This window comes from Coregonus lavaretus (assembly GCF_964263955.1).
Source record: "Coregonus lavaretus genome assembly, chromosome: 34".
Taxonomy (NCBI): domain Eukaryota; kingdom Metazoa; phylum Chordata; class Actinopteri; order Salmoniformes; family Salmonidae; genus Coregonus; species Coregonus lavaretus.
Window position 1 is genome coordinate 21,402,955 of NC_140021.1, and position 141,869 is coordinate 21,544,823.

At 42.8% G+C, this 141,869-nt stretch overlaps 3 protein-coding genes and 1 pseudogene across 4 annotated transcripts in view; all 4 read left to right on the forward strand.

The window, feature by feature from the left end:
- LOC311108871 (neuropilin-1a-like) overlaps positions 1-24,756 on the forward strand; it is a 70,338-nt gene extending 45,582 nt beyond the window's left edge. The window contains 12 exon segments of the mRNA XM_084151649.1: positions 3,064-3,219; positions 5,287-5,431; positions 12,200-12,375; positions 12,665-12,820; positions 14,119-14,263; positions 17,909-18,019; positions 19,146-19,193; positions 20,746-20,889; positions 21,162-21,439; positions 22,789-22,885; positions 23,190-23,243; positions 23,528-24,756. Of these exon segments, the coding sequence (XP_084007775.1) occupies positions 3,064-3,219; positions 5,287-5,431; positions 12,200-12,375; positions 12,665-12,820; positions 14,119-14,263; positions 17,909-18,019; positions 19,146-19,193; positions 20,746-20,889; positions 21,162-21,439; positions 22,789-22,885; positions 23,190-23,243; positions 23,528-23,829 (1,812 nt within the window). The 3' untranslated portion in view covers positions 23,830-24,756.
- A 16,234-nt stretch (positions 24,757-40,990) lies between these two features.
- LOC311108901 (integrin beta-1-like) lies at positions 40,991-80,688 on the forward strand (annotated as a pseudogene). The gene is made up of 12 exons: positions 40,991-41,040; positions 43,009-43,075; positions 45,747-45,826; positions 46,206-46,413; positions 46,867-47,068; positions 49,670-49,902; positions 50,529-50,755; positions 55,436-55,661; positions 55,977-56,068; positions 56,374-56,448; positions 57,768-57,837; positions 80,654-80,688. The product of its transcript is annotated as an integrin beta-1-like (transcript).
- Positions 72,470-112,190, forward strand: LOC311109077 (integrin beta-1-like). The gene is made up of 16 exons (XM_084151881.1): positions 72,470-72,538; positions 95,279-95,345; positions 98,352-98,437; positions 98,742-98,961; positions 99,416-99,586; positions 99,841-100,079; positions 100,590-100,745; positions 101,014-101,109; positions 101,981-102,070; positions 102,308-102,448; positions 102,651-102,853; positions 103,124-103,362; positions 103,682-103,904; positions 107,714-107,943; positions 108,303-108,469; positions 111,750-112,190. Exons 2-16 carry the CDS (start codon positions 95,279-95,281, stop codon positions 111,813-111,815), a joined length of 2,394 nt encoding a protein of 797 aa, XP_084008007.1. The 5' UTR covers positions 72,470-72,538; the 3' UTR covers positions 111,816-112,190.
- A 2,741-nt stretch (positions 112,191-114,931) lies between these two features.
- On the forward strand, positions 114,932-131,755 carry rab18a (RAB18A, member RAS oncogene family). The gene is made up of 7 exons (XM_084152019.1): positions 114,932-115,166; positions 119,733-119,788; positions 123,210-123,271; positions 123,958-124,030; positions 124,593-124,711; positions 128,549-128,615; positions 129,724-131,755. Exons 1-7 carry the CDS (start codon positions 115,099-115,101, stop codon positions 129,894-129,896), a joined length of 618 nt encoding a protein of 205 aa, XP_084008145.1. The 5' UTR covers positions 114,932-115,098; the 3' UTR covers positions 129,897-131,755.
- Positions 131,756-141,869: the final 10,114 nt, after the last annotated feature.

Below are 141,869 nucleotides of genomic sequence, written 5' to 3' on the forward strand. Positions count from 1 at the left end.
TTTTGTTGCATTACAACCTGTAATTTTAATAGATTTTTATTTGTATTTCATGTAATGGACATACACAAAATAGTCAAAATTGGTGAAGTGAAATGGAAAAAATTATTTGTTTCAAAACATTCTAAAAAATAAATAACGGAAAAGTGGTGCGTGCATATGTATTCACCCCCTTTGCTATGAAGCCCCTAATTAAGATCTGGTGCAACTAATTACCTTCAGAAGTCACATAATTAGTTAAATAAAGTCCACCTGTGTGCAATCTAAGTGGCACATGATCTGTCACATGATCTCAGTATATATACACCTGTTCTGAAAGGCCCCAGAGTCTGCAACAAGCAAAGGGCATCACCAAGCAAGCGGCACCATGAAGACCAAGGAGCTCTCCAAACAGGTCAGGGACAAAGTTGTGGAGAAGTAAATGACTAAGTACAGATCAGGGTTGGGTTATAAAAAAAATATCCGAAACTTTGAACATCCCACGGAGCACCATTAAAGTGAAGCATGGTGGTAGCAGCATCATGCTGTGGGGATGTTTCTCATCGGCAGGGACTGAGAAACTGGTCAGAATTGAAGGAATGTTGGATGGCGCTAAACACAGGGAAATTCTTGAGGGAAACCTGTTTCAGTCTTCCAGAGATTTACATTTACATTTTAGTCATTTAGTAGACGCTCTTATCCAGAGCGACTTACAGTTAGAGAATACATTTTTATTTTTTTATACTGGCCCCCCGTGGGAATCGAACCCACAACCCTGTCGTTGCAAACACCATGCTCTATCAACTGAGCTACATCCCTGATTTGAGACTGGGACGGAGGTTCACCTTCCAGCAGGACAATGACCCTAAGCATACTGCTAAAGCAACACTTGAGTGGTTTAAGGGGAAACATTTAAATGTCTTGGAATGGCCTAGTCAAAGCCCAGACCTCAATCCAATTGAGAATCTGTGGTATGACTTAAAGATTGCTGTACACCAGCGGAACCCATCCAACTTGAAGGAGCTGGAGCAGTTTTGCCTTGAAGAATGGGCAAAAATCCCAGTGGCTAGATGTACCAAGCTTATAGAGACATACCCCAAGATACTTGCATCTGTAATTGCTGCAAAAGGTGGCTCTACAAAGTATTGACTTTGGGGGGGTGAATAGTTATGCACGCTCAATTATTCTGTTTGTTTGTCTTATTTCTTGTTTGTTTCATCCCAAAAATTATTTTGCATCTTCAAAGTGGTAGGCATGTTGTGTAAATCAAATGATACAAACCCCCCAAAAATCAATTTTAATTCCAGGTTGTAAGGCAACAAAATAGGAAAAATGCCAAGGGGGGTGAATACTTACACAAGGGAATACGGTGCCATTTGGGATGAATCCTTTGCTGTCACACACATCACATTCTGTAGTTGGTGTGGATTCAGTAATCTCCACGAGGCCCCGGCCACCATCCATCAGAGTCTTAAGCCTCCTCTCAATTCAACATCAAAGCTTCTCTCTCTCTCGCTCTCTCTCGCTCTCTCTCGCTCTCCACACAGCACCGTAACGAAGCAAGCCTTCGTTTGATTGAAACCCCTGCGTTTTTTATGCCATCGCATCACTCCTTATTAGCGTCAGCTTGGCCTGTCGGAGAGAGAGAGGCTATGGCCCGTTAAATACTAACAGTGCAGCGTAACCTCGCCCTCCGCTACTGGAGGCCTCTCCTACGTGCCCTCCTCTCCTCCGCCAGTTGCCCACCAGTCTTTCCTCTCCTCCTCCTCTGTTCTGGCTGGGGGGATGAGAGGCATGGTTTAAGTGGCCTCCATAGGGGCAGTCCAGCAGATGGAAGGCAAGTCAAGAGGACGACTGTTGTTTTTGTCTCTGCATGAGGGACCGGTGAGCCGAAACAGATATTTTCTGTCTTCTCTCTCAGAGTGGGGGCTACCGCAACTAAGAGGCCACGTCTGAACTGCTGAATCAATCCAGACCCAGACCAATAGAGCTCCAGCCCTGTTAGACAAGCTTGATGGGACATGGACCAGTCTATTTAAGGGGATCCATGGGGAGATGGGTGGTTCAGGTCAGGATGTCCTGGTTGTTCAAAGGAGTAGGTGTCCCACACGGACAGGCAGCGCCAGGAGAATGGGTCTGCTTCTTTCAGACAGACATACATACACGGTCATGGTAGAGAGAAAGCGTGATGCTAGACAAACAGACAGACAGACAGACAGACAGACAGACAGACAGACAGACAGACAGACAGACAGACAGACAGACAGACAGACAGACAGACAGACAGACAGACAGACAGACAGACAGACAGACAGACAGACAGACAGACAGACAGACAGACAGACAGACAGACAGACAGACAGACAGACAGACAGACAGACACACACACACACACACACACACACACACACACACACACACACACACACACACACACACACACACACTGTCCACAGTTCTGATAGAAAACAGTGTAACCGTTCTCTAACCTTGATGCTTGGAAAGCTCCTTCTCTTTAGTCTGTTCAGCATCACAGTCCTTTCAGCCGTATAGACTCTGTTCTGACTCCCTTCTTCCAATTGCCTCTTGGCCCTGTTCCCCCTGTCTGGCAGCCGGCTCGGGAAAATATAATAACCATCAGTAATGTTACAGCAGTTCATGATTACTTTATGATTACATAATTTTTTTATGCTACTATTTGAAATTCAATATATATCTTCTGTTTTGAATATTATGAGGAGGCCTATTCCATTCAATATTCACCTTTATCCAATAAGCTCTTGTCTCCCCATCACAGGAAATTAAGTTGTCCTGTTTTATTAATAGAATATAATTCCGTACTTCTGCTGTTTATTACATTTCAGTCATAGTTAAATGAGGTGCAGGCTAAAGGTGTTTTCCAATAGCAGGCTTGTATTTTTAACTATTTTATGTCATCAGTAATTGGACTTGCAGAACAGTACTCTTTGCACTACCCAAAGTCTTACTGTATGTACGGTATGTACGGTATGTACTGTATGTACGGTATGTACTGTATGTACTGTATGTGCCATTAAACTTTACTGACCATTCCCTGGACTCATTCAGGTGGACTTGGGTTTCCTCCGGTTCGTGTCAGCCATCGGAACACAGGGGGCCGTTTCCCAGGAGACCAAGAAGACCTACTGGGTCAAGTCCTACAAGGTGGATGTCAGCTCTAACGGAGAAGACTGGATCACACTGAAGGAGGGGTCAAAACAGAAGGTAAGAGAGATTACTCCTCACCCACTCTCTACCCCACTGCCTACCTCTTACGTTGCATGGTATCATAAGCACATCAACTTTTCCTATACTTCAGCACTGTATGTATTACTGCAGTAATACTATAATAATGTATTAAGGCATCAACTCTAGTTAAGACCCATTTCTCAGGAGACCAACAGAGCTGTGTCACAATGGCCAACCAGACCCAGAAAGCCAGACATGTAAACTAACATTTACATTTTGGTCATTTAGCAGACACTCTTATCCAGAGAGACTTACAGTAGTGTCTATACATTTCCGTACTTTCAGCCAGAGTTGAATTGTGCTCTCCTCCTTAGTATTGGCTTGGAACTCTGCCTCAACCACACCATATCTCAACAAAAGGGGAATGCCCCTGGTCTGGTCTGGTCTGTGTTAAGTTCTGTCTCTGTGGAACAACGTTTTCCCCACCATACTATTAGGTTCTTAGCTTGATATGCTAATGCAGAGAGCGTTGTGTGAGAGACTGTTTACAGTGCATTACTACTGCCTCTCTCATGAAGACACTACAGTAGTCATTTAGTTGGATGAAGTCATTGTTTAGTGTGTGTCAGGCTCTGGTTAACAAAGCCTTTAATAAACCAGGAGTGACAAGGATGAATGGAATGGGGAGGAGGGAGAGAGAGAGAGAGAGATAGAGATGAATGGATGGAAAAGAGGAAAGGTTCCATGTTTGAGCAGCTGGTAGAGGTGGGTCATAGTGAAAGAGAGAGAGGGAGTGGGAGAGAGACTTGACCAACGATCGGACTGGATCTAACGATCGATCAGTGATCAGCCTGTGAAACAGACCAGAAGGCTCTCCGTCTGTAAACAAACCTCTCTTTGTGGGTGCTCACACTCCACAGGGCCATCAAGAGGTTCGTTTGACCGGTCTAAGGATCTGTGTAAACTGTAAATAGTCACCATTGTGTGTGTGTGTGTTTGTGTCAAAGTGTGAGTGTGTGCTAGTCACAAGGACAGCCACATTTTCCCCAGAGTGGTCAAAGTGGCTCTCTTTGTGCTTGTGCGTGTGTCTGTACTATATCCCCCTCCCCATGCCCCTCAGGCCCAATTATTTTACGACCTCTCCAAAGTACACAGTTTTCTTTTTAAAGCAAGGTGATGTGAAAAGCCCTGTCTCTCTGTTCCGGCCTCTAAAGTGCTTTTGTGAGTAGTGGGTCCCATTTACTAGGTGCTGAGCCTGCAGTTTGGAGCTTTAGCGTGATGGTGATGGTGCTAGCTAGCTGGAAAAAGCCATTTAATAGTTATTGGTGCGACAGAGACGCCAGAGAGAGAGAGGAGCGCCGACCGGCGTGACATATAGGAGAGTGGATGACTCAGTTGACAACTATTATCCAGGAAACGGAGAGTGGGATGTAGGGACAGTGATAGAGAGGCTCTTGGGCGGACTAATGGTTCCATTGGCCCTGCTTGCTGGAGTTTTAGCGCTGCCACCATCACGTTCACTTCAGCCCAGATTAGCTTCACTACAAGCTACTGCTTGGCTAGCACTCTCCTGCCACGGGATTCACACCACCGTACCACTGGATGCCTACAGAGTGCAGAGTCAGAAAGGTCACACCGTCACTGTGAGACTTAGCCAGGGTGAGATGTGATGGACTGTAGGGTGTTGTCAGTGTGTGTGTGTGTATGTGTGCATGCATGTGTGAACGTGCGTGTCTCAGTTTGATGATACAACTGTAGGGAGAAGATGGTTGAAATTGTCACAATATTTGGTGCATTATGAACTGTGGTAAATATGGTTAATATAATACATGTATGATATCTAAGTATGAAACACTAATTTCCATATACTATACGTGCTCAGGAAATGATACAGTATATAGTATATAGCCTAAAGACCATAGCCTAATACCAACATTGGAGGGAGGCTGACCTGAATATTGCCTGTGCCCTGTCATTGCTCTCTGTTTCTGGGGCACTATGTGAGGCGAGGGCCAAGGCCTCAGTTGGCCCAGTAGTCTCCTGGTGGCTCTACTACTACACTAAACAAACTCTGTGAATAATTAACATCTCCTCTCCTCCCAGGTTTTCCAAGGGAACACCAACCCCACTGACGTCGCCAGGACGATGCTTCCCAAACCCACGCTCACCCGCTTCATCCGGATCCGGCCTGTCGCCTGGGAAACAGGCATCGCTCTGCGCTTCGAGGTGTACGGCTGTAAAATATCAGGTCAGTACCATTATGTTAAATGTTTTATTCACGTCGGCCATGGAGAAGGAGAGTCCACAGTCCTTGGTAGCGGGCCGCGACGGTGGCACTGTGTTATCCTCAAAGCGGGCGAAGAAGGTGTTTAGCTTGTCCGGAAGCAAGATGTCAGTGTGGCTGAAATCCGAATCCACTCATTTGAAGGGGTGTCCACATACTTTTGTATATATAATGTAATACCATATAAGCCTACTGTAGCATAGTAGGCCTATAATACAGTATGTAACACCAAAAACACCTCCTCAGTCATTTCTTATCTGAAGCTGAAAAGTCAAATATTTTCCTCATGCGGCCAAACCTCAACAGTGCACGCACTACAGCACGATTCCCCAACTGGCGGTCCGCAGGGCCGCGGGTGGTTTTAATGTTCCAAATGTTTTGGGGGGGGACATAAAATACTGTAAAAACACCTTGAGATCAGCTCCAAGTGATTTTAATTTGAGAGAGGCATGTGATCGTATACAAATGTAAGCAAGGTTTGAAATGATTATGTTTAAGCCAAATATGATATCTGTTTGGGATTTTTGCTGTCAATTTGCAGCCCCCCGACAATCCGTTCAAGAAAAAATCGTCCCGAGGCTGCACTACAGGCTTTCATTGAAACAAAATAGGCCTACAAGAAATGCTGATATACAGTGCCTTTTGTATGGCAACAAAATAGGAAAAATGCCAAGGGGGGTGAATACTTTCACAAGCCACTGTAGTAGTTTGTTAACACCATCTGCTTTAATTAGCTTGCCAAACAGTTATTCAAGAAGGTCTAAATGCATATTCCCATGAAACTGATTGAGATCAAATGATTGGCATGCAGTTTGGACATATCAAAGGGAAAATTATCATTCACGATTGACGATTGACAGTGATAATGGCCTACCTCGAAATTAGGTATGCCTAACTTGGTGTTTGAGGTTATTAAAAATATAACATTTTGTTGAGACAAATGTGTGCAAATAGGCAGACGTACAATTGGAGGATGCATTTTATGCACCTACTCTATAATGATATTTAATCTGTTATTATGTCATTTCATAATTTCTTTGCGCTCCCTAACCTAAAAAAAATAGCACTACACCACTGCTCCTCGGCTTTCTGAAGGCCATAGAGATAAACCAAGTATATCCCATATGCATTGGAGTCACGTCTTTCCTGACATTTTATAGATTGTTTCTAGCATAAAGCATTGCAGACTAAAGCTAATTATAAATCGCTTTATATAGTCAGGTCCCTTTAATTCTCTATTACAATCAATTATATCAGTAGCAAGCTTTGGACCCCAGGAAAAGTAGCTGCTACCTTGGCAACCGCTAATGCGGATCCGGAATAAAATACCAACAAAAATAACTTCAGTCCTCCTTGTCATCTTCACGCTCTCCCTCTCAAACTGAACAGGACATCAATAGGCCTAGTCCGTGCGCACAAATATTGAATTTTTTGGACAAATTGACTCGCCTCCTGAAGTGCCACCATACACAGTACAGTACACCATACACAGTACAGTACACCATACACAGTACAGTACACCATACACAGTACAGTACGCCATACACAGTACAGTACACCATACACAGTACAGTACACAGTACAGTACACCATACACAGTACAGTACACCATACACAGTACAGTACGCCATACACAGTACAGTACACCATACACAGTACAGTACGCCATACACAGTACAGTACACCATACACAGTACAGTACACAGTACAGTACACCATACACAGTACAGTACACCATACACAGTACAGTACACAGTACAGTACACCATACACAGTACAGTACACCATACACAGTACAGTACACAGTACAGTACACCATACACAGTACAGTACACCATACACAGTACAGTACGCCATACACAGTACAGTACACCATACACAGTACAGTACACCATACACAGTACAGTCAATAGTTAGGCAGCACAATAGGGTCAATAAGAGCAGGGCTCATGATTGGGAACGCGTATCTCAAAAATCTAATAAAATCAAATTGTATTGGTCACATGCGCCGAATACAACAGGTGCAGACATCACAGTGAAATGCTTACTTACAGCCCTTAACCAACAGTGCATTTATTTTTAACAAATAAAGTAAAAAATAAAACAACAACAAAGAAAGTGTTGAGAAAAAAAGAGCAGAAGTAAAATAAAATAACAGTAGGGAGGCTATATATACACTGCATTACACACTACATCTACTGCAGTGTGTAATGCAGTGTAGCCTAGTTTTATATACAGTGCATTCGGAAAGTTTTCAGACCCCTTGACTTTTTCCACATGTTCTTACGTTACAGCCTTATTCTAAAATTGATTAAAAAAAAATTTTTACTAATCAATCTACACACAATAGCTCATAATGACAAAGCAAAAACAGGTTTTATGAAATTTTAGCAAATATATTAAAATGAAACAACAGAAATACCTTATTTACGTAAGTATTCAGTCCCTTTGCTATGAGACTCGAAATTGAACTCAGGTGCATCCTGTTTCCATTGATCATCCTTGAGATGTTTCTACAACTTGATTGGAGTCCACCTGTGGTATGTGCAATTGATTGGACATTATTTGGAAAGGCACACACCTGTCTATATAAGGTCCCACAGTTGACAGTGCAAACCATCTCAATTTGGTTGAGGTCGGGGGATTGTGGAGGCCAGCACTCTCCTTCTTGGTAAAATAGCCCTTACACAGCCTGGAGGTGTGTTGGGTCATTGTCCTGTTGAAAAACAAATGATAGTCCCACTAAGCCCAAACCAGATGGGATGGCGTATCGTAGCTTTGCTGGTTAAGTGTGCCTTGAATTCTAAATAAATCACAGACAGTGTCACCAGCAAAGCACCCCCACACCATAACACCTCCTCTTCCATGCTTTACGGTGGGAAATACACGTGCGGAGATCATCCATTCACCCACACCGCGTCTCACAAAGACAAATTTGGACTACAGACCAAAGGACAAATTTCCACCGGTCTAATGTCCATTGCTCGTGTTTCTTGGCCCAAGCAAGTCTCTTCTTATTATTGGTGTCCTTTTGTAGTGGTTTCTTTGCAGCAATTCGACCATGAAGGCCTGATTCACACAGTCTCCTCTGAACAGTTGATGTTGAGATGTGCCTGTTACTTGAACTCTGTGAAGCATTTATTTGGGCTGCAATTTCTGAGGCTGGTAACTCTAATGAACTTATCCTCTGCAGCAGAGGTAACTCTGGGTCTTCCATTCCTTTGGCGGTCCTCATGAGAGCCAGTTTCATCATAGCTCTTGATGGTTTTTGCGACTGCACTTGAAGAAACTTTCAAATTTCTTGACATTTTCCGTGTTGACTGACCTTTATGTCTTAAAGTAATGATGGACCATCGTTTTTCTTTGCTTATTTGAGGTGTTCTTGCCATAATATGGACTTGGTCTTTTACCAAATAGGGCTATCTTCTGTATACCCCCCCCCCCCCCCCCCACCTTGTCACAACACAACTGATTGGCTCAAATGCATTAAGAAGGTAATACATTCCACAAATTAACTTTTAAGAAGGCACACCTGTTAATTGAAATGCATTCCAGGTGACTACCTCATGAAGCTGGTTGAGAGAATGCCAAGAGTGTGCAAAGCTGTCATCAAGGCAAAGGGTGGCTGTTTGAAGAATCTCAAATATGAAATATATTTTGATTTGTTTAACACTTTTTAGGTTACTACATGATTCCATATGTGTCATTTCATAGTTTTGATGTCTTCATTATTATTCTACAATATAGAAAATAGTACAATTAAAGAAAAACCCTTGAATGAGTAGGTGTTCTAAAACTTTTGACTGGTAGTGTATTTTTGCGGGTTCTTTTTCATGTGTGTGCATTTGTTTGTCTGCAAGTCTGTCTCTGTGCGCTTGCTTTTGTGTGTATTAGTATTTGTGTGCGTGCGTGCGTGCGTGCGTGCGTGCGTGCGTGCGTGTGTATATGCAGAGGGCAGTGCGGTGCTGGCACACAGCTGGAGTGCGTCAATGTTTGGGCGTGAGACCAGACCGCACTGCGCACACACACACACACACGCGCAGACATACACACGCAGACATACACACGCAGACATACACACGCAGACATACACACACAGACATAGACAGACAGACACACACACACACACACACACAGACATACACAGACAGACAGACACACACACATACACACATACATACACAGACAGACACACACAGACATACATACACACACAGACAGACACACACAGACAGACACACACACAGACAGACACACACAGACAGACACACACAGACAGACACACCTACACAGACAGACGCACACAGACATACACACACAGACAGACACACACAGACATACACACACAGACATACACAGACCGCGCTGCTGACACATCACAGGAGCAGGGAGCGCCACTGGGCCTCTCTGTGACCTCATCAGCCAGCGGCGGGCAGGGCACCACTCTGATCACACTGCCAGCTAGGATGGAGAGGAGAGGAGAGGAGAGGAGAGGAGAGGAGAGGAGAGGAGAGGAGAGGAGAGGAGAGGAGAGGAGAGGAGAGGAGAGGAGAGGAGAGGAGAGGAGAGGAGAGGAGAGGAGAGGAGATATCTTGTAATTCTCAAGTCAGGTTTGAGAGGTTCTGCTTTAAGCTGACAGTATACAAATGCTTTTCAGGAGATACCAAAGTGGTCCATTCTAAGCCCACGGAGAAACAGCCCACTGGGCTCAACATTGTTTCAATGAAATGAAATGACGTGACGTGGAACCAACGTGGAATAGACATTGAATTGACATCTGTGCCCAGTGGGAGGGCCTTCAGGTTGTGTCTAATCTTATCTGGTCTTTGCACATAAGATGTGCCCTGCAGTTGGAGATACACACCTACTTATTAACAACTTAACCTCATCCCTTCTGACTGCTGACTCTCTGCTGTTCTATTGGTAAATAAGCCCATGTGTGTGTTCAGCCACAGAGTTCGCCAGCCAAACCCTGTGTTACCCTGCTCAGCCTTGCCCCTAGCAGTGGTGTGCCACCACACACACACTCGCTGTCGGTTCTGGGTGTGTCCGGTGTGCGTGCCACCCAAAACAGTCCCAGCTGAGGTGCATTAAAAGCTCATGACCACAGCAGATGACCTGTGGAACACTGATCACCCAAACTTCCCCTCTCTAACTCTCTCTTATCCGTCTGCTTCAAAGAGCGAGAGCTTGAGCCACCGCAGTGGAGCGCCTTAGCCTCCCTCTGACACGGCTCTATCAGAGATCACACTCACAGGGCTCTTGGCAGACGACGAAAGAGAAATCCTCAGCCTCAAACGGATGAGCGTTTGGTCCTGTCCTGAGGAACCATGGAGTTCTCTCTGATTCGATTTGGACTCTTTTGGGTCTCCTGGGAGTCACGTAGAACTAGTTTATTCCTCTCTGATTTGAACAGGAACTGTGATAACTATAAAGAGGATTGAATGAAGCCTTGTTCTGTTGGTTTGGCAGAGTTACACTGAGTTTCATACAGTCGTTCCAAGCATATATCTGCTTTTATCCCTCTCCCTGGGAGCAGATTGTAAAGATTATATTGGTTACTGCAGGTCACTGCAGACTCTTTTGATTAAGTGGAAGGAAACGAGATGGCCAGTCAGGAGACAGACAAGACAGTCAGCCTGTGTGTGTGGGTTCATTGCCGGAAGATTTTTCTGAGCCGCAAGGTGCAAACGGCACAAAGTGAAACCAGCACCAGCAGCAAGCAGTTAGGGCGTATGAAAGGTAGAATGAAAGGTAGAATGAAAGGTAGAATGCACAAGGCACTCAAGGGGATGAAAACGAACGAACACAGATTCAGGATGAAAGCTCAGAGAACACAGGTATAGAAAGACAAAAGGGAGGGGGGGGGGGGGGGGGAGGGGGGGGGGTTCAAGATGAAAGAAAGCTCTCACAGGTAGAAATGACCGCTGAAGGAAGGGACTTTTAATTGGATGCCGGGAGACAAACACTCCAGGCGGAGACATTAGTATGCAAGCGGTCGTGAGAGAGAGAGATCAAGAGAGAGGTCGAGAGAGAGAGAGAGAGAGAGGTCGAGAGAGAGAGAGAGAGAGAGATCAAGAGAGAGGTCGAGAGAGAGAGAGAGAGAGAGGTCGAGAGAGAGAGAGAGAGAGAGAGAGAGAGAGAGAGAGGTCGAGAGAGAGGTCGAGAGAGAGAGAGAGAGAGAGAGAGAGAGAGAGAGGTCGAGAGAGAGAGAGAGGTCGAGAGAGAGAGAGAGGTCGAGAGAGAGAGAGAGGTCGAGAGAGAGAGAGAGGTCGAGAGAGAGGTCGAGAGAGAGAGAGAGGTCGAGAGAGAGAGAGAGGTCGAGAGAGAGAGAGAGGTCGAGAGAGAGGTCGAGAGAGAGGTCGAGAGAGAGGGAGAGAGGGAGAGAGAGAGAGAGAGAGAGAGAGAGAGAGAGAGAGAGAGAGAGAGAGAGAGAGAGAGAGAGAGAGAGAGAGAGAGAGAGAGAGAGAGAGAGAGAGAGAGAGAGAGAGAGAGGCATCACAAAGAGAGTGTTTCTCTCTCACACCATCACTAACACTCACTGTCTCAGTCATTCAACCCATCCCTCTCTTTTCCCCTATAAACACATAAACCATGAAGAACAACCTTCTATGGCTGCTGATACAAATCATTTATTGAGATATTTATATCCCCCTCAGGTTCTCTCTCAAATCCCTCTTGCTCATTGAAAGACTTATGCTAACCTCTCTCTCTCTCTACCCACCCTCTCAGAGTACCCATGTTCAGGCATGCTTGGCATGGTATCAGGCCTGATCACTGACGCCCAGATCACAGCTTCGTCCCACACGGACCGGAGCTGGGTACCCGAGAACGCCCGCCTGCTGACCAGCCGCTCCGGGTGGACCCTGCTGCCCCAGCCCCAGCCTTTCACCTCAGAGTGGCTACAGGTTAAATCAACTATATTAATATACTATTCTTATGGTTTTGCTTTGCAATTGGAGAAAGGTTTGATGGTTATGAAATATTATTGGTTCATATAACATATCACAAGAAATGTTGGTTTTCTGAGAATATATCCTACCTTTACGTACAAAGAATTTGGCCAAAATGATGATGAGATTACAAATAAACAGTTGGGAAACACTTTACTTACGGCATACAGGTATAATGCATTATGATGCTGTCATGAGTATGTATGAACTGCTTACAATGCGTTTCCTCTCCATTCATCTGCAGGTGGACCTGGGGGAGGAGAAGCTGGTACGAGGGCTCATCATCCAGGGAGGGAAACACAGAGAGAACAAGGTGTTCATGAAGAAGTTCAGACTGGGATACAGTAACAACGGATCTGATTGGAAGATGGTCCAGGATGCCAACGGCAACAAGCCAAAGGTAAGGAATAACTGTTTTCATTGGTTCATTTGTTGACTATCTAATGGGAAATGATCTCCCTATTTCCAACTGAAAACCATTCTCAGTGACATTAAGTAAGAATACATTGAGTCAGTTTTCACACATTCTCTGTGCTGTGGCTGTTGAAACATTTATGGAGTCCATTTGGATACTACTTTATAGCACATTAGGATAACCATCTGTAATGTTTCTCCAAGTCCTACTGCTGCCTAGTGTCTATCCTCTTAGTATTCTGCTGCTGTTGCTCAAGCTTTTCAGTGGAAGGAGCGTGTGACACACAGAAACGATCCTAGATGTATCTGTCGGTGTCGGTATGCTTTGAGTGTGTCACACACGCACAGTGCGTTACACACACACCTCGCACACACACAGATGCACACCTCCAGGAAGTACCTCTGCAGTCCCCAATTACAACCTTCTCCAACAGGATGTACTCTAAATGTGTTCCAGATCACCTGATGGTTGATTTATGAAGGAGTGAGAGGCTCGATATCTTCCTGTCCTACTTATCCCTCCATCTCTCCCTCTTTCCCTAAGAACCTCCGAGCATCAAAGACAGACGAGACGTGTTCCAGTGTTAACGGTCATTAATCCACTACACTCCATCACTGTTCTCTCCTTTACCACTCGTCTACCTCTCCTTTCTTCTCTTTTCCTCTCCTGTCCTCTCCTCTACCTCTCATATCCTCTACTGTCCTGTCATTTCATTTCCTCTCCTCTACGTGTACCTCTGTTATTCCCAAAGAGAATCCTCCTTTCTTTTTCAGATGACAAGATCAGAAGCTGAGCAGAGAGAGAGCATCAGTCCTCTCCTCTATCATACCTCTTCTCTACATTATTCCCAAAGAAAAGGCCCCTAGCCTCTCTCTTTCCTCGAAGTAGAGTTCAGAGGATGAGCAGGGACAGAGTGAGCTGAGGCTGTCCTTGACCTCTGTGTCCTGCTGGGGCGGCTGGTGCTAGTTGTAGCCAACAGGCTCTCGTTTGCAGTCCTACTGACAGTGCTTTTTAGATGTCAGCTGGAGAAATCTGGTCAATCTTCCCTTATTTTCTCCCCTCTCTCAGCCCTGCTCCTTTTCAAAAGGAAGGAATAAGTGTTCCTTAGGGTCTCTGTGATAGGAGAGAGACATCAGACATTATCAGACAGTAATATTGCTCTCTTTCTTTCTCTCTCTATCTGTATCTGTCTCTCTCAGCCTCTCTCTCTGTTGCAGTGTGTATGGTAGAGGACTTCTCCTCTGCTGTTGTCTATGAACTAACACAGATGGTCCTCTCCACAGATTTTCGAGGGGAATCAGAACTATGATACACCAGAGCTGAGGACCGTGGAGCCCTTGCTGACCCGATACATCAGGGTTTACCCAGAGAGGTCCACCCCTGCTGGGATGGGCCTGCGACTCGAGCTTCTGGGCTGTGAGATCGAAGGTAGGCCTCAAATGGAATCCTACACACACGCACATCAATTGTAGACACATGTAGACTACAAACACACACGCACACCAGTGGATGCTGCTGAGGAGAGGACAGCTCATAAAATGGCGGGAATGGAGTCAATGGAATGGTATCAAACACGTAGTTCCCATGTGGTTGATACCATTCCATTGACTCCATTCCAGCCATTATTATGAGCCATCCTCCCCTCAGCAGCCTCCACTGACGCACACATACACACACACATCTTCTATCATCCGTGTGATGACAGTTCTATGACTGAATGCATGGTGTTTGTTGAGGTGGGGGTATTCTAAGGATTCCCCCTGTGGAGTCAACAGCTGTCCCAGGCCCACTAGGCCCCACTATCTCTCCCTGAGAGGGACAGTTGTCTAGTCTCCATGCATGCTGCATCAAAGCCATTCCTGAAGCAAGACCGCTCATACATATTACATGGGATCAAATGAAACCCCATCTGCCCTGAGGATTACTGCCAACCCCTTCTAGTCCCTGTTCCATCCTTTCTCTGGGGCCAATCTCCAACTTCCTCCCTCCCTGCCTCCCTCCCTCCCTCTTTCTCTCTCTCCTCTCCCCTCTGTCTGCCTCTCTCGCTCTCTGTCTCGCTCTCTTCACCTCTCCCCTCTCTCTCTCTCTCTCTCCCTGTCTGTCTCTCTCTCTCTCTCTCTCCACCTGTCTCTTTCTCTCTCTCCCCTCTCTGCTATGAGAACATGCTCTGGCGGGCCAGGCCTAAGTGGGTTTACATATTGGATTTCAGGGAGGCTGTAGCAAGCACAGCCCTGTGTAAGCCATGGAGTCCCACTGGGGCTTTAGAAGGATGATAATGCTTGTTTTCACTGTTAATGCCACCACACACTCAAACACACACACAAAAACACACATACAAAAACACACACATAAACACACACACAGGTATGTGAGTGGTGGTGTGTAAACTAAGACCCAGGAGTACAGCTAAATCCATCTTTCTCCAACTAGAGCACTGACCCTGTCACTGACCCCTCCACCCTGAATCTGACAGAGGTTGATCACTCATATTTCATATAGCAGAGGGCGAGGGGAATTCTAGATTACACATGCACTCTTTCCTTTCCCTTTCTCTCTCAATCTCCCTATCTCTCAATCTCCCTCTCTCTTAATTTCCTACTCTCAATCTCCCTCTCTCTCAACAGCTCCCTCTCTCTCAATCTCCCTCTCTCTCAATCTCCCTCTCTCTCAATCTCCCTCCTTCCCTCCCTTCTTCCCTCCCTCCGTCCTGGGGAAGCCTGCTCATTACTCTGTCAGGGTAAACACATCCAGGCTGTGTGTTAGCGGAGCGTGGATCAGAGCTGGGGCTGTGCCCACATCCAACGAGGCCAGTGGTCCCTAATGATAGGCCAGGGTGGGGCCCAGCCTCCAGCCCAATTCTAGACCCATGCATCTGATCTCCAGCCTAAACCAAAAGCTAGACTGTGTTCCAAATGGCACCCTATTCCCTAAGTAGTGGCCTGGTCAAAAGTAGTTCACTATATACAATGCCTTCGGAAAGTATTCAGACCCCTTGACTTTTTCCACATTTTGTTATGTTACAGCCTTATTCTAAAATGGATACACACAATACCCCATCATGACAAAGCAAAACCTGAAGAAAAAAAAAGGGAAATATCACATTTACATAAGTATTCAGACCCTTTACTCAGTACTTGCCTCCCGAGTGGCGCAGTGGTCTAAGGCACTTCATCGCAGTGCTAGCTGTGCCACTAGAGATCCTGGTTCGAATCCAGGCTCTGTCATAGCCGGCCGCGACCGGGATACCCATGGGGCAGCGCACAATTGGCCCAGCGTCGTCCAGGGTAGGGGAGGGAATGGCCGGCAGGGATGTAGCTCAGTTGGTAGAGCATGGTGTTTGCAACGCCAGGGTTGTGGATTCGATTCCCACAGGGGGCCAGTATGAAAAATAAAAAAAGTATGTATGCACTCTGGATAAGAGCGTCTGCTAAATGACGTAAATGTAAATGTACTTTGTTGAAGCACCTTTGGTAGCAATTACAGCCTCAAGTCTTCTTGGGTATGACGCTACAAGCTTGGCACACCTGTATTTGGGGAGTTTCTCCCATTCTTCTCTGCAGAACCTCTATTTGCCTCGATCCTGACTAGTCTCCCAGTCCCTGCCGCTGAAAAACATCCCCACACCATGATGCTGCCACCACCATGCTTCACCGTAGGGATGGTGCCAGGTTTCCTCCAGACGTGACGCTTGGCATTCAGGCCAAAGAGTTCAATCTTGGTTTCATCAGACCAGAGAATCTTGTTTCTCATGGTCTGAGAGTCTTTAGGTTACTTTTGGCAAACTCCAAGCGGGCTTTCATGTGCCTTTTACTGAGGAGTGGCTTCCCTCTGGTCACTCTACCATAAAGTCCTGATTGGTGGAGTGCTGCAGAGATGGTTGTCCTTCTGGAAGTTTCTCCCATCTCCACAGAGGAGCTCTAGAGCTCTGTCAGAGTGTCCATCGGGTTCTTGGTCAACTCCCTGACCAAGAACCTTCTCCCCCGATTGCTCAGTTTAGCTGGGCGGCCATCTTTAGGAAGAGTCTTGGTGGTTCCAAACTTCTTCCATTTAAGAATGATGGAGGCCACTGTGTTCTTGGGGACCTTCAATGCTGCAGAATTTGTTTATACCCTTCCCCACATCTGTGCCTCGACACAATCCTGTCTCGGAGCTCTACGGACAATTCCTTCGACCTCATGGCTTGGTTTTTGCTCTGACATGCACTGTCAACTGTGGGACCATATATAGACAGGTGTGTGCCTTTCCAAATCATGTCCAATCAATTGAATTTACCACAGGTGGACGCCAATCAAGTTGTAGAAACATCTCAAGGATGATCAATGGAAACAGGATGCACCTGAGCACAATTTCGAGTCTCATAGCAAAAGGTCTGAATACTTATGTAAATAAGGTATTTCTGTTTTTTGTCATTATATGGTATTGTGTGTAGATTGCTAAGGATTTAATTTGTGGAAAAGTCAAGGGGTCTGAATACTTAACGAAGGCGCTGTAGGGAATAGGGTGCAATTTGGGACACAAACCTAAAGCCTCAGCATCCACCATCCACCATGCACCATGCACCATGCACCATCCACCATCCACCATCCACCATGCACCATGCACCATCCACCATGCACCATGCACCATGCACCATCCACCATCCACCATCCACCATGCACCATGCACCATCCACCATCCACCATCCACCATCCACCATGCACCATCCACCATCCACCATCCACCATGCACCATGCACCATCCACCATCCACCATGCACCATGCACCATCCACCATGCACCATCCACAATTCACCATCCACCATGCACCATGCACCATCCACCATGCACCATCCACAATTCACCATCCACCATGCACCATGCACCATCCACCATGCACCATCCACCATCCATTGTATGTGTTTGTATATGTTTGTGTGTGGTGTATGTTTGTGTGTGTGGTGTATGTGTGGGGTGTATGTGTGGGGTATATTTGTTTGGTGTGTGTGATACCGCAAACCCTAAAAAGGAGCAGCTGAATGCAAGTTTAACATGTCCTTTCTTTTTCTAACTCTTTCTCTCCCTCTCTCCTCCGCAGCTCCCACCCTCCCCCCCACCACGCCCGCCCCCACCACCACCCCATCAGACGACTGTGATGATGACCAGGCCAGCTGCCACAGTGGAACAGGTGATGACTACGATGTGACAGGTGCTAACATCACTCTCATGAGACTGCTACCTCCCCTACCCCTCTACCTCTACTCTCGCTTTATACTAAGCCCAACATACACCCATAAACACACACACCGGCAGAGACACAGACAGACACACACCTAATCACCTGCACCTGCAACCCCATCTTCCTCCAAAAACTATTTCCCCACTCCAACTCCCCTTTTACAACCTAATGAGAAACCTTATCTCATGCACCTGAGACCCTGTCTACCACCCTCACCCCAATGTCCTCCCTCTAACACACACACACCTGAACAGCCCTCTCACCTGCACACGTCTGCCTCTCCCCCTCCTCCCATCCCCCACCCAGCTGTGTTTCCCTCTCAGCCTTTTATCTCTCAGCAGCCTTGTTCTCTTTCTAGCCTGGCCTCTTTCCCCACTAACCTGATTATAACCTGACTTACTGCCCCTGAGTTCCACCTTTCTATACCTCGCTGTTCCCTATGGATAATCCTGTCCCAACCGGCACCCTATTCCTTTTATAGTGTACTACTTTTTCCCAGGGCCAATAGTAGTGCACTACATATGGAATAGGGTGCCATTTGGGACACAGCCATGGAGTTCTCTCTTTGGCTATTCCTCTCCCCTAACCCCATTTCAAAGCAGCAATGAGTGATGTGCATGGCACTCTCAGTCACTCTGGTTCTCTCCCTCCTGGCCCTACATATAGTGAAAGAGGGAGTGTGGAAGTGTTTGGCAGGAGTTAAGAGACATAGAAGGAGAGGGGGCATCCGTTTGGCACCAGAATAATGTGTTACGGCTAGGCTAACTATGCTATGTTTTATGTGTTACGGCTAGGCTAACTATGCTATGTTTTATGTGTTAAGGCTAGGCTAACTATGCTACACTGTTATGTGTTACATTTTAACATTTTAGTCATTTAGCAGACGCTCTTATCCAGAGCAACTTACAGTTAGTGCATACATTTTCATACTAGGCTAGGCTAGTCTCTAGACAGACGGGTTGCCTCCCACAATGTAACCAATGTTCCTAGCGCTGTTGCCCTATGTCTGGGATTTCCCAGACTACGGCTAGGATAACTGTGCAATGCTGTTATGCGTTTCAGCTAGGCTAACTGTGCTAACACTGTGTTCTTACAGGTGGAACCACAATGCCAGAGGCTATGACAGAGGTGGACACCATCCCAGGTTAGGACCCATTGTATTATGAATGTACTGTATATGAGACTTGTGTCTGTGTGACTGTATGTGTGTGTGAGGGGCTTTGAATGCATGTGTGTGGGGTTAATTCGTGTGTGGGTGGACATCGTTTTTTCCAGTAGTAGACTACTGAAGAAAAATCTGTCCTCTAGTATTCATCAGATGTGAACTGTGGGGCTGCTCATTGAATGAAAAAACCAAAACTATCTTAAGTGTCTGTGTGCCTGAAATGTAATTCCACATGGGAATTCCATCCTTTGTGTTTAATGGGTAAATATATTCTGCTGCCTGCAGAAATTAGTTAAAACCCAGAGATTATTAAAGGGAATATTGGCTCAGATGTTTTATCCTTTGGAGAGCTGGGGCCTTAGTGCTTGCACAGACACATACACAGGCCTTCTGAGGCATAGCTGACATCCTAAACATATCTCCCTTGTGCTGCTTCTTTGGAAATCTCTTTTTTTATCCAATTTGATAACAGAACGAAGCTCCCCATTGCCCCACTCTTTACACACATACTGTACTCTCAGAAGGCCTTTCAGCTCTGTGTGTGTGTGTGTGTGTGTGTGTGTGTGTGTGTGTGTGTGTGTGTGTGTGTGTGTGTGTGTGTGTGGGCTCATTATAAAGCCATCTCTATCAGTATGCTGTACACATAAATACTCTCTTTCTCACTCTTTCTCTTTCTCTCTCTCCATCTCTCTCCTCTCCTGCTCTCTATTCCTTTACTGTTATTGTACACCTTTTTTTATGAGCCCATATCCCGTTCATGCGCTCTGTTTATTAAAAGAGAACATTAACTGGATTTATTCCACATCTCCCTCTGTGCAATGTCTGCATTGAGCCCCCTCCCCTCATCCATCCTATTCTGGCAGGATTTACCCTCCCTCGTTGTGTCTCTCTCTCTCTCTCTCACTGTCTCTCTCTCTCTCCCTGTCTCTCTCTCTCTCCCTGTCTCTCTCTCTCTCCCTGTCTCTCGCTCTCTCTCACTGTCTCTCTCTCTCTCACTGTCTCTCTCTCTCTCTCCCTGTCTCTCTCTCTCCTGTCTCTCTCTCTCTCTCTCTCTCTCTCTCTCTCTCTCTCTCTCTCTCTCTCTCTCTCTCTCTCTCTCTCTCTCTCTCTCTCTCTCTCTCTCTCTGTCTCTCTCTCTCTCCCTGTCTCTCTCTCTCTCCCTGTCTCTCTCTCTCTCCCTGTCTCTCTCTCTCTCCCTTTCTCTCACTCTCTCCCTGTCTCTCTCTCTCTCTCCCTGTCTCTCGTAGGTGTTTTATTACGCTCAAGCGCCCTTTCCTCTAATATTTGAGTTTCACAGTTCTCTGCTTCCCTCTAGTGATTTATCTAAATAAACCATCTCCACAACACTCACTGTATCTAGTCTAGTGGGCCCTCAGGTCATCACAACTCCTCACTGAGTCATGTTTATACAATGGTCTATTTCAACCAGTTTGTGGTCTGACCCTGACCCCTGACACACTGCAGAATCTAGAATATTTATATGTATCTCTATGTAACACTGTGACCTGTGATCTGTCCCCCTGCTCTGCAGCGTTCCTGTGGTTTGCGTGTGACTTTGGCTGGGCCAACGACCCCTCGTTCTGCAGTTGGACCTCAGAGGACAGCAGCTTCAGATGGCAGATACAGTCCAGCGGGACGCCCACGCTCAACACTGGACCCAACATGGACCACACAGGTACAGACACACAGACACATCAACAACATAAGCTAATGATAACTGTATAAGTCATTTATATCCAGTGTACGTACTCTTCTGACACCTTGTATCACACACTATTTATTTTTCTAAGTCCTTCATGACAAAGCTGGTCATACGTATTCTAACTGTCAAAACCAAGGTTTGGCACTAGGTGATTTGTTTTCCCACCACTACCTTTTAGCTGAAGAGTGATTACATCACATATTCCTTTTCTCATTGGCCCTTGCCCCTTGTCATGTCCCATCCAGGTGGATCTGGTAATTTCATCTACACCCTAGCGACGGGGGCCCAGGAAACGGAGGTTGCTAGGCTGGTCAGTCCGGTGGTGACAGTCGGTCAGTCTGACCTGTGCGTGTCGTTCTGGTATCACATGTTTGGCTCGCACATCGGCACGCTACACATCAAACAGAGAAAGGAGACAGTGGACGGCATGGCCGACATACTTCTGTGGACCGTCAGCGGTCACCAGGGCAACCGCTGGAGAGAGGGACGCGTGCTGGTGCCGCACTCCAGTAAACCCTATCAGGTATGGAGAGAGTTCTCTGATCTATAGGATTGGACAGATCAATGTAGTATGTCTCATATACATTACAACTACATTATATATACAAAAGTATGTGAACACCCCTTCATATTAGTGGATTCGGCTATTTCAGCCACACCCGTTGCTGACAGGTGTATAAAATCGAGCACACAGCCATGCAATCTCCATAGACAAACATTGGCAGTAGAATGGCCTTACTGAAGAACTCAGTGACAAATCTCTGCCCTGCTAGAGCTGCCCCGGTCAACTGTAAGTGCTGTTATTGTCAAGTGGAAACGTCTAGGAGCAACAACGGCTCAGCCGCGAGGTGGTAGGCCACACAAGCTCACAGAACGGGACCGCCGAGTGCTGAAGCGCGTAGCGCGTAAAAATCATCTACCGAGTACCAAACTGCCTCTGGAAGCAAGGTCAGCACAAGAACTGTTAGTCGGGAGCTTGGTGAAATGGGATTCCATGGCCGAGCAGCCGCACACAAGCCTAAGATCACCATACACAATGCCAAGTGTTGGCTGGAGTGGTGTAAAGCTTGCTGCCATTGGCTGGAGTGATGAATCACGCTTCACCATCTGGCAGTACAACGGACAAATCTGGGTTTGGTGGATGCCAGGAGAACGCTACCTGCCCCAATGCATAGTACCAACTGTAAAGTTTTGTAGAGGAGGAATAATGGTCTGGGGCTGTTTTTCATGGTTCTGGCTAAGCCCCTTAGTTCCAGTGAAGGGAAATGTTAACGCTACAGCATTCAATCACATTCTAGACGATTCTGTGCTTCCAACTTTGTTTCAACATGACAATGCCCCCGTGCACAAAGTGAGGTCTATACAGACATGGTTTGTCGAGATCGGTGTGGAAGAACTTGACTGGCCTGCACAGAGCCCTGATGTCCACAGAGCCCTGACCTCAACCCCATCGAACACCTTTGGGATGAATTAGAACGCCGACTACAAACCAGGCCTAATCGCCCAACATCAGTGCCCGACCTCACTAATACTCTTGTGGCTGAATGGAAGCAAGTCCCGGCAGCAATGTTCCAACATCTAGTGGAAAGCCTTCCCAGAAGAGTGGAGGCTGTTATAGCAGCAAAGGGGGGACCAACTCCATATTAATGCCCATGATTTTGGAATGAGATGTTCGACAAGCAGGTGTCCACATACTTTTGGTCATGCAACGTATGTTTGATATGTATAAATGCAACACTTTTTTAATTGCAGGGCCCGTTTCGTTTGATTAGTGCTACTTAGTAATTAGAGAGATGATCAAATTTAAATGGGAAATGAGTTGTTGAGAGGTTGTTCTAAGGTTATTAAAAGGTTGTTCTCTCTTTCTTCCAGGTGGTGATTGAAGGGTTGGTGGAGAGGAAGAGTTGGGGTGATATCGCTGTGGACGATATCAAGATCCTGGACAATCTGAACATGGCTGACTGCAAGGGTGAGTGTTACGTCGCTACATTGATCCTTCAAGCCGGATTTGAACCAGTGACATAAGAACACCAGTCTGCACAGGCCTAACATTTAGGGAATGTTTCCCAGACACAGATTAAGCATAGTCCTGGACTAAAACGCAAACTCAATACAGACTCGCCATTGAAAGTGCTTTTTTGTCCAGGACTAGGTTTAATCTGTGTCCCGGAAACCGGCCCTCTATGTCATGTTCAGTGTAAAGAGTGAGATGATTTTTCTACTATTGTGCTGGAGGGAAGGACTTCTAACTATCTCTCTGTCTTCCTCAACAGATCCTGATGTTCCTACAGAGTCCATGCTGCCTGAAGACAGATTCAATGAAATCAGTAAGTCACATTACATATTGATAGAAAATGTTTGAGATGACTGTAGATTTCACTAATACGTCCATCTGCTCAACGTCTTCCTCACTCTCTCTTCTCTGTAACACACAGCTTAGGAATTTAGTGTTGAAAAATAAGCAAAAAAAGCATTGTCCAAACATATGCAACAGCTATCTACAAAGCTGTAGATTTCTCTGAATAGTGGGATGGTTGAATATGAAATAAATGTTGTCCTTCTAGGTCCCATTACGCCTGTCTACTCACCCTCTTCTTCTTCTCTCCTGTAGTGGTGGACATCACAGATTTCCCTGAGATCGTGGAGAGCAATGAGATCCTCAACGGTGTCAGTGGTGGGGCAGGTAACATGCTGAAGACACTGGACCCTATCCTCATCACCATCATCGCTATGAGCGCCCTAGGGGTCTTCCTGGGGGCCATCTGTGGGGTCGTCCTCTACTGTGCCTGCTCACACGGCCACATGTCCGACAGGAACTTATCCGCTCTGGAGAACTATAACTTTGAGCTGGTGGATGGAGTCAAGCTAAAGAAGGACAAACTCAACTCACAGAACTCATACACAGAGGCGTGAATGGGAAGGGGGAGTGAGATGTGTGTTTGGGGAGTGCAGCGTGCCGTGAGCGTGCACAAGACTGTAGGCATAGCCAAGACTCAATAAGTCGCCGGACCTAAAGGGACTGCCGGAGGCCTCTCATTGGAGGAGGCCCAGGTTCAGGAACCAATGGGAGGTTGTGTCTGATCCATTGCTTTTCTCAGGAGCTGCAGTAACGGGAACCTACCAGTAGGGGACACTGTACAAAATTAAACACAGGAGAAAAAATCTGTACAGATGATTAGATGATTATTTTAATTTTTATAGTTGATTTTCATTCATTTTTACAATCAGATGCTGGTTTTGAGACCAATTTAATGATTATAATGTTTAAAGTATTTATCATTTTCTGGGAGGAAGAAACCATTTTGTTATTATTATTTTAAGTCAAAGTTGTTATTTTTGTGTTGAAAGAGAAGTATCAAAACCCAAAATGAACCATAACTGACAGTGTTGTTGGTCATACTGCCCCATGGGTGGATAGAAGCAGGGTGTGCCCCCTGCCCCCCTGACCCCTGCCCTCTGCCTCTGTCTACAGGTGTGGATCAGAGGTTAAGGGTAAAGGTCACGCCCCTTGGCAGTAGATGGTTCTGACAGTGCCTTTAATACATCTTATTTTGTGTTTTTACCTCCCTTACGTTCTGACAAAGTTCTGACAACATTATGACAATGATCTGACAACTAAAGCAGGGGCTTTAAATTAGCTAATAATCAAGTCTGCAAAACATGATCCAATAGAATCCATCCATGGCGCTTTTCTCTCTCTGTCCCAGACATACATAATATTGTATATAAGTTTTAATATATTTTAATGCCCTTTTTTAAGAAAGTAAAAGGTAAAAAAAAAAGCTGCAGTATCCCTTTTTCCAATGGGTTGTGTGTTGTAAATACAATCGTTTGACTGTTGTTGTGAAGAGTGAAGTGTTGTGGCTTTATTGTTTAATTTCGTTGCTCTCCAGAAGAGAGAGCAGACTCTGTGTGCTGTGTGAAGATAGACCGCTGTTATGACAATTCAGTGCACATTCAAAGAAGACTTGCTTGTTGAAACTGACTGAGCAGTCAATGTCATCAACGTTTTCTAGATGCAATCCATTTCATGACACCATGGAGGGGACAACGAAGAAGTGATCATAAACACAAATGAAAAAAGACAAACAGTTGTATTCATGTTATTAACTTCTATACACTAACTAACATATGGCAGCCACACACCCCTATCCTCCTGTCCTCACACAGGGTCTGTCATCTTTTCTCATATCAACAGCAGCAGGAGAGAAAGATATGTGGAATGTCTGTCTGCCAGCATACCAAAAACAACCATTGCTTTTGCTTTGCTTTAGCTATATGGAGTTGACCAATGGGTATGGGGTGGCAGGTAGCCTAGCGGGTTAGAGCGTTGGGACAGTAACCGAAAGGTTGCTTGTTCGAATCCCTGAGCTGGCAAGGTGGAAAAATCTGCTGTTCTGCCCTTGAGCAAGGCAGTTCACCCCCACAACAACTGTGGATGTCGATTAAGGCAGTCCCCTTCAGAGGGGTTTAATGCGCAAGACACATTTTGGTTGAATGCATTCAGTTGTGCAACTGACTAGGTATCCCCTTTACATTTTAGTCATTTAGCAGACGCTCTTATCCAGAGCGACATACAGTTAGTGAGTGCATACATTATATGTTTTTATTTTTTCATACTGGCCCCCCATGGGAATCGAACCCACAACCCTTTCCCAGGCATTTGTGGATTGTCCTACAAAAAAAGTGCTACCTTTTATGACTTGCAGCTTAGAATGCACTTTGTCATTCAACATCTAAATCCTCACTAGGGGCTTACTGAAGAATGGTGCTTTCACATTCACACAGCAGGCTAGATTATCATAATCATGATCACAGATTTGTATTGTGTTGTCACATATTTGACTCATGATCACAGATGATCGGCCTAGGTTTACGCCTATAAAACGTGTAGCAGCCAAACTTTGTGATGTCAGGGCTGATGTCATGAGGAAAGGACTCTGGTACAGAGCTAAGCGGTCGAGTGATGTCATCATGCATGGCAAATCAAGTCACTCGCCCTGTTGTCTTTACCAAAGGATGATTGGATACCTTTTCTACTTGGGGAGGTGTTTATTATCAACACACTACTACTGGACGGTCCGCAGCATTTCAACCACAACCACACCTTTTTCAATAAACGTTCACACTAAATGGACCTCTTGCGTTGCACTGACTGGAATGGACTCCTGGCAATTTCAAAAAGGGGAAGGTGGGTTGACTAGAAACTACAATGTTTGATGGTTCATTTTATACATGTTTTTCAGCTGAAGTTGCATATCTGGTGTCAATGTGAACTCTATGAAATCTCTTGAGACTCTTGGTTTTCAGATCTACCGATGGCAATGCTCCAAAAGAGTTTTGGATGGGGAAGTAAGGGGTGCGGTAGAAAGGACTTAGTAAGAGGCTCACAGTATCAGGTCTGAGGAGGACTTGGAAAGGCCCATTGGATTTTCTACACCACAACAATCAGAGACATAATGATGTTGAACAGGAGGACATCTGCTATATCCGTGTGCTATGTCGTGTGCTGTGGTGAACACATTCTCAGCTTGGCTTTAGTTGATTTCAGGTTTGATGTCCCACTTAGCAATGCTTACTGTTTTGTGCATTCAGCTTTGAGGACAGTATCCTCAGTCTGGTAACTAGAGAAAAGGATACTGTAGGGTGGAAACAAAAAATAAACAATGTTGCACTGATAAATATATTGAAGAAGTTTGTGTTTATAGCATTCATTTGTAAAGAAAATCTAAAACTGAAAAAAAAGTTAATTTTCTTCTTTTTTATAGTTTCAGATTGTGATATAATTCAGAAATGTACAAATTGAGATGTTTTCATTATTGAAAAAGGTATAAAAATGTCCTATAGTAATGTCCCCATTTACCTGGATTATTATTGCTTCGTTTTGTACTGTCATTCAAATTTTGTGCACATTTTTTTTACAACAAAAAAAAACTTTTATTTTCAATACTGCTTCTGTAATTTGCTGTTGTAGGAAAATATTAATAAACAGCAAGGCCTTAAAAAACTGGACCGAACATTTGTATTGTTAGGGTTGTGGTTGATAGGACTGTATTTTGAGGTGAACATGCTGGTGGTGTGGGCTACTGTGGAGAGGTGTTGATAACACAGGAGGATATGGAGGCAAAGTTAAAGGGCCAATGTCCAGTTTATATGGTAGGAATGAAAGGGTGACATATGTTACAAGGTTCTGGATGGTTGATCTACAGTTGAAGTCGGAAGTTTACATACAGCTTAGCCAAATACTTTTAAACTCAGTTTTTAACTATTCCTGACAATTAATCCTAGTAAACATTCCCTGTCTTAGGTCAGATAGGATAACCACTTTATTTTAAGAATGTGAAATGTCAGAATAATAGTAGAGAGAATGATTGATTTCAGATTTTACTTCTTTCATCACATTCCCAGTGGGTCAGAAGTTTAAATACACTCAATTAGTATTTGGTAGCATTGCCTTTACAATTCTTTAACTTGCGTCAAACGTTTCGGGTAGCCTTCCACAAGCTTCCCACAATAAGTTGGGTGAATTTTGGCCCATTCCTACTGAGAGCTGGAGTCAGGTTTGTAGGCCTCCTTGCTCACACACGCTTTTTCAGTTCTGCCCACAAATGTTCTATACGATTGAGGTCAGGGCTTTGTGATGGCCACTCCAATACCTTGACTTTGTTGTCCTTAAGCCATTTTGACACAACTTTGGAAGTATACTTGGGGTCGTTGTCCATTTGGAAGAACCATTTGCGACCAAGTTTTAACTTCCTGACTGATGTCTTGAGATGTTGCTTCAATATATCCACGTAATTTTCCTTCCTCAAGATGCCATCTATTTTGTGAAGTGCACCAGTCCCTCCTGCAGCAAAGCACCCCCACAGCATGATGCTGCCACCCCCATGCTTCACGGTTCTTCAGCTTGCAAGGCACCGTTTTCCTCCAAACATAACGATGGTCATTATGGCCAAACAGTTCTATTTTTGTTTCATCAGACCAGAGGACATTTCTCCAAAAAGTACGATCTTTGTCCCCATGTGCAGTTGCAAACCGTAGTCTGGCTTTTTTATGGCGGTTTTGGAGCAGTGGCTTCTTTCTTGCTGAGCGGCCTTTCAGGTTATGTCGAAATAGGACTTGTTTTTACTGTGGTATAGATCCTTTTGTACCTGTTTCCTCCAGCATCTTCACAAGGTCCTTTGCTGTTGTTCTGGGATTGATTTGCACTTTTCGCACCAAAATACGTTCATCTATAGGAGATAGAAAGGGTCTCCTTCCTGAGCGGTATGATGGCTGAATGGTCCCATGGTGTTTATACTTGCATACTATTGTTTGTATAGATGAACGTGGTACCTTCAGGCATTTGGAAATTGCTCCCAAGGATGAACCAGACTTGTGGAGGTCTACAATTTTTTCCTGAGGTCTTGGCTGATTTCTTTTGATTTTCCCATGATGTCAAGTAAAGAGGCACTGAGTTTGAAGGTAGGCCTTGAAATACATCCACAGGTACAGCTCCAATTCACTCAAATGATGGCAATTAGCCTATCAGAAGCTTCTAAAGCCATGACATCATTTTCTGGAATTTTCCAAGCTGTTTAAAGGCACAGTCAACTTAGTGTATGTAAACTTCTGACCCACTGGAATTGTGATACAGTGAATTATAAGTGAAATAATTTGTCTGTAAACAATTGTTGGAAAAATTACTTGTGTCATGCACAAAACCATAGTTTGTTAACAAGAAATTTGTGGAGTGGTTGAGAAACAAGTTTTAATGACTCCAACCTAAGTGTATGTAAACTTCCGACTTCAACTGTATAAACAAGGTAAAGAACATACATGGTAGTCAAACTATAAGAATACAAATAAACCCAAATGTATACTCTCAATATAGCAGAATAATGACTACAATATATACTGTATGAAACAGCATGTAAGTAAGTGAATGAATATATACAAAATACAGTGGGGGAAAAAAGTATTTAGTCAGCCACCAATTGTGCAAGTTCTCCCACTTAAAAATATGAGAGAGGCCTGTAATTTTCATCATAGGTACACGTCAACTATGACAGACAAATTGAGATTTTTTTTCTCCAGAAAATCACATTGTAGGATTTTTAATGAATTTATTTGCAAATTATGGTGGAAAATAAGTATTTGGTCACCTACAAACAAGCAAGATTTCTGGCTCTCACAGACCTGTAACTTCTTCTTTAAGAGGCTCCTCTGTCCTCCACTCTTTACCTGTATTAATGGCACCTGTTTGAACTTGTTATCAGTATAAAAGACACCTGTCCACAACCTCAAACAGTCACACTCCAAACTCCACTATGGCCAAGACCAAAGAGCTGTCAAAGGACACCAGAAACAAAATTGTAGACCTGCACCAGGCTGGGAAGACTGAATCTGCAATAGGTAAGCAGCTTGGTTTGAAGAAATCAACTGTGGGAGCAATTATTAGGAAATGGAAGACATACAAGACCACTGATAATCTCCCTCGATCTGGGGCTCCACGCAAGATCTCACCCTGTGGGGTCAAAATGATCGCAAAAATCCCAGAACCACACGGGGGAACCTAGTGAATGACCTGCAGAGAGCTGAGACCAAAGTAACAAAGCCTACCATCAGTAACACACTACGCCGCCAGGGACTCAAATCCTGCAGTGCCAGACGTGTCCCCCTGCTTAAGCCAGTACATGTCCAGGCTCGTCTGAAGTTTGCTAGAGTGCATTTGGATGATCCAGAAGAGGATTGGGAGAATGTCATATGGTCAGATGAAACCAAAATATAACTTTTTGGTCAAAACTCAACTCGTCGTGGTTGGAGGACAAAGAATGCTGAGTTGCATCCAAAGAACACCATACCTACTGTGAAGCATGGGGGTGGAAACATCATGCTTTGGGGCTTTTTTTCTGCAAAGGGACCAGGACGACTGATCCGTGTAAAGGAAAGAATGAATGGGGCCATGTATCGTGAGATTTTGAGTGAAAACCTCCTTCCATCAGCAAGGGCATTGAAGATGAAACGTGGCTGGGTCTTTCAGCATGACAATGATCCCAAACAGTGGCGGCTCCTGAAAAAATTCTCAGGGGGGGCAATTTTTCTGATGATTTAGGTGACCTACACACATTTTAAAAAAGATATGTCCAGCAACAACATGAAGACAGGGGCAGCATATAAGTCAATGCCAGAAGCATTTATTGACTGATCTCAAAAGTGTTGGCTTACAAAAGCAAAATAAGTTATCACAGTAAAAATAATCAAGGGTGTTCTTTCACATTCCTCAACACTGCATAAACAATATGCATTTCCATAAACAAATGAAATATCAGCTGAAAATACAGCATCTTGGTATTTGTTCAGATTGCAGGATTAACAAGAGCTTTTACCACATTTTTTGCCTCATGGTTGAATTGGAAATATGTGCACCTGAGCATAATTCACAACAAGCAAGCAGGAGCTTTTGATAGAGGCTACTGAAAACATTGATGCAAGTTATTGGTAATAAGAAATTTTTATAGACTTCCATATTCTGCCCTCTTGTATAGATTTGTGAAAATGAACAGTGATAGACATTTTGCCTGAAAACAGAATTTGAAAATAATTTATAGAAAAGGTAAACACAGCTATCTGTATGGCTTTGTAAAAATGAACAACCATATTCTGGCCAATTGTATAGATTTGTAAATATGAACAACCATATTCTGGCCAATTGTATAGATTTGTAAAAATGAACATGAACAGATTTTTTTTTTTTTTTTAACTTTTTTTAAAATGAAAAATAACTATTTTAAACAACATCAACTGTGAACTGATTTGGGCGTGTGTGTGTTAAAGAGACAGACAGGGAGGGACAAAGAGAGAGAGAGGCTACATTACTTGTACTGAAACTGTTCTCTTCTCTCTTTCAATGCAGCAAAGCGGTCAATGACTTTCTCATTGAAATCAGGCATGCTGAGGACTAGTTCCCTCTCCATGGAAAGCATGGCCAGTGCATTCAGACGTTCCTGGCCCATTGAATTTCGCAGGAATGTCTTAACTCGTGTCAAAGTTGAGAAACATCTCTCAGATTCAGCTGTTGTCATGGGAGTAGTTATGAGGATGTTCAACAGAGTCACAGTCTCAGAGAACGTCTCCTGGAGGTTGTAGCTCATGAGAACCTGGTACAGTGCCAGTGCACCACAGTTTGACTTTCTCGTCGTCGGCAAAAAGACCGTTCAGTCTCTCCAAAAGCACACTGGCGATTGAGACTGAGGTTGATTCCGAGATGGGAAGGAACTCAAAAAAGCGCTCCTGCACTTTGTGGTTGTTATCTATGTACCTCAGCACAAGCACCAGCTGTATCTGTGTAGAAACGTCCGTGGTCTCGTCAGCTTGGATAGCTACGAAGTTCGCCGACTTCACCTCCTCCACAATATGTTCCCTCATGACCGCTAGCATACACTCCAGTAGCTCGTTTTGAATGGTCTTTGATGTGAACTTCTTTCAAAGAGACAATCGAGTTGCACTGAACGCTAGCCATCTTGATAGTAGTACGTGAATTGATTGACGCTGCTACCCGCTCTTTTCTTAGTTACGTTCATGGTTATGTTACGTATGACGAAAGCGCGTAAGTGCAAGCCCTCAGAAACCCATAGAGATTGAATTGAAAGCTCTGATATTTGAAAAAAAAAGATTTTACATGACAGGCTATGAGAGACTTCTGGGGCGATTTTCAACCTGACTGAAATCGCCCCAAAAGGGTCGGGGCCATTTGAAGCACGACTTTAGCCTGATTGGACATTTAGTGGCAGATCAGACGTCTAGATTAGAACACTGATAACTACTGTTGCCGTGATATAATTGATTAGAAAAAAAATCCCTTCCTTTTCCCGTTTGGCAGTGCGTCGCCCATATCGCCCTAATGAACACACCGTCCCTGATCCCAAACACACCGCCCGGGCAACGAAGGAGTGGCTTCGTAAGAAGCATTTCAAGGTCCTGGAGTGGCCTAGCCAGTCTCCAGATCTCAACCCCATAGAAAATCTTTGGAGGGAGTTGAAAGTCCGTGTTGCCAAGCGACAGCCCCAAAACATCACTGCTCTAGAGGAGATCTGCATGGAGGAATGGGCCAAAATACCAGCAACAGTGTGTGAAAACCTTGTGAAGACTTACAGAAAACGTTTGACATGTGTCATTGCCAACAAAGGGTATATAACAAAGTATTGAGAAACTTTTGTTATTGACCAAATACTTATTTTCCACCATAATTTGCAAATAAATTCATTAAAAATCCTACAATGTGATTTTCTGGATTTTCTTTTCTCATTTTGTCTGTCATAGTTGACGTGTACCTATGATGAAAATTACAGGCCTCTCTCATCTTTTTAAGTGGGAGAACTTGCACAATTGGTGGCTGACTAAATACTTTTTTCCCCACTGTACATACTAAGGTAAAGGAGTTACTGAGGTATAAAGAGCACATGGCAACAATCAATTAGGCTAACAATCATAATAAATGTGATCAAATCAAAGATACAAGATTAAGCCATACAATATTGCTTTGAATATAACTCATCCAAAAGGTAAATGAGAAGTTGAAAAGGAATAAAGCTAACAACACAACTGAACTGAACAGTTTGCCAGACCGCCACACTGATTAGCCATAGGTGAGTCTATTTAAAGGGTGCGGAGGAAGTCCCGCCTCTGCTGCAGGAACTGGATGGGGATTGGGTAATGGGGAAAGTCAGTCAAGTATAGTGGTGGGAATTTCCTACAGCCATTCCCAAATACGGAACATATATCAAAAAGGAAAATTCTGTTCATTAGCAGTTCTGAGAGGTTGGGGGGTGTAGGTCGAGGCAGAGGGGCTTAGCGCTGCCCCATCAGGGGACTGCAGGCAGTGGCATGGCATTGGACCCCTGGCTGCCTGTGGAATACTAAGCTGGTGGTTCTGGAGGTGGGGGGGCTTAGCTCAGTAACCAAAGGGCATGGCTTGCCGTCTGCTTGTCGATTAGGAGGGGTTAGTGGTCTACCAGACACAGGTGAATGGATATGTTTGTCAGCCAGAAACTGGGACATGTCGATCAACCACAGGAGCAGGAACTGGGACAGGTCGATCAACCACAGGAGCAGGAACTGGGACAGGTCGATCAACCACAGGAGCAGGAACTGGCCCACCAGTTGGTGGTACTCCAAACCTTGCTTCCAATGGGAGTACATCCTCACCTAGCTAATGGTGGGCAGTTTTAGCTAGATCTGGAACACAGGAGGTGGTAGAGTCTACTGGAGGAGCTTCTGGGGTTTCCAGCACACAAGCATTGGTCAGGTGGCCCACTCCTTTCTCATAGTCTCCCAAGGGTTGGAACACCAAATAGATTAGTTGAAAGGCAAACTGTCAGGCCTGGAGCAAATTACACCCTAAACTAAAAACGACAAACCTGCTGCATAAGGACCAACCACCCAGACAACTGGCAGAGTCATTTTATTCAACTTTCTTGCTTTGCAGAGACTGTTATTTTCTGGGACCTATTAGTCAGCGATGCTGTTGTTATGGCAATGGACCAGTGTGGCTAGTAGCGACAACTGGCATGTAGAACCACTATAATTCTATAGAAATGCAGAATCCAGCAGAGGGTAAACCCATTTTCACAAAATGCCTTTATGATGAGACCACTTAACCTTTACAGAAAGCCAGCAAAAGTCTCAATAAATATGTCCAGCTATAAGCCCCATTGCATAATTACCCAGCCCTACACAGGGCAGCAGTTTTCCAATATGGCCGTCACTCAGCTCCATGTGACCAAATTAGGCCTAGGTTTACTAAGAGGGGTTTTACATGCGAAAATTACTGAACGTCTTAAATAGCTTGAGATGGTGTGGAGGGACAGATAAAATGAAACAGAAATCTGAACAATGGATTACAGTCAAATACCGAATTCATTCTTTAGACAACTGAAGCAAGCACACACATTTTCTTCAAAGGATTTACTTGGATGTTACCATTCTAAATCACTTGACTTAAGGCTTGTTTGCAAAATTACAGATTGAAAACCTTTGCAACAAACCTATTAGCCTATGCAACAACAACCCCATATGCCTACCGAAATTGGATTATCAGATTTATGTTTAATTAGCAGACATTTGATTTCAATTAGCTCCGGAATAATTTGCCCAAATAACATAATGACACGTTGTTTTTCCAGTTAATATTTCTACCTGACTGTGTCTGCGCTCATGCATGAGAGGACGCCGCTTTACAAAACGAATGAAGTCACTGGTCATGTTCCCCTGCTCAGACGTTGCTGACACATGCCAGATCTTACAATGCCTGGATAGGTATTTTACCTATCGGACAACCACATCGTGGTCGCGTTCCACTGCTCAGACGTTGCATGCATCAACCAATGGTTGTGTGCCACGTCATCGACTGACAGGTTAGTATAACATATGATATGGTTAGCTGAGATGTAAAATATCTATCCAGGCATTGTAAGATCTGACAGGTGTCAGCAACGCTTGGGCAGAGGAACACGCCCCACATGTTATAGCGATCTGGTGCCTGATGGCACAGTCAATGACATGGCACCCGACCATTGGTTGATGCATGCAATGTCTGAGCAGGGGAACAGGACCAAAGTTAACCCGGTGCCTCGGTTGAACCAGGACACAGACAAATAAGGTCATCCAATTACAGAGCTGCAGCAGCCAATCGGAACAGCGGACAAATTTCATTCAAAATCAAGCGGGAAGCCAAAGACACGTCTAGACAATTCAAACTCTCAAATCCAATGTAGGTTGGCTAGGGTACAGCACCTACCTTTGGTCGTGTTCCTTTGCTCAGACATTGCTGACGCATGTCAAATCGTACAACGCCTGGATAGGTAATTTACATATCAGCTAACAACATCATTATGTTATAGCAATCTGGTGCCAGACTGCACAGTCGATGACCTGGCACACAACCATTGGTTGTGCAACCTTTATCTGTTGAAAGGTTCTTAAGTGTGTGTCCATCGGCGATCAGCCTTTTTGCCTTGTCTTGCAGTCAGCAAAAAGCAGGTGTAATAAAAAAAGAGTCCCGAATATTCGAGAAGGGTGCAATTGCAGCCTAAATTTTCTGAATGTGGGCATTCCTGCATCTGCAGGAACCCCTCTTTATACTTCTATTGGTCTAGGACTCCGGTACACAGGTGGGAGGCGGGGGCGCTCCAGTACAGTAGGTGGTGGTAATGGACCATACCGTTGGATGCCAACCTCCGAGAAACCCCACAGAAGAAGAGGCGGGGTCGACGCGGTAGCAAGCTAGCTAGGACAACGGTATACAAAGGGAGAATCTCAACTGCATACTCTTCGCATCCTCTCTCCTCTGTCCCCGCCTCCTTCTCAAAATCCAGGAGAAGCTCAGAGGGGAGGGACCTCTGGCTTTCTCATCCAATGGGCGAGGAGTATGCAATTGAGAGTCTCCCAGTGACCTTCGTCTCCACCAGTCAGGCACTGTTTTCCTGAAGTTAACGACGGTGAGGGCAGATGTTCGGCAGGCGTAATTGTGAAGGAAACTGGCCTACAGATAGTAAGTCACGTGGTCGTGGCTTGCTATATAAAGCAGGCATCGAGGTATTTAGTTACTGTTCATTTGAACTTTAGAGTCAGTAAAACAAGTGACCTAAGGGACTTTGAGCGTGGTATGGTCGTCGGTGCCAGGCACGCCGGATCCAGTATCGCAGAAACGGCCGCCCTCCTGACCTTTTCATGCATGACAATGTCTAGGGTTTACTGAGAATGGTGCGACAAACAAAAAACATCCAGTCAGCGGCAGTCCTGTGGGCGAAAACAGCTTTTTGATTATAGAGGTCGAACGAGAATGGCAAGAATCGTGCAAGCTAACAGGTGGGCCACAAACTGCACAGTACAACAGTGGTGTGCAGAACGACATCTCGGAACGCACAACTTGTCGGTCCTTGTCACAGATAGATCCCCGAGCCGACTAGGTGAAAAATCTGTCAATGTGCCCTTGAGCAAGGCACTTAACCCTAATTGCTCCTGTAAGTCACTCTGGATAAGAGCGTCTGCTAAATGACTAAAACAAAACAAAACAAAACAAGATAGGCTATTGCAGCAGACGACCACACCGGGTTCCACTCCTATCAGCTAAAAAACAAGAAGAAGCGCTCCAGTGGGCACACGATCACCAACACTGGACAATTGAGGAGTGGATAAACATCACCTGGAACATGACAGCGAGTTCAGTTTACTTGAGTGGTCTGCACAGCTGTTCGTAGCATGAATGTACCACCGTCCAATCTGCAGCAACTGCGTGATGCCATCGCGTCGGCATGGACCAACATCCTTGTGGAACATTTCCAACACCTTGTACAATCCTCCGAAGAATTCAGGCTGTTCTGGAGGCAAAGGAGGGTCCGATCTGGTACTATGCTGAACAAAAATATAAACACAACATGTAACAATTTCAAAGATTTTGCTGAGTTACAGTTCATATAAGGAAATAAAATAAATTAATAATCCCTTAATCTATGGATTTCCCATGACTGGGCAGGGGCGCAGCCATGGGTGGGCCACCCACTTGAGAGCCAGGCCAACCCACTGGGGAGCCAGACCCAGCCAATCAGAATGATTTCTTCCCCACAAAACGGTTTTATTACAGACAGAAATACTCCTCATTTTAGAGTGGCCTTATATTGTCCCCAGCACAAGACTTTGACTCATTCACTATGACACAATGCTGAATTGCAGCTCATAATAATCTGGGCATATTGGTGTGAATTTGCACTGGTGATAAATGAGATATGATCAAATGGATATAGATAAGACTCAAACTATAAGAATGAAATGAGAGCCAGAATCTTCCTGTCTGCACAACATATAGCTTCAGGCATAGACTGTTTCCCAGCTCAATCCCTGGCCTGCAAACTGACCAGTGGCCACAGGTGCTAAACACCTGGCAGTTCTTATGGCTGTGCTTGCTTGGCTTTAGCTGATAACAAATACGGCCTGGGGTTCATTTTCTATCTATTTATTCTGTATTTCGTTTTGAAGATAGTTCCACAAGGCCTGCTGTTTAGATAGCTAATACAATCAAGACCTAACACTTGATTAGAAAACATACACAATCAAATCCATCCAGTTTTTTTAAAGAGTTGTGTAAATGATTCACTAATGTGACTAAAATGCTGTACAGTACAACATGTCCACAGTTATTCATTATTATCATAGTTATTCAAGAGCCAGGAAGGATAGGTCAACATCTAAAATTGGGAGTGGACAAGATGCACTGGCAGTAATTAAGGATGAGAGTGCTGAATGAAAGGAGAGATGAAGAACAACGTTCCTCTGGAAATAGACCCCAGGGATTAAACAGGAACAGTCAAGCTTCCAGGACTGATGTTTTGGTTGTTTGCAGGGGCGGACTTAGTGATTTGGAGGCTCCGGGCAGAGGCCAGTCTGAGCCCCACCCCCACCCCTCCTATGTGTGCCCAAAAAATATATGGGTTTTATAGTGAAGACATGTAAAATTGTACAACATTTTAATGTGTCATGAACACAACCAGTCATGATGTTTTCATCTGACTGTCAAACAAATCACTTCAAAAAGTAGGTTACCTTTGCACATTCATCCAAATAATTCCAGCATCCGAACAGTGCACTGTGCACCCGCCAACTTTCCTTCAATTCGCAAGTGGCTGAAACTGTCTTACTAGAGAAAGAATCTGAGCGAGTGAAACAGCGCCCTTCTGTCTTACTAGGACTATATGTAACCCATGTATATTTACATTTGACATTTTAGTAAATTAACAGATGCTCTTATCTAGAGCAACTTACAGTTAGTGACATGCCATACTGTTTTTGGCCAGACAGCATCCGATACATGGGCTACACATACATGTCTTCTGCCTCAATGACGACGGCAGTATTATCAGCAGCACCTGTCTTTTTACTAAAGAAATGCATATTGCATCCCTCTAGAGTGTAAGGGCCCGGGGCTGGGTTTCTAGTAAGTTAACATATGGAATTGTTTTAAGATGGTCATATCAAGGATCATTTAGCTATTTGATTTTGGACCCCTGTAGGTATAAAAAAATATATATAAAAAACTATTTGATGAAACGTTGAATTTGGCCTTACTGATATCAACCCATAGAAACGCATTGAATAACATATTCATGAATAAAATAAAATAAAAAGGAAGTATGTTTTGAAGTGTCTGTCCTATGTCTGAGCGATATAAGAAAAATCTGGAAAATAAATGCATTTTTTTCTGTGGAATTACCTGTATACCTTTTACGTGGGAATGCCCTATCCACATCCATTCATTCCACACACAGTACGAATATTAAAGTGACCGGGATTGCACAATAAAGTCAGGGACTTTCCATTGTGGTCCCTCAAACGGAAAACACCATTGTGACCCTCCTGTAGCTCAGTTGGTAGAGCATGGCTCTTGCAACGCCAGGGTTGTGGGTTTGATTCCCACGGGGAGCCAGTATGAAAAATGTATGCACTCACTAACTGTAAGTCGCTCTGGATAAGAGCGTCTGCTAAATGACTAAAATGTGTTTGTGAGAGTCTCATCTTTCCATTGTGGAGAAGACTGATTTTCGGGATGTCTCCCGGTCTGACAAACACTGATGTAGTCACCTTCCACCGGTTGTCACTATTTACCACAGCCACCAACTCAGAATTGGCTATATTGTAAAAAAGTATGAAAACAAACATTTGAGGTTAGGCATAGGGTTAGCAGTGTGGTTAGGTTTAAGGTTAGTGTTGGCTTTAAAATCAATTTTTAAGAGGATCAATTTTTTAAATAGGTGGGGTTTAGCCATAATGATGACTTTGTGGCTGTGGTAACTAGTGACAACCCCCTTCCAAGGCAGATGCAGAAGGCCGACATCGGTGGATACGGTGGATTGAGACGCAGCCTATGCAAAACAACGGATATCTCTAGCTTAAACAGATAGATTTTTATGGGGATGGAGCATGGGGGCCCCTCATGAGGCCCCTTGATGATGTGAGGCCTGAGGCAGGCATTTCTGCCTAATGGTAAGTCCACCAGTGGTTGTTTGACTAGAAAGTTTACCAATATCTTCCATCCTGAAGAATAAATATTTTCTTAATAAAAAACAATTAATTAAATACCAGAAATTTAGTTGATTACAAAATAACTCTCTTGCTTGCATTTTATTTTGGTCAAATCCAACCAAAATACATTTGGTAAGGAGCAAGGTGACCAGTCAAAGTAATTTTTTTCTAACATAAACATAATAAATAAAAGTGGTGATTGAACAGTGAAAAGACGCTGGACTGGGTTCAAACCCAAACCCATGCAGAACATCAGTGAAATAACAGGTAGCCTATTAAGTTGTTGTGTGTGAGAGTGAGTAGTCCAAATATGAGAAAGATTTAATCCCCCTTTGATTCTTTATCCAATGAGGTTTTCTGTAAAGCACAAACAGTGTCTTTGTGTCCCATTCAGACATGGGCAGCTTCAAGGGAGCCTGTGTGTGTACACCCTAACCAGACCAGACCCTAACAGCTCATGGAAACTGTTGCCACACCCTCAGTCAGTCCACTCAGCAATATGTGTTATAGTAGGACTAGATGTCAGCAATTCGTCCAAGAACCTCTTGCAAAGTCATTTTTAAAAAGCATTAGAATGTCCATTAAAAAGAGGGTAACCAATAAGGGAGATAGACTGAACATGACCCTAAAAGGCAACACATCACAAACCCATCCATACATAAGAAAATTTGATTTGATAATAAGAAGCTATTCAAGTGTTCGTTTTGGGAGAACTTTCATTATTCTAGTACACTGTACTTCTTCTTCTTCTTCTTCTTCTTCTTCTTCTTCTGTGGATTTTAAGGCGGACTACATCCAAAAGTTGTATTGCCGCCACCAACTGGACGGTTTGAAACCAAAAATAATATAAAAATAAATAAATTCATACTTTAATAGTGATTCTAACAATCCACCCTAATAAAAATAGTGTATTGCCAAAACAAACTAAATTCCCACTTCTTCCTTCTTTTAGTTCTCCATATCTCCCTTCTGAGGCTCTAGGACCTGAGAAGGTAATACGACTTTTGCTAATACTCCATGTAACCTTTACTGTGAAATCTTTCAGCCCCAGGAACCGCTCCGCCGCAATCACAATGATTTCAATCTTCCTAGATCTTTTCTCCACCTTGGCAGTGCCATTTATCACCATTGCGATAAAGGCCACAAAGTCCACCTTTTTAACCTTTAAAATGTCAGGATCCTCTTGGTGTAAGACAACCCCTGCAGCCTGCAGCGAAGGCCTATCAACTACCATGGACTCTTCTGGTGCAACATTCAAACCCTCAACCCTTTTCACAGCTTCTGCATATGAAATGATCTGTACAACCCTGAGTTTGGCCACCTCATTCTCCTTTACCCTTGTGGGGCATTCAGAAGATGTGGCTTCATGATTCCCACCGCAATTACAACGTCACATTCTCTTCACTTTTATAACACATATTATATATATAACACACACGGGCCCTGTGTAGCTCAGTTGGTAGAGCATGGTGCTTGCAACGCCAGGGTTGTGGATTCGATTCCCACGGGGGGCCAGTATGAGAGAAAAAAGTATGCACTCACTAACTGTAAGTCGCTCTGGATAAGAGCGTCTGCTAAATCACTAAAATGTAAATATTATGATATTTTCCACATCTTGTACATCTCAGCGTGAGGCTGTTTTGTCTCCTTCCCCAATTGTTCATTGTAATAGAATATGGGCGTGCCTTAAACTCATGACGGCATTTCCTGTGGAGGCGGGGCTTAGCTTCAGCGGAGAATACTGCGGACTTCTCTCTTAATCTAATTTTGAAAATAAAAATAAATTCACGCGGCCAGGGGAGTATGCTACATATATATATTAATTACATACGCCAACACTTTTATACAACTAAATTGTAGACTGCATTTTTCCCTTTTTTAATGGAGTAACTGAATAAGGAATGACCCGCGGGGGAGTGAATTGACCGTGACTTTTCGCAGAGGAGAAAGTACCTCCCGTTGCCAACAAGGCAATTGTTGCTGTGTCTACGCTGGGTAGCGGATCACGACGGGGATTTTAAAGAAGATACATTTACGTATGTTGCCTCGGAAATAAATCACGCCGATAAGGTAAGTATTTATATTTTGATAATTGTATGAATCCTGTTTTTCATCCGTTCTTGATTACTCTCCAGTGTTGTAAAGTACTTAAGTAGTTTTTTGGGGTATCTATACTTTACTTTACTACTTATGTTTTTGACAACTTTTACTTTTACTTCAGTACATTCCCAAGGAAAATCAAGTACTTTTTACTCCATACATTTACCCTGACAACCAAAAGTACTTGTTACATTTTGAACGCTTAGTAGGACAGGGAAATGGTGAAATTCACGCATCAAGATAACACGTTGTCATCCCTACTGCCTATGGTCTGGCGGACTCACGAAACGCTAATGCATCTTTTGTAAATTATGTCTGAGTTTTGGAGTGTGCACCTAGCTATCCGTAAAATTTAAAAACAAGGAAATGGTGCTCTCTGCTTTGCCTAATATAAGGAATTTGAAATGATTTAAACTTTTACTTCTACTTCTGATACTTAAGTATATTTTAGCAATTACATTTACTTTTGATACTTAAGTATATTTAAAACGAAATACTTTTAGGCTTTTACTCAAGTACTATTTTAGTGGGTGACTTTTACTTTTACTTTAGTAACTTTCTATTAAGGTATCTATACTTTTACTGAAGTATGACAATTTTCCACAAGTGAAGGACTTGGATAATGGCTAACTCAAAGTGTCATTTAAAAAAACACCACCGTCTAGAGGTCTTCATTGATCCACCTGTACCCGAATACCCAGGACCCGAGCGGGTCCGGATCCAGAATTATAAATATTGTCACGGGTCTGGGTCGGATCTGATATGATTGTCACGGGTCTTGGGAATCTGTAATTTCAACTGACTTGTCCGGAAGGACCCGTACAGATCCGAATGTAACTGCTGCAGTACAGAGAGAGTAGTAATGGGTGGCTCTTTTTTGGTGAACGTCGGAACCGAATTGCATTGGTGAAAGAGCCATTCATTTGGCTCCCAGATTTGCAGACTCCTACTACTGCTTTTTAAGCTCAATTTTTTTCTTCTTCTGCAGATAAGTTACAAAATCATTCTCTAAAGAAGTTAGGAAGTTTCTGGTAAATTGTCCACATTGTTACACACTCAACCCCCTTCTCCACCTTAGGGGATTGTATAATGGATGCTGTGCTTATCTCCTCACCATTAGCATAGTAGCATTGTCCACTCACCCATTTCTTCTGTTAAAGCTATACCCCTAAATAGAGTAGAAACATTGAGGCTGATTTCTCTCTAGACTATCTGTAAAAGGCCTGGTTATAATGGGAGGTAATAAACGATCTGGTGGCAGGGAGGCAGAGGTCTGCTATTCTCAGTGTGTCACAGGATAACAGTCAGGAGCTAATTCAATAAAACGACCTCCTCTCACATGGCTCTTACTTCACTAGCCTGTAGTCTCTCCTCCCTGTCCCTCCCTCCCTCTCTCTCTCATTCCCGCCTTCTCCATCACCCTCCTTCCCCCCATCCATCCCTCCCTCCCTCCTGTAAATAGCCCAGCTAGGCTCAAAAGTCTTCCTGCCATGGATATCGATCCCCATCCGGTACACACACACACCCTTTGACGACTCAGGTCAATGAATCATTCCCCATTTTACACTCAGTCCCCAGCTCAACCCTCCTTAACGACAGGGAGACTAAATGCACTTTCTGTTTCCCTGGCTAAACGGACCGTTAGCGAACCACAGCTTACATGGGACAATGAGAGTAATGGCCCATGTCATGAGTTAATACAGTTACTGTTTATATCTATAATATATAGGGGTCCAGACCATGTGAACACCTGACCAGGAAGAACTCTGGGCCCTAAAGCTATATCAGTTATTTGGTCCTTTTTGTCAAGGGAAGGAAGAATGTATGCATTAGGTCGCCAAGTCTAATATCTTCTATGGTACTACAAATGTAAACAAACACACAGTATTCACCATCACCTTTATTACTGTATCCTCACACATTTTCTTTTTTTTTCAGATGGACCTGAAACTACTTCTGAAATCAGTGTTGTTAGGAGTCATTTGTTACAGCAGTGCTCAGCAAGGTAAGATGATTCTCCTCCATCTTATATCAAGTTTCTGCCTTACTTACTGTAGCTTCCACCTTGTTAGACAAAATCAATCCTCAACAGTAACATCAGTAGTCTGTTTCTGTACACTGTTAATGCAGTACATCATCTAATCATAATATATTTCTACTAAACCGCATCATAAATATACAGTACAGAATAGTGGTTAACTGACTGATGTCCCGTATGGGTAGCCAACCCCAACTGAGCATGCTGCTGTAATGTAATGATGTCATTAGCCAGAGGAAAAAGCAGCTCCACCTACACTGTAAACCCCAAGACATTTTTAACTGAAATACTTCAAGTAAGGTGAACTCAAAGTCAATGAAAGGTCATTATTAATTAAAATGTTTCAGTTGTACTGACTCAAAATTAAACAAGGCAACAGTAAACATGTCGTCCCCCACAAATGCACAAATGATGCAGTGCCCCCCTTGAGCAAATTGAGATTGTGTGTGACTAACAAATTTAAGTTAATTACTATAGCTCCCACCTTAGGCCAATCAGTGTAATTTTGTAAATGCAGAATCTCTATGGCAAGACACATCATTCACCCAAGTTCCGTCAAAAATCATGCCAGTGCTGTCTGAGGTATCGCGTGACTCACGTACAAACAAACGAACGGACGGACAGAGACAGATCCACAGTTTCCTCCCCGATTTCATCGTGGTGGACAATGAGAAGTCACATCAACTACATTTTTAAAGTTATGATCACAAATAAACTTTTTTCCCAGCATGCTCTACTGCAGGTAGATTTATTAATTTATTTTTGTAATATCTGTGTTTTTACATGTACAGTGCATTCGGAAAGTATTCCGACCCCTTGACTTTTTCCACATTTTGTTACATTACAGCCTTATTCTAACATTGATTAAATTGTTATTTTTCCTCATTAATCTACACACAATACCCTATAATTACAAAGCAAAAACAGTTTTTTTTGACATTTTTGCAAATGTATAAAAAAAAAAAAAAAATGGATATCACAATTCAATAAGTTTTCAGACCATTTACTCACCTTTGGCAGCGATTACTGCCTTGAGTCTTCTTGGGTATGACCCTACAAGCTTGGCACACCTGTATTTGGGGAATTTCTCCCATTCTTTTCTGCAGATCCTCTCAAGCTCTGTCAGGTTGGATGGGGAGCATCGCTGCACAGCTATTTTGAGGTCTCTCCAGAGAGGTTTGACCGGGTTCAAGTCCGGGCTCTGGCTGGGCCACTCAAGGACATTCAGAGACTTGTCCTGAAGCCACTCCTGTGTTGTCTTGGATTTGTGCTTAGGGTCCTTGTCCTGTTGGAAGGTGAACCTTCGCCCGCAGTCTGAGGTCCTGAGCGCTCTGGAGCAGGTTTTCATCAAGGATCTCTCTGTACTTTGCTCCGTTCATCTTTGTCTCGGTCCTAACTAGTGTCCCAGTCCCTGCAGCTGAAAAACATCCCCACAGCATGATGCTGCCACCACCATGCTTCACCGTAGGGATGGTGCCAGGTTTCCTCCAGACGTGATGCTTGGCACTCAGGCCAAAGAGTTCAATTTTGGTTTCATCAAACCAGATAATCTTGTTTCTCATGGACTGAGAGTCTTTAGGTGCCTTTTGGCAAACACCAAGCGGGCTGTCATGTGCCTTTTACTGAGGAGTGGCTTCCGTCTGGCCACTCTACCATAAAGGCCTGATTGGTGGATTGCTGCAGAGATGGTTGTCCTTCTGGAAGGTTCTCCCATCTCCACAGAGGAACTCTAGAGCTCTGTCAGAGTGACCATCGGGTTCTTGGTCACCTCCCTGACCACGGCCCTTCTCCCCCGATTGCTTTAGTTTTTGGCCGGCCAGCTCTAGGAAGATTCTTGGTGGTTCCAAACTTCTTCCATTTAAGAATGATGGAGGCCACTGTGTTCTTGGGGAACTTCAATGCTGCAGAAATGTTTTGGTACCCTTCCCCAGATCTGTGCCTCGACACAATCCTGTCTCGGAGCTCTATGGACAATTCCTTCGACCTCTTGGCTTGGTTTTTGCTCTGACATGCACTGTCAACTGTGGGACCGTATATAGACAGGTGTGTGCCTTTCCAAATCATGTCCAATCAATTTAATTTACCACTGGTGGACTCCAATCAAGTTATAGTAACATCTCAAGGATGATCAATGGAAACAGGATGCACCTGAGCTCAATTTCGAGTCTCATTGCAAAGGGTCTGAATACTTATGTAAATAAGGTATTTCTGTTTTTTTTAAACCTGTTTTCGCTTTGTCATTATAGGGTATTGTGTGTAGATTGCTGAGATTTAAAAAAAAAACAATTTTAGAATAAGGGTGTAATGTAACAGAATGTGGAAAAAGTCAAGGGGTCTGAAATATTTCCGAAGGCACTCAAAATCACTTTAGGTAACTGTTCTCAGATATGTTAAGTGCAACGGGTTTCCTCAGAAGTTTTGAGTAATGACAGCACATTGGGGTTTACAGGGTAGGTTTCTTTGAGCATAGTAGTGAATACATCATGGAACTATGGAACAGCGGAATATTCCATTCTGTCTCTAGCTCCAGTTTTCCAAATTACACAATGTGTACACTCTGGCTTATTTCCTGGTTAGTTTTTAGGAGTCTATGATGAGTTTGCTTCTTTTCAACCTTTGTTTTTCCATTCCATTCCAGAAGGGAACGAGTGCATCAAGGCTAATGCCAAATCCTGTGGGGAGTGTATTCAAGTGGGAGCGAAATGTGGCTGGTGCATGGTGCATGGACCCAGTACGTGGATATGAATTTGCCAATAACTTTGTTACATTTACATTTTCATTTACATTTTCGTCATTTAGCAGACGCTCTTATCCAGAGATAATGTTACTTCATTGATGTTACACAACCTTAATATCAACTGACTCAGCATTACAACTTGCAGGTGTATGCAAATCAAAGAAATAAGAATGTAATCTAAACTGTTCCTTGGAATTACAACACCAGTGTGTCAGGCAATATTGTTTATAACCTTTATAAACTGCTTGGGAGTGTAGGAAATACATTTTCAGAAAATAAGGACCTTACATTTTTGGGTGGATTTCCTCTATGAATGCCATAGTGCAATATGTCATGATACTGATACCTCCTCTCTTCCAGGAGTTCCTGAAGCAGGGTGAGGCCACATCGACCCGCTGTGATGAGCTGGAGTCCCTGAGGAAGAGAGGTTGCAGCGCCGCCAAGGTAGAGAACCCTGGAGGCAGCCAGCTTGTCCTGAAGAACAAGGCTGTGACCAACCGCAACAAGGGAGCAGGGAATCTCCGACCAGATGACATCACACAGAAACTCACCCTCAGCGTCAGATCTGGTAAGAACTTAGCTGGAACTGTTAAGTTTGATTAAGTTGTGTCCCAAATGGCACCCTTTCCCTATTTAGTGTTAGGAATAGGGTGCCATTTGAGATGCAGTCTAAGTTAACTTTGCTTCAGCCAAAACATCTTGCTTGACAACCATTGTTGAAGCAGCGTTGCTGAGGGTCTTTTTTTATTTCTCCTGCTGTTCCTCTGTGGTCTTTCATTGTTATGTTGATTAGTTACAGTAGCCTCCATTTTCTTTGTGTGTTTTAGCTATTAACTGTACAGCTGTAATTATGATGTGGAAGGAGTATTCCTTGTACTCTTTCATGTGAAGGCCAGCACCTTATTTGACATGGACAGTGCACATTTATCAAGATTTCAGTGTTCACATCAATATAAATATGCCAGAGTTAGCAAGTCTGTAGTCCCCGGCTTAACCTTGCCTATTTGTCTGTGTACTGCAGGTGAACCCCAGTCTTTTAACCTGAAGTTCAAACGGGCTGAGGATTACCCCATCGACCTCTACTACCTGATGGACCTGTCCTACTCCATGAAGGACAATCTGGAAAACGTCAAGAACCTAGGAACACAGCTGATGCTGGAGATGTCAAAGATCACATCTGATTTCAGAATCGGTGAGATTGAGAAACAGCCCGGTTGTATGAGGTTTGAGGATGTTCATATTTGTTTTAACTTCTTCTCCACTTCAAATGTATCTCTTCTGCTTTCAGATCTGGTTGGGTGCATATTGCATAGTTATACAACGGGTGGGTCTAATCCTGAATGCTGATTGGTTAAAACCGCATTCCAGCCGGTGTCTATTCCACAAGTTACCACCAGCTAAATCTGTGATGTTAAAATGCCTATTTACTCTGTTCCATCTGACTGCACAATCCAGTGACTCATCAGCCCAGCCAGGCAATGTATAAACTTGAGCTCCACTATAATAAATAATGTAGACATTATCTCACATTTCTTTTAGACTAACATTTAGTTTTCAACAGCAGAGATTTGTATAAACCTTGCTGTCTGTCTCTCCGACAATTGCAACATTGTTTCAATATTCAAATTCAATCTCCAGCTGTCCCATAGTAATGTACGTGTCGGGAGTTGGGACGAGACAGACAGGCAGGCAGCGTTTCTCGGCCAGTCGAAATCATGAATCAGCTGGCATCATTTTTATGGATATATAGAAAGAAATGTCAATTGAAAAAAGGTCAAACGAAAGGAAGTGCAGCTAAACTCAGCAAAAAAAGAAACGTCCCTTTTTCAGGACCCTGTCTTTTAAAGATAATTTGTAAAAATCCAAATAACTTCACAGATCTTCATTGTAAAGGGTTTAAACACTGTTTCCCATGCTGTGGAACGATCATTAAGACAGCTTACAGATGGTAGGCAATTAAGGTCACAGTTATGAAATATTAGGACACTAAATAGGCCTTTCTACTGACTCTGAAAAATACCAAAAGAAAGATGCCCAGGGTCCCTGCTCATCTGCGTGAACGTGCCTTTGGCATGCTGCAAGGAGGCATGAGGACTGCAGATGTGGCCAGGGCAATAAATTGTAATGTCTGTACTGTGAGACGCCTAAGACAGCGCTACAGGGAGACAGGACGGACAGCTGATCGTCCTCGCAGTGGCAGACCATGTGTAACAACACCTGCACAGGATCGGTACATCCGAACATCACACCTGCGGGACAGGTACAGGATGGCAACAACAACTGCCCGAGTTACACCAGGAACGCACAATCCCAGCATCAGTGCTCAGACTGTCCGCAATAGGCTGAGAGAGGCTGGACTGAGGGCTTGTAGGCCTGTTGTAAGGCAGGTCCTCACCAGTCATCACCGGCAACAACGTCGCCTATGGGCACAAACCCACCGTCGCTGGACCAGAGAGGACTGGCAAAAAGTGCTCTTCACTGACGAGTTGCGGTTTTGTCTCACCAGGGGTGATGGTCGGATTCGCGTTTATCGTTGAAGGAATGAGCGTTACACCGAGGCATGTACTCTGGAGCGGGATCGATTTGGAGGTGGAGGGTCCGTCATGGTCTGGGGCGGTGTGTCACAGCATCATCGGACTGAGCTTGTTGTCATTGCAGGCAATCTCAACACTGTGCATTACAGGGAAAGACATCCTCCTCCCTCATGTGGTACCCTTCCTGCAGGCTCATCCTGACATGCCCCTCCAGCATGACAATGCCACCAGCCATACTGCTCGTTTTGTGCGTGATTTCCTACAAGACAGGAATGTCAGTGTTCTGCCATGGCCAGCGAAGAGCCCGGATCTCAATCCCATTGAGCACGTCTGGGACCTGTTGGATCGGAGGGTGAGGGCTAGGGCCATTCCAACCCCAGAAATGTCTGGGAACTTGCAGATGCCTTGGTGGAAGATTGGGGTAACATCTCACAGCAAGAACTGGCAAATCTGGTGCAGTCCATGAGGAGGAGATGCACTGTAGTACTTAATGCAGCTGGTGACAACACCAGATACTGACTGTTACTTTTGATTTTGACCCGCCCCATTTGTTCAGGGACACATTTTTCAATTGATTTAGTCACATGTCTGTGGAACTTGTTCAGTTTATGTCTCAGTTGTTGAATCTTGTTATGTTCATACAAATATTTACACGTTAAGTTTGCTGAAAATAAACGCAGTAGACAGTGAGAGGACGTTTCTTTTTTTGCTGAGTTTAGTTTGCAGTCTTTACAGCTTCAGTTTGAAATTATTGTGTTAGCTGTGTTGTTGGCTAGCTCCTCTTAACAACATTGTCCTTACGAGTGAGCACATTTTCTATGCCAGGCGAAGTCACGCCTCATTTTCTCATTGTTATGGTTGTATCCAAATAAATATTACTAGAAAACAGCTTAAACAAATGCAAATGCAAGGACTGGGAGACTAGTCAGGATCGAGGGAAAGTTGAACGGAGCAAAGTACAGAGAGATCCTTGATGAAAACCTGATATATCATTTGCAAAAATTTCAAAAAAATACAGTTTTTGCTTTGTCATCATGGGTTATTGTGTAGATTGATGAAGGGGAAAACATTTTTTAAATCCATTTTAGAATAAGGCTGTAACGTAACAAAATGTGGAAAAAGTCAAGGGGTCTGAATACTTTCCAAATGCACTGTAATGTGTTGTAAATCTATTTCTATGGTCCATTGGCAAGTGACTGTTTTCAAGTGTATTGCATCTGTTTGCATGTGAATATTCTACATAGGCAGTCTTTTATGCAGTCCTCCCTTGTTGTCTTTATTATCTCTCAGGTGCAATGAGGGCCGTATTGGTAGACAGTGTGAGTGCAGCACCAACGAGGTGACCAGTGAAGACCTGGATAAGAACTGCCGTAAAGACAACGGTACAGACATCTGCAGCAACAACGGAGACTGTGTGTGTGGAACCTGTGAGTGTAAGAAGAGAGAGAACCCCGAGGAACGCTACAGCGGGAAGTTCTGCGAGTGTGACAACTTCAACTGTGACCGCTCCAACAACAAACTCTGTGGAGTTCAGTTTAGGCCCCTACTGCATTGCAATAGGCATTATACGATAAATGGTTAGTAATCTGGGGGACCATTAACTTTTAGCTCCCACTTTCCTATTGTGGGATGGTTATTTGTATCGGCTGTTGATTGTATTACAGGCCTACATATCCTGCTATGATAGAAATAAAAAAAAGATAAGGAAATAAATATCTAAAAAATAGAGACAGCCGAGTCTTCTTGTATAAAAAAAAAAACACTAAGAAATGTACATTTTCAAACATGTTTACTAATAAGAAAAAAATATATAATAAAGATTAGTTTAGTCCCCCAAACGTAGATTGGGGAAGTGAATAATATGATCAATTATTGGATTATCAATAAAGATTTTGTTTGCTGTGAAATGATGGTCAAGACCTGTGTAACATCTTCCTCAGAGCACAAACTACCTCTGTGTTTGTGGCGTAATGGGTAATTTCCCAATTAAATTAGAGATCAGTTGATTAGTTCAGACATCACCTTTTACGAAATTAGATTTATCGTGTTCAATTTAGCTTCATTTAATCTCTAATCTAGAATATTATCTATAATATGAAATTATGTTTGAACTTTGGAGGATAATCTCTGACCCTGTGTGTTGTGGCAGGACATGGTCGCTGTGAGTGCAGGGTGTGTATCTGTGATGCCAACTGGACAGGCAGTGCCTGTGACTGTTCTCTGGACACCACGACCTGCCTGGCCTCCAACAAGCAGATCTGTAATGGACGAGGCACCTGTGAGTGTGGCACCTGCAAGTGCACTGATGCAAAGTTCCAGGGTCCCACCTGTGAGATCTGTCCCACCTGTCCAGGGGTCTGCACAGAACACAAGAGAGTTGAATGAATTAATTGTATTTGTTCATTTTAATGGGGTTTTAACTAAGCAGAAAACAGCAATAATTAAAAAGTTTATTTCCAAAACACAATTATAATTTTTTTGTAATCACATTTGTGTTTTTCGTCAGAAATTATTCGTTATTGGTACCTTCATGTATGTGTAAAATATTACTGTTCTCAGAATTTTGGGGGGATAGATTTTTGTCAACCACAATGCAAACGGTATGCTTTAGTCTCAGGTCCTGTCTGTCCATTGTTTAGCTGGAATATATATCCTGTATATTTGACTGTGATACATTGCATTCGGAAAGTATTCAGGCCCCTTGACTTTTTCTACATTTTGTTACGTTAAAGCCTTATTCTAAAATGGATTCAATTGTTTTTTCCCATCATCACTCTACACACAATACCCCAAAATGACAAAGCAAAAACTGAATTTTCATTTTCTTTGCAAATTTATTAATTCATTTACATATAGTGCCTTGCAAAAGTATTCATCCCCCTTGGCGTTTTTCCTATTTTGTTGCATTACAACCTGTAATTTAAATTGATTTTTATTTGGATTTCATGTAATGGATATACACAAAATAGTCAGAATTGGTGAAGTGAAATGGGAAAAAAATAACTTGTTAAAAAAATAAATATGGAAAAATGGTGCGTGCTTATGTATTCACCCCCCCTAGTCCCTAAATAAGATCTGGTGCAACCAATTACCTTCAGAAGTCACATAATTAGTTAAATAAAGTCCACCTGTGTGCAATCTAAGTGTCACATGATCTGTCAAATGATCTCAGTATATATACACCTGTTCTGAAAGGCCCCAGAGTCTGCAACACCACCAAGCAAGCAGCACCATGAAGACCAAGGAGCTCTCCAAACAGGTCAGGGACAAAGTTGTGGAGAAGTACAGATCAGGGTTGGGTTATAAAAAAATATCTGAAACTTTGAACATCCCACGGAGCACCATTAAATCCATTATTAAAAAATGGAAAGAATATGGCACCACAACAAACCTGCCAAGAGAGGGCCGCCCACCAAAACTCACAGACCAGGCAAGGAGGGCATTAATCAGAGAGGCAACAAAGAGACCAAAGATAACCCTGAAGGAGCTGCAAAGCTCCACAGCAGAGATTGGAGTATCTGTCCATAGGACCACTTTAAGCCGTACACTCCACAGAGCTGGGCTTTACGGAAGAGTGGCCAGAAAAAAGCCATTGCTTAAAGAAAAAAATAAGCAAACACGTTTGGTGTTCGCCAAAAGCCATGGGGGAGACTCCCCAAACATATGGAAGAAGGTACTCTGGTCAGATGAGACTAAAATTGAGCTTTTTGGCCATCAAGGAAAACACAATGTCTGATGCAAACCCAACACCTCTCATCACCCCGAGAACACATCCACACAGTGAAGCATGGTGGTGGCAGCATCATGCTGTGGGGATGTTTCTCATCGGCAGGGACTGGGAAACTGGTCAGAATTGAAGGAATGATGGATGGCGCAAAATACAGGGAAATTCTTGAGGGAAACCTGTTTCAGTCTTCCAGAGATTTGAGACTGGGACGGAGGTTCACCTTCCAGCAGGACAATGACCCTAAGCATACTGCTAAATCAACACATGAGTGGTTTAAGGGGAAACATTTACATGTCTTGGAATGGCCTAGTCAAAGCCCAGACCTCAATTTTTCAGATTTTATTTTATTTTGCATCTTCAGTGGTAGGCATGTTGTGTAAATCAAATGATACAAATCCACAAAAAATCCATTTTAATTCCAGGTTGTAAGGCAACAAAATAGGAAAAATACCAAGGGGGGTGAATACTTTCGGATGTCACTGTAAGTATTCAGACTCTTTACTCAGTACTTTGTTGAAGCACCTTTGGCAGCGATTACTGCCTCGATTTTCTTGGGTATGATGCTACAAGCTTGGCACACCTGTATTTGGTGAATTTCTCCCATTATTTTCTGCAGATCCTCTCAAGCTCTGTCAGGTTGGATGGGGAGTGTCGCTGCACAGCTATTTTCAGGTCTCTCCAGTGAGGTTCGACCGGGTTCAAGTCCGGGCTCTGGCTGGGCCACTCAAGGACATTCAGAGACTTGTCCTGAAGCCACTCCTGTGTTGTCTTGGCTGTGTGCTTAGGGTCCTTGTCCTGTTGGAAGGTGAACCTTCGCCCCCAGTCTGAGGTCCTGAGCCCTCTGGAGCAGGTTTTCATCAAGGATCTCTCTGTACTTTGCTCCGTTCATCTTTGCCTCGATCCTGACTAGTCTCCCAGTCCCTGCCGCTCAAAAACTTCCCCACAGCATGATGCTGCCACCACCATGCTTCACCGTAGGGATGGTGCCAGGTTTCCTCCAGACATGAAGCTTGGCACTCAGGCCAAAGAGTTCCATTTTGGTTTCATCAGACCAGAGAATCTTGTTTCTCATGGTCTGAGTGTCCTTTAGGTGCCTTTTGTCAAACTCCAAGCGGGCTTTCATGTGCCTTTTACTGAGGAGTGGCTTCTGTCTGGCCACTCTACCATAAAGGCCTGATTGGTGGAGTGCTTCAGAGATTGTTGTCCTTCTGGAAGGTTCTCCTATCTCCACAGAGGAACTCTGGAGCTCTGTCACAGTGACCATCGGGTTCTTGGTCACCTCCCTAACCAAGGCCCTTCTCCCCCGATTGCTCAGTTTGGCCGTGCGGCCAGCTCTAGGAAGAGTCTTGGTGGTTCTAAACTTCTTCCATTTAAGAATGATGGAGGCCTCTGTGTTCTTGGGGACCTTCAATGCTGCAGAAATGTTTTTGTACCCTTATAATCAAGTATAGTCTGATGGGTGACAATATTAGCCTATCACTTGTGAATGATGCCCAGCATAAGGAAAGAAACCATGCCTTTTTTTTGCGACTTTTTCGAATCATAGTTGCACACCTCATGTAGCCTAGCCCATAGGCCTATATGTTTTGATAAGGTTTGTATCACAACTAAAGTGGCCAAATAACTTCTTAAAATTAAACACATTAATCTGCTTTACAAAGGGTGTAGAGCCTAACTGGCATACATAAGCAGCGCGTGAGTTTCAAGTTTGGGGAAGATCATTTTCACCATAAAAATCCACTTTTATAATAAAAGCATTACATGCATAATTGCATTTGCGGTCACCTTTGATAATGGTGTTTTCCCGCTAATGGAACATTTGTGCTTATAGCCTACTGCCATGTGTGCATTGCTGCGCTTATAATATGAAGAAATAGTCTAATAGATTATCAACATTTAAAGCTAAACGTTCTGATCTGTTGCGTCAGCCACATTACGTAATTTGTTTGGGGGGGATGCTAGTGGCTGTATTCATTTGGAATCTATCGCATCCCACAACTGTCCCAGACTTTGTTTGGAATATTTATTTCTCGCACAGAATAGAATAGGTCAACTTTTGTACTGTGGGGGATAGTAGATTGACATAGGCTATTGCGTTTGCTGTTCGTTAGGCCTACTCATCTTGTTGGCTGACGAAAAGTAAATGTGCACAGTTCTTCCAATATCTTCAATATTCACCTCGGAATTGGATAAGGACGCGCGCAGTTGTGTCTGTCTTCACTTGTAGCCTGTGAGAAAGATCCTATCACGTGATGGAGAGCCATATGAGTGAGAGGTGCTTCGGAGCTCGCAGCACTCAGGGAGAAGGAAACAACGCAGCACTCCGGGCCAAGGGCACAATGGCCACTGGCCGCAAAAGGCATGGATTTATTTAGGGTGCATTACGGCCACACAAAGGGGATGCCGCCGTAAAATTCGAGGCCTTATCCCTTTAAGAGTGTGCTCCTAATCTCAGCTCGTTACCTGTATAAAAAACACCTGGGAGCCAGAAATCTTTCTGATTGAGAGGGGGTCAAATACTTATTTCCCTCATTAAAAATGCAAATCAATTTATAACATTTTTGACATGCGTTTTTCTGGATTTTTTTGTTGTTATTCTGTCTCTCACTGTTCAAATAAACCTACCATTAAAATTATAGACTGATCATTTCTTTGTCAGTGGGCAAACGTACAAAATCAGCAGGGGATCAAATACTTTTTTCCCTCACTGTATAGGAGTACCTATTTCTTTGTTAACCACTCAACACAGAATGCGCACTCCCTCAAATCGTTTGGAGAAAATATCCTTTCTATTTTATTCAGCTTTGTTCAATTGTATTCTTCATACTATAAAATAATATAAATAATGCCAAGGAATTATAAGCAAATCTTGTCTGGTAAATTAACTAGTGTAGCCCACAGCCATTTGGTATCGCCAGATCATGACCTAACATAAGGACAACTCAGAGTATGCTATTCTGTTCGTCTGAAATAGACTACATTTTCTTCATATCATGCTTCTTTAGACCTGTCTAAAATAAATAATGGATTTAATGTGAAGGTGTAGGCTATATTACATGGATTTATTATACTTTTAAAAATGCATTAGTGGCTTGTAGGCTATGTGTGGAAGCCAGGAGATGCTAAATGTGTTTGTGTTAATTAATGTCAATTATAGTGAGACCGACAGTTATTTGCTTGACAATCACCGGCTGACGAAATTTCATGACCGCCACACCCCTACTAGTGAATATGTCAGAAGTCGAGCAAGCATCACAATGTGAGACTACCTGCGTGTGTTACTCCATCTGTACAGAGTTACATGTCAATGTCCTGTCTTCCACAGGGAGTGTGTTCAGTGCAGGGCCTTTGGGACGGGGGAGAAGAAGGACACGTGTGAGAGAGACTGTAGCTACTTCAACCTGATCAAGGTGAAGGACAGAGACAAGCTGCCTCAGCCAGGACAGGCCTTCCCCCTGATGCACTGTAAGGAGAGGGATGCCAATGACTGCTGGTTCTACTACACCTACGCTGTCAACAAGACAGAGAAGGAGGTCCATGTGGTGGAAACACTAGGTGAGAGCATATTACATACAGCCCATATAACATACAGTCATTGTGACTGAGGATATAACAGAGTGAAAAAAATAGATTATTTGTCTGTCTATTGAGTCGTTTTGTGATTAGAGCCAGGTGTTTTTGACCTGACTAGGAAAAATTCCAGGCTCTACTTGTAGTTCTTCCTGGTCAGCTTACATGGTCAGGTAAAGTTCCTGGGCCTATATATTGCAAATCAGGAAGGACGTAATTGTAAATAAGCATTTGCTCTTACAGTAACTGACTTGCCTGCTTAAATAAATAAAAGTTGGGATAACTGAATGTTCCTGGCTGTGTGTTTCCTGCCGTGTTCCATCATCCCCATCGTGGCTGGCGTGGTGGCGGGCATCGTGCTGATCGGCCTGACCTTGCTTCTCATCTGGAAGCTCCGGAGTCACTCACCACCTTCCGGAGACATTTGAAACCCCACCTCTTTAAGGAACACCTGGGATAGGATAAAGTAATCCTTCTACCCCCCCCCCCACAAAAAAATAAAATAAAATAAATTTGTAAAGTGGTTATCCCACTGGCTATAGGGTGATTGCACCAATTTGTAAGTCACTCTGGTTAAGAGCGTCTGCTAAATGACGTAAATGTGCCCTTGAGCAAGGCACTTAACCCTAATTGCTCCTGTAAGTCGCTCTGGATAAGAGCGTCTGCTAAATGACTAAAATGTAAATGTAAATGTAAGCTGCTCATGATCATCCACGACAGGAGAGAGTTCGCCAAGTTTGAGAAGGAGAAGATGAATGCTAAATGGGACACGGTAAGAGAGTGGAGATGGTAGATACAGGACCAGGAAACCATCTTGGAGAACTGTTTGTAATGGCCTATAATGGGGATGATGATGATGATGATGATGTACTTTTGCAGGTCCTAGTTTGTGTTCTCCCTGACTGTAATTTCAGTAGGTTGATTGAGATGTGGAAAACAGGTGTTATAGATATGGCCACTGTGTGAATCTCTTACACAGAGAACAGACTCCTAAAGGAATACAGAATTGGAAATATTTTATGACTGTAACAGACCTGTTGCTTTTGACGATGACTTCATAAGATGTCACACACATTTTTACACAGTCCTACTCAACAGTTTGTTTAAAATGTTCTTAAAACCCTGTAGTTTTAAGTAATCTCTGTGCAAAATACAGTTATGAAAAAAGGAAGCCTTTTTGGAATGCGAAGGTCCCTGGACACACATCTGTCTTTTCGTGGGAGTGGTTACAGTAGCTTAGTTTGTTCGGTGTTATGCTTCCTCCTAGTGGCGTGTTATCCACACTGCAGGCAGAGGTTAAATTCCGGACAACGGGCAGGGTTTGAAATCCTTAATGATTCAGCTCAGCCTGATTATTTCCAGTCAGACCAGCCAGATGTGAGAGCCTCTCTGGTCTGGTGACATGGGCAGGGCACTGAGGCTTCTAGACCCTCTCATTATGGTACATGGAGAAGAAACCAGACCTAAATGACTGTAAGTCTCCCGAGTGGCGCAGTGGTCTAAGGCACTGCATCGCAGTGTTAACTGTGCCACCAGAGATCCTGGTTCAAATCCAGGCTCTGTCGCAGCCGGCCGCGACCGGGAGACCCATGGGGCGGCGCACAATTGGTCCAGGGTAGGGGAGGGAATGGCCGGCAGGGATGTAGCTCAGTTGATAGAGCATGGCGTTTGCAACGCCAGGGTTGTGGGTTTGATTCCCACGGGGGGCCAGTATAAAAAAAAATAAAAAAGATCTATTCGCTAACTGTAAGTCGCTCTGGATAAGAGCGTCTGCTAAATGACTAAAATGTAAATGTCTGTATGAGAGAGCAGACTGACCTGACTTGTACATTTACATTTAAGTCATTTAGCAGACGCTCTTATCCAGAGCGACTTACAGTTAGTATAGATGTAATAGGGGAATACACCCAGCACTGTAAGATGATTTTCAAAGGGAGATGATCAACCTCTGAATCTTGGATCCTGATGTAAAAATACCCCTTTCTCAAGGGATTGATTGTTTAATTCCCTCTTATTTATCTTTACCCATGCTTTTCATTTCATTCTCTGTTTCCTGTTCTTAAATTTCTGTCCCACTCTCTCAACCCATAGCAAGAGAATCCCATTTACAAGAGCCCTATTAATACGTTCCAGAATCCGAACTATGGACATAAAGCTGTGAGTTTGTATTCACTTTCCCTCTCCTCTGTTTTCCTGCATGGGTTTGTTTGTTTGTGTGTGTATATATATATGTTTCTTTATTTGTGTTTGTCAACTTACTGTAAACTGTCACTATTTCATCAATCTCAATATTTCTGGCTTTCATTTGGTCTCTTTGGGCCACGTAAGACAGTTGATGAAACTGCAGAAAGATCCATATGAGGGGATATTAAAACCCACAATAATACCTATTGTTTTGTTGGTCAACATAAACTGTCCCCTCTGTTAGTAGTTTGAATAGAGGTAAGTATTAACAGGTGATAACATGGAAGCCTAGTATAGTATTTTGTATGATATTTGAAGCTAGACTATGATGGAAATGGCATGTTGTGACTGTGACGTTTGTTGATATTTCTTCTAAAAGTGTTACCTGGATGACAACACATAAATGTTCTCTCACAATAACACCAATCAGTTGAAAAGATCTGTCTAAAGAATGCTTAATAATAATTTGACATTCTAAATGGATGGCTCTGATTTTGCTGTGGTATTTTTTCCTAGTAAATTGTCTCATGTTGCAGCTGTTGTCACACGACTGACATGTTATGTGACAGATAGAATTGTAATGTACAGTCAGACATATTATAACGTTTTTCTTGTGCCTTCCAGGGCGAAAACCCTACAAGCAGTGGCGACCCATCATTCAGGGCAGGTAGAGCCCCACCTGTTTGCCTGTTTTGCATGTTATTTTGGCATTAATACGTGTCACATATCAGTTTGCAAACAATGTACCAAAAAATTATAATTTAGTTAATAAAGCCTCATATAAACATGGTCACGTTTTTGCTTTCTTGAGTAAGGCAGCTCCAAAATGCAGGTGTTTCAGCCTAGCTCAGTGCTTTCTGTGGTGGTGTGGCAGCCAGTGGAAAGACGGAGCGTAGGGGTTGGTAATGTTCTCTAGTTGCGCCGTGATTGGCTCAGTGTTCTGTCACCCATGGGGACACTACATCACCTCAAAATCTACGGGTAGAGCTCGAAGATTCAAGCCCCTTGGGTGCTGCCATAGAGTTAGATTAGAAATGCCCATCCAAGAAGGCTCAAGGTCATTGGCCACAGATAAAATGATGTCAAATCACGTTATATAATAATAATAAGCCATTTACATTTACATTTTAGTCATTTAGCAGACGCTCTTATCCAGAGCGACTTACAGTTAGTGAATACATATCTTTTTTTCTTTTACTGGCCCCCCGTGGGAATCGAACCCACAACCCTGGCGTTGCAAACGCCATGCTCTATCAACTGAGCTACATCCCTGCCGGCCATTCCCTCCCCTACCTTGGACGACGCTGGGCCAATTGTGCGCCGCCCATGAGTCTCCCGGTCGCGGCCGGCTGCGACAGAGCCTGGATTCGAACCAGGATCTCTAGTGGCACAGTTAACACTGCGATGCAGTGCGATGCAGTGCCTTAGACCACTGCGCCACAGATGCTTTTATCCAAACCGACTTACAGTCATACGTGCATACATTTTTAGGTATGGGTGGTCCCGGGGATCGAATCCACTACCCTGGCGTTACAAGCGCCATGCTCTACCAATTGAGCTACAGAGGACCACTATATCTATATCTACAGTATCTTTGATTGGACTGACCATGTCAATATCATACTTTCAAAATCTTAGCTAGCAGGCTAGCAGTCATCATCATGAATCAAGTCGACAATCTACTTGCAAATCCTTTTCAATCCTTGTCATATGAAGAGAAATAATGAAGAAAAATTATAGATAAAACGTATCGGTGCTCATCAGCCATTGGACATAAACATTACACAACAAGTTGGAAATCGCAAATTCAACAATGAGTGTTTGGAAGGAATCAGTGGCTAATGCAAGCATTGCAAAGCAATCACTAGCCTGCTATTCAGTGGAGTGGATAAACATTCAACATTGGCCATGCTGTCAATCCAGCATGACTTCTGCCACGGTCAAAACAACTGGGAACTGGGAAATCTCAGACTTCAGTGAGTTCAAGACAACTGGGAACTCGGGAAAAAAATTAGCTCCGACTGGGAAAATACATTTTGAACGGTCATCCAACTCGGAATTGCAAGTTGGGAACTCAGGCCTCTTTCTAGACCTCCGACCTGAAGATCACTGACGTCATCATGATTCGACCTTGGAGTTCCCAATTGTAATGAAATCACCATAAATCCAGAGAATGCCAGACTTTGATGACAAAGTTTGATGACAAAATCTGTCCACGAATGACCACCGCGCCACCTTCATGTTCAAGTGAGGACAGCACAACAAGGTGAGTCCAAAAATTGTCTAGTATGCTGCTGCATAAATAATGTAATATGCCAGGGAGATATGTATACTGTAAGAAAGTAATACTAAGTGTATGTTGTGCAGTAAGCTGTTAGTAGCCCATGTGCCTCACCCTAATAATTTGGTCCCGTTTCCCCTCTTAATTTAGCCTACTGTTCTGACTTGGTGGTGCACATGTAGCCTATAGCCTGTTTTAGAAAAATGTAATCAGCAAATATTGTAAGAGCTTTCATTGTCTGCTTATATGCCCCCATTATGTATCCTACGGTTCTGACTTGGTGTACAGGGAGAATACTGTAATGTTCTGAATTCTGTTGCTGTACATTTCAAAAGCGCTGAACAAATAGTTATATTGACTATGTCCATCCTAGCTCCCTCATTAATGTCTTAATCTAAATTACGGATTGCCTCTTATGCGCTTGTCGTCCCCTTATGCCATAGTTTGTACATCTCAATTGTCAGTAGAAACCACATTTGTTTAAGCAAGTCAGAGTGCTGTTACAACAGTGGTCAACCACAAATATGAAGGCAAATGATGGAGCTTCAGTTCTCCCTGAAAAACACTGTATGCAAATATAGTTCTAGCGGATAGAGGGTGAGAGGGATAGGGGCATGGAAGGTGGGATTCATTGTATATATTTAGCAATTTCTTATTTTTGTCGCTTCAGTATTATAATATTACATTTGGCCAATACACTTGGTATTTTTAATAACATTTTATTTTCTATTCATTGTCTTTAAAAAATGTACAATTATGTGTATATACTTTTAGATGCTTTCTTTTATTTCTTGAACAACTGGTTGAAATTAAGGTTTTTGCCACAGGACTGGTATGGGCAAAAGGTTGTACCTTTCAGAGACAATGTATTCCAAATGGCACTCTATTCCCTTTATAGTGCACTACTTTTGACAAGGGCCAATGGGCTCTGATCAAAAGTAGAGATCTACTGTATATAGGGAATGGAGTGCCATTTGGAACGCAGCAATTGAGTTTCAGACAGGACCTGAGACTAAAGCATACCTTTTGCATTGTGGTTATAAAGTATTTTTTCAGCCATAGGTTAAACACATAGATTTGTGTATAAATTTGTCATCCATCTAGCAGGAATACAAGAATCTGGATTTATCATTGAGCGCAGTTTTTAAAGATTCATTTCTCACGTCAATCACATAATTGTCAATCATAGAAAACCATTGGTTGACTCTAACCAGATAACATTTAATGGGTGAAGAAGTGCTAAGAACTATTACATTGATGTTTTAAAAGTGATCATTGCACTATTGATGAGGACCAGTTTGCCTTGCGAAAAGACTGAAAAGACTAACAATACATTCTGTCATAAGACTGTCATAAACAGTCTATTTTAAAAGGATTGAAAACCACTTGTATTAATGGGATAAAGTAATCTAAATCACTTAATTACACAATCAATTGACATGTCTTTATGTGTATAATATAGTTATTCTATAGCATTTCAGTATTCAACCTCAGGTCCTTTTCTGTGCTCATTCCAAGCAAAGCCAAATAATGCCTTCATTGCAAAGCCTTCCCACTGGGTACAGACGTCAATTCAACTTCTATTCCATGTTGGTTCAACGTGATTTCATTGAAATGACGTGGAAACAACGTTGATTCAACCAGAGTGTTTCATGTTGATCAATGTAAAAAATTGTGAATACTGATACAAGTTAGCTTTTGAAATCACAGGGCTGGGTGTTATAGCGATCTGGTGCCTGATGGCACAGTCAATGACATGGCACCCGACCATTGGTTGATGCATGCAATGTCTGAGTAGGGGAACAGGACCAAAGTTAACCCGGTGCCTTGGTTGAACCAGGACACAGACAAATAAGGTCATCCAATTACAGAGCTGCAGCCAATCGGAACAGCGGACGAATTTCATTCAAAATCAAGCGGGAAGCCAAAGACACGTCTATTCAATTCAAACTCTCAAATCCAATGTAGGTTGGCTAGGGTACAGCACTTACCTTGGTCGTTTTCATCTGCTCAGACATTGCTGATGCATGTCAGATCTTACAACGCCTGGATAGCTATTTCACATATCAGCTAACAACATCATCATGTTATAGCAATCTGGTGCCAGACTGCACAGTCGATGACCTGGCACACAACCATTGGTTGCGCAACCTTTATCTGTTGAAAGGTTCTTCAGTGTGTGTCCATCGGCGATCAGCCTTTTTGCCTTGTCTTGCAGTCAGCAAAAAGCAGGTGTAATAAAAAATTATATTGGACCATACCGTTGGATGCCAACCGCCGATAAACCCCACAGAAGAAGAGGCGTGGTCGACACGGTAGCTAGCTAGCTAGGACAACAGTATACAAAGGAATCTCAATTGCATGCTCTTCGCATACACTCTCCTCTCTTCTCGCCTCCTTCTCAAAATCCATTGGAGGAGAAGCTCAGATTATCCATTTGGAAGAACCATTTGCGACCTAGCTTTAACTTCCTGACTGATGTCTTGAGATGTTGCTTCAATATATCGACATCATTTTCCTTCCTCAAGATGCCATCTACAGTGAGGGAAAAAAGTATTTGATCCCCTGCTGATTTTGTACGTTTGCCCACTGACAAAGAAATGATCAGTCTATAATTTTAATGTTAGGTTTATTTGAACCGTGAGAGACAGAATAACAACAACAAATTCCAGAAAAACGCATGTCAAAAATGTTATAAATTGATTTGCATTTTAATGAGGGAAATAAGTATTTGACCCCTCCGCAAAACATGACTCAGTACTTGGTGGCAAAACCCTTGTTGGCAATCACAGAGGTCAGACGTTTCTTGTAGTTGGCCACCAGGTTTGCACACATCTCAGGAGGGATTTTGTCTCACTCCTCTTTGCAGATCTTCTCCAAGTCATTAAGATTTTGAGGCTGACATTTGGCAACTCGAACCTTCAGCTCCCCACACAGATTTTCTATGGGATTAAGGTCTGGAGACTGGCTAGGCCACTCCAGGACCTTAATGTGCTTCTTCTTGAGCCACTCCTTTGTTGCCTTGGCCGTACGTTTTGGGTCATTGTCATGCTGGAATACCCATCCACAACCCATTTCCAATGCCCTGGCTGAGGGAAGGAGGTTCTCACCCAAGATTTGACGGTACAAGGCCCCGTCCATCGTCCCTTTGATGCGGTGAAGTTGTCCTGTCCCCTTAGCAGAAAAACACCCCCAAAGCATAATGTTTCCACCTCCATGTTTGATGGTGGGGATGGTGTTCTTGGGGTCATAGGCAGCATTCCTCCTCCTCCAAACACGGCGAGTTGAGTTGATGCCAAAAAGCTAGATTTTGGTCTCATCTGACCACAACACTTTCACCCAGTTCTCCTCTGAATCATTCAGATGTTCATTGGCAAACTTCAGATGGGCCTGTATATGTGCTTTCTTGAGCAGGGGAACCTTGCGAGCGCTGCAGGATTTCAGTCCTTCACGGCATAGTGTGTTACCAATTGTTTTCTTGGTGACTATGGTCCCAGCTGCCTTGAGATCATTGACAAGATCCTCCCGTGTAGTTCTGGGCTGATTCCTCACCGTTCTCATGATCATTGCAACTCCACGAGGTGAGATCTTGCATGGAGCCCCAGGCCGAGGGAGATTGACAGTTATTTTGTGTTTCTTCCATTTGCGAATAATCGCAACAACTGTTGTCACCTTCTCACCAAGCTGCTTGGCAAAGGTCTTGTAGCCCATTCCAGCATTTTGTAGGTCTACAATCTTGTCCCTGACATCCTTGGAGAGCTCTTTGGTCTTGGCCATGGTGGAGAGTTTGGAATCTGATTGATTTATTGCTTCTGTGGACAGGTGTCTTTTATACAGGTAACAAACTGAGATTAGGAGCACTTCCTAATCTCAGCTCGTTACCTGTATAAAAGACACCTGGGAGCCAGAAATCTTTCTGAATGAGAGGGGGTTAAATACTTATTTCCCTCATTAAAATGCAAATCAATTTATAACATTTTTGACATGCGTTTTTCTGGATTTTGTTGTTGTTATTCTGTCTCTCACTGTTCAAATAAACCTACCATTAAAATTATAGACTGATCATTTCTTTGTCAGTGGGCAAACATACAAAATCAGCAGGGGATCAAATACTTTTTTCCCTCACTGTATTTTGTGAAGTGCACCAGTCCCTCCTGCAGCAAAGCACCCCCACAGCATGATGCTGCCACCCCCGTGCTTCACGGTTGGGATGGTGTTCTTTGGCTTGCAAGCCTTCCCGTTTTTCCTCCAAACATAACGATGGTCATTATGGCCAAATGGTTATATTTTTGTTTCATCAGACCAGAGGACATTTCTCCAAAAAGTACAATCTTTATCCCCATGTGCAGTTGCAAACCGTCTGGCTTTTTTATGGTGGTTTTGGAGCAGTGGCTTCTTCCTTGCTGAGCGGCCTTTCAGGTTATGTCGATATAGGACTCGTTTTACTGTGGATATAGATACTTTTGTACCTGTTTCCTCCAGCATCTTCACAAGGTCCTTTGCTGTTGTTCTGGGATTGATTTGCACTTTTCGCACCAAAGTACGTTCATCTCTAGGTGACAGAACGCGTCTCCTTCCTGAGCGGTATGACGGCTGTGTGGTCCCATGTTTTATACATACATACATACATACATACATACATACATACACATACATATCCTTCAAAAATATATATATATATTCCCCTTTATTACTTTCCAACCCCACCACCCTTTCCCTACTTGGAGTAAACTAGTGAACAACAATGCTTAGGCCTCTACTTCCAGCTTATACCTACTATCTACATTTTATGGACACAGTCAATTTTACAATAATTATATTTTGTTTGTTGTTTCTCCTGAACTTCCTCTACTCTCAACCTCTCCGATCATTTTCATGATGTCCATCCGGTTTGCTTCGATATGCCATATCTTTCTAACTGTGCTCTTTCACAAAAGCTCCCAACCTACAACCTACAGTGGGGAGAACAAGTATTTGATACACTGCCGATTTTGCAGGTTTTCCTACTTACAAAGCATGTAGAAGTCTGTACGTTTTATCATAGGTACACTTCAACTGTGAGAGATGGAATCTAAAACAAAAATCCAGAAAATCACATTGTATGATTTTTAAGTAATTAATTTGCATTTTATTGCATGACATAAGTATTTGATACATCAAAAAGCAGAACTTAATATTTGGTACAGAAACCTTTGTTTGCAATTACAGAGATCATACGTTTCCTGTAGGTCTTGACCAGGTTTGCACACACTGCAGCAGGGATTTTGGCCCACTCCTCCAAACAGAACTTCTCCAGATCCTTCAGGTTTCGGGGCTATCGCTGGGCAATACGGACTTTCAGCTCCCTCCAAAGATTTTCTATTGGGTTCAGGTCTGGAGACTGGCTAGGCCACTCCAGGACCTTGAGATGCTTCTTACGGAGCCACTCCTTAGTTGCCCTGGCTGTGTGTTTCGGGTTGTTGTCATGCTGGAAGACCCAGCCACGACCCATCTTCAATGCTCTTACTGAGGGAAGGAGGTTGTTGGCCAAGATCTCGCGATACATGGCCCCATCCATCCTCCCCTCAATACGGTGCAGTCGTCCTGTCCCCTTTGCAGAAAAGCATCCCCAAAGAATGATGTTTCCACCTCCATGCTTCACGGTTGGGATGGTGTTCTTGGGGTTGTACTCATCATTCTTCTTCCTCCAAACACGGCGAGTGGAATTTAGACCAAAAAGCTATATTTTTGTCTCATCAGACCACATGACCTTCTCCCATTCCTCCTCTGGATCATCCAGATGGTCATTGGCAAACTTCAGACGGGCCTGGACATGCGCTGGCTTGAGCAGGGGGACCTTGCGTGCGCTGCAGGATTTTAATCCATGACGGCGTAGTGTGTTACTAATGGTTTTCTTTGAGACTGTGGTCCCAGCTCTCTTCAGGTCATTGACCAGGTCCTGCCATGTAGTTCTGGGCTGATCCCTCACCTTCCTCATGATCATTGATGCCCCACGAGGTGAGATCTTGCATGGAGCCCCAGACCGAGGGTGATTGACCGTCATCTTGAACTTCTTCAATTTTCTAATAATTGCGCCAACAGTTGTTGCCTTCTCACCAAGCTGCTTGCCTATTGTCCTGTAGCCCATCCCAGCCGTGTGCAGGTCTACAATTTTATCCCTGATGTCCTTACACAGCTCTCTGGTCTTGGCCATTGTGGAGAGGTTGGAGTCTGTTTGATTGAGTGTGTGGACAGGTGTCTTTTATACAGGTAACGAGTTCAAACAGGTGCAGTTAATACAGGTAATGAGTGGAGAACAGGAGGGCTTCTTAAAGAAAAACTAACAGGTCTGTGAGAGACGGAATTCTTACTGGTTGGTAGGTGATCAAATACTTATGTCATGCAATAAAATGCAAATTAATTACTTAAAAATCATACAATGTGATTTTCTGGATTTTTGTTTTAGATTCCGTCTCTCACAGTTGAAGTGTACCTATGATAAAAGTTACAGACCTCTACATGCTTTGTAAGTAGGAAAACCTGCAAAATCGGCAGTGTATCAAATACTTGTTCTCCCCACTGTATACGGCCCCATGGTGTTTATACTTGCGTACTATTGTTTGTACAGATGAACGTGGTACCTTCAGGCATTTGGAAATTGCTCCCAAGGATGAACCAGACTTGTGGAGGTCTACCATTTTTTCCTGAGGTCTTGGCTGATTTCTTTTGATTTTCCCATGATGTCAAGCAAAGAGGCACTGAGTTTGAAGGTATTCCTTGAAATACATCCACAGGTACACCTCCAATTGACTCAAATTATGTCAATTAGCCTATCAGAAGCTTCTAAAGCCATGACATCATTTTCTGGAATTTTCCAAGCTGTTTAAAGGCACAGTCAACTTAGTGTATGTAAACTTCTGACCCAATGGAATTGTGATACAGTGAATTATAAGTGAAATAATCTGTCTGTAAACAATTGTTGGAAAAATTACTTGTGTCATGCACAAAGTAGATGTCCTAACCGACTTGCCAAAACTATAGTTTGTTAACAAGAGTGGTTGAAAAACGAGTTTTAAAGACTCCAACCTAAGTGTATGTAAACTTCCGACTTCAACTGTAGATAAGACTCAAACTATAAGAAGGAAATGAGAGCCATAATCTTCCTGTCTGCACAACATATAGCTTCAGTCATAGACTGTTTCCCAGCTCAATCCCTGGCCTGCAAACTGACCAGTGGCCACAGGTGCTAAACACCTGGCAGTTCTTATGGCTGTGCTTGCTTGGCTTTAGCTTGCTTGGCTTTAGCTGATAACAGATATTGCCTGGGGTACCTGATGAGAGTGCTGAATGAAAGGAAAATTTAAATAGACCCCAGGGATTAAACAGGAACAGTCAAGCTTCCAGGACTGATATTTTGGTTGATTGCAGGGGCGGACTTAGTGATTTGAAGGCTCCGGGCAGAAGCCAGTCTGAGCCCCACCCCCACCCCTCCTATGTGTGCCCAAAAAATATATGGGTTTGATAGTGAAGACATGTAAAATTGTACAACATTTGAATGTGTCATGAACACAACCAGTCATGATGTTTTCATCTGACTGTCAAACAAATCACTTCAAAAAGTAGGTTACCTTTGCACGTTCATCCAAATAATTCCAGCATCCGAACAGTGCACTGTGCACCCGCCAACTTTCCTTCAATTCGCAAGTGGCTGAAACTGTCTTACTAGAGAAAGAATCTGAGCGAGTGAAACAGCGCCCTTCTGTCTTACTAGGACTATATTTACATTTGACATTTAACAGACGCTCTTATGTGGAGCAATTTACAGTTAGTGACATTCCATACTGTTTTTGGCCAGACAGCATCCGATACATGGGCTACACATACATGTCTTCTGCCTCAATGACGACGGCAGTATTATCAGCAGCACCTGTCTTTTTACTAAAGAAATGCATATTGCATCCCTCTAGAGTCACTGATGTAGGCACCTTCAACCGGTTGTCGCTATTTACCACAGCCACCAACTCAGAATTGGCTAAATTGTAAAAAGGTATGAAAACTGTGACGTCACGAGAGGCTACACAGCTTTCAGCGGGATTGCTCAAGTAGTGCAAGGAGACAAGGTTCAAACCAAACAAGGATTTTATTAAAGGTCTTGGGAAATTAACGAAAATATAACCAAATTCTGTTCTCTTGTGGCTCTTTAAGGGTTAACAGTTCAGGGATGTCTCTTCCACATCCAAAATCATAGTTCGCACTCGCTCAGATAACTTTTCCCCAGCCTTACTGTAGTCCACGTTGTAGCTAGTGGCCAACCCAGCAAAAAGTCCTTCCAAATGTCTCTCCCGTAGTTCCACAGGCGAATATATCCAAAGGTGAGTATTTCCCAAAGGTAAGTATCTCCAAATCCTTATATCCCTCATGGAAGTGGACGTGCAGCACTCTTGTCCTCCAGAGAGCCCAGGTTGGAGACTGTGTTACTTCACAACCCACACCCACACTCTCTCTCAGTGTCTCTTCCCTTCAAACAACCTTCAGCTCATCAGCTCCTGATTTGTTTCAGCTGCGTGGGAAGATTGGCCATAGAGGGGTGGAGTTCCCGACCATACCAGCAGATGGAGCCATAGCTGTCTGGGTTTGCAGCCACCTCAGGGGGATGTAACGTCCCTCCAGGACACAGCCTCTCGTGACATCACAAAACAAACATTTGAGGTTAGGGTTTGGCATAAGGTTAGCAGTGTGGTTAAGGTTAGGTTTAAGGTTAGTGTTGGCTTTAAAATCATATTTTAAGAGGATCCATTTTTGCCCACTGCACTGAGGCTAGGAAACACTATCACCACCGATAAATCTACAATAATCGAGAATTTCAACAAGCATTTTGCTACGGCTGGCCATGCTTTCCACCTGGCTACCACTACCCCGGCCAGCAGCTCTGCACCCTCCGCTGCAGCTTGCCCATGCCCCCCCCCGCTTCTCCTTCACACAAATTCAGATAGCTGATGTTCTGAAAGAGCTGCAAAATCTGGACCCCTACAAATCATCTGGGCTAGACAATCTGGACCCTTTCTTTCTAAATCTGGCCGCCGAAATTGTCACAACCCCTATTACTAGCCTGTTCAACCTCTCTTTCGTAACGTCTGAGATCCCCAGAGATTGGAAAGCTGCCGCGGTCATCCCCCTCTTCAAAGTGGGTGACACTCTAGATCCAAACTGTTACAGACCTATATCCATCCTGCCCTGCCTTTCGAAAGTTTTTGAAAGCCAAGTGTACAAACAGATCACCGACCATTTCGAATACCACCGTACCTTTTCCGCTATGCAATCCGGTTTCCGAGCTGGTCATGGGTGCACCTCAGCCACGCTCAAGGTCCTAAACGATATTATAACCACGATCAATAATAGACAGTACTGTGCAGCCGTGTTCATCGACCTGGCCAAGGCTTTCGACTCTGTCAACCACCACATTCTTATTGGCAGACTAAATAGCCTTGGTTTCTCAAATGACTGCCTCACCTGGTTCACCAACTACTTCTCAGATAGAGTTCAATGTGTCAAATCGGAGGGCCTGTTGTCTGGACCTATGGCAGTCTCTATTGGGGTGCCACAGGGTTCAATTCTTGGGCTGACTCTTTTCTCTGTGTATATCAATGATGTCGCTCTTGCTGCTGGTGACTCTCAGATCCACCTCTACGCAGACGACACCATTTTGTATACATCTGGCCCTTCATTGGACACTGTGTTAACAAACCTCCAAACGAGCTTCAATGCCATACAACACTCCTTCAGTAGCCTCCAACTGCTCTTAAACACTAGTAAAACTAAATGCATGCTCTTCAATCGAACGCTGCTGGCACCCGCCCACCCGACTAGAATCACTACTCTCGACGGGTCTGACCTAGAGTATGTGGACAACTACAAATACCTAGGTGTCTGGTTAGACTGTAAACTCTCCTTCCAGACTCACATTAAGAATCTCCAATCCAAAGTTAAATCTAGAATCGGCTTCCTATTTCGCAACAAAGCCTCCTTCACTCATGCTGCCAAACATACCCTCGTAAAACTGACTATCCTACCGATCCTTGACTTCGGCGATGTTATTTACAAAATAGCCTCCAACACTCTACTCAGCAAATTGGATGTAGTCTATCACAGTGCCATCCGTTTTGTCACCAAAGCCCCATATACTACCCACCACTGTGACCTGTACGCTCTTGTTGGCTGGTCCTCACTACATATTTGTTGCCAAACCCACTGGCTCCAGGCCGTCTATAAATCACTGCTAGGCAAATCCCTGCCTTATCTTAACTCATTGGTCACCATAGCAACACCCACCCGTAGTATGCGCTCCAGCAGGTATATCTCACTGGTCATCCACGAAGCCAACACCTCCTTTGGCGGCCATTCCTTCCAGTTCTCTGCTGCCAATGACTGGAACGAATTGCAAAAATCTCTGAAGCTGGAGACTCTTATCTCCCTCACTAACTTTAAGCATCAGTTGTCAGAGCACCTTACCGATCACTGCACCTGTACACAGCCCATCTGAAATTAGCCCACCCAACTACCTCATCCCCATATTGTTATTTATTTTGCTCATTTGCACCCCAGTATCTCTATTTGCACATCATCTCTTGCACATCTATCATTCCAGTGTTAATACGAAATTGTAACTATTTGGTACTATAGCCTATTTATTGCCTTAACTTGCTACATTTGCACACACTGTATATAGATTTTCTGTTGTATTTTTGACTTTATGTTTTGTTTACCCCATGTGTAACTCTGTGTTGTTGTTATTATTGCACTGCTTTGCTTTATCTTGGCCAGGACACAGTTGTAAATTAGAACTTGTTCTCAACTGGCTTACCTGGTTAAATAAAGATGAAATTAAATAAAAGAAATAGCCATAATTATGACTTTGTGGCAGTGGTAACTAGTGACAACCCCTTCCAAGGCAAATGCAGAAGGCCAACATCTGTGGATACGATGGATTGAGACGCAGCCTATGCAAAACAACGGATATCTCTAGCTTAAACATATTATGATATTATTATTATTATTTAAACAGATATATTTTTATGGGGATGGAGCATGGGGGGGCCTCAAGCGGAGAATATATTTTTATATTTTTGCCCTGCTCATGAGGCCCCTTGATGATGTGAAGCCTGAGGCAGGCATTTCTGCCTAATGGTAAGTCCACCAGTGGTTGTTTGACTGGAAAGTTTACCAATGTCTTCCATCCTGAAGAATAAATATTTTCTTAATAAAGAAAAATTAATTAAATACCAGAAAAATAGTTGATTACAAAATAACTCTCTTGCTTGAATTTTATTTTGGTCAGATCCAACCAAAACACATTTGGTAAGCCACATTTGGTGACCAGTCAAAGTAATTTTTTTCTAACATAAACAAATGAAAGTGGTGATTGAACAGTGAAAAGACGCTGGACTGGGTTCAAACCCAAACCCATGCAGAACAGCAGTAAAATAACAGGTAGCCTATTAAGTTGTTGTGTGTGAGAGTGAGTAGTCCAAATGTGAGAAAGATTTAATCCCCCTTTGATTCTTTATCCAATGAGGTTTTCTGTAAAGCACAAACAGTGTCTTTGTGTCCCATTCAGACATGGGCAGCTTCAAGGGAGCCTGTGTGTGTACACCCTAACCAGACCAGACCCTAACAGCTCATGGAAACTGTTGCCACACCCTCAGTCAGTCCACTCAGCAATATGTGTTATAGTAGGACTAGATGTCAGCAATTCATCCAAGAACCTCTTGCAAAGTAATTTTTTAAAAGCATAGAATGTCCATTAAAAAGAGGGTAACCAATAAGGGAGATAGACTGAACATGACCCTAAAAGGCAACACATCACAAACCCGTCCATACATAACACATTTATTTGATAATAAGAGGCTATTCCAGTGTTAGTTTTGGGAGAACTTTCATTATTCTCGTACATGTCATAAGGTTCACTGTAATATAATATGCGTGTATGTTAAACTCATGACGTCATTTGGCATGTCCTGTGGAGGCGGGGCTTAGCTTCAGCAGAGAGTACTGCTGACTTGTCTCTTCATCTAATTTTGAAAATAACAATAAGTTCACGCGGCCAGGGGAATATCCTACACACACACACACACACATATATATATGTATATATATATATATATATATTATTAATTACATACGCCAACACTTTTATACAACTAAATAGTAGACTGCATTTTTCCCTTTCTCAATGGAGTAACTGAATAAGGAATGACCCGCGGGGGAGTGAATTGACCGTGACTTTTCGCAGAGGAGAAAGTACCTCCCGTTGCCAACAAGGCAATTGTTGCTGTGTCTACGCTGGGTAGCGGATCACGACGGGGATTTTAAAGAAGATACATTTACATATGTTGCCTCGGAAATAAATTACGCCGATAAGGTAAGTAATTATATTTTGATAATTGTATGACTCCTGTTTTTCATCAGTTCTTGATTACTCTCCAATAAGTCTATGAATTTCCACAGGAGTGAAGGACTCGGATGATGGATATCTTAAGGACAGTTCGTTATTTACTGGGGGGGCGCGACTGGTCTAACTTAAGGTGTCATAAAAAAAAACACCCCTATCTAGAGGTCTTCATGGATCCACCTGTACCCGAATACCCGGGTCCCGAGCGGGTCCGGATCCAGAATTATAAATATTCTCACGGGTCTGGGTCGGATCTGATATGATTGTCACGGGTCTTGGGAATCTGTAATTTCAACTGACTTGTCCGGAAGGACCCGTACAGATCCGAATGTGACTGCTGCAGTAGTAATGGGTGGTAGTAATTATATTTTTGGTGAATGTCGGAACTATTTGTCTCCTAGATTTGCATACTGTTACTACTGCTTTTTAAGCTCAAAAGTTTTTTCTGCAAATAAGTTACAAAATAATTATCTAAAGAGGGTGAATCCTCACTGCAGAAACAATAAACAGTGGAGAGAGCGAGTCAATCTGGTCTACAGTGATTTTTACAGTGCGTAAAAATAATTTTCTTGGCATCTAATCATTTTTGCCAGGTAAAAATGCATTTGAATGCGCATTTCACTATCTGACATAATGGTAGCCAGCCTTTTGTGCTTTACATTGGAGATTTACATTTTTTAAATGGTTTTAGGTTGATTTTTAAGCATTTTGAATGAAGAGCTGTTTGGGATCCAAATGAGCCAGCTCTTTTACGTGAACAAAGCCAAATGTGCCAGATCACCAAAAAGACTCAGAATGACCATTGCTAAGCGAGAGAGAGAGAAATTGTATCATTATGCTGCTGCTCTTGCTTTTCAGGAGAGTGGCGCATGTAGCTTGTTGTTGGCCAATCATAAGTCATCAAAGCGGCAATAGGCTACAGTCATAGAGCCGCTGTGTGTGGAAAAAGTTAGGAGATATCTAATCAATGGAATATGGAATTAAAATGATGGAATTATAAATTAAAGGAGGAGGAGAGGCTACAACGACCAAGAGCCAACAGGTAGGCTTCTACTTAATATTCTGAATGGAGTTGTTGTTGTTTGTAAATGTGTAGGAAGAGAAAGTGCATGTAGCCTCAATTAGCCTAGCTAGCTAACTAGCTTAACTAGCTTCTCCCAGTTTGATGCAGTCAAGACAGGTACTACGTATCATATCGGATGATAACCTAGCTATGGCAGCTATTATTCTACTATAGCGTGAGTCGGCTTGGTTGTTTGCTGTCTCTCCCTCCCTTCTCCGTGTCACTTGCTCACACTCACAGTAGTAGCCTACACACACAGCACAGCCCCTTCTAGAGCGTCACCACTTTCTACACTGTGTGCTAACTCCCGCTTGCTGTACTCCAGCCTCCCGCTTCCTGTCGGGCACTGTTTTCCTGCAGTTTAGTTAACGGCGGTGAGGGCAGGTGTTCGGTAGGCGGAAGTGAAGGACACTGTCTACCGGTGCCGCTCCCTCTAGCTAGCAAAGAGGATTCCTGTACACAGCAGGCAGGGGCGATTTAAAAAAAAATAATAATAATACTTTGATTTCCCTTTTGACCCACATTCAAAACTGCCACGCAAACAGCCAACAAGTGCTCAGCATATGTGGGAACTCCTTCAAGACTGTTGGAAAAGCATTCCAGGTGAAGCTGGTTGAGAGAATGCCAAGAGTGTGCAAAGCTGTCATCAAAGCAAAGGGTGGCTATTTGAAGAATCTCAAATGTAAAATATATTTTGATTTGTTTAACACTTTTTTGGTTACTACATGATTCCATATGTGTTATTTCATAGTTTTGATGTCTTCACTATTATTCTACAATGTGGAAAATAGTAAATATAAAGAAAAACCCTTGAATGAGTAGGTGTTCTAAAACTTTTGACCGGTAGTGTACATTCAGAACAAAGATTTTAAAAGTGACCGGGATTGCACAATAAAGCCGGGGACTTATTTCCATTGTGGTCCCAATTTAATTTTTTTACATAAATACACATACAATTACACAGATACAGACACATTACAGAGATACAGACAAAAATAGGTTATACTGTTCACACATTAGCCAGCTTTTGACATTCTTTTTAAAAGTGGTTATGGTTGGTATGGCTTTTAGTTGCTGTGGTAGTTTGTTCCACTCAACAGCGCCGGGCTATAAAAATGTGTTCTTACCAGATAGATTGTTATATTTAAAACAGTGAATATTAGAGTCTCTGGCTCTGGTATTATGATGGTGGACATCTTTAACAAATGAAAAATAGTTGGATAGGTACCTGGGGGCTGAGTCTGTGATAATTCTGTGGACCAGACCAAGTTTAATTAATGCTACTCGTTTTTTCCACAGATAGCCTAGCTGCTTAAAATGCTCGACCTCCAGATGAGTATGAGCGGGAAGTTTAAGAACAATTCTTACAAGCTTGTTTTGGCTGGTTTGTAGCTTATTCTTTAGACGTTTGGGGCTGCTGGTGAACCATGATGTACAGGCATAATCAAAGTGACACTGGACTAGCACACTTGCCAGAGTCTTTAGGGTGTCTTTAGCTATTGGCGACAGATTTTCATGCAAATATTCTCAAATCTGCATAAAAACAATATGCACATTTTCCCATCAGAGTTGTGTTTCCATCTTATTGACTTGTTGCGGATAAAATTATATGCGTAAATACATAGTGCACATAAAATAAAATAAGTTCAATGGGTTTCCATCACATTTTCAACTCTAGGCCTACTGATTGTTTTGTCACAAAAAAATGTTGCGTAGGTATAGCGAATGTGCCCACTCTGGTATTGGCACGTGCACTCTAGCCAACAGCTCACAGATACAATGCGGGTATAGCCTACATGATGATATTATTATGGACTAAAGTGTTAGATTATTCTTATTTGTCAAATGGCATCCAAGCATCGATCCTCATGTCACCAGAATAAGATCCTCGATATTTATTGAAAGGAACATCATCACCATGTTCTTTCACGACCCTGTGAAGTTCATCATAATTTATTTCATCTGTAGCCTAATAAATTGCATGCTTACCCGAGTCGTAGTGGACCAAACAACATATCATCGTGTGACTCCAAGTTTACTTCGATATGATGGATATTATATCAATATTTGTGCATAAAAGCGCTTCCACCGCTATTTCTCGCATAATTCATTTTACAGACACAAAAAGAGCCAACCTTGTTTAGCGTATTTTGTTTAGTCTACATTTTTGTCCCTAAAATTTATCCGACGTGTACTTTACTCTCATAAAAAGGTTGGATTAAAACCTGGTTAATGTCACGCCATTTTGAGGATGCTGGAATTATATTTTGGACAAATGTGCGCATACAGGAGACTTTTGAAGTACCCTAATCAGATTAAAACATTGTGATTGGTTGTGTTTATGCCACATAAAAGTTAATACATTTTAAAAGTTAAATGACAAATATTTAGGCGATATTGAAGCATTCTAGGTGCGCAAGGAATAGCCGCTCGGATTGGAGAGGAGGCAGAGCGCGCGTTAAGCTTTCCTGAGTAACTGGGCCTGCTGGGATATGTGGCCAGGTTGTTATAGGAAGACGTGGGATAATGATGATCTGCAACAGACAGCGTATCTCAGTATCAGATGTAAAAATACAGCCAGACTGGTCTCATACTCTGCCTTTCTAGACCTTATAAACTGTCAAAAGTAGACCCACAACTGATCCAAAAGGAAAGAAACATTCAAATCACAGGACCTTTACTCCATTATCCAACAGACATTTTCACTGCAGTCTAGAGTACAATTCTGTACTCACTTGAAAACAATAATGCAGTTATGCATTGCATTGTGATGTTGTAGGCTAGTCTAAGTAGGATAATTGTATTGTCCCTAAACAAGATCAATAGGGGGGCGCTTTTTGAGCTCCGTGTCTCATGTCTTCACTGTTCTTTCATGTGCAATGATGCACCTGGCCTCTCCGCTGCCTATCAGCTATTCCTATTTGTTGTTGTGGATTCGTATAGAAAATTGATGCAGCTTTGAATGCTTTTATGTGTGGTATGATTGCTAGTTAGCTATTGCGGATCTGGACAAATGATCCACCCACCAGTATTGTGGTAGGGCGGCAGGTAGCCTAGCGGTTAGAGCGTTGGGCCAGTAGCCAACAAGGAGAAAATAATCTGTTGATGTGCCCTTGAACAAGGCACTTAACCCTAAATCGCTCTGGGTAAGAGTGTCTGCTAAATGACAATACATATAAATGTTTTGTCACTCTGCCCTCTTTATACAACCCTGCCCTATTTTGTACCCACCCCCACCCCAGTAAATTTCGAACTGACCCTTATCCAGATTCCTAGTTTTTCACAGACAGAGACAGTAGGAACTTGGCAGTCTTCGAACTTGGACCAGAATAAATATTTTAAGTGGAGAGGAGAGGGAATATTTGTTCCAGATGGATCTGAATCTGTTTTCTTTTTGGGCGTTGATGGAAAGGTTGAATCTTCATAAACGCTAGTACAGATAAATATGGTTTGGGACAAGATATTGTTTTTAAATAGTGTTCCAAACTTCATTTCATCTGACGATTTTGCCTTTTGTTTTCTGTTCAACAAGAAATATGTAATCGTCATGTTTCCTGTAATGTTGATGTTTGCTGTTTTTGTAGACGCATTGCATAGGTTACCTTGCTTGGGGCACTACAGTGGGGTCCACACCAGGACCACAGGTCAATAATAGATAATATAAAGTCGTGGTCAAAAGTTTTGAGAATGACAAAAGTATTGGTCTTCACAAAGTTCGCTGCTTCAGTGTTATGAGATATTTTTGTCAGATGTTACTATGGTATACTGAAGTATAATTACAAGCATTCCATAAGTGTCAAAGGCTTTCATTGACAATTACATTAAGTTTATGCAAAGAGTCAATATTTGCAGTGTTGACCCTTCTTTTTCAAGACCTCTGCAATCCGCCCTGGCATGCTGTCAATTAACTTCTGGGCCACATCCTGACTGATGGCAGCCCATTCCTGCATAATCAATGCTTGGAGTTTGTCAGAATTTGTGGGTTTTTGTTTGTCCACCCGCCTCTTCAGGATCAACCACAAGTTCTCAATGGGATTAAGGTCTGGGGAGTTTCCTGGCCATGGACCCAAAATGTCGATGTTTTGTTCCCCGAGCCACTTAGTTATCACTTTTGCCTTATGGCAAGGTTCTCCATCATGCTGGAAAAGGCATTGGTCGTCACCAAACTGTTCTTGGATGGTTGGGAGAAGTTGCTCTCGGAGGATGTGTTGGTACCATTCTTTATTCATGGCTGTGTTCTTAGGCAAAATTGTGAGTGAGCCCACTCCCTTGGCTGAGAAGCAACCCCACACATGAATGGTCTCAGGATGCTTTACTGTTGACATGACACAGGACTGATGGTAGCGCTCACCTTGTCTTCTCTGGACAAGGTGTTTTCCGGATGCCCCAAACAATCGGAAAGGGGATTCATCAGAGATAATGACTTTACCCCAGTCCTCAGCAGTACAATCCCTGTACCTTTTGCAGAATATCAGTTTGTCCCTGATGTTTTTCCTGGAGAGAAGTGGCTTCTTTGCTGCCCTTCTTGACACCAGGCTATCCTCCAAAAGTATTTGCCTCACTCTGCGTGCAGATGCACTCACACCTGCATGCTGCCATTCCTGAGCAAGCTCTGCACTGGTGGTGCCCCGATCCCGCAGCTGAATCAACTTTAGGAGACGGTCCTGGTGCTTGCTGGACTTTCTTGGGCGCCCTGACGCCTTCTTCACAACAATTGAACCTCTCTCCTTGAAGTTCTTGATGATCCGATAAATGGTTGATTTAGGTGCATTCTTACTAGCAGCAATATCCTTGCCTGTGAAGCCCTTTTTGTGCAAAGCAATGTAGACGGCACGTGTTACCTTGCAGGTAACCATGGTTAACAGAGGAAGAACAATGATTTCAAGCACCACCCTCCTTTTAAAGCTTCCAGTCTGTTATTCTAACTCAATCAGCATGACAGAGTGATCTCCAGCCTTGTCCTCGTCAACACTCTCACCTGTGTTAACGAGAGAATCACTGACATGATGGCAGCTTGTCCTTTTGTGGCAGGGCTGAAATGCAGTGGAAATGTTTTTTGGGGATTAAGTTCATTTTCATGGCAAAGAGGGACTTTGCAATTAATTGCAATTCATCTGATCACTCTTCATGACATTCTGGAGTATATATGCAAATTGCCATCATCAAAACTGAGGCAGCAGACTTTGTGAAAATTTGTATTTGTGTCATTCTCAAAACGTTTGACCACGACTGTACACTATAATTGGTCACAGTTGAGGGATGAAGAAGTCAGCTCCTTGTAGTCTTATACTAGTAGGTCTGTGTGAAATTGACAACAAGGATGCTATGGACTAAAGACACGCAGCTGATAAAGTCAGTGTCATTTTATTTGATCGCCCACCAATCCCGTCTGCTCACAAACACAGGAGCGTCTGGCTTGCAGACATCATTTGCCCTTTATAATGTCAATATCCAAGGAGAACAGATGTACACAGCAGAAGTCGTCCCCCAGAAGAAGTCCTCCATTTATTCTCAGGGAAGTCTCAGGGAAGATGTGATGCGTGTGTGTTTTCTTTAACCTTGTAAATACGGACGTCCGAGTCGAGCTGACTTCTCAGTGTTACTAGAGTTGAATTAAGGGAATGGAGTTGTGGGGAGGAATTTAGGGAGGGATGGAGGGAGAGTGGAAGGAGGGAGGAGGAGAAGGGGGTAGGGCTAATTGAGGGAGAAGAGGAGACGACGGGTGTGTATTTGCGCGAGCGTGTGTTTGTTTGTGTGTGTGCGTGCATGCGTCTGTGTGTGTGTGTTAGGAGGTAGGAGACGGTATGCTGGGGAGCTACCAGCTGAATGGATGTGATCTCCAACCCCATATATCAGCTGTTGGAGGGCTGGCTTCTCGTCTGATTGACAGGAGACCCCGCCCTGCCGTTCTGGGGGACATGTGATGTTTCTTAGTGTGTCTGAGTGTGTCTGACACAGACCATATGTGTTCTCCTGTCCCTCTGAGGCAGATGTGATGAATCGGCTGTTACTCAAACACATTGTTTGTGCTGAACGGGGAGATTTGAAAGCAAGTAGTACAATGACTGCCTGTTACAACCATTATGTTACCCTGACACACAACAAGGAGTAGTATGAGTCCTTAACAAAGAGAGGCAACAGATGATCACAGTGTGGTTATCAGGTTTTGTTTGTCAGTAAATCACTGTCTGCTCTAACTAATACATCATGGAATTCCCTAAGGACTTTCCTCAACCGTGTGAGAGTGGAAAAATTAGAGCTCATAATTAGCTCTCATCCTGATTATTACAAGATTATTACATTATGAAATCATCTTGTGTTGATGTTAGGAATAAAATGTGCTCTATTGCAATGTATATGAATGAAATAAAGCAATGTATACATTATAGTAATTTATTACTGTGTTAAGCACATAGGATTACATAAATCGTCATGAATTACAGGATCTCTATGGTCAAGCCTATTTCGGATTCAATTTCAGTCTTTCAAAAGTCTCTGTTGTTGGGGTGGGAATTGTCATTCTTTAAGTTGAAATTGCAGGTAGGTCTTTGGGTTTTGGTTAGACCCCTTCAGTAGTTTATATAGAGGGTTGCCCTCCCACTCCCCACTCCCCTCTCCCCTCAGACTCAGAGGCACTATGTGATTTCATGGCAACTCCACGTCCAAGTCTAAAAACAGTTTTAGGGAAATGAGCATACATGTCCCTCCCAGGATGTGCTACTTCCGCTATACTAGCACACTAAATAAGCCTTGCGCTCTTGAACGCACCCACCGTTTGCCGGTGAAAACTGTAACAGGAAATGGACAATAAACAAGGAATACAACGTAATCATACACATTTCTGACGATCTACCTTCACGTTTTATTTAGTAAATAATATCACATTGTACATGTTACTTTTAATCACTAAATGCATGGCCAGAAAGAGCTATATTATCGAGAGACAGACAAAAGATTTTGGTGCCAAACCAATTGCAGACGCTCCAAATTTAACCTCTAATACATGTTTCTCTTCTTCACAGGTGATCAACAATCACATATCAAAGAACACAACTAACCACACATCAATACAATTAATAAATGTGCTTCTCATAAACCATTCCATAAACAATGTCTGTTCATTTATATAAGGCAATGTATTTTATGTGACAGCAGGACTTAAATGACAGCATATTTTAATTTAGCATATAGCCCAGAAATGTAAATGTTGTAGGCTAGGGGATACAATGCAGTTCTGTTCAACATGGCTTTTCCCCCGTACAAATGCTAGCTTTTCATTTGCATTAATAAGACAAAACATGAAAGAAATATCAATGCGTTGTTAGGCAAGTTAGATGATTACAAAACCCAACACAACATTAAATTACAGCTTCTGAAAAAAATAACACATTGTCTTGCAATGGAAGTAGACAGTTATGGGCAATTCGACGGTAACGGAATTGCACTGAGACTCAGATTTTTCACTTAAAATGTATGCCAAACAAAAACCATTGATTTCAAAGTTGAACACACCATACAGCTCTATGCACAAGGACTACTTTAAACACATTTCCAAAAACTCTGTTAAATATCTGCTCTGAATTCAAATTCAAGATGGGGCCTCCCTAGTGTCGCAGCGGTCTAAGGCACTGCATCGCAGTGCTTGAGGCGTCACTACAGACCCAGGTTCGATCCCAGGCTGTGTTGCAGCCGGCCGCGACCGGGAGACCCATGAGGCGGCGCACAATTGGTCCAGCGTTTGGCTGGCTGGGATGTCTTTGTCCCATCGCGCTCTAGCGACTCCTTGTGGTGGGCCGGGCGCATGCACGCTGACTTCGGTCACCAGCTGTACGGTGTTTCCTCCGTCACGTTGGTGCGGCTGGCTTCCGGGTTAAGCGAGCAGTGTGTCAAGAAGCAGTGAGGCTGGGCAGGGTCGTGTTTCGGAGGACACATGGCTCTCGACCTTCGCCTCTCCCGAGTCCGTACGGGAGTTGCAGCGATGGGACAAGACTGTAACCAAATAATTTTTTGAATAAGATTCAACGATGTCTGCAGAAAGAATGGAGTGTCAGCTATGACATGACACATTGACTTAAAAAAAATATTGAACAGTGAAGTGGATTTACACCCGGTAAATTAATTGCAGTAATGGAATTTCATCATGGGTCCCTGATCTGTACTACACAGAAATGCAAAATGATGGATATGAATGTCATTCTCTTCATGGGGATGTATTCTAAATAGGTACACAAAGGTAGAAATATGCAATATCCTGCTTTGTATATTTGGGTATTATTCTACACACTGGCTATTATTTTAATGAGCTCTGAACCCAAACAAGACCACATTTGGTTGGTCCGTACTGTACTGTGCTGTACTGTACTGTGCTGTCCAAACTTGTGAACCCAACTGTGGTTTGTAACTACTATGATTTCCCATTGTAGCCAATTCAATTGCAGAAATTCTGTTACCGAATTTCGAGTTTGAATCACTTATAAATTCATAAAGAATATTGATAGCAGTAAAAACACAATAACTATTTGATAGGTCTACCTTTACTTCTTACTTATGTGAACTTTCATTATCATCCCTCTTCATGAAAATAGAAAATATCTTAAAGATACTGTATGTTGGTTTTTGGTAACGGAATTTCAAGGCACAAGGCAATGTTTATTAAACGTACAGAAGGCAGAAAAAATTATCCACTTAAATATAAGTATTGATGTTAGTTGGCAGAGGTCTCTTTTTCAATATTTTTGTGTGTTGATGTATTTCTAATACAATTTTAAGACTTTTTCTGGTAGATGTTTTCTAAGACCCCTGTTCCACCAGCTTCATTTGACACCCAATTTGACATGCTCCAATGACCTTCACGTTGGTGCTCATGGGTCCTTTTACATGGAAATGACCTTATTTCTCCAACAATCCCTGGAGAAAGTAGTGTAGTAATGAGTGCTTACTGTTTTCTGCCTGCAGAGATTTCACCCTGCTGTTAGATGCAGAAATGGAGGCCCTCTTGTTCAAGTGTTGAGCCTGTAGCCTAATGGGAGACATCTGAACGTCATTAAAATGCCAATTTCACAGCGTTAAACGGCCTAAAGGTGTCCACAGCTGACCCTAACAAGCTGATGACTGTAGTATTTCAAGCCCGATTAGAACACTACTTTGACTTGGCTGTCAGGAGAAAGCCAAATAGTAAGATCTAAACCTAGACCTAATAAAGTGAGTTGAGTTGTCACATGGGCTATGGGCTGTGTTCTGTAGGCCTATGACTTTTGGCATGTTAGCTTCTGTTGAACAGCTTGACTGTTTTGTTCTCTGTTCATTTGTTTGTGTACTCAATGGAAACATCGCAATGCCCTTAGTGAAAGTATCTTTGCTCTCAAAGGCTTACGTCACACAGAACTTCTATTATTACTGGTAATAGACAGCTTTAGTAAATTAGTCCGTAGCTCAACTGGGAACACGGTAGTGGGCAGCTAGCAGGCTTTCCTACAGCAGGCTGAGGGACCTCTTTAAGCCCTGAGCGTCTGTGTTGATCCTGCTCTAACACCAAGGTTCTGAGAACCTGATCAATCATTTCTCACTGTAAATATTTACTTGTTTAATGGTCATCTTTTCACTGTGATGTTTCTACTAGCTACCCAAATGATGATCTACTAACTATCCAAATTGTTTCTACTAGCTACCCAAATGATTATCTACTAACTATCCAAATTGTTTCTACTAGCTACCCAAATTATTATCTACTAACTATCCAAATTGTTTCTACTAGCTACCCAAATTATTATCAACTAACTATCCAAATTGTTTCTACTAGCTACCCAAATTATTATCTACTAACTATCCAAATTGTTTCTACTAGCTACCCAAATGATTTATTCTTACTGAGGGGCTTTACATTAATTTCCGCCCCTATTATCCATTAAAGATAAGCACTGGTTGGTTGTGGTAGCTATGAATATGCGTGTTGCGATATTGCTGTGTTTTCCCAGACCTTAAATGATTGGGGGTGGATAGAATTAAAGGAGCAGGTCAGACACAATCAATCCACATAGACAATCAGGTTGCTTTACTGGCTCCCCTGGCCTCCCTTCCTCCGAGGCTCTCTCTCCTACAGTTGAAGTAGGAAGTTTACATACACTTAGGTTGGAGTCATTAAAACTAGTTTTTCAACCACTTCACAAATTTCTTGTTAACAAACTATAGTTTTGGCAAGTCGGTTAGGACATCTGCTTTGTGCATGACACAAGTAATTTTTCCAACAATTGTTTACAGACAGATTATTTCACTTATAATTCACTGTATCACAATTCCAGGGGGGTCAAAAGTTTACATACACTAAGTTGACTGTGCCTTTAAACAGCTTGGAAAATTCCAGAAAATGATGTCATGGCTTTAGAAGCTTCTGATAGGGTAATTGACATAATTTGAGTCAATTGGAGGTGTACCTGTGGATGTATTTCAAGGCCTACCTTCAAATTCAGTGACTCTTTGCTTGACATCATGGGAAAATCAAAAGAAATCAGCCAAGAACTCAGAAAAAAAATGGTAGACCTCCACAAGTCTGGTTCATCCTTGGGAGCAATTTCCAAACGCCTGAAGGTACCACGTTCATCTGTACAAACAATAGTACGCAAGTATAAACACCATGGGACCACGCAGCTGTCATACCGCTCAGGAAGGAGACGCGTTCTGTCTCCTAGAGATTAACGTACTTTGGTGCGAAAAGTGCAAATCAATCCCAGAACAACAGCAAAGGACCTTGTGAAGATGCTGGAGGAAATAGGTACAAAAGTATCTATATCCACAGTAAAACGAGTCCTATATCGACATAACCTGAAAGGCCGCTCAGCAAGGAGGAAGCCACTGCTCCAAAACCGCCATAAAAAAGCCAGACTACGGTTTGCAACTGCACATGGGGACAAAGATCGTACTTTTTGGAGAAATGTCCTCTGGTCTGATGAAACAAAAATATAACTGTTTGGCCATAATGACCATCGTTATGTTTGGAGGTAAAATGGGGTGGCTTGCAAGCCAAAGAACACCATCCCAACCGTGAAGCACGGGGGTGGCAGCATCATGCTGTGGGGGTGCTTTGCTGCAGGAGGGACTGGTGCACTTCACAAAATAGATGGCATCATGAGGAAGGAAAATTATGTGGATATATTGAAGCAACATCTCAAGACATCAGTCAGGAAGTTAAAGCTTGGTCGCAAATGGTTCTTCCAAATGGACAATGACCCCAAGCATACTTCCAAAGTTGTGGCGAAATGGCTTAAGGACAACAAAGTCAAGGTATTGGAGTGGCCATCACAAAGCCCTGACATCAATCCTATAGAACATTTGTGGGCAGAACTGAAAAAGCGTGTGCGAGCAAGGAGGCCTACAAACCTGACTCCGTTACACCAGCTCTGTCAGGAGGAATGGGCCAAAATTCACCCAACTTATTGTGGGAAGCTTGTGGAAGGCTACCTGAAACCTTTGACCCAAGTTTAACAATTTAAAGGCAATGCTACCAAATACTAATTGAGTGTATGTAAACTTCTGACCCACTGGGAATGTGATGAAAGAAATAAAAGCTGAAATAAATCATTCTCTACTATTATTCTGACATTTCACATTCTTAAAATAAAGTGGTGATCCTAACTGACCTAAGACAGGGAATTTTTTACTAGGATTAAATGTCAGGAATTGTGAAAAACTGAGTTTAAATGTATTTGGCTAAGGTGTATGTAAACTTCCGACTTCAACTGTATAACCCTAATACATAGCTGTTAACTCATATGGTGTCGAATACCATAGGAGTCACCATGAATGAGAGTCATCTCCCCTCCAGCTGTTGGCTGTGTCTCCTCTGCTACTCAGCCGCTACTGAGGCTCTCTCCTCTCCAGCCTAAATCTTCCACAGTGTATGTATGTATGTGTATTGTGATGTCACGAGAGGCTGTGTCCTGGAGGGACGTTACATCCCCCTGAGGTGGCTGCAAACCCAGACAGCTATGGCTCCATCTGCTGGTATGGTCGGGAACTCCACCCCTCTATGGCCAATCTTCCCACGCAGCTGAAACAAATGAGGAGCTGATGAGCTGAAGGTTTGGGAAGGGAAGAGACACACTGAGGGAGTGTGTGGGGGGTTGTGAAGTAACACAGTCTCCAACCTGGGCTCTCTGGAGGACAAGAGTGCTGCACGTCCACTTCCATGAGGGATATAAGGATTTGGAGATACTTACCTTTGGGAAATACTCACCGTTGGATATATGCACCTGTGGAAATACGTGAGAGACATTTGGAAGGACTTTTTGCTGGGGTGGCCACTAGCTGCAACGTGGACTACAGTAAGGCTGGGGAAAAGTTATCTGAGCGAGTGAGAACTATGATTTTGGATGTGGAAGAGACATCCCTGAAATGTTAACCCTTAAAGAGCCACAAGAGAACAGAATTTGGTTATATTTTCGTTAATTTCCCAAGACCTTTAATAAAATCCTTGTTTGGTTTGAACCTTGTCTCCTTGCACTACTTGAGCAATCCCGCTGAAAGCTGTGTAGCCTCTCGTGACGTCACAGTATGTATGTGTATGTGTATGTGTATGTGTGTGTGTGTGTGTGTACTAGCTTCCCTGGCCTGCTACTCTCCTCTCCAGCGTCCACAGAGGCTGGCCTCCCTGCTGTTGTATCTCATCATTATGTACCGGCCTTAAAGGGGGATTTGGCCCTTTGCCAGGCAGCACGCCAGCCAGCTTCCTGTGTGATTGAGATGAGCTTCCTGTGTTCCAACAAAAGAAGGGCCAACTCAGCAAACCAAGGCAGAGGGAGACGGCTCACAGTGCTCCTGCCAGACCTGGGTTCAAATACTATTTGAAATCACTTTTAATATGCTTGAATGAGCTTGCCTGGCTTAATTGACCAATAGAATAGTATTTCAATAATTTCAAATAGTATTTGAACTCAGGTCTGACTACTACTGCTGCTGCTGCTGGTCTGACCTCCAGCCCAGAGAGCAAGCCCCCAGGCTTATAGTATTCATCTCCCCTATTATATTAATATCATAGCTCAGCTGTTCTTGGGGGGAATCTGGGGTCGTGGGTGTGCAACAGGAAAGAGACTCACTACTATAAAATATTTTGTATGGAAGTGATTGGTGGCCGTTAGCTAAGATTCATATTAAATGTCTCTCTCTTCCCCCTTGCCTGAATAACGCTCATAGGCCTAGTCTGTGAGAGGGTTGATTATTATCTAAGTGTTAAAACCAGGTGGGTGAGTCAGAAATAGTTAACACTGCCCTGCTATTTTCAACACAGTGACAGAGCCGTGAATAGTAGTGTGAACTTGGCCCTGCTCCAGATGTTTTAGGTTCTTGATCTTTTTTTGGGCCTAGTAGCCCTTTTTATAGGCCTAATGGTCATTTCATATGGGGACCCGTGGTTTTAGAATAATACATGTTTTGTAGTTTATTTTGAAGGGAAAAAATAAGAAAGAGGCTTAATTGAAAAGGCACTAGAAAGGTGTAAGTGCTATTGATTTTCTGAAGTACTGCGGGGAGCACAAGTACCTTCAGGTTAATGTTCTTCTAAAAGTGTTATTTTTAAGACTTCCTGGCAATTGCACCGGGTGTCAGCTTTCAAACATTGACTGAGCTTCCAGTCTCTCTGGTCAACAGCAGTGAAGGTTTCTACAGTACATTCTGTTCTATTGTTTTCTGTTCTATTCTATTCTGTGACTGAAAAATCCTCATTAGTAGGATCTACAGGGGCTCTCAGAGCATGCTGGGAGTCTGGGACGGCAAGGATATTATCGGGATCATCTCAGCTCAGCCTCTCCTACTCAGAGGACATGATCTTGATTCATTGCTTTTGTCTGTCATGAGAGGTCAAGATGGGGGAGGAGGATAGAGGAGAGTGAAAGACACAGACACTGTTTGATATTCTCCTCCAGTATCTGTGGGGCAGCCAATACGTGTCAAGGCTTAGGGCTGGCCATGTTTCACGCTCACTCCCTATATATATGATGTCATGGTTGTGGTTTAAACCTGGCTCATGAGTAGGGAGTAAATGGAGCGATTGTGTGGGTGGTAAGAGAGAGAGAGAGGGGGGGGGGGGTAGAGAGAGAGGGGGGGTAGAGAGAGAGTCATAAAGAGAACAAGAAGGAGAGTGGGAGAGAAATGACTAATCTTGCAACTGATTTATATTTTAGCTGTTTTCAGTGTCATTTCAGTTGAGATGCATTTCCTGTTCGTCAGGGGTCTGCGACTGTAGTAAACCAGAGTGTTTTTTCCTTTTCCATTCCCTATTTTCACAACAGGAGAATGAGGAAAGCCCAACGCTAGTCTCTAAATGCTTCCCAAATGGCACTATATTCCCTATATAGTGCACTACTTTTGACCAGAGCTCTGGTCAAAAGTAGTGCACTATATAGGGAATAGGGTGCCATTTGGGACGCAACCTCTCTCTCTCTCTCTCTCTCTGGAGCACTGTCATAGTGGAGTACTGCCAAGTTCTCTCTCTGCTTTACCCAGAAAAGCAGCTAGCTTAGCGTTTGTGATTCTAATATTACTGTTGCTGCTGCTCCTAGGAAGCATTTGCTGACGTGTAGATATTTCTAAACGAAGGGAGCCGCCAAATAAAGCCACTCACTCAGTCGTGAATAAGACCTGCGAGTGTAACTCAATCTGAATCTGATGCTCAGCCGTTTTAAACAATCTACACTAGACAGGAAGAGATTGTGTTTAACCCCTCTGACTTTATACAGAGTTGGTCTACATTTTTATTTATTTAACCTTTATGTATTCAGGAAGTCCTATTGAGGTCAGAAGACCTCTTTTATAATGGAGATCAGGCCAAGAGGACAGCTCAATAAAAAACAGGAAGAGTGTTGAGAGTGGGCTATGTGTTTTTAGAAGGAAATGGGTGGTTATCATGGGAAATTATTAGGTAGGGGGTAAGGTTGGGGATTGCCAGGGACCTCACGATACGATACTCAGGTGCCGATATGACAGGGGTACTCAAGTACTATTTGAGAAGGTCCGTTCACACACATTTCCTAGGTGGCAAAGGTCCGGATTGATAATATTATTTATTAGCGCAGTAACAAACCCCCACCTCACAACCCATGCGACCCCAAACTGTTCAAGTTGACGGAGATAAAATGTTGCAGTTTTAAAGGATTTTTCTCACAATTCTACACATTTTGCAGGGGGCAGAGTTGTTTTTGCTGTTTTAAAGTTAATTTCCTGCAATTCTATGCATTCTTCCATGTCTTATGTGTGTTTATATGATAGTTTTTTATTTTATTTGGGGGGGAGGGGTCCTGCGGTCCGTATTGACCCCGTTCTGGGTCCAGATCCGGTCCGCGGTCTGCCAGTTGAGTATGGAGGTATGGAGGTATGGAGGTATGGAGGCGATATGATATGTATGTATTGCGATTCAATACTGTGATTTTATTGCTCCCCATATGTCTGCTGCAGAGAGAATACATCATCATGGAAATAAAAGTGCTGAAGACAAAATTGGAGTTTTGGTGCAGGTACAGCCAACTAACTCAAAAACAATATTGCAATTTTGTCAAAACAATACGATATATCGTCAAAAATAATATCCCGATATGTACAGTGAGGGAAAAAAGTATTTGATCCCCTGCTGATTTTGTAAGTTTGCCCACTGACAAAGACATTATCAGTCTATAATTTTAATGGTAGGTTTATTTGAACAGTGAGAGACAGAATAACAACAAAAGAATCCAAAAAAACGCATGTCAAAAATGTTATAAATTGATTTGCATTTTAATGAGGGAAATAAGTATTTGACCCCTCTGCAAAACATGACTTAGTACTTGGTGGCAAAACCCTTGTTGGCAATCACAGAGGTCAGACGTTTCTTGTAGTTGGCCACCAGGTTTGCACACATCTCAGGAGGGATTTTGTTCCACTACTCTTTGCAGATCTTCTCCAAGTCATTAAGGTTTCGAGGCTGACGTTTGGCAACTCGAACCTTCAGCTCCCTCCACAGATTTTCTATGGGATTAAGGTCTGGAGACTGGCTAGGCCACTCCAGGACCTTAATGTGCTCTTCTTGAGCCACTCCTTTGTTGCCTTGGCCGTGTGTTTTGGGTCATTGTCATGCTGGAATACCCATCCACGACCCATTTTCAGGCAGCATTCTTCCTCCTCCAAACACGACGAGTTGAGTTGATGCCAAAGAGCTAGATTTTGGTCTCATCTGACCACAACACTTTCACCCAGTTCTCCTCTGAATCATTCAGATGTTCATTGGCAAACTTCAAACGGGCCTGTATATGTGGTCCTCTGTAGCTCAGCTGGTAGAGCACGGCGCTTGTAACGCCAAGGTAGTGGGTTCGATCCCCGGGACCACCCATACACAAAAAAAATGTATGCACGCATGACTGTAAGTCGCTTTGGATAAAAGCGTCTGCTAAATGGCATATTATTATTATTATTATTATTATTCAAACGGCCCTGTATATGTGCTTTCTTGAGCAGGGGGACCTTGCGGGCGCTGCAGGATTTCAGTCCTTCACGGCGTAGTGTGTTACCAATTGTTTTCTTGGTGACTATGGTCCCAGCTGCCTTGAGATCATTGACAAGATCCTCCCGTGTAGTTCTGGGCTGATTCCTCACCGTTCTCATGATCATTGCAACTCTACGAGGTGAGATCTTGCATGGAGCCCCAGGCCAAGGGAGATTGACAGTTCTTTTGTGTTTCTTCCATTTGCGAATAATCGCACCAACTGTTGTCATCTTCTCACCAAGCTGCTTGGCGATGGTCTTGTAGCCCATTCCAGCCTTGTGTAGGTCTACAATCTTGTCCCTGACATCCTTGGAGAGCTCTTTGGTCTTGGCCATGGTGGAGTTTGGAATCTGATTGATTGATTGCTTCTGTGGACAGGTGTCTTTTATACAGGTAACAAACTGAGATTAGGAGCACTCCCTTTAAGAGTGTGCTCCTAATCTCAGCTCCAGGGGCGGTGTGTTCAATAGGGCGATATGGGCGACGCACTGCCAAACGGGAAAAGGAAGGGATTTTTTTTCTAATCAATTATATCACGGCAACAGTAGTTATCAGTGTTGTAATCTAGACGTCTGATCTGCCACAGTGCCACTAAATGTCCAATCAGGCTAAAGTCGTGCTTCAAATGGCCCCCCCCCCTTTTGGGGCGATTTCAGTCAGGTTGAAAATCGCCCAGAAGTCTGTCATAGACTCCCATGTAAAATCTATTTTTTTCAAATATCAGAGCTTTCAATACAATCTCTATGGGTTTCTGAGGGCTTGCACTTACGCGCTTTCGTCATACGTAACATAACCATGAACGTAACTAAGAAAAGAGCGGGTAGCAGCGTCAATCAATTCACTACTACTATCAAAATGGCTAGGCTTCAGTGCAACTCGATTGTGTCTTTGAAAGAAGTTCCTTTTTGTCGGCGAACAAATGAAGATAAATTGGCAACGAAACAATTAGGACCTCCCAGACCAAATTTAATAATTCAACAGGTTTCTACTAAAGGGGGGAAGTCCTACACCCGAGGATTTTCCAAAAATTGGTACGAACGAAAAACCTGGCTAGCAGGCTGCGATATAGCTAATGCAGTCTTCTGCTACCCCCTGCTTACTCTTTCACCCTGAAGGCGGCACGGCAGACAGCACCGCTTGGACAGCGACTGGTGTGTAACGGACATGCACCATCTTTCAGGAAAGATTAAGAAACATGAGCTGTCAAAGACCCACATGGATAGCTGTTTGAGATGGTCTGCTTTGGGGAGAGTGAACATTCCCACTCAACTGGATGAGGGATACAGGCTAGCTGTCCGCCGCCACAACGATGAGGTTAGTGTTGATAATCACAAGTTTACTGGAGAACTGAAACTGACAAGGCTGACAAGATAGGACCCTTTTGTCCATTGTTATTGGATAGGAACAGAACTTATAACCAGCTCCTGACCTAAATAGATCTTAGCACAACATTTTACTCAACATATCATATTCCATATTCACTATAACAAATATATTTACTACGACATTAGCAAGAACCGCCACATCCTCAGCCGGCTAATCCAGTGTGTGAAGTTTTGCGGAGTGTTTGAGTTAGCTTTGCGAGGCAAAGATGAAACTGAGGGCTCCACCAACCCTGGTAAGCCAACACTTTTGAGATCAGTCAATAAATGCTTCTGGTATTGACTTATATGCTGCCCCTGTCTTCATGTTGTTGCTGGACATATCTTTTTTAAAATGTGTGTAGGTCACCTAAATCATCAGAAAAATTGCCCGCCCTGAGAATTTTTTCAGGAGCCGCCACTGCTCAGCTCGTTACCTGTGTAAAAGACACCTGGGAGCCAGAAATCTTTCTGATTGAGAGGGGGTCAAATACTTATTTCCCTCATTAAAATGCAAATCAATTTATAACATTTTTGACATGCGTATTTCTGGATTTTTTTGTTGTTGTTATTCTGTCTCTCACTGTTCAAATAAACCTACCATTAAAATTATAGACTGATCATTTCTTTGTCAGTGGGCAAACTTACAAAATCAGCAGGGGAATCAAATAATTTTTTCCCTCACTGTAACTGTAGCGACTTTTTTTTTCATCACTAGTAGGGAAGGGTAGGGGGTGGGGAAGGAAGTTGTGGTAGGAGAGATGGGGCATGAAAACTGGTGCCTGTCCAAATATGGCAAATATGGCAGCTCTACTCAGCACAGGAACATGGCTGGGAGTGCTCTGGTTTCCCCAGTGAAGTACAGGCACCAGGCAGCTACTATCCTGGTCTGACTTCTGATAGGAGCCTGTCCCTAAGGAATGCCTGAGAGCTCAGGTCAGGTCCTTTATAGTCATGATACACTCCACAAACAGACCACCACCTCACCACCTCTCTCCTGAACACCACAATGAGTTTATGAGAGGCTCTCTACGCTACACTGGCTTTAGTCACAGCTTAGGTATGTATGTAAGTGTGTGTGTGAATGTGTGGGGGAGGGGGTTCAGTGTGTGTGTGTGTGACAGTAGACAGTATATCCTATCACCCGGATGGTTTTAAGGAATCTGCACTGTGCTGTCCACAGACCAGTGATCTATATCTGGTTTTGGACATGGTTTAAGTTTACTGGAGATCTCTGATTTTTGTTGCACTCCCAAAGGACAGAAATACTTGAGCAGTTTGGTTGTTTAGTCAAGTTACCATATTAGTCTCAGTCCCTCCCTCAATCCCATTGACCCCTGTGTTGCATATCTGCCCAGTGAAAGATCTAGCCAGAAGATACCGATTCTTAAATTAAGTTACTTATGGAGTTTTAAGATGCAACTCCTTAAAAGCAATAATGTGTACGGTTATCATCTTCGATAAGGATAAGTGTGTTGGTCTACATATCGTTCTGTCCACTAGTCCCTTTCCCTCTGACAGTGGAGGGCTTGAAGCGCATTCCTGTCACTAGCTGCTAAGCTTCATAGAATAGAAGCAGCCCTGTTGTTTTTTGAACTTGACACCTCGCTGGCATTTTACAGGCATAGTTTCACATATAATGGCTCCCTGGAACTCTGTGCTGGACTAACAGAGGCTGTGGTTTTGGTTCTGTCCAGAGATGTTTATTCTATCTGGGACAAAGGGTTTGCAGGGCCGTTTGTACAAAATGTTGTGTGAAGTTTAACTACTTTGCCGAAGCTTTTAGCTGTCTTAATCTCTTTCTCTAAGACATTTGTTTTGTCAACAACTCATCAATAACTGAATTATAGTCAGCCAGCCAGTCAATCAGTCAGTCAGCCAGCCAGCCAGCCAGTCAGAGGCCCTAGTCCAGTTGAGCTAATCTGGGGGTTGAAGACAGGCTGTCTGTCTTGTTAGGCTCTATATAGAACATGATGGGATACACACACACACACACACACAAGGTGCTAAGGAATGCTTCACTCAACACAATACAGTACTGACTGCCAGAACTTCTTTCTCACCACGTACAGTGCTGAGAATGCAGCAGCACTCTTTTTCTTTTTTTACAATACAAAACATACACATACAAACGACAAAATACAGACAGATGCACACAGCACAGCACCCTCAATGCAGTAATTATGTAGTGTTAGCTGTCATTGACAGGCCAGGGGTATATATTTCGGTCCTATGACAGGTTGCCACCACAGTAAAATGGGGGAGAATTCCTCTTGAGCTTCCTCATCACTAGCCCTACTAGCCTTAATGTAAACCATGTGCATTGATGTTAGGACAGCATGCTGGTGATTAGCAGTTCTGTGTTGGATGGAGGACCTCAGTAGAGAGACAATGCAGAGGATTGTCCTGTAGGCTACCAGCTCAAGTCTGCATCCCAACAGGAATAGGATGCCATTTGGGACACATCCCTACTCAACTCCCTAGTTGTGTGTTGTACTGAGACAGGAAGTTTCTGGTAAATTGTCCACATTGTTACACACTCAACCCCCTTCTCCACCTTAGGGGATTGTATAATGGATGCTGTGCTTATCTCCTCTCCATTAGCATAGTAGCATTGTCCACTCACCCATTTCTTCTGTTGAAGCTATACCCCTAAATAGAGTAGAAACATTGAGGCTGATTTCTCTCTAGGCTATCTGTAAAAGGCCTGGTTATAATGGGAGGTAATAAACGATCTGGTGGCAGGGAGGCAGAGGTCTGCTATTCTCAGTGTGTCACAGGATAACAGTCAGGAGCTAATTCAATAAAACGACCTCCTCTCACATGGCTCTTACTTCACTAGCCTGTAGTCTCTCCTCCCTGTCCCTTCCTCCCTCTCTCTCTCATTCCCGCCTTCTCCATCACCCTCCTTCCCCCCATCCCTCCCTCCCTCCCTCCCTCCCTCCTGTAAATAGCCCAGCTAGGCTCAAAAGTCTTCCTGCCATGTATATCGATCCCCATCCAGTACAGACACACACATACGCGCACCCTTTGACGACTCAGGTCAATGAATCATTCCCCATTTTACACTCAGTCCCCAGCTCAACCCTCCTTAACGACAGGGAGACTAAATGCACTTTCTGTTTCCCTGGCTAAACGGACCGTTAGAGAACCACAGCTTACATGGGACAATGAGAGTAATGGCCCATGTCATGAGTTAATACAGATACTGTTTATATCTGTAATATATAGGGGTCCAGACCATGTGAACACCTGACCAGGAAGAACTCTGGGCCCTAAGGCTATATCAGTTAATTGGTCCTTTTTGTCAAGGGAAGGAAGAATGTATGCATTAGGTCACCAAGCCTGATGGGACTACAAATGTAAATACATTCAAAGTCTAATGCGTTCTATGGGACTACAAATGTAAATACATTCAAAGTCTAATATCTTCTATGGTACTACAAATGTAAATACATTCACAAAGTCTAATATCTTCTATGGGACTACAAATATAAATACATTCACAAAGTCTAATATCTTCTATGGTACTACAAATGTAAATACATTCACAAAGTCTAATTCGTTCTATGGTACTACAAATGTAAATACATTTACAAAGTCTAATATCTTCTATGGTACTACAAATGTAAATACATTCACAAAGTCTAATATCTTCTATGGTACTACAAATGTAAATACATTCAAAGTCTAATGTCGTCTATGGTACTACAAATGTAAACAAACACACAGTATTCACCATCACCTTTATTACTGTATCCTCACACATTTTCTTTTTTTTTCAGATGGACCTGAAACTACTTCTGAAATCAGTGTTGTTAGGAGTCATTTGTTACAGCAGTGCTCAGCAAGGTAAGATGATTCTCCTCCATCTTATCTCAAGTTTCTGACTACACAGTACATCATCTAATCATAATATATTTCTACTAAACCGCATAATAAATAAACAGTACAGAATAGTGGTTAACTGCCTGATGTCCCGTATTGGTGAGACGACCCCAACCGAGCATGCTGCTGTAATGTAATGATGTCATTAGCCAGAAGAAGAAGCAGCTCCACCTACACTGTAAACCCCAAGACATTTTCTACTCAAATAGGTTTAACTCAGTCAATGAAAAGTCATTATTACTTCAAATGTTTAAGTTGTACTGACTCAATACTAAACAAGGCAACAGTAAACATGTCGTCCCCCACGAATGATGCAGTGCCCCCCTTGAGCAAATTGAGATTGTGTGTGACTAACAAATTTAAGTTAATTACTATAGCTCCCACCTTAGGACAATCAGTACAATTTTGTAAATGCCAGATCTCGATGGCAAGACACATCAAATCAAATCAAATTTTATTGGCCACATGCGCCGAATACAACAGGTGCAGACATTACAGTGAAATGCTTACTTACAGCCCTTAACCAACAGTGCATTTCTTTTTAACAAAAAAAGTAAAAATAAAACAACAGCAAAAAAAGTGTTGAGAAAAAAAGAGCAGAAGTAAAATAAAATAACAGTAGGGAGGCTATATATACAGGGGGGTACCGGTGCAGAGTCAATGTGCGGGGGCACCGGCTAGTTGAGGTAGTTGAAGTAATATGTACATGTGGGGGTAGAGTTAAAGTGACTATGCATAAATAATTAACAGAGTAGCCGCAGCGTAAAAGGATGGGGTGGGGGGGGCAGTGCAAATAGTCCGGGTAGCCATGATTAGCTGTTCAGGAGTCTTATGGCTTGGGGGTAGAAGCTGTTGAGAAGTCTTTTGGACCTAGACTTGGCACTCCGGTACCGCTTGCCGTGCGGTAGCAGAGAGAAGAGTCTATGACTAGGGTGGCTGGAGTCTTTGACAATTTTGAGGGCCTTCCTCTGACACCGCCTGGTATAGAGGTCCTGGATGGCAGGAAGCTTGGCCCCAGTGATGTACTGGGCCGTACGCACTACCCTCTGTAGTGCCTTGCGGTCGGAGGCCAAGCAGTTGCCATACCAGGCGGTGATGCAACCAGTCAGGATGCTCTCGATGGTGCAGCTGTAGAATTTTTTGAGGATCTGAGGACCCATGCCAAATCTTTTCAGTCTCCTGAGGGGGAATAGGCTTTGTCGTGCCCTCTTCACGACTGTCTTGGTGTGTTTGGACCATGATAGTTCGTTGGTGATGTGGACACCAAGGAACTTGAAGCTCTCAACCTGTTCCACTACAGCCCCGTCAATGAGAATGGGGGCGTGCTCAGTCCTCTTTTTTTTCCTGTAGTCCACAATCATCTCCTTTGTCTTGGTCACGTTGAGGGAGAGGTTGTTGTCCTGGCACCACACGGCCAGGTCTCTGACCTCCTCCCTATAGGCTGTCTCATCGTTGTCGGTGATCAGGCCTACCACTGTTGTGTCGTCGGCAAACTTAATGATGGTGTTGGAGTCGTGCCTGGCCATGCAGTCATGGGTGAACAGGGAGTACAGGAGGGGACTGAGCACGCACCCCTGAGGGGCCCCCGTGTTGAGGATCAGTGTGGCAGATGTGTTGTTACCTACCCTTACCACCTGGGGGCGGCCCGTCAGGAAGTCCAGGATCCAGTTGCAGAGGGAGGTGTTTAGTCCCAGGATCCTTAGCTTAGTGATGAGCTTAGAGGGCACTATGGTGTTGAATGCTGAGCTGTAGTCAATGAATAGCATTCTCACGTAGGTGTTCCTCTTGTCCAGGTGGGAAAGGGCAGTGTGGAGTGCAATAGAGATTGCATCATCTGTGGATCTGTTGGGGCGGTATGCACATTGGAGTGGGTCTAGGGTTTCTGGGATAATGCTGTTGATGTGAGCCATGACCAGCCTTTCAAAGCACTTCATGGCTACAGACGTCAGTGCTACGGGTCGTTAGTCATTTAGGCAGGTTATCTTAGAGTCCTTGGGCACGGGGACTATGGTGGTCTGCTTGAAACGTCATTCACCCAAGTTTTGTCAAAATCGGGCCAGTGCTGTCTGAGATATCGCGTGTGACGTACGAACGAACGGACGGACGGAGACAGATCCGCAGTTCCCTCCCCGATTTCATCGTGAAGGACAATGAGAAGTCACATCAACTACATTTTTAAAGTTATGATAACAAATTAACTTTTTTTCCCAGCATGCTCTACTGCAGGTATCTGTGTTTTTGCATGTACATTGAGTGATTGATTGATTAATCTTATGCTGCACAAAGATAAATAATAGAGAGGTATATTGTATGTAATCATATACAAATGTAAGCAAGGTTTGAAATTATTATGTTTTAGTCAAATATGATATCAGTTTGGGCTTCTTGCAGTCAATTTGCAGTCTACAAATTATTTGTAATTATGTTCCGGCCCCCTGATCATCCTCTCAAGAAAAAATCGTCCCAATGCTGAACTATTTGATGAACCCTGCCTTATGAGATATGTAATGTATTGTCATAAATAATTTAATTATAGTGATAACATTCACCTAGGAACTCACTTGGTGAAGGCCACAGGACTCACTCGAAAAGACACACTGGAAAATGTTATTGGAGGCGTGGCTTTGTGGGGGCATTACATCAAATCTGAACCTCCTACAGGGTCACAGTGACTATCGGTTTGAGTAATGACTTAAAAATCACTTTAGGTAACTGTACTCAGATATATTAAGTGCAACAGGTTTCCTCAAAAGTTTTGAGTAATGACAGCACATTGGGCTTTACAGTATAGGTTTCTTTGAGCATAGTAGTGAAGACATCTTGGAACTTTGGAACAGCGGAATATTCCATTCTGTCTCTAGCTCCATTTACTATTCTCTCTGAGCCACACAGTTTTCCAAATTATACAGTTTTTAGGAGTCTATGATGAGTTTGCTTCTTTTCAACCTTTGTTTTTCCATTCTATTCCAGAAGGGAACGAGTGCATCAAGGCTAATGCCAAATCCTGTGGGGAGTGTATTCAAGTGGGAGCGAAATGTGGCTGGTGCATGGACCCAGTACGTGGATATGAATTTGCCAATAACATTGTTACTGCATTGATGCTACACAACCTTAATATCAACTGACTCAGCGTTACAACTTGCAGGTGTATGCAAATCAAAGAAAGAAGAATGTAATCTAAACTGTTCCTTGGAATTACAACACCAGTGTGTCAGGCAATATTGTTTATAACCTTTATAAACTGCTTGGGAGTGTAGGAAATACATTTTCAGAAAATAAGGACCTTACATTTTTGGGTGGATTTCCTCTATAAGTGCCATAGTGCAATATGTCATGATACTGATACCTCCTCTCTTCCAGGAGTTCCTGAAGCAGGGTGAGGCCACATCGACCCGCTGTGATGAGCTGGAGTCCCTGAGGAAGAGAGGTTGCAGCGCCGCCAAGGTAGAAAACCCCAGAGGCAGCCAGCGGTTCCTGAAGAACAAGGCTGTGACCAACCGCAACAAGGGAGCAGAGAATCTCCGACCAGAGGACATCACACAGATCCAGCCACAGAAACTCACCCTCAGCCTCAGATCTGGTAAGAACTTAGCTGGAACTGTTACGTTTGATTAAGTTGTGTCCCAAATGGCACCCTTTTCCCTATTTAGTGTTAGGAATAGGGTGCCATTTGAGATGCAGTCTAAGTTAACTTTGCTTCAGCCAAAACATCTTGCTTGACAACCATTGTTGAAGCAGCGTTGCTGAGGGTCTTTTTTTATTTATCCTGCTGTTCTTCTGTGGTCTTTCATTGTTATGTTGATTATTTACAGTAGCCTCCATTTTCTTTGTGTGTTTTAGCTATTAACTGTACAGCTGTAATTATGATGTGGAAGGAGTATTCCTTGTACTCTTTCATGTGAAGGCCAGCACTTTATTTGACATGGACAGTGCACATTTATCAAGATTTCAGTGTTCACATCAATGTAAATATGCCAGAGTTAGCAAGTATGTAGTCCCTGGCTTAACCTTGCCCATTTGTCTGTGTACTGCAGGTGAACCCCAGTCTTTTAACCTGAAGTTCAAACGGGCTGAGGATTACCCCATCGACCTCTACTACCTGATGGACCTGTCCTACTCCATGAAGGACGATCTGGAAAACGTCAAGAACCTGGGAACACAGCTGATGGTGGAGATGTCAAAGATCACGACTGATTTTAAAATCGGTGAGATTGAGAATCAGCCCGGTTGTATGAGGCTTGAGGATGTCCATATTTCTTTGAACTTCTTCTCCACTTCAAATGGAGAAGATTGGGTGCATATTGCATAGTTATACTGTACTACAATACCCATAATGCCATGTGTAACATATCCAGTTTGATCTTAGTAAAGATGTTTTGAAGCTAACAAATTGGTGTCCCGTCTCCTTACCAATACAGTTTATATATGGGATAGATATCTTCTCCTCTTCTTCTTCTAGGTTTTGGTTCCTTTGTAGAGAAGACGGTGATGCCTTACATTAGCACCACCCCAGCCAAGCTGCTGAACCCCTGTACAGGGGACCAGAACTGCACCAGTCCCTTCAGCTATAAGAACGTCCTGAAGCTGACCAGCAATGGACAGGAGTTCAACACCCTGGTGGGACAACAGCAGATCTCTGGAAACCTGGACTCACCAGAGGGAGGCTTCGATGCCATCATGCAAGTGGCTGTGTGTGCTGTAAGTAATATGTTTTTATGATCATATTTAGGGGCAGTTTCCCGGACACCGATCAAGCCTAGTCCTGGACTAAAAATCTTTCTCCATTGAGCTTGCTTTTTATTCCAGGACTAGGCTTAATATCTGTCCAGGAAACCACCCATAAAGTTCCAATAATACTTAATAATATCAGGGTTTTATATAGACTGTGAATTAGTCTCATGGTACCAGACCTCAACACCCTATTCTCATTTGAGAATGGCTGGAGTCAAGGCTTACTGTGTTATGCTTAGAGAAGGCCGTTTTAGAAAACGTTTGAGAGTTAATTCATTCTAGGGTGCTAAACTGCTATTTTAAGAGGGTAACCTCTCACATAGCTGTTTATAGTTGTTGATATACTTCCTGAATCTTTTGTAAGTCTTGTAATTTTGTTCTCTGGTATTTCTGTAGGCTGTGTCCTTTTTCTGTATGTGGTTTATTTTTACAATGAGTTTTAATAGGCCTCCCTTCCTCCCTCCCCCTCTTCCCCAGGAGCACATTGGCTGGAGGAATGTCACCCGTCTGCTGGTGTTCTCCACTGATGCTGGCTTCCACTTCGCTGGAGATGGGAAACTGGGAGGGATCGTTCTGCCCAACGATGGGAAATGTCACCTGGAGAACAACATGTACACAATGAGCCACTACTATGTATGTATAGTAATACACTATGTAGTATAATAATGCACTATGTAGTATAATAATGCACTATGTAGTATAATAATGCACTGTGTAGTATAATAATGCACTATGTAGTATAATAATGCACTTCATGTATTGTGACTTTGTCTTTCTAGTCTTCTGTGTGCTCTGAATTTTGAATATGACAAGATTTGAAGGGAATGGGCTACTTGCCCTTAGTGATGTCATCAAAGGGCTAACCTGGTACCTGTTCTTCCTCATTGTCTCCCTGTAACAGGACTACCCCTCCATTGCTCACCTGGTTCAGAAACTGAGCGACAACAACATCCAGACGATCTTTGCCATCACAGAGGAGTTCCAGCCTGTTTACAAGGTCAGACAGTTGTTCCATTACACCGTGTGTGTAGAAAACATGTTCTTATTTTCATGTTTCTGTGCTTGTTTGTTGTAGGTTAGAAGAAGCCCAGCCCTTTGAAGAGCAGCATCTGCTCCTTGTTACCAGTAGCATCTCTTTGGATCTCTGGTTGTTTTCCAAATGGCACCTTGTTCCCTAAAAAGTTAACTACTTTCGCGAGAGCCCTATGAGGTCATAAGTACTGCACTTTGTTGGGAATAGGGTGCCATTTAGGCAGCAGCCTCTGTATGCTCCCTGCTGCCCTCTAGTGCTTTTCAAGCCAATTAGATGTCTGCCTGGAGTTCCATAATGACCTTCCCCATCAGTCCGATGTTTGGACAATATTTGCAATCTGTCAACCTCGGCAGAATGGCGTTCTCATTTAGTTGATTACACTGTGCGTCCCAAATGGCACCCTATTTCCGATATTACATTGATGTTTTAGTAATTTAGCAGATGCTCTTATCCAGAGCGACTTACAGTTAGTGAGTGCATACATTTTCATACTGCCCCCCCCCCCCCCCCCCCGTGGGAAACGAACCCACAACCCTGGCGTTGCAAGCGCCATCCTCTACCAACTGAGCTGCAGGGGACTATGTAGGGAATTGAATGCCATTTGGGACGCAGCCTTGGAATCTCAGATTTTAGAACCTCACAACACTACAAAAAGTTCTAACTTTAGATTCAGACCTTACGACTATGTGATGCAGACCACAATCAAACTACTCAGCAATCTAAATGGGTCAGGCAAAACTGTTTTGCTCTAGATTTTTCTGTGTATTTAGAGATTTACAGGATTCCTATTGACATACTAGTACATGATAATTTACTCTACTGTGTTATCTCTCAGGAGTTAAAGAATCTCATTCCTAAGTCTGCGGTGGGGACACTCTCTGCTAACTCCAGCAATGTTATCAACCTCATTATTGATGCCTACAATGTAAGTTTAGATTGGATTGGTTTAGTTACTAGAGAAGATACACTAACTTTCATCCTTAAAATAGTTGGTAAAAACCATGCTGCTGCTACTGTTAAGTCATCATATTTCTCTGTCTGAACTGATCTTTGTATGGGAATAGTCAAAAATATGCATTTCTGCATTTGTAAAACTGAAGCCTGCTGAATATTTAGTATATTTGAAACAATACAGAGGGCTAATTGTTGTTCTGTGTGCTAGTCTCTTTCCTCAGAGGTGATTCTGGAGAACAGCAAGCTACCAGAGGGAGTGACCATAACGTACCAGTCACGCTGCAAGAACGGAGTAACTGGTGAGGGAGAGATGGGAAGAAAATGTTCCAATATCTCCATCGGGGACGAGGTGAGAAACCAAAACAACACGCCATTTAATGTTTTTTTATTCTAAACACGTTTTTATTTTTATTTGTATCTTTCTGGTTCAGTTATTTTAGCTTTCTGATTAAGTAAATATAATGTTTTCCTTATCTGTAGGTGTCTGAGTTGTCAAAGTCATTGTTTTTATTACAAAATGTGACTATTATGCCCTTATGTGTGATCTGTAGGTTTCTTTCACAATAAGCATCACAGCTAAGCAGTGTCCTAAGATGGGCAAACCAGAGACCATCAAGATCAAGCCCCTAGGGTTCACTGAGGAGGTGGAGATCGCTCTGAACTTCATCTGCGAGTGTGACTGTCACAAAGACGGCATTGAGAACAGTGAGATCTGCCACAAAGGCAACGGGACATATGAATGTGGAGCCTGCAGGTAAGGCACTTATGTTTTACTAGCAGAAGATCTTAACCCTTATTCACCTTCCATATTGTAATAATGTCCATGGCATAGAGATACATTATGATATTTGATACTGTATACTGTATATAATGTGTTGTAAATCTATTTCTATGGTCCATTGGCAAGTGACTGTTTTCAAGTGTATTGCATCTGTTTGCATGTGAATATTATACATAGGCAGTCTTTTATGCAGTCCTCCCTTGTTGTTGTTAATAACATTACATTTTCTTTATTATCTCTCAGGTGCAATGAGGGCCGTATTGGTAGACAGTGTGAGTGCAGCACCAACGAGGTGACCAGTGAAGACCTGGATAAGAACTGCCGTAAAGACAACGGTACAGACATCTGCAGCAACAACGGAGACTGTGTGTGTGGAACCTGTGAGTGTAAAAAGAGAGAGAACCCCGAGGAACGCTACAGCGGGAAGTTCTGCGAGTGTGACAACTTCAACTGTGACCGCTCCAACAACAAACTCTGTGGAGGTACGTGAGTTCAATTTATTGGGTGATCAATTAAGATTTTGTTTGCTGTGAAATGATGGTCAAGACCTGTGTTACATCTGAAGACAAGTGTAACATCTTCCTCAGAGCACAAAGTACCTCTGTGTTTGTGGCGTAATGGGTAATTTCCCAATTAAATTAGAGATCAGTTGATCAGTTCAGACATCGCCTTTTACGAAATTAGAATTACTGTGTTCAATTTAGCTTCATTTCATCTCTAATCTAGAATATTATCTATAATATGAAATTATGTTTGAACTTTGGAGGATAATCTCTGACCCTGTGTGTTGTGTTGTGACAGGACATGGTCGCTGTGAGTGCAGGGTGTGTATCTGTGATGCCAACTGGACAGGCAGTGCCTGTGACTGTTCTCTGGACACCACGACCTGCCTGGCCTCCAACAAGCAGATCTGTAATGGACGAGGCACCTGTGAGTGTGGCACCTGCAAGTGCACTGATGCAAAGTTCCAGGGTCCCACCTGTGAGATCTGTCCCACCTGTCCAGGGGTCTGCACAGAACACAAGTGAGTTGAATAAAGTATTTGAATGAATTGTATTTGTTCATTTGATGCTGTTTTAACTGTGCAGAAAACAACAATATATAAAAGAGTTTATTTCCATAACGTATATTCCTAAAAAAATCACATTTGTGTTTTTTCTTCAGAAATGATTCCTTATGGGTACCTTCATGTGTGTGTAAAATATTACTGTTCTCAGATTTTTTATTCATAGATTTTAGATGAGAAAAAAAACAAAATCATACACATTGCAAAAGGTACAGTTGAAGTCGGAAGTTTACATACACCTTAGCCAAATACATTTAAATTCCTAGTAAAAATTCCCTGTCTTAGGTCAGTTAGGATCACCACTTTATTTTAAGAATGTGAAATGTCAGAATAATAGAGAATGATTTCTTTCAGCTTTTATTTCTTTCATCACATTCCCAGTGGGTCAGAAGTTTACATACACTCAATTAGTATTTGGTAGCATTGCCTTTAAATTGTTTAACTTGGGTCAAACGTTTCGGGTAGCCTTCCACAAGCTTCCCACAATAAGTTGGGCGAATGTTGGCCCATTCCTCCTGACAGAGCTGGTGTAATGGAGTCAGGTTTGTAAGCCTCCTTGCTCACACACACTTTTTCAGTTCTGCCCACAAATATTCTATAGGATTGATGTCAGGTCTTTGTGATGGCCACTCCAATACCTTGACTTTGTTGTCCTTAAGCCATTTTGCCACAACTTTGGAAGTATGCTTGGGGTCATTGTCCATTTGGAAGAACCATTTGCGACCAAGCTTTAACTTCCTGACTGATGTCTTGAGATGTTGCTTCAATATATCCACATAATTTTCCTTCCTCATGATGCCATCTATTTTGTGAAGTGCACCAGTCCCTCCTGCAGCAAAGCACCCCCACAGCATGATGCTGCCACCCCCGTGCTTCACGGTTGGGATGGTGTTCTTCGGCTTGCAAGCCACCCCATTTTTCCTCCAAACATAACGATGGTCATTATGGCCAAACAGTTCTATTTTTGTTTCATCAGACCAGAGGACATTTCTCCAAAAAGTACGATCTTTGTCCCCATGTGCAGTTGCAAACCATGGTCTGGCTTTTTTTATGGCGGTTTTGGAGCAGTGGCTTCTTCCTTGATGAGCGGCCTTTCAGGTTATGTCGATATAGGACTCGTTTTACTGTGGATATAGATACTTTTGTACCTGTTTCCTCCAGCATCTTCACAAGGTCCTTTGCTGTTGTTCTGGGATTGATTTGCACCAAAGTACGTTCCTCCCTAGGAGACAGAACGCGTCTCCATCCTGAGCGGTATGACGGCTGCGTGGTCCCATGGTGTTTATACTTGCGTACTATTGTTTGTACAGATGAACGTGGTACCTTCAGGTGTTTGGAAATTGCTCCCAAGGATGAACCAGACTTGTGGAGGTCTACTATTTTTTTGTCTGAGTTCTTGGCTGATTTCTTTTGATTTTCCCATGATGTCAAGCAAAGAGGCACTGAGTTTGAAGGTAGGCCTTGAAATACATCCACAGGTACACCTCCAATTCACTCAAATGATGTCAATTAGCCGATCAGAAGCTTCTAAAGCCATGACATCATTTTCCAAGCTGTTACAGGCACAGTCAACTTAGTGTATGTAAACTTCTGACCCCACTGGAATTGTGATACAGTGAATTATAAGTGAAATAATCTGTCTGTAAACAATTGTTGGAAAGATTACTTGTGTCATGCACAAAGTAGATGTCCAAACCGACTTGCCAAAACTATAGTTTGTTAACAAGAAATTTGTGGAGTGGTTGAAAAACGAGTTTTAATGACTCCAACCTAAGTGTATGTAAACTTCCGACTTCAACTGTATGCTTTAGTCTCAGGTCTTGTCTGTCCATTGTTTAGCCTTGAATGGAATGTTCATATCCTGTATATTTGACTGTGATATGTGGTTGTCACAACTAGCCATCTTAAGATAAATCCACTTACTCTTATCCAAAGCGACTAAAAGTATCTGCTAAATGACTAAAATATTAAATGTAAATTTTTTTACAGACAGATCTCATATTACTGTATAGATTATTTTTTCTATGTCACAAATGTATGATTTGTACAGTTCTTTAAAAAAACATGATTTTTGTCTCTGAAATGAAACCATCAAGTGATAGATTTTAAACAAATACATGTCTGTCATTGATCAACCCCATGTCATGATTAGATAGTGGAAAACACACCAATCTCTTTCATAATTTCTTTAAACAATAAAAGCTAATTTACCAACGTTTCTTAAAATGTACACTACCGTTCAAAAGTTTGGGGTCACTTAGAAATGTCCTTGTTTTCCAAAGAAAAGCTATATTTTTGTCCATTAAAATAACATCAAATTGATCAGAAATAGAGTGTAGACATTGTTAATGTTGTAAATGGCTATTGTAGCTGGAAACAGCTGATTTTTAATGGAATATCTACATAGGCGTACAGAGGCCCATTATCAGCAACCATCAGTCCAGTGTTCCAATGGCATGTTGTGTTTGCTAATCCAAGTTTATCATTTTAAAAGGCTAATTGATCATTAAAAAACCCTTTTGCAATTATGTTAGCACAGCTGAAAACTGTTGTGCTGATTAAAGAAGCAACAAAACTGGCCTTCTTGAGACTAGTTGAGTATCTGGAGCATCAGCAATTGTGGGTTCGATTATAGGCTCAAAATGGCCAGAAACAAATAACTTTCTTCTGAAACTCGTCAGTCTATTCTTGTTCTGAGAAATAAAGGCTATTCCATGCGAGAAATTGCCAAGAAACTGAAGACCCTAGCCAGCACTACTGATTTTAGATATCACAGTTGTGTCTAGACTGTTCATTGGCCCCTTTCTTGGAATTATCAGAAGAAAATAAACAAAGGTCACAATAATCATTGAGGTTAAGCTGGATAAAGGAAGACCTCGTACAATGCTGTGTACTACTCCCTTCACAGAACAGCGCAAACTGTCTCTAACCAGAATAGAAAGAGGAGTGGGAGGCCCCGGTGCACAACTGAGCAAGAGGACAAATACATTAGAGTGTCTAATTTGAGAAACAGACGCCTCACAGGTCCTCAACTGGCAGCTTCATTAAATAGTACCCGCAAAACACCAGTCTCAACATGAACAGTGAAGCAGCGACTCCGGAATACTGACCTTCTAGGCAGAGTTGCAAAGAAAAAGCCATATCTCAGACTGCCCATCTTAATCTTTTCTTTTTATTGGCCAGTCTGAGATATGGCTTTTTCTTTGCAACTCTGCCTAGAAGGTCAGCATCCCGGAGTCGCCTCTTCACTGTTGACGTTGAGACTGGTGTTTTGCGGGTAATATTTAATGAAGGTGCCAGTTGAGGACCTGTGAGGTGCCTGTTTCTCAAACTAGACACTCTAATGTATTTGTCCTCTTGCTCAGTTGTGCACCGGGGCCTCCCACTCCTCTTTCTATTCTGGTTAGAGACAGTTTGCGCTGTTCTGTGAAGGGAGTAGTACACAGCGTTGTACGCGGTCTTCCTTTATCCAGCTTAACCTCAATTATTATTGTGACCTTTGTTTATTTTCTTCTGATAATTCCAAGAAAGGGGCCAATGAACAGTCTAGACACAACTGTGATATCTACAATCAGTAGTGCTGGCTAGGGTATAGCATTGTCCACTATAGACACCTGCATGTGGAGTGGAACCTCAATATCCAGCTTTCTTGCATTCCAGTAGACTAGTGAATATGTCACAAGTCTAGGAAGCATCACATTGTGAGACTACCTGCGTGTGTTACTCCATCGGTACAGAGTTACATGTCAATGTCCTGTCTTCCACAGGGAGTGTGTTCAGTGCAGGGCCTTTGGGACGGGGGAGAAGAAGGACACGTGTAAGAGAGACTGTAGCTACTTCAACCTGATCAAGGTGAAGGACAGAGACAAGCTGCCTCAGCCAGGACAGGCCTTCCCCCTGATGCACTGTAAGGAGAGGGATGCCAATGACTGCTGGTTCTACTACACCTACGCTGTCAACAAGACAGAGAAGGAGGTCCATGTGGTGGAAACACTAGGTGAGAGCATATTACATACAGCCCATATAACATACAGTCATTGTGACTGAGGATATAACAGAGTGAAAAAGTAGGTTATTTGTTTGTCTATCGAGTCGTGTTGTGATTAGAGCCAGGAGTTTTTGAGCTGACTAGGAAAAACTCTAGGCTCTACTGGTACTAGGGCCTAGTACTCAGGCTTAATGTTCTTCCTGGTCAGCTTACATGGTCAGGTAAAGTTCCTGAGTCTAGATATAATGCAAATCAGGATGTCATTGTAAATAAGCATTTGCTCTTACAATAACTGACTTGCCTGCTTAAATAAATAAAAGTTGGGATAACTGAATGTTCCTGGCTGTGTGTTTCCTGCCGTGTTCCAGACTGCCCTGCAGGTCCTGACATCATCCCCATCGTGGCTGGCGTGGTGGCGGGCATCGTGCTGATCGGCCTGACCTTGCTTCTCATCTGGAAGCTGCTCATGATCATCCACGACAGGAGAGAGTTCGCCAAGTTTGAGAAGGAGAAGATGAATGCTAAATGGGACACGGTAAGAGAGTGGAGATGGTAGATACAGGACCAGGAAACCATCTTGGAGAACTGTTTGTAATGGCCTATAATGGGGATGATGATGATGATGATGATGTACTTTTGCAGGTCCTAGTTTGTGTTCTCCCTGACTGTAATTTCAGTAGGTTGATTGAGATGTGGAAAACAGGTGTTATAGATATGGCCACTGTGTGAATCTCTTACACAGAGAACAGACTCCTAAAGGAATTGGACATGTTTTACTCTCTCTCAACCTTTGATGACTGTAACAGGCCTGTTCCTTTAGACGATGACTTCATAAGATGTCACACACATTTTTACACAGTCCTACCCAACAGTTTGTTTAAAATGTTCTTATAACCCTGTAGTTTCAAGTAATCTCTGTGCAAAATACAGCTATGAAAAAGGGAAGCCTTTTTGGAAGGTGAAGGTCCCTGGCCACACATCCGTCTTTTCGTGGGAGTGGCTACAGTAGTTTAGTTTGTTCGGTGTTATGCTTCCACCTAGTGGCGTGTTTTCCACACTGCAGGAGAGGTTAAATTCCGAACAGCTGGCAGGGTTTGAAATCCTTGATGATTCAGCTCATCCTGATAACTCCCAGTCAGACCAGCCACACGTGAGAGCCTCTCTGGTCTGGTGACATGGGCAGGGCACTGAGGCTTCTAGACCCTCTCATTATGGTACATGGAGAAGAAACCAGACCTAAATGACTGTATGAGAGAGCAGACTGACCTGACTTGTATACATACAGTACCAGTCAAAAGTTTGGACACCTACTCATTCCAGGGTTTTTCTTTATTTTTACTATTTTCTACATTGTAGAATAATAGTGAAGACATCAAAACTATTAAATAACACATATGGAATGATGTAGTAACCAAAAAAGTGTTAAACAAATCAAAATATATTTTATATTTGAGATTCTTCAAATAGCCACCCTTTGCCTTGATGACAGCTTTGCACACTCTTGGCATTCTCTCAACCAGCTTCACCTGGAATGCTTTTCCAACAGTCTTGAAGGAGTTCCCACATATGCTGAGCACTTGTTGGCTGCTTTTCCTTCACTCTACGGTCCGACTCATCCCAAACCATCTCAATTGGGTTGGGTCATTGTCCTGTTGAAAAACAAATGATAGTCCCACTAAGCCCAAACCAGATGGGATGGCGTATCGCTGCAGAATGCTGTGGTAGCCATGCTGGTTAAGTGTGCCTTGAATTCTAAATAAAATCACAGACAGTGTCCCAGCAAAGCACCCCCACACCATAACACCTCCTCCTCCATGCTTTACGGTGGGAAATACACATGCAGAGATCATCCGTTCACCCACACCACGTCTCACAAAGACACGGCAGTTGGAACCAAAAATCTCCAATTTGGATTCCAGACCATAGGACACATTTCCACCGGTCTAATGTCCATTGCTCATGTTTCTTGGCCCAAGCAAGTCTCTTCTTCTTATTGGTGTCCTTTAGTAGTGGTTTCTTTGCAGCAATTCGACCATGGAGGCCTGATTCACACAGTCTCCTCTGAACAGTTGATGTTGAGATGTGTCTGTTACTTGAACTCTGTGAAGCATTTATTTGGGCTGCAATTTCTGAGGCTGGTAACTCTAATGAGCTTATCCTCTGCAGCAAAGGTAACTCTGGATCTTTCTTTGCTGTGGCGGTCCTCATGAGAGCCAGTTTCATCATAGCGCTTGATGGTTTTTACAACTACACTTGAAGAAACTTTCAAAGTTCTTGAAATTTTCCAGATTGACTGAACTTCATGTCTTAAAGTAATGATGGGACTGTTGTTTCTCTTTGCTTATTTGAGCTGTTCTTGCCATAAAATGGACTTGGTCTTCTACCAAAAAAGGCTATCTTCTGTATACCCCCCCCCTACCTTGTCACAACACAACTGATTGGCTCAAACACATTAAGACGGAAAGAAATTCCACAAATTAACTTTTGAGAAGGCACACCTGTTAATTGAAATGCATTCCAGGTGACTACCTCATGAAGCTGGTTGAGAGAATGCCAAGAATGTGCAAAGCTGTCATCAAGGCAAAGGGTGGCTATTTGAAGAATCTCAAATATAAAATATATTTTGATTTGTTTAACACTTTTTTGGTTACTATATCATTCCATATGTGTTATTTCATAGTTTTGATGTCTTCACTATTATTCTAAAATGTAAAAAATTGTAAAAATAAAGAAAAACCCTTGAATGAGTAGGTGTGTCCAAACTTTTGACTGGTACTGTTTAAAAGGGGAATGTACCCAGCACTGTAAGATGATTCTCAAAGGGAGATGGTTCCTGATGTAGAAATACCCCTTTCTCAAGGGATAGATTTTTTCATTCCTTCTTATTTATCTTTACCCATGCTTTTCATTTCATTCTCTGTTTCCTGTTCTTAATTTTCTGTCCCACTCTCTCAACCCATAGCAAGAGAATCCCATTTACAAGAGCCCTATTAATAAGTTCCAGAATCCGAACTATGGACAAAAAGCTGTGGTTCTATAAGTTTGTATTCACTTCCCCTCTCCTCTGTTTTTCTGCATGGGTTTGTTTGTTTGTGTGTGTATATATATATATATATATATATATATATATATATATATATATATATATATATATATATATATATATATATATATATATATATATATATATATATATATATATATATATGTTTCTTTATTTGTGTTTGTCAACTTACTGTAAACTGTCACTATTTCATCAATCTCAATATTTCTGGCTTTCATTTGGTCTCTTTGGGCCACGTAAGACAGTTGATGAAACTGCAGAAAGATCCATATGAGGGGATATTAAAACCCACAATAATACCTATTGTTTTGTTGGTCAACATAAACTGTCCCCTCTGTTAGTAGTTTGAATAGAGGTAAGTATTAACAGGTGATAACATGGAAGCCTAGTATAGTATTTTGTATGATATTTGAAGCTAGAGTATGATGGAAATGGCATGTTGTGACTGTGACGTTTGTTGATATTTCTTCTAAAAGTGTTACCTGGATGACAACACATAAATGCTCACTCATAATGACACCAAAATATCCACGTGATAGCACGATCAGTTGAAAAAATCTGTCCAAAGAATGCTTAATAATTTGATATTTTAAATGGATGGCTCTGATTTTGCTGTGGTGTTTTTTTCCTAATAAATTGTCTCATGTTGCAGATTTTGTCATACAACTGACATGTTATGTGACAGATATAATATGTCTGACTGTACATTACAATTCTAACATTTTCTCCTTGTTTCTCTTGTCCCTTCCAGGGCGAAAACCCTATCTACAAGAGTGCTGTTACGACAGTGGTCAACCCCAAATATGAAGGCAAATGATGGAGCTTCAGTTCTCCCTGAAAAACACTGTATGCAAATATAGTTCTAGCGGATAGAGGGTGTGAGGGATAGGGGCATGGAAGGTGGGATTCATTGTATGTATTTAGTCATTTCTTATTTTTGTCGCTTCAGTATTATAACATTACATTTGGCCAATACACTTGGTATTTTTACTAACATTTTATTTTCTATTCATTGTCTTTAAAAAATGTACAGTTATGTGTATATACTTTTAGATGCTTTCTTTTATTTCTTGAACAACTGGTTGAAATTAAGGTTTTTGCCACAGGACTGGTATGGGCAAAAGGCTGTACCTTTCAGAGACAATGGCTGTATTCCAAATGGCACTCTATTCCCTTTATAGTGCACTACTTTTGACGAGGGCCAATGGGCTCTGATCAAAAGTAGAGATCTACTGTATATAGGGAATGGAGTGACATTTGGAACGCAGCAATTGAGTTTCAGACAGGACCTGAGACTAAAGCATACCTTTTGCATTGTGTTTATAAAGTATTTTTTCAGCCATAGGGTAAACACATAGATTGGTGTATAACTTAGTCATCCATCAAGCAGGATTACAAGAATCTGGATTTATCATTGAGCGCAGTTTTTAAAGGTTTATTTATCACATCAATCACATAATTGTCAATCATAGAAAACCATTGGTTGACTCTAACCTTGTCATCAGATAACAGTTAATGGGTGAAGAAGTGCTAAGAACTATTACATTGATGTTTTAAAAGTGATCATTGCACTATTGATGAGGACCAGTTTGCCTTGCGAAAGGACTGAAAAGACTAACAATACATTCTGTCATAAGACTGTCATAAACAGTCTATTTTAAAGGGATTGAAAACCACTTGTATTAATGGGATAAAGTCATCTAAATCACTTAATTACACAATCAATTGACATGTGACAAAATGTGAAGTTTAATTTATTTTTAGTATAATATAGTTATATTCTATAAGATTTCAGTATTCAACCTCAGGTCCTTTTCTGTGCTCATTCCAAGCAAAGCCAAATATATGCCTTCATTGCAAAGCCTTCCCACTGGGCACAGACGTCAATTCAACGTATATTCCACATTGGTTCAATGGTGGGGGTAGGGAGGTTGTAACACCTTTCATCTGTAACAGTGTTTGTGTAAAATCAGTATTAAAGTTAAAGGCCTCTTGGAATTGTTTTTAATATACTAAAATGTCTCACAATACCACACATCTTGTTTTTAAAGTGACTTTTATTAATCTGTAACAGTGTTTGTGTAAAATCAGTATTAAAGTAAAAGGCCTCTTGGAATTGTTTTTTATATACTAAAAATGTCTCACAATACCACACATCTTGTTTTTAAAGTGACTTTTATTTCAATATGTTCACTTTTCCTAATGCTGTTTCGGAATGTATTTATTAAATAAAGTATATAAATGGCATGTGGAATGCTTATTTTATTTGAGCATTGCTAAGTGTAATAGAAAGGAGGCATGGTGTTATTATGGGGAGCCGGGGAAGGCACAGTTTGATGGAACAACAAGATAAACATCACATATTGCCTGTTAATCAACGACTGTATATTGTTATTAAAAGCAGTTTGCTACTTAAGCAAAGGATGTGCATGTGTAACTCTGAATAGAAAACTCACTTAACATTGTACATTGTCTACCAACTAAACCGGAAGTGTGCGAAAATCTCCAGTGTTATACCAGAATTGTAAAAAGTTTGGACACACGTCAAGTGTGTGCAGGATGAAGAAAATGTTGTTGAAGAGTTGGAGGGCGTTAAAGTCCTCTGTAGCTCAGCTGGTAGAGCACGGCGCTTGTAACGCCAAGGTAGTGGGTTCGATCCCCGGGACCACCCATACACAAAAAAAAAATGTATGCACGCATGACTGTAAGTCGCTTTGGATAAAAGCGTCTGCTAAATGGCATATTATTATATTATTTAAAGCCTCCCAGTTTTCACCCCACCCAGTAGGTGGCGGCAATACACCATAATAGGATGTAGTCCGCCGTAAAACCCCACAGAAGAAGAAGAAGTCTCCGGCCTAGTGTACATTTACATTTTAGTCATTTAGCAGACGCTCTTATCCAGAGCGACTTACAGTTTCAGTGAGTGCATACATTTTTCATACTGGCCCCCCGTGGAAATCAAACCCACAACCCTGGCGTTGCAAGCGCCGTGCTCTACCAACTGAGCTACAGGAGGCCCAGGAGGATCAGATAGGGCCAATAGTGGAATAGTGGTGAGGTTTCTAATGGGTGTAGGGTTAGTTGGTAGGGCAACTTCCTTTTTGTGTCACAAAGTGTAATGAATTCACACTCCAGAATAGTAGGCGGAAACACAGGGCTAGATAAGACAACAGAGCCCCACAGTGGCCTTGTCATAATACCCCAAAAACCTAGCGGTCAAACAGGGAAATAATTCCAATCAATTTTCCTATAGGGGATTTTAGAAACACTTAAATAAAATAAGGACGGTGTTTCGTGTAGGCTTACCCTGGCGTGACGTTTTGATAACCGTGTAAATCTCTTTCGGACAAGGTGACTTTTATCAATATATTCGGCTCAATTTACTCTCAGATTCAAAAATACTAATTAGCATCAAAGTAGACATCATGCAAGACTACAAATCCCTGCAAGCTCCAGCATGTAATCTCTAGCTGACACCTTTGCTAACAGGTATTGTTTAAATGTCAAACTTGCCCAAGACAGTTCACAGAATTGTCAATTTAAAGAAATGTAGCCAATGTATTAATTACTACATTTAGCTAACATTAGATAGTTAATCCAGAGATTCTTACCTTTGCCTTGATTCGCCAGTCTCGTCCAGATCATCATGGAATTTGTAGTTCTGTATGATAGCCACATAAACAGGTAATTGGCATTTCATTTTGGAGGGGGTGAATATATTGATAAAAGGCATGTTGTCTGAGAGAGATTTACACAGTTATCAAAACGTCACACCAGGTTAAGCCTACACAGAAGTCTTTCTAAAATACCCTATGGGGAAAATTAATGGTGGAAAAACGATTGGAAACATTTCCCTGTTTGACCGCTAGGTTTTCTGGGTATTATGACTCATACTGTGTTGCTCTATATAGGGAGGCCGTGACCTGCCTCACTCCAGTACAGTAGGTGGCGGTCAATAGACTGTTCAGTTGATTGCGATCCGCCGATACAAATTTAAAGAAGAAGTCTCATTAGCTAACTGACAAACATCTCTTCTAGGGTGTATTTTTACAGCTCTCAGTTGAAGTATAAATATAGTCTATTGATAGCGTAGGAAGATGGAAGACGACGTTTTAACAACACTGAAAATATTAATAATTGGAGAAAGTGGCGTTGGAAAGTCCAGGTAAGAAAGCTGGTTAGCTCGTTAACGTTAGCTGAACTGAAGTTGTAGTTAACAGTAGCTGGAACGATTAACTTTAGCTAGGAGCTCTTGTTGTCTCGTTAAAAAATTACCAATAAGTAAATGACCATGTTTTCGTACTTTGTCTGTTAACCAGATAGCTTGATTGTTAACAAAGCAAAAACCAACATATGTTGTTAGGAGATCATAGTAAACAGGCTAATGTAACACAATCGTTTGCTATGCCACATCAGCTAGCTAACGTTAGGAAGCTAGCTAGCTAGCTGTTCTATCTGGAACGTGTGACGTCATCGATGTGATGCGTTGGAGGTGTTGCAACAACAACAAGGATGACTGCAAGGAGTTATTTTCACACAGCTAACATCTTGATATGCCTTTATTAGTCACGCCAGTATGAGTGAGTTTTGTAGGATTAAATCAGAACAATCATTTTGCTGGTAGTGTACAGATAACTAGGCTACTGCTTTATTAGGAAAAGTGTCAGTGAAGTGATCAATTCAAGTGTAATTAAATTCAGGTGTTAGTTATGCTAGATTAATCTAATCAAGACTTGACTGGACATTTGACGCCTCCAATATGACAGCAAGGTTTATCTAGGCCTATGTCCTGAGTGAGACCCAGTGAGTCTAAAATGCTTATGCCAAGACTCAAGAATCAAGGCCAATGTCTTAGCAATAACTAAAGAGTTTGGCCAACTCATCTGAGAGCGTTAGAATCTTAGTGGGTGCCATGTTGGCAACAAGTTCCAAGAAGAAATTCTAGAAAGAATGCAAAGTAGGATGTTATTGTCATGGAATGGTTGGTGCCAACATGGAGTATAGTTTACCAAGCTGTGCATTTCTCTGGCTCTACTCTAGACTGCTAGGAAGAATGCTGGTATGTCTGAGTGAGCCTTGAACCATCAAATAGTAGGGCTATGTTATATTACTACAGCATGAGGACTAGTGCACCTGCACTGCTCCACCCAGTAGTCAGATGTAATTTTCATTTAAGGCCAATGGTTCAGACCAGACAGCCTTCAGTTTCTCAAAATAATCAAATAAATGAGTTTAATTGAAGAAATGACCGACTCGCTGCAGCTGGATATTCCTTCCACCTGACTGGCAAGAGACACTCCCAAACTGCATCTGCAACAAGGGACAAATAGTTATTTTATACGATTTTAAGCCTTTTCAAGCATTTTTTTGTCTGGCAGGATTTGCTTGAGTATTTTAGCGAGATAAGTTATGAGATGTGAAGATGCGAAGAGTCTTTTTTTATTTAACCTTTATTTATCCAGGCGACTCAATTAAGAACAAATTCTTATTTACAATGACGGCCTGGAATTTCTTCTTGAAACTTATGGCGCAAACATGGCACCCATTTAAGATTATGACTCTAACCGACCATTTCGAATCCCACCGTACCTTCTCCGCTATGCAATCCGGTTTCCGAGCTGGTCATGGGTGCACCTCAGCCATGCTCAAGGTCCTAAACGATATTATAACCGCGATCGATAAAAGACAGTACTGCGCAGCCGTCTTCATCGACCTGGCCAAGGCTTTCGACTCTGTCAACCACCGCATTCTTATTGGCAGACTAAATAGCCTTGGTTTCTCAAATGACTACCTCGCCTGGTTCACCAACTACTTCTCAGTTCAATGTGTCAAATCGGAGGGCCTGTTGTCTGGACCTCTGGCAGTCTCTATGGGGGTGCCACAGGGTTCAATTCTCGGGCCGACTCTTTTCTCTGTGTATATCAATGATGTTGCTCTTGCTGCTGGTGATGCTCGGATCCACCTCTATGCAGACGACACCATTTTGTATACATCTGGCCCTTCATTGGACACTGTGTTAACAAACCTCCAAACGAGCTTCAACGCCATACAACACTCCTTCCGTGGCCTCCAACTGCTCTTAAACACTAGTAAAACTAAATGCATGCTCTTCAACCGAACGCTGCTTGCACCCGCCCACCCGACTAGAATCACTACTCTCGGCGGGTCTGACCTAGAGTATGTGGACAACTACAAATACCTAGGTGTCTGGTTAGACTGTAAACTCTCCTTCCAGACTCACATTAAGCATCTCCAATCAAAAGTTAGATCTAGAATCGGCTTCCTATTTCGCAACAAAGCCTCCTTCACTCATGCTGCCAAACATGCCCTCGTAAAACTGACTATCCTACCAATCCTTGACTTTGGCGGTGTCATTTACAAAATAGCCTCCAACACTCTACTCAGCAAATTGGATGTAGTCTATCACAGTGCCCTCTGTTTTGTCACCAAAGCCCCATATACTACCCACCATTGTGACCTGTACGCTCTTGTTGGCTGGCCCTCAGTACATAGTCCCCTGTACCTCAGTTGGTAGAGCATGGCGCTTGCAACACCAGGGTTGTGGGTTCGTTTCCCACAGGGGCCAGTATGAAAATGTATGCACTCACTAACTGTAGGTCGCTCTGGATAAGAGCATCTGCTAAATGACTAAAATGTTAAATGATATTCGTCGCCAAACCCACTGGCTCCAGGTCATCTGTAAATCACTGCTAGGCAAATCCCCGTCTTATCTTAGCTCACTGGTCACTATAGCAACACCCACCCGTAGTCTGCGCTCCAGCAGGTATATCTCACTGGTCATCCCCAAAGCCAACACCTCCTTTGGCCGCCATTCCTTCCAGTTCTCTGCTGCCAATGACTGGAACGAACTGCAAAAGTCTCTGAAGCTGGAGACTCTTATCTCCCTCACTAACTTTAGGCATCAGTTGTCAGAGCAGCTTACCGATCACTGCACCTGTACACAGCCCATCTGTAATTAGCCCATCCAACTACCTCATCCCCATATTGTTATTTATTTTGCTAATTTGCACCCCAGTATCTCTATTTGCACATCATCTTTTGCACATCTATCATTCCAGTGTTAATACGAAATTGTAACTATTTTGCACTATGGCCTATTTATTGCCTTACCTCCATAATTTACTACATTCGCACATACTGTATATAGATTTTCTGTTGTATTTTTTACTTTGTTTTGTTTACCCCATATGTAACTCTGTGTTGTTGTTTTTATCGCACTGCTTTGCTTTATCTTGGCCAGGTCGCAGTTGTAAATGAGAACTTGTTCTCAACTGGTTTACCTGGTTAAATAAAGGTTAAATAAAAAATTACAAAATAACTCTCTCAGCTGAGTTGGCCAAATTCTTTAACTATAGCTAAGGCATTGGTCTTGGCATAGGCCTAAGATTGATCAGACTCTCACTCAGGACACAAAAGCCTAGCTAAACCCTGCTGTCATATTGGAGGCGTCAAATGTCCAGTTCAGTTTTGATCAAATTCATCTAGCATTTAACACCTGAATTGAATTGACTGAATCAGAAACTTTCCTAATAAAGCAGTAGCCTAGTTATCTGTACACTACCAGCAAAATGATTGTTCTGATTTAATCTTACAAAACTCACTCATACTGAAGTGACTAATAAAGGCGGATCAAGATGTTAGCTGTGTGAAAATAACTCCTTGCAGTCATCCTTGTTGTTGCAACACCTCCAACTCATCAAACCGATTATGTCACACTTACTAACATTAGCTAGCTGATGTGGCATAGGAAACCACTTTTTTACATTAGCCAGTTTGCTATGATCCCCTAACAACAATCATTGGTTCTGCCTCTCAAACAATGGAATTCTATGATTTCACTAAACCATCCTCTTTTCCTTCTTTGTTTGTCAAAGATAATGTGTAGTTAACTATAGACTCATAAACAATGCCATTTCCTGGTGAGAATACATTAATGCTAGCTATTGGTATGAATAATGTGGGCCACGGCTAGCGTTTCATCTTCCCATTTTGGGTTACTTCCTCTACCTTGCATTTTTAAGTATTGTTAAAAAGTAATATCATATAATTAGACGCAATCCACTACTGACATTATGTATATATTTTTAATCATGTATTGATTAAATACATACATGATCTCATTCTCAAATTTCCCCTCTCTCTTCCTAGTTCTTCAAGTCATTAGAAATCTCCCTGGCAGAGGATAAGGGTTTCATTTTACCAGACAAATTGGCCTGTTGCACTGCTATTGTGCTATTATGTAGGCTAAGTAACAACATTGCTACTGAGGTATCAGGCTACTGACATAAAACAATGATCAGTCATTCTTCTGACATTCCATCTGATAAATCATTTCCATATGGATGAAGATAATGAGTGTATGGTTGAATAAGAAAATTAGAGGATTGGGCTATTATCTGTGTTGGGGTTGACTGGAAAGAAGAAGGATTAGCTAGCTACATCATTAGCCTTGTGATTCCGTTCCTAGCACTTGATTAGTGACTCAAAACTGAACCCTGACCCTCTGACCACCAACCAATGATGTCATCTGGTTGTTAGTGTATTGAATATGTAGGCCTATGTGCTCATGGCTATTTGTCTTTGTGGAAGTTGCCCTTGTTTCAAACGTGTAATACAGTACTGTAAAAACTCTATCGGCCTAAATGTAATTGTGCTAGGCTAAAACGGAAATGATACAAATTATAAGTATTTGTCTTTTTCTCTTTTGCAGTCTTCTCTTGAGATTCACAGATGACACATTTGATCCAGAACTATCAGCAACAATAGGTGAGTAATACCTTCTGACGGCAGTGTCACTAGCCCACTATAACCCACACGCATAACAGTCAGTATCATTAGTTCTTGTTTGAGTGACAGTTCTCCTGATTTAATCCTATCACACAGTAACCTAATGGACAGGGCCTGCTGAGCTCTTAGCCTATTTTCTAAGAGGTCACTCACAGACAGTGAGCACAGCCAGTACTGGACAGGATCCCTCTTATCTGAGCTAAGAGCAGAGTAGCTTGACCTGGTCAGTCCTGTAGTGGGCTCATATGGGTGTCAACTGTATGAACAGACCAGGTAACAATAGGCTACTCACTGACTGCTATTCTGAATGAAAAGTATAGATAATATCACAACTGTCTGTTTTATAGTATCCCAACTATTTCATTTACATTTAAGTCATTTAGCAGATGCTCTTATCCAGAGCAACTTACAGTTAGTGAGCGCATACATTTTTTATTTAATTTTTTCATACTGGAATCGAACCCACAACCCTGGCGTTGCAAATGCCATGCTATAATAAATAATAATAAATAATTATTATTATTTAGCTACATCCAACTGAGCTACATCCCTGCCGGCCATTCCCTCCCCTATCCTGGACGATGCTGGGCCAATTGTGCGCAGCCCCGTGGGTCTCCCGGTCGCGGCCGGCTACGACAGAGCCTGGATTCGAACCAGGATCTCTAGTGTCACAGCTAGCACTGCGATGCAGTGCCTTAGACCACTGCACCACTCGGGGATAATAATCTACTCTCTATTAATTTGAGATACAGCCCGGTCTACAGTGAATGAGTTATTCATTCTTCTGGAGGTGAAATACATGGTTTGGGAAATGGAGAATTCCTTCTTTTCTTCCAGGATCTGCAAATGATATCAGAATTCCAAACGGTATTAAACATTAGACTCTTCAAGGACACCCCTATTATTATTTTCAGGTAGCCTTGAGACAGTTAACATCCAGGAGTGACTTAGTGAAAGACAGGCTCAAAATTCATAGCGCTATTGATTACTTAGAATGGGAGACTCGAAAACGAAATAGTGTTGTTTTTTCTACAATAAGAAGTTCTTCTGACTGCACAATGTAGCCTTTGTTAAAACAACCATGCGTGCCTGTGGATTCCCACAGAGAGTTCCATGTAATAAATAAAAAATTCTGGTAGGCATGCCTCACTCCTATTTTACTTGGCCAACTCAATATATTTGCCAAACAGATGTCCCCGTAGAGGTCTAGCTATACTCCCCACATTGACCTAAGTCCCTTGTGATTTGTGGTCTGAAAACCATTGGTATCTCTCAATTCCTGCTTGCTCCTTCCTCGCTTTGTATAAAGCAAAAGTTAAATCTACACTTGTCAATATCTGTCATATTAGCATAAACATACCGTGGTCTCTTATTTGAGAATTACTGTAATTCTGTGCCAGCATGTTAAAAATCTGTATCGGAACATGTGGTTTGTAGCACCCCCTTGACATTAAATAGAGCTAACCAAATAAAACTACCTCCCTATCATCCAACTACTTTCTGTCTTAAATAACGTGATGAGAAACTCCGGTTCAGGTGTACCGGTACTCATGAATAAATACAGAGCCTCAGATTTGTAATCGGTTAAAATACTTTGTTGGCACTACTACTGTTTTGGTGCATGTGGTTGTTGTTCTTAGTGTGCTGTCTGTGTGAGTTATCAAGTGTTATACAACGGATCTAATCCTGAATGCTGATTGGTTAAACCCGCATTCCAGACGGTGTATATTCCACAAATTACCACTGGCTAAATCTATGTTAAAATTACTATTTACTCTGTTCCATCTGACTGCGCAATCCACTGTCTCATCAGCCCAGCCAGGCACTTTATAAACTTGATCTCCACTATAAAAAGCATCTAGACATTATCTCACATTTCTTTTAGACTAACATTTAGTTTTCAACAGCAGTGATTTGTATAAACCTTGCTGTCTGTCTCTCTGACATTTGCAACATTGTTTCAATATTCGAATTCGATCTCGAGCTGTCCCATAGTAATGAACGTGTTGGGACAGGACAGACAGACATGCAGGCATGAATCAGCTGACATCATTTTTATGGATATATAGAAATAAATGTAAATTGCAAAAAGGTGAAACGAAGTGCATCTAGTTTGCAGTCTTTCCAGCTTCAGTTTGATGTTACTTCGTCTCGGGCCTAACAACACCCGTGCCAATATATCCTCCAAACTCCTGCTTCGAGGTTATTATCACTTAAATCAAACACACATAATTTAGTGGAGTGCAGGGCCGAAAAAAGTAGGTATAAAAACAATACGCCTGCACGCTCATAAGCTCCACCACGTACCGTTTTATTAATAAACAAACAATGTTTTTGTGAGTTGCCTGTTCCAGATTTTATCAGACGTATTCGGGGCGTTTCAGGTCGCCCGTAAAGAGTTTAGTCTGCAGCACAACAGCCCTACCTTGACTACATCGCAGTGATTGTCAGTTATTGTTGGCTTGGTGATGTTATGAACCAGATGCTGCATCATGGCACTGCCTGTACTGCTGTCTACACTGTAGTGAGTGCTAAATAGCACAGCCTTGTAGGGATAAACAAACCCAGACCTGACAGTTTAGTGTAAGTTGTAAATCCTTCTGCGAGTTACACGGCTAGCGACAGTATCGTAGCAACCCGCCGGGCTCGGAGAAGAGCGAGAGGCCATGATTGACAATATTTTGGGTGGAGGGGTGTAGGAAGAGGGGAGGGTGAGGAGATGTGTCCCTCCTGTCTTCACCTCCCCGTCCCCTTCTCCTCTCTGTTTTGGCTCTTGTCTGGGGCCTGATCCAGAAATAAAAACAACCCCATCCCAAGCATACGTTATTCCTGATAAATCTTTCAGTGCGTGCTAAAACTATGGGCAATACGTCCAGCCAAACCCTTCATGCTATGTGCTCTGAAAGAAGCCATGGAGATTTACTCGTCAAGTGTGACGAGCACGACGCTGTTATTTTTATGTAAATGTATTTTCGAACCGAGAAGAGGGGATTTCAAAGGATGAATCATGGCACTTCTGAGCGATGTCGCAGGTGGAGTTTTTATTGCAATCTGCTATATTTATTTTGATCTTTACATATTCAACCACATATTCCCCACAGTTTTAAATCAGGACTCTCATAATATAATTTAAGTGCATAAGGCTCAGCCCCTGTCTGAATAGTGGAAGGGTCAGTTTTAGTTCAGACACACATTGTGTGGTAAATGTAGGCCTATGTATGTTTTGACCATTCATTTTAAATGAGTCAGGTTAATTTGTCTTCTTGATTCATATCGTCATATGTTTCTTCTTGATTCATATTCTTGATCTGTGTGATGACTCAAATCACCAGGCACCAACCTATGGTGAAGACACCATCTGTGATTTGAGTGTGTGTTTCTTTCTGTGTTTCTTATGCAGGCGTTGATTTCAAGGTGAAGACCATCTCAGTGGACGGGAACAAGGCAAAGTTGGCAATATGGGTAAGTTGTCCTCTGCACACACTGTCCCTTTCAAAACTGACTTGAAAATGCTGCAAAAGAGTTAGTATAAGGTATAGGCCTATGTTATTGTTGTCGACAACTCCTAGGGATGGGTGTGTGTGTTTTTAAAGCTAAGAATTAAAATTATTTGCTAGTAAAAAATATTTCATTGCTGAACTTCCGATGCACAGCAATCCCTGCCACTTAACAAATTATTCACTAAACCCCCACAAGATGGCGCTGATGCTCATCATTCTGAGCACCAATGACAAAGGGCTGTCAAATCTCTATTTATGCTTTAGTCCTGGTCCTGCAGGACACTTTTTATGGTGATTTCATTGCTGAACTTCCGATGCACAACAATGCCTGCCACTTAATAAATGATTCACTAAACCTCCACAAGATGGTGCTGATGTTCATCATTCTGAGCACCAATGACAAATGGCTGTCAAATCTCTCTTTATGCTTTAGTCCTGGTCCTGCATCACTTTTTATGGTTCTGTCCTAGTCACACCACTATATTTACCTCCTCATGTGTCCAGAGCCCGATAGCTGAGAGGGTTGTTTTATGATGTGTCCAGAGCTGTTTTGTTTTGATGTGCCCAGGGCTGTTTTGTTATGATGTGTCCAGAGCTGTTTTGTTTTGATGTGCCCAGGGCTTTAATGGTTATGGTTGTGTTTTGCAGGACACAGCTGGCCAGGAGCGTTTCCGAACCCTGACGCCTAGTTATTACCGCGGCGCGCAGGGAGTCATCCTGGGTGAGCAACTTCATCATTCAGCCTCTACCCCTTTAAACACATTCAGCCACCGCTGGTCCGGACAGCCACTATAAAGACAGTAATGGCTTTTCATCCTGTCCCCTACTCTTTACTCTCTGGAACTGACATTACTACTCCTAACGCTAGAGCAGACATCCTCCAAAGCCTACATTATATCAGGAGGCTATGATAGCCACACTAACACCATGGATGCAGTAGAGCTGACTTTCTAAACAAAAGTACTTTATTTCCTCATCAGTGCTAGTCTGTCGGCTAAGCGTTAGATTTTGTGATATAGGGACTGCACATTTCACACACACTTCCTAGTAGTAGCAGGACCTGTGTTATACTACCCTTTGTGTTGATACACAGCTCAGGCCTACTTTATGATATAACACAAACACATTCTTGTGATGCGTCGGGGGGGTTTGTAACATGGTTGGAAAGGTCATATGCCCCCACAAATGCCCCCACAACCCCCAGTTACAGTATGTCCTGCAGTCATCTGCTGACAGATACAATGTTTTTGACCGAGCACCTCACCTCTTTGTCTCTTCCTCAGTGTATGATGTAACGCGACGGGATACTTTTACCAAGCTGGACAACTGGCTCAATGAGCTGGAGACGTACTGCACAAGGAATGACCTCGTCAAGATGCTGGTCGGGAACAAAATTGATAAGGTGAGTCCGTTTGTTTGTATACAGTGTGTCATTTAGGCTAGAATTGTGCTATAATCAGGGGGAAATGTTTGTTGATACTTGATGGGTAACAAGGGTTTTCCCCCTCATAGAATCAACACATTCTATATGCAGGGAATTTCCTGCTTTTCAGTTATCCTCTATTCATTACAGTGAGGGAAAAGTATTTGATCCCCTGCTGATTTTGTACATTTGCCCACTGACAAAGAAATGATCAGTCTATCATTTTAATGGTAGGTTTATTTGAACAGTGAGAGACAGAATAACAACAAATCCAGAAAAACGCATGTCAAAAATGTTATAAATTGATTTGCATTTTAATGAGGGAAATAAGTATTTGACCCCTCTGCAAAACATGACTTAGTACTTGGTGGCAAAACCCTTGTTGGCAATCACAGAGGTCAGACGTTTCTTGTAGTTGGCCACCAGGTTTGCACACATCTCAGGATGGATTTTGTCCCACTCCTCTTTGCAGATCTTCTCCAAGGCATTAAGGTTTCGAGGCTGACGTTTGGCAACTCGAACCTTCAGCTCCCTCCACAGATTTTCTATGGGATTAAAGTCTGGAGACTGGCTAGGCCACTCCAGGACCTTAATGTGCTTCTTCTTGAGCCACTCCTTTGTTTCCTTGGCCGTGTGTTTTGGGTCATTGTCATGCTGGAATACCCATCCACGACCCATTTTCAATGCCCTGGCTGAGGGAAGGAGGTTCTCACCCAAGATTTGACAGTACATGGCCCCCCGTCCATCGTCCCTTTGATGCGATGAAGTTGTCCTGTCTCCTTAGCAGAAAAACACCCCCAAAGCATAATGTTTCCACCTGGTGTTCTTGGGGTCATAGGCAGCATTCCTCCTCCTCCAAACATGGCGAGTTGATGCCAAAGAGCTCAATTTTGGTCTCATCTGACCACAACACTTTCACCCAGTTCTCCTCTGAATCATTCAGATGTTCATTGGCAAACTTCAGACGGGCATGTATATGTGCTTTCTTGAGCAGGGGGACCTTGCGGGCGCTGCAGGATTTCAGTTCTTCACGGCGTAGTATGTTACCAATTGTTTTCTTGGTGACCATGGTCCCAGCTGCCTTGAGATCATTGACAAGATCCTCCCGTGTAGTTCTGGGCTGATTCCTCACCGTTCTCATGATCATTGCAACTCCACGAGGTGAGATCTTGCATGGAGCCCCAGGCCGAAGGAGTTATTTTGTGTTTCTTCCATTTGCGAATAATCGCACCAACTGTTGTCACCTTCTCACCAAGCTGCTTGGCGATGGTCTTGTAGCCCATTCCAGCCTTGTGTAGGTCTACAATCTTGTCCCTGACATCCTTGGAGAGCTCTTTGGTCTTGGCCATGGTGGAGAGTTTGGAATCTGATTGATTGCTTCTGTGGACAGGTGTCTTTTTATACAGGTAACAAGCTGAGATTAGGAGCACTCCCTTTAAGAGTGTGCTCCTAATCTCAGCTCGTTACCTGTATAAAAGACACCTGGGAGCCAGAAATCTTTCTGATTGAGAGGTGGTCAAATACTTATTTCCCTCATTAAAATGCAAATCTATAACATTTTTGACATGCGTTTTTCTGGATTTTTTTGTTGTTATTCTGTCTCTCACTGTTCAAATAAACCTACTATTAAAATTATACACTGATCATTTCTTTGTCAGTGGGCAAACGTACAAAATCAAATACTTTTTTCCCTCACTGTATATTGACCTACCCCAAACCAATATCCAATTTTTCTTGATATTCTACGTTTAGATCATACCCCAGTATTTCCCCTATATTCATTTATTCAAAATGTATTATATTGTATATCTTTTGAATAAATATGTCGCTCGTAGTAATGCATCTAACTGACTGCACAATGTACTCTTTGTTGAAAGAACCATATGTGCCTGTAGATCCCACCCCCCTCCCGCTACCCTTGCCACCACTGCTGGTGGGGAAACGCTGTACTGGTGTATATTTGATACATTCTTCAATACTTGGTGTAGTTTGTTCCAAGTTTACAGATTGAGCTGGAATGTAATGTGAATAATATTACTAACCCCACCTGGTTGGGCCTCATCCCATTTTAACACAGCCTGAGTCATGTGACCCACAGCAGTGTTTTGAAAACACTCAGATGTTCAACCAAATGTTTTCTCTGGGTTTAGTTCCCTAAGTCTGTGTTTAAAAAAAACCATGTAATTCCATTTAAATGTATCCTGCTGCCTGTATGTATCATCTTCCACCATAGTATGACCTTGTTTGTTGCTTCTTAACCCTGTAGTAGAATATAACTTGAGTATATATAATGTACAGTACTGGCCTTTGGCTGTGGCACTGACTGTACTCTCCTACACTATACTATTTATACAAAACATGTGGACACCCCTTCAAATTAGTGGATTTGGCTATTTCAGCCATACCCATTGCTGACAGGTGTATAAATTCGAGCACACAGCCATGCAATCTCCATAGACAAACATTGGCAGTAGAATGGCCTTACTGAAGAGCTCTGTGACTTTCAACATGGCACCGTCATAGGATGCCACCTTTCCAACAAGTCAGTTTGTCAAAATTCTGCCCTGCTAGACCTACGCCGGTCAACTGTAAGTGCTGTTATTGTGAAGTGGAAATGTCTAGGAGCAACAACTACTCAGCCGTGAAGTGGTAGGCCACACAAGCTCATAGAACGGGACCTCCAAGATCTGAAGCGCGTAGAAATCGTCCGTCCCTTGGTTGCAAGACTCACTACAGAGTTCCAAACTGCCTCTGGAAGCAACGTCAGCACAATGACTGTATGTCAGGAGCTTCATGAAATGGATTTCCATGGCCGAGCAGCCGCACACAAGCCTAAGATCACCATGCGCATTGCCAAGCGTTGGCTGGATTGATGTAAAGCTCGCGGCCATTGGACTCTGGAGCAGTGGAAACGCGTTCTCTGGAGTGATGAATCACGCTTCACCATCTGGTAGTCCGACGGACGAATCTGGGTTTGGCGGATGCCAGGAGAACGCTACCTGCCCCAACGCATAGTGCCAACTGGAAAGTTTGGTGGAGGAGGTATAATGGTCTGGAGCTGTTTTTCATGGTACGGGCTAGGCCCCTTGGTTCCAGTGAAGGGAAATATTAATGCTACAGCATACAATGACATTCTAGACGATTCTGTGCTTCCGACTTTGTGGCAACAGAAGAAGGCCCTTTCCTGTTTCAGCATGACAATGCCCCCGTGCACAAAGTGAGGTCCATAGAGAAATGGTTTGTCGATCGGTGTGGAAGAACTTGACTGGCCTGCACAGATCCCTGACCTCAACCCTATTGAACACCTTTGGGATGAATTGGAACGCGACTGCGAGCCAGGCCAAATCGCCCAACATCAGTGCCTGACCTCACTAATGCTCTTGTGGCTGAATGGAAGCAAGTCCCTGCAGCAATGTTCCAACATCTAGTGGAAAGCCTTCCCAGAAGAGTGGAGGCTGTTATAACTTAAAGGGGGGACCAACTCCATATTAATGCCCGTGATTTTGGATTTAGATGTTCGACGAGCAGGTGTCCACATACCTTTGGTCATGTAGGGCCTCCTGTAGCTCAGTTGGTAGAGCATGTACTTGCAATGCCAGGGTTGTGGGTTCGATTCCCACGGGGGTCAGTATGAAAAATATTATGCACTCACTAACTGTAAATCGCTCTGGATTAGAGCGTCTGCTAAATGACTATACATGTAAATGTAAATGTAAATGTAGTGTATGTTTCCCGTGTACCCAGCCCAGTCACATTCCCAGTAGCTGACAGGTATACCGGACAGACCTCATAAAAGATGACTCTTCTTTGTTTTAGGAAAACCACGAACTAGACAGGAATGAAGGCCTGAAGTTTGCAAGAAAACATTCCATGCTGTTTATAGGTAAGTCGGGAGTTGGGAGGATTCCCCTCTCGGACCCGACTCGGGGCATGAGTTATGGCAAACCGTTCTGCAGGGGAAACAGCTTTTTAAAAATCTATCATACCTGGACTGGAATGTTTGCCTGCTTCTATTTTTAGGTCTCTCTCTTTAATATCCTCTGTTTAACGTCTTTTATATTGATTCATGGCCAAACCCCCCACTTATGTGGACAAAGTTGTCTGAATTGATTTGAAATAAGCAATAATTACTTTTTTAAAATTGGTATATATTTACCATGCTTTTGCATGTATTTAGTATGACATATTTTAGATCATTTTAATATGATAACCACATGGTAAGTATTCACTAATGTGTTAAAGTGGGACCAACATTTTGAAAAAATGACGTGCATAAAAATATACATAAATGACTCGGAACAGAAATACCTTCTGCCAATCCAGAGAGACAGCTGTTTTAGTAACTGCATCAACTACTTTTTTTCTCTCCACTTTAAGAAACAACCATTTTGACTACTTTAATTTTTACATATATGTCATTTAGCAGACGCTCTTATCCAAAGCAATTAGGGCTAAGTGCCTTGCTCAAGGGCACATCAACAGATTTTTAGACCTGGTCTGGGATACGAACCAGCGACCTTTCGGTTACTGGCCCAACGCTCTTAACCACTAGGCTACCTGCCGCCTTCACAACAAGACAAAACTTAGTGTATGAAATCTTTGTCCGTGTCTTTGTTATTCCAATCATCAATCAGAACAGAAATAACTTCTACCAATCAAGAGATACGGCTATTTGAGCAACTTCAAATTATAGCACTCTGGGAGCACATTCTAATTAATCAATAATGCTCAAGAGGCTGTGATAAACATGGTCACAGCTAAATGGCGTTGTTTCGGTCCGACGCGCAGGGGAGGCACACAATTCATGTTCAGGAAAATGACCCTGTCTAGTTTCAGAAAAATGCAGCTGTGGAGGTCAGTAGCTAGATGACATGAAGAAGCAGCCAGTCACTGACAGTTGTTATGTCTGTGTCTCTCCTCTCCCCCTCTCCTGCTCTCTCCCACTCTTTCTCTCTCCCCCCCCGCCCCCTCTCTCTCTTTCTCTGGGCCAGAGGCCAGTGCTAAGACGCGTGATGGGGTCCAGTGTGCGTTTGAGGAGCTGGTTGAAAAGATCATCCAGACCCCTGGACTGTGGGAGAGCGAGACGCAGGGCCGAGGGGTCCAGCTGGGCCGGCAAGACCAGGCTGCAGGGGGGAGCTGTGGAGGCTACTGCTCCCTGGTTTAGACAACACACACACACACACACACACACACACACTACATACACACGCAACGCATACAAAACATAGACACTCATATACACACACATACAAAACGCACACCACACACACTCAATTGAAAGACACCCTACCAAACACTCACACTGATGGCTGATGTCCTGCTATGAAGGCTATAGTTTCCAGACCATTTCCCCCATCGGCCCCTGAGGTGTGGAGTGAGGCAGGGCTGCTCCTGACCAGCACCCTCCGCTCACTGGCTGTGATCATTCATAGGGACATTGCTGTTTGCACACTTCCTGGTATCATGGCTATAATTCTGTTTTAAAGGTCCTCTACCCTGTCTTTCTGAAAATGAAATGAGTGTATGACTTGGTAGAATAGTGAAGGGGAAAAACACTACCATGGATAGCAGATGGGGTATTATTCTTATTTAGAAAAGGATCATTTTCTATCACCTGTTCTCATTTAGGGTTGTTACGACTTTTGTTTGCCCTCCCCTCCCAACACTTTGCATTTCCTTTGTAGAAATGTTTCCCCCTATTATCTCTCCCTTAGCACTTTGTTCCTCTTAGCAAGGCAAGCACAACTAGTGTGTGTTGGCTGCAGGGATGATTCTCCAGCGTGTGTATCTACCCTGTGTGATCATGCAGCCTTGTCCTCCTCCAGTGCTTGCCCTCCTAACAGCGCTGCGGTTGATTTTCTTATCAGCCTAAGCGTCATGTATTCTCTCTCTCGCTCTCTCTCTCTTCCACAAACTGCCTCTTTTTGTTCTAAAAATTCTACAGTCACCAAGTTTCTGGAACAAAGTTTTACAGCTTTTATTGACTTGGACTCCCAAACTTTCAGCATTTTTTTTTTTTTTGAAGGGTTTATAAATCAAACAGATTGGCATGGGAGGGTTGGCTTTCCATTGTGTGTGTTATGAAAAAGAAACTAAATGAAGAAACGCTGCATGCCTTGTTTTGTTGGTGGTTGTTCTAATGGGCTGTGACCAACCTGGTTATCTGCCACTCTGACAGTTAAATATGAATATCTGTATCAGCGCTAGCTTCAGTCTTGCTTCAGCTTTTCATAATGAATCCCGATATGGAAAAAAAAAAGACAGAAGGAAAAGTTTTCTATATTAAAGAATACATTGAGTCATATGGGTGTTTGCATTGAAATCAAAGAAAGAGGTGTAAGACCTGTAAAAATGTTTTTTGCAGTGTTCTGTCTCCATGTTCCATGTCCTTAGACCTTGCCTGTAGTTCTTGAGTGCCAGAAAGAATGTGTTGGGAAATGTAGTTTTGGGTGACCGTACCAATGACCTACAGTATATTTGTGGCAGGAGTGACACGGATGCCTTTACAGTATGTCTAATCAGAATATAATTCTTTCTTATCCTTTTTTTAATTGCATGGAGAATTCTTCTTTTAATTTTTCATGTTTGTTCTATAAATGCCTTGCAGAGAAAGTTGCGCTGTGTCCCAAATGGCACCCTATTTCCTATATAGTGGACTACTTTTGACCACCCTGGTCAAAAGTAGTGCACTATATAGGAAATAGGGTGCCATTTCGGACACAAACCTGGACTGTATGAACCACACATACACAACAAGCGGGTTAGATGTACCTGCATCCAGAACCTTGCACACAGGTTTATAGTAGACTACATTGGGATTTTCTATTTGTCCTGAATGAACTAGACGTCTACTTTATGATTGAAATGACAGAGACTCTTGAACTTGTTATTTTCTGTTTATATGTGACAGCATATAAACACATTGTAAATTAATGTGTGTGTGATTGTAAAATGTGAATGTATACATATTACAATTATAAAACCACCCTATGTATTAAAGTGAATAAAGTAATTTTTAAAGGATTCTGAAGTTCATGCTTATTCCTGCCTGAGCTAAGGAGCTCTCGCCTATTGTAAAACAGTGCCAGATCCTATTAACTTAGTATACATTTTCACACAGTAATTGTACTTCACCTCATCCAAGAAGTCTTCACGGAAAACGACCTAGACGACTTACCATGTTGGAAATGTCGTCCTTTGGTGAGAACTGAGAAAGGGTTTCTCTTAAAGACGGTTTTTGAATTTCACACTTTTACAGATCGAGAATAGAGAAGTAGATGTGTGTTTGGTTTAAACACTGTCCGAGGACTCCTATTTCAGCTCCCTGTGATGTCTAAATCATATTTTGGGCAGCCGGTCAGAAAACACCACTACTCTTTTACCCTGGTGCGGTGGCTTTGACTGGGATGTGCATCATTCCTGTGTCATTATGAAAGGGCTGGCAGAGCCGACCGAGGCCGCTACCCTCCGACTTCCTCACCGCTCAGCGAAGGCAGTTAGTCTGAAAACACAGACCTACAACATAACTGAATGTCTGTAGCATCAACAGAGACCTAACCACTACATAATCTGATTCTCAACCTAACTATCTGCTTCATTACACAGACCAGAGATTTGTCAATGCAGCAAGAACAATAGAAGGAGCATTTTCCCAGAGGATTCTCAACCACCACCAACCCCAAACTCCGACCTGGATTCAAATACTTTAGCTACACTTGATTGAGCCTGCCTGGCGCAATGGAACTAATCGAATAGCTCAAAGTGAAAAACCCTGCTCATATTGCACACTTCAGGCAGACCTCAATCTAACGCTCAAAGTTATCTGATACCAAATAAATACTAAGGGGTCTGACAAGTGACCACCAGTGGGATATACAGTGCATTCACAAGTATTCAGACCCCTTGACCTTTTCCACATTTTGTTACGTTACAGCCTTATTCTAAAATGTTTTTTTTCCCTCATCAATCTACACACATTACCCCATAATGACGAAGCAAAAACAGGTAAAAATAAATACATCGAAATAACATTTACATAAGTATTCAGACCCTTTACTCAGTACTTTGTTGAAGCGCCTTTGGCAGCGATTACAGCCTCAAGCCTTCTTCGGTATGACGCTACAAGCTTGGCACACCTGTATTTGGGGAGTTTCTCCCGTTCTTCTCTGCAGATCCTCTCAAGCTCTGTCAGGATGGATGAGGAGCATTGCTGCACAGCTATTTTCAGGTCTCTCCAGAGATGTTAGATCGAGTTCAAGTCTGGGCTCTGGCTGGGCCACTCAAGGACATTGAGACTTGTCCCGAAGCCACTCCTGCGTTGTCTTGGCTGTGTGCTTATGGTCGTTGTCCTGTTGGAAGGTGAACCTTCGCCCCAGTCTGAGATCCTGAGCGCTCTGGAGCAGGTTTTCATCAAGGATTGCGCTGTACTTTGCTCCGTTCATCTTTGCCTTGATCCTGACTAGTCTCCCAGTCCCTGCCGCTGAAAAACATCCCGACAGCATGATGCTGCCACCACCATGCTTCAACGTAGGGATGGTGCCAGGTTTCCTCCAGACGTGACGCTTGGCATTCAGGCCAAAGAGTTCAACCTTGGTTTCATCAGACCAGAGAATCTTGTTTCTCATGGTCTGAGAGTCCTTTAGTTGCCTTTTGGCAAACTCCAGGTGGGCTGTCATGTGCCTTTTACTGAGGAGTGGCTTCCGTCTGGCCACTCTACCATATAGCCCTGATTGGTGGAGTGCTGCAGAGATGGTTGTCCTTCTGGAAGGTTCTCCCATCTCCACAGAGGAACTCTGGAGCTTTGTCAGAGTGACCATCGGGTTCTTGTTCACCTCCCTGACAAAGGACCTTCTTCCCTGATTGCTCAGTTTGGCCGGGCGGCCAGCTCTAGGAAGAGTCTTGGTGGTTACAAACTTCTTCCATTTAAGAATGGTGGCCACTGTGTTCTTGGGGACCTTCAATGCTGCAGAAAATTTTTAGTAACCTTCCCTAGATCTGTGCCTCGACACAATCCTGTCTCTACGCACAATTCCTTCGACCTCATTACTTGGTTTTTGCTCTGACATGCACTGTCAACTGTGGGACCTTATGTATAGACAGGTGTGTGCCTTTCCAAATCATGTCCAATCAATTTAATTTACCACAGGTGGACTCCAATCAAGTTGTAGAAACATCTCAAGGATGATCAATGGAAACAGGATGCACCTGAGATCAATTTCGAGTCTCATAGCAAAGGGTCTGAATACTTATGTAAATAAGGTATTTCTGTTTTTTATATATATTTTCTAAAAACCTGTTTTTGCTTTGTCATTATGGGGAATTGTGTGTAGATTGATGAGAAAATTATTTAATCAATTTTTAGAATAAGGCTGTAACGTAACAAAATGTGGAAAAAGTCAAGGGGTCTGAATACTTTCTGAATGTACTGTATGCCACTGTCTGCCACCTTATGGCCACGTCCCATTGCGTTCTCTATCCACTTAACACTGCTCAAATTCATACTAGCAATAGTATAGTATATAGTATTATAACAATATGTTTGCGTCCCAAATGGCACCCTATTCCCTTTATAGTGCACCACTTTTGACCAGAGAAAGTTTGTCATTTGTGTTGCAGAAATGTATAGTCAGTGAGGTTTTCAAGGGACTGGAGTGAGTCAGTCTGAGCGGCCACCCGGGCTAAGCTAACAGAGTGGGTCTGTGTCTCATTAGCACAGGCTCCTCTCCTCTCTCCGCCAGGCCGTATGGGTTTTGGTTTAGCGCTATCTCAGACGGGCCTCTCAGGAGAGCGGTCATGCTGTCATGTGTAAAAATGTTACGAGACGTCGGGCATCGTTTCATAAGGTGTCGGGTTCCCAGACGTCACTCAGTTTGTCATGCTCATTGTCAGTCTACTATCAGTTAATTGTTTTGCCATGCTGACCAGGAGAAAGAATGGGGAGAGAAGAATTAAAAGGATCAAGCTCTCTGTTACTACTGCTGCTGGGAGAGATCTGAGTTATTGGGGGCAGTAGGGCTAATAGGTTAACCATAAGGATAGCCTCCGCTCTGCTCTGCGCCCAGTGTTGGATGGACAGTGTTGTGTGTGAAAGTGATAGGGGAGCACTGGGGAGTCGACACTGCAACAGGCCTTGTCTAATAAGCTACTCTTTCCACACTATTGTGCCGACTTGAATCAAACCGTATGTACTGTGCTGGCTCTGATTCACATTGTATCTTGCAACACAGTTCCAGCAGTTGGATGTGTAACCAGAGCAGTACGGCTTGGTTCGGCTCGTCTCGGCTCAGCTCAGTAGTGTGAATAGAGTAGTCTATAAGCAGGGTTGGGAAGTAACTGATTACAGCAAAAATATTGTAATCAGATAACAGATACTTTTGAAGAACTAGATGATTACTTCTTGGATGACTTTTAAATTCAGAAAGGATGTTTGCGGAAAAAAAATACATTATGGCACCTTTGTGTTTTCTCAATAACATTCAATTCAGCATTGAAAAAAGGCGCACGTTTAAGTTTGTTCCACCTGAGCGAGTCAGACCACAAGTCAGAGACCACTATGATGACACACCAAATGTGTTGGATGGATTCTTTTTGTCTTCCTCTAAAGCCTCTTAAGAGGAAAGTAATCAAAAAGTAACAAAGTAATCGGATTACATGACTGAGTTTAGGTAATCAACAAGTTATGTTATTGATTACAATTTTGGACTGATAACTTAAATGGATTACATTTAGAAACCTACCCAACCATGCCTGTAAGGCACCTGTGCGTCTGCAGACTTTTCAAGTGTTAACGTTCTGAAGTGAGGTAGAGGAAAATGAGCCTCCATCCCTCCATCCATGCTCTTTCCCTACCCTCTGATGTCAGTAAGCTCCAGCTTCAGCCAAGCTCCCCGGCCTTCTCTTCTCTTAGGTTACCCTGTGTACGTCCCAAATGGCACCCTATTCCCTGTATATTACACTACTTTTGACCAGAGCCCTATGGGTCATGGTCAAATGAAATGCACTATTAAGGAAATAGGGTGCAATTTGGGAAGCACCCACTCTCTGTACCAGAAGCCTCTGAGGTAATGCAACTAACAGCCCCAGAACTGATGAGACTGTCAATGCAGGTGGAAACACACTAATTATGTTGAATCTCCTGATTAGATTGTCGTTTTACACTCTGTCTCCTGTTATTTCATCAGGAGCTTCTTGTTTCATAATTTCACTGGTCCCTCTGAGATGTATGGCCCTCCTTTTGTCCTATAATACTCCCTCAATCTTCTCTACCTCCCTCTCACTCTCTTTCTCTCTCTCACTCTCTTTCTTTACCTCTCTCTCACTCTCTTTCTCTCTCTCACTCTCTTTCTCTACCTCCACCTCATTCTAGATTGCAGTCTCCTGTCTTTTGAAATTGTGTCCTGAAAGAGTATGAACCGAGATGGTGTTTGGGTTGGCATAATGTTAAGACAGGGTTAGAGTAGAGTAGGGTCCACTGAAGTTAGATTCTGTCCTCCTCAGAGAGGTGTGACCACACCCTCTGAGATACCAGGCCTACAAGATCACCTATCAATCAGACTGGAGCAGCCCCATAACTGAATAATCCCTGACCTTGGGTGAGTAGGAAACTTCTACCCCTGTTTGGTGTGAACCCATGGCCTAATTCCATGTATGTCAATTTGACTTGTAATTCAGTTGTAATTGAGTTTCCTCAGGATTTGAAACTAAGTGATTGTATTGTAACCTATACTTGTTATTTGGGAAAACAGACTCCTATGTAAAGGCCCCTAAAGAAAGCAAGGGAGAGGGACAGCGGAAGCTCCTTTCTCTACAGTTCAGTCTTTCATCCTGGCCTCAGGTTACTGTGTTAATATGCAGAGGGCTCAGAGAGGGACAGACCAGGGGCACGCACACACACACACACACGTACCACCCCACCATCCTGTGGAAACCAAATGAAAGGATGAGTACCACCATTCATCATCCATCTACCCGTAATTCCCCTGTTTATTGCGCTACCCGCTCTACTCTCCTGTGGCATATTTCTGGCATACTCCGGCTCTCCCCGGAATTCTTTGGCTGTGCTGTCATTCACCCACACCACCCAACCGCATGTCACAAAAAGCCCTCCGGTCAGATCTGGACTCATGCTACTACAACATGGAAGCAAATATCCATGCAGGCCCAAGCTTATTGGATTCTATAATAAACTAATCACATTGTGTCAACATGGGCTGGGTGTAAGCTTTCCACATGCCTGAAACACATTTCCATCCATGGAAAAGCCGCATGTTTTACTGCTACCCTTCTATCTCGACCCGCCTTGAAAAAAAAATGATATTATTAAACCCCCTTCGGGCTACATGATTGGCATGTATAGAAACAAATTCATTATTTTGTATAAATAATCCTGCTCTGTGTTATAATTGCATTGCTTATTTTCCTTTGCCAGGATGATCTGGTTTTCGGGGCTGTACCAGTGAATTCATTTCAAACCACAAAGACCAGAAGTCCCTGCAGTTTGACTGGCATTGACGAGGCGTGTAGGTCTGTCAGGGTGGGGAAGTTACAGGGTTACTTTTCCTCGGTAACTGAATCATTCTCCATCATTCAAACGTTGGATAGGCGTGCCACCTTGGACAGAATAGGGGGTGTTTAAGAGAAGCAGTAGAAAAGTATTGACTTGACAAGTAGTTCAGTGGTAGTAAACCTTTGACACTTAATTATAGTTGGTAGCTTTGCCACTTTGATGGTTGCTTTGCCATTTTTGCAGGGTGTTTGCACAGCATAGTACCTTTGCCTTGCAGCTTACCTCTTACTTAATGTATGTTTTTCCAACATGTCTGTTCCATTGTGCTCAGGATGTAACCTGAGGTTACTTTTATTACCCTGAACCACAGGAAGCCTAGGTTCTTTAAGATGTACGACGGACAATTGAAATTGAAAACACAGACAGGCCCCGACCTCAACCTCAACCTCTTTTCGACTCCCACCCTTCCACTGGCCAAGTAGAATATCTCTCTCTCTCTCTCTCTCTCTCGCTCTCTCTCTCCCTGTCTTCCTCTCTCTCTTTCCCTCTCCTCCTAAGTAGAATACAGCTCTTGCTCTATAAAGAAACTATAGATGAGTTTCACATAGACAGACACATCAAAAGTACTGTACTGTACATGAGCTTTGCTTGATCTAATCCCAGTCAGTATCTTGTATCCACTTCTTTTGGGTAATTCATTTCAATCAGATTCAAAAGGAAAACAACAGTCTATCTGACTAATCTTGTAACCCAGAACCAAATCTCTGTGTTACGTCTATGTTAACAGTCTGTCACAAGAAACTCTGAAAAACATTGCTGAGTTCCAAATGGCACCCTATTACCTTTACAGTGCACTACCATTTGGGCTCTGGTCAAAGGTAGTGCACTATAAAGGAAATAGGGTGCCATTTGGCACACAGCCGTAGTGAAGTGTAGGCGATCTACATGTTTCATTTAGTTCAGGTCATGCTACCACTAAGTCACTCTCTGGTGCTGAGAAGGTTCTAGCTTTGACATCTATTAGTTTGCGATATGACCTTGAAGATCGAGTTCACCTCACCTCACCCACTACACTACTATACTGTTGAATGATGGCGTCTGAAATCCATTCAGAGATTGCCAGAAGAAGCTATCGTCCAACATTAGAAATGTATGCAACTTTGGGCGTAATTTCAAAGAAAATAACCTACATTTTGTTTCAACCTGGTCTCAGAGCATTTTGTATTGTTCTGTACGTATATATACAAAAGTATGTGGACAACCCTTCAAATTAGTGGAGTCGGCTATTTCAGCCGCACTCGTTGCTGACAGGTGTATACAATTGAGCACACAGCCATGCAATCTCCATAGACAAACATTTCAGTAGAATGGCCTTACTGAAGAGCTCAGTGACTTTCAACGTAGCACCGTCATAGGATGCCACCTTTCCAACAAGTCAGTTTGTCAAATTTCTGCCCTGCTAGACCTACGCCGGTCAACTGTAAGTGCTGTTATTGTGAAGTGGAAATGTCTAGGAGCAACAACTACTCAGCCGTGAAGTGGTAGGCCACACAAGCTCATAGAACGGGACCGCCGATTGCTGAAACATGTAGCGCATACAAATCGTCCGTCCTTGGTTGCAACACTCACTACCGAGTTCCAAACTGCTTCTGGAAGCAATGGCAGCACATGTCTGGAGCTTCATGAAATGGGTTTCCATGGCCGAGGAGCTGCACACAAGCCTAAGATCACCATTCGCAATGCCAAGCGTCGGCTTGAGTGGTGTAAAGCTCGCCGCCTCTGGAGCAGTGGAAATGCGTTCTCTGGAGTGATGGAGGATGAATCTGGGTTTGGCGGATGCCAGGAGAATGCTACCTGCCGAATGCAATATGCCAACTGTAAAGTTTGGTGGAGGAGGAATAATGGTCTGTGGCTGTTTTTCATGGTTCGGGCTAGGCCCCTTAGTTCCAGTGAAGTACAATCTTAATGCTACAGCAATGACATTCTAGACGATTCTGTGCTTCCAACTTTGTGGCATCAGTTTGGGGAAGGCCCTTTCCTGTTTCAGCATGACAATGGTTTATCAAGATCGGTGTGGAAAAACTTGACTGGCCTGCACAGAGCCCTGACCTCAGCCCCATCAAACATCTTTGGGATGAATTGGAACGCCGACTGCGACCAAGGCATAATCGCCCAACATCAGTGCCCGACCTCACTAATACTCTTGTGGCTGAATGGAAGCAAGTCCCCGCAGCAATGTTCCAATATCTAGTGGAAAGCCTTCCCAGAAGAGTGGAGGCTGTTATAGCAGCAAAGTGGGACCAACTCCATATTAATGCCCATTATTTTGGAATGAGATGTTTGACAAGCAGGTTTCCACATACTTTTGGTCAAGTAGTGTATGTTACGTTTCGTATGGTATGTTGGATGTCCATCACCCATTTCGTATGATATGTAAGAATTACAATTCATATTATATGTTACGAATTTGCAAAATGTATGATATGTTACGAATTCTAGCTACGTGGCTAGGTTACTAACCTTAGCTAGCTGGCTAACGGTTAGGGTTAAGTTTAGGAGTTAGGTTAAAGGTTTAAGGTTAGGATGAGGGGAAGGGTTAGTTAAAAGGGTTAAGGTTAGGGTTAGGGGAGGATTTAGCTAACATGCTAAGTGGTTGCAAAGTAGCTAAAAAGTAGTAAGTAGTTGAAAAGTTGCTAATTAGCTCAAATGCTAAAGTTGTCCATGATGAGATTCAAACTCACAACCTTTGGGTTGCTACATTACACGCCCACCCATCCACCCCACCACAATTTTTGCCTTAAGTTACCATCTGTCTTATGTAACCATACCAAACGAAATTTGAGTGCCCCGGATTTACATTTACTATTTTACCTCTAGTCTATGAAACCAGGCTGTTTGTTTAGGTTATTTTTATGACTTGTATTTTCATATTCTGTCCAATAATTTTATATAGGCAAATGGAAAAATAATAATTTCATGAATTCCATGTCATCACATATTTAATATTTTGAAAAATATCACCATATCTGAAAGAGCTCAAAGATTTATGACAAAAAAATACAAAAATGATTGGAAAGAGTTTTCGTTGCACAGATGTTTATCACTTTTTTTACTAATATTGAATACAAGACGATAGATTTGGGTCCAAAAAGTAAATTTTATAGATGTTGATATACTTTTATGATATATTGGAAATCAATACATTTTGGCTTTTGAATGCTTTTATTGATACAGCGGTATAATTTACAATAGCAGGACAGTTTACTGTGGTACTGGAGAAAAGAGACCCGGTACTTTATGGATCTGTCCCAAATGGCACCCTATTCCATTTATAGTGGACTACTTTTGACCAGGACATAAGGGAATAATAGGGTGCCATTTGGGATGCAGCCCATGTTAGTTAGTGGCAGATGTAGAAGCTGGAAAACTGTGAGTGTGTGTATGTGTGCGTGTGCGTGTGTGCGTGCATGCGCGTATGCATGTGTGTGTGTGTATGCATGTGTGCGTGCGTGTGTTGTTTGTGTGCGAGTGTGTGTGCGTGTTGTAATGATAGCAGCACCGCCTGGGCCGGGGGCATGTAGGCTTGGCTGTTTTGTCTACACCTCACCCACCTCAAGGCCATAATATGGAGGACGTTAGTAACATGCTGGGTCTGAGCCTGGCCTAACACAGACTGGCACCAGCTCTAAAACACTCTCCACGTCTAACTTTACATCAGCTTTCACAAACAATATGTTCACACACACACACTCCTGCCCCTCCTAGGTAAGCAAATACAGTAACAATGGTGTAGTTTCCCACAGTGCCGGGTTGGTGCTCAGGGCCTGCCTGGCTACCAACGTCAAGGTGTCTGTGTGTGTGTGTCTGTGCATTGGCTCCTGGCCCCTCACCGTACAGACCCTGAGTGGCTCCGAACTCGTTTATGGTGTTGGATAACAGCAGACACATTTCCAAGAGTTCAAATATTTACATTCGTCCAATCAAGCGGCAGACAGTAGCACATATATTTCAGTGAGGTCATCAGTGTGCTGCCTCCCACTCCCACCGCAGAGCTTAGGGGATCCAGAGTACTGTAGCTCATAGTATTCTCCCGGACACAGCTGAATCATGGAGTCTAACACACACACACACACAGTGGACAGTTATTGATGTTGTCCCCTCCTCCTCTGTCTGTCTCTCTCTGAGCTTCAACTATTTTGAGGTAGTTTATCTTCATCTAGGTTTTAGAACTTGATCTTATCTTTTTTGGAACATTTCAGTGGTCTCTCTGTTTTCTCCTTGATTTATTTTCTCTGTCTCTCTGTGTAAAGAACTGACAGCCGTTCAGGGGTCAGAACCAGGATATCATCATAGATTTATCTGAGAACATATGACCGGATGAGGTGCTAAAACGTTCTCTGAAACCTCATTTCCCCACAATGTTAGTTTTATAAGGTTCATTCTAATATCAAATACCAGGCATGTATTATAACAGTATAACAAAGGTACATAAAGGACTTATGAACCATTCACCTAAAGATGATAGAGATCATTGGTTAGATTAGTTTTGTGTGATTCTGTGTATGGGTATCATATATCATAAGCCTACCTACAGTAGAACTTTATGTCTACAACTGAGGACTCCTCTGAAGG

Bases quoted from the DNA above. Each gene is read 5' to 3' on its own strand.
- LOC311109077 (XM_084151881.1), top strand. From the start codon at position 95,279: ATGGACCTGAAACTACTTCTGAAATCAGTGTTGTTAGGAGTCATTTGT. The intron at 95,346-98,351 runs GTAAGATGATTC...ATTCTATTCCAG, and splicing joins TTACAGCAGTGCTCAGCAAG to AAGGGAACGAGTGCATCAAG. The intron at 101,110-101,980 runs GTCAGACAGTTG...GTTATCTCTCAG, and splicing joins AGTTCCAGCCTGTTTACAAG to GAGTTAAAGAATCTCATTCC.
- rab18a (XM_084152019.1), top strand. From the start codon at position 115,099: ATGGAAGACGACGTTTTAACAACACTGAAAATATTAATAATTGGAGAA. The intron at 124,712-128,548 runs GTGAGTCCGTTT...TCTTTGTTTTAG, and splicing joins TCGGGAACAAAATTGATAAG to GAAAACCACGAACTAGACAG. The intron at 128,616-129,723 runs GTAAGTCGGGAG...TCTCTGGGCCAG, and splicing joins ACATTCCATGCTGTTTATAG to AGGCCAGTGCTAAGACGCGT.